This window comes from Aulonocara stuartgranti, assembly GCF_965226115.1.
Source record: "Aulonocara stuartgranti genome assembly, chromosome: 14".
NCBI classification, from domain to species: Eukaryota; Metazoa; Chordata; class Actinopteri; order Cichliformes; family Cichlidae; genus Aulonocara; species Aulonocara stuartgranti.
Window position 1 is genome coordinate 13,531,235 of NC_138950.1, and position 105,554 is coordinate 13,636,788.

General features: G+C 41.1%; 5 protein-coding genes across 9 annotated transcripts; 3 read left to right on the top strand and 2 right to left on the bottom strand.

Annotated features, from left to right (window-relative positions):
- Window positions 1-2,829: 2,829 nt before the first annotated feature.
- On the top strand, window positions 2,830-14,966 carry jam3a (junctional adhesion molecule 3a). The gene is made up of 9 exons (XM_082503140.1): window positions 2,830-3,047; window positions 10,049-10,120; window positions 10,230-10,343; window positions 10,563-10,715; window positions 11,605-11,807; window positions 12,399-12,498; window positions 13,503-13,632; window positions 13,718-13,769; window positions 13,859-14,966. Exons 1-9 carry the CDS (start codon window positions 2,984-2,986, stop codon window positions 13,892-13,894), a joined length of 924 nt encoding a protein of 307 aa, XP_082359266.1. The 5' UTR covers window positions 2,830-2,983; the 3' UTR covers window positions 13,895-14,966.
- Window positions 14,967-17,107: 2,141 nt separating this feature from the next.
- Window positions 17,108-22,255, top strand: LOC309688326 (vacuolar protein sorting-associated protein 26B-like). Its single transcript, XM_082503966.1, has 6 exons — window positions 17,108-17,832; window positions 18,294-18,450; window positions 19,175-19,339; window positions 19,619-19,794; window positions 19,877-20,019; window positions 21,141-22,255. Exons 1-6 carry the CDS (start codon window positions 17,610-17,612, stop codon window positions 21,276-21,278), a joined length of 1,002 nt encoding a protein of 333 aa, XP_082360092.1. The 5' UTR covers window positions 17,108-17,609; the 3' UTR covers window positions 21,279-22,255.
- A 1,953-nt stretch (window positions 22,256-24,208) lies between these two features.
- On the bottom strand, window positions 24,209-27,490 carry thyn1 (thymocyte nuclear protein 1). Of its 4 annotated transcripts, none has more exons than XM_082503975.1 (9): window positions 27,369-27,490; window positions 26,941-27,023; window positions 26,557-26,659; window positions 25,220-25,389; window positions 25,068-25,136; window positions 24,826-24,918; window positions 24,659-24,754; window positions 24,433-24,583; window positions 24,209-24,349 (listed from the first exon to the last, which is right to left on the bottom strand). In XM_082503975.1, the coding sequence occupies exons 2-9, from the start codon at window positions 27,013-27,015 to the stop codon at window positions 24,303-24,305; spliced, it is 804 nt and encodes a 267-aa protein (XP_082360101.1). In that variant the 5' UTR covers window positions 27,016-27,023; window positions 27,369-27,490; the 3' UTR covers window positions 24,209-24,302. The 4 variants fall into 4 exon arrangements, with proteins under 4 accessions (XP_082360101.1, XP_082360102.1, XP_082360104.1 ...); XM_082503976.1 differs by having other exon boundaries at window positions 26,557-26,615; window positions 27,369-27,481; XM_082503978.1 differs by lacking the exon at window positions 26,941-27,023 and having other exon boundaries at window positions 26,557-26,615; window positions 27,369-27,482.
- Window positions 27,491-28,539: 1,049 nt separating this feature from the next.
- acad8 (acyl-CoA dehydrogenase family, member 8) lies at window positions 28,540-33,330 on the top strand. The gene is made up of 11 exons (XM_082503974.1): window positions 28,540-28,711; window positions 29,647-29,747; window positions 29,968-30,137; window positions 30,757-30,866; window positions 31,012-31,088; window positions 31,171-31,308; window positions 31,398-31,533; window positions 31,957-32,054; window positions 32,174-32,326; window positions 32,426-32,528; window positions 32,662-33,330. The coding sequence occupies exons 1-11, from the start codon at window positions 28,597-28,599 to the stop codon at window positions 32,715-32,717; spliced, it is 1,257 nt and encodes a 418-aa protein (XP_082360100.1). The 5' UTR covers window positions 28,540-28,596; the 3' UTR covers window positions 32,718-33,330.
- A 71-nt stretch (window positions 33,331-33,401) lies between these two features.
- esamb (endothelial cell adhesion molecule b) lies at window positions 33,402-98,158 on the bottom strand. 2 transcript variants are annotated; one of them, XM_082503972.1, is made up of 8 exons: window positions 97,649-98,158; window positions 46,875-47,020; window positions 46,204-46,299; window positions 45,888-46,089; window positions 45,317-45,472; window positions 36,133-36,255; window positions 35,903-36,032; window positions 33,402-34,766 (listed from the first exon to the last, which is right to left on the bottom strand). In XM_082503972.1, exons 1-8 carry the CDS (start codon window positions 97,701-97,703, stop codon window positions 34,295-34,297), a joined length of 1,380 nt encoding a protein of 459 aa, XP_082360098.1. In that variant the 5' UTR covers window positions 97,704-98,158; the 3' UTR covers window positions 33,402-34,294. The 2 variants fall into 2 exon arrangements, with proteins under 2 accessions (XP_082360098.1, XP_082360099.1); XM_082503973.1 differs by lacking the exon at window positions 97,649-98,158 and adding an exon at window positions 48,571-48,868.
- Between the last annotated feature and the right edge of the window lie 7,396 nt (window positions 98,159-105,554).

A 105,554-nucleotide genomic window follows, 5' to 3' on the forward strand; every position in this document is an offset into this window, starting at 1 on the left:
TCTTATTCACAAAGGCCAAGGTTGGTCAATTTGGCCTCACAGATGAAGAGTCTTTACAGAATTTTCGCTGTACTACAAATAAAATATAAAAACCCTGAGGCTTCAGAGTATAATCAAAATGTTTAAACTCCAGAATGTGTTTATCAGGCGTTTATCCATTCAGCAGCAGTTTCTGTTTTTCATGATATACTGCAAAATGTCAAAACTCACAGGAAGGAGCGCAAAGCACGAACTAGAGAAAGAAATTTGCTCCTTTAATTCACTGTAGGTTTTACCTGCTGATATGCTTTAATATCCTGCGCTTATTTCAACCCCTTAAATAGCTTAGTTGGTGTTAGACCTGCCTATCAAGCTTGCACGAAGAGGGCTTGCGGGTTTGAGACTGGAAAGACTGGGTGGATATTAAATCCAACTGCAGTGCATTATTCATAGCTTGGAAGATATATAATCACTGTGCAAATGATGCACGATGGCTCAAGCAAACAGCCACCGCCTTGTACAACAGCTACATAGCACAAATGCAGGTGCCAATGAGCAACACCTGTAATATGACTCACTGTCACACTGTGATGCTCTGGCTAATTTGGCTCTTTAATTAGTTGAAGCATGGCACATATTTTTTGCATTTCACTCAGAAAAATGAAGTCTTCACATTTTTTCTCAAAAAGGAAGATGACAAACCTGGATATTTCTTTGTAAAACAATCAAAATGTACAGTTTTGTCTGAGCTGCAACAAAAGGGCAGCCACGAAGAGCTTCTCAACAGAGGAACCATTGCCTAGCAACACTACCAACAGTGAAAGCAGGGCAGCATGGTCTGATGGAGCATGAGTATTCAAAGAGGGCAACAAGTTCATCTGTAATATGTTGCCTTTTTATGTCTTTTTTTTCTTTCTTTCTTTTTCTTGTAGTGGGTGGACTACACGGTTGTATTCAGTGGGCTAAACCTTAACTGCATCAGAAGAGTTTCACATCATGTGACTGTGAAATTGTGGAAATGCAAAATATAATATATGCATACCTAATTATAGACCTTATGTCTACATACATGCTGTTGATCTTTGGATGAGTGAGATGTATTGGCAGATTATTATTTCTGGTTTCACACTGCCATCTACTGCTTTTTCCAGGAATCCAAGAAGCTGATATTTGTCAAAACAATTATAGGAAATACAACTCTATAAAAATCATATTAATAGAATCTTTATAGGACACTTTGATGTCGGGAATATAAAACAATTTATAGAGGACGCTGCAATCTTTTGAAATTGAAATAAAGATAAAAAAGCACAAGGTTCTTTCTTAATAAATGTTGCATCATCAGTGATTTTTGTTATATTTGTTTTGGTGAGGATTCCTTTGGGGGGGGGGGGGGGGGGGGGGGATCCTCTGCCTTTATGCCCTTGTGGTGTTGATTAATTATTGCCGAAGACCTCAGCGGGGTCTTACAGGCAACTGTTTTCAGATAGATAGATAGATAGATAGATAGATAGATAGATAGATAGATAGATAGATAGATAGATAGATAGATAGATAGATAGATAGAACGTTTTCTCAGACTGTTTGCAGATCACTACTGCATGCATAGAAATCTCATTCTAACTGTCAAGCATGGTGGTGGAGCGATCATGATTTGGGCTTGTTTTGCTCCCACAGAACCAGACCATCTAGTCATGAACTCTGTATATTCAGTCCGGCCTTCTGCCTGGCAGCTAAAGCTTGGGCACAATTTGGGTCATGCAACAGGACAGTGATCCCAAGCACAGAAGAAGATCTAAAAGAGAATGGCCCAAAAACAAAAGAACCAAGGTGCTGCAATCAAATGCTGTGGTTGGACCTTAAGAGAGCTGTGCATAAACAAATGCCCATAAACCTCAAAGAACTGAAGCAATGTTGTAATGAAGAGTGTGCCAAAGTTCCTCCACAAGTCCCTTTAGGCCTGTAAAAACTCTCTTTTTCACATGTATGCGTCTCAGGTTTCCATCATAACGGTTCTTTAAAAATGTAAAAAATGTGTCATGGAAGCTAAATGAAAGTGTGAGAAGTCAAACTGATAGTTGACGCTATAGTGGATGGACCTTTAAATGACTTTATTTTATTTCTCATTCCAGTTTCGATGTCTATTCCATGCATAAAACAGAAGAATCAGTTCACTGTATTCAAATATCCAGACGACATACTCAACATCTTTAATACTCTTAACATTGAAACTGATTGTCATAAATATACTCACACCTACTGTATCAAGGAAATTAAATAGAGAATTTTTTTTTTTTTCATAGAAATAAATCAGTTTCTCATCCACTTTTGATGATCAAAACACTGACCTACATCCATCTTAAATCATCCTGATTATGCATTTCTCACCATTTTATCTTATATGAAAAAGAGGGACAGTCCTCCCGAGCATACAGAAGAGAGCAGCGTTACATGTTTATTTACAAGACTCTGATGCAATGATTGCCTTGTTCCCTCTCCTCTCTGATTCAGTTCAAACACCAATTACAGTGTCAGCTCACTGGAGACTTTAGCATGAGTTGTACTTCTTATTCACACTGAACTGGGGAGAACAAAACAAAGCATCATCCGTAAAAGATTATATCCAGTCTGTCTGTCAGCGTGAGCAAGAGATCTCAAAATGCTGCTTGATTTTCAGCTGTTATATGTTTCTTTTAATAAAGGGGAAAAAATCTTCCCTATTATGGTCTTTTAAGGTCCCAAAAAGAAAAATAACCACTAGAGGGTGTAGGTCGCCACTTTCCCACGAGAACATACGGTCAGAATTGTGCGTGTGTGTGGAGGAGGAGGTGGAGGGCATGTTTGGCACCGCCTACCGCCTGTCAGACTACGTTCAGGGCGCAACCCCACACAGCAGCCCTTGTAGCTATGGAAACTCGTCGATGGCAACATCCACCAGTCTTTTGTGCCCTCATCCTCCTCTTACCTCTCAGAGGTGCTGAGTGTGTGCAGCTGTAACCGATAAATGATACGCTGCAAGATGGCGATTGCGCGACTCGTAGCCTGTTTTGTGCTTTACAGCAGCCTAGGTGAGTTTTCCCCCGCTTATTCACAAAGCTATTATCATATCGGAGGCGGCGAGGTGCGACTACAGTCAAGTTAAATCCGAGCTGTAGCGGTTCTGTCAGCGCTACGAGCCGACAAGGACGTTTTTTAACGTTAGCTTGACGTGTAAACGGGCTGGGAAATGTCAGAAAAACGTTTTTGTTGTGTTTTGTGGCGTTTTAACAGTCTGTTCATTATCGATTGAAGATTGTATTTGATTGTTTTACGCTTGAGCAAACCTCACATCCGAGCTGGAAAATGACGTAGTTGTCAGAGCACCCTTGACGTTTTGAATTTTTTTTTTTTTTACGTGATTTTAAAAACGTGTAACCTAGCCTAGAAATCATACATATTGCACGCTCACTTGTCGACTAATTTCTAAAGAAATTTCCAGAATACAAACAATGCAAACGTTACTTTAGTATAAAAAGACGGCAGCCACATGGTGGAGACCTGTGGTACACAGAAACACGGGCCTGTGAATAATATATATTTAAAATGCTTTGTCTTTTTGGTTGTTGCATATATGTATATGCATCATATACATTTGAGGCTGCTTGAATTTCATTTTATTGTAGTTTGACCTCTCCTGATCACGTGGTGATTGATCGATAGTGATGGTGAGTGGGGTGCCATGAGTGAGGCAGGTCGAGGGCAGCGGTGACAAGATGATGTGCAGCAGCAACAGCTAGAGATTTGTGGCGATCAGCTGATGCTGGATGGTTGCGTCGGCTAATTGGCTGCGGGTGGGTGCACCACTAAGTGTTGAACTTTTCACCCAGGTGCTCTGCAAGCAGTAAATCAAATGACTAAGCGGAGATGACAGGCAGAGGTTCATTTGTTATGCTCTCAAGTTTTGGTTGTAAAAACTCCGAGCTGTGTGTGAATGTAGCTCACGATTTGGTTTATGTTCTGACCTTGAGCTTTAGGGTGCTGTCATGTTTGAATAATGAAAATGAATCATTATTCAAACGTTTTGCATTTAGCATATTGTGATTCATGCTGCATATAACTGGAACGCACTGATGTGTAAAGCTGAATTATTTTAAGTTAAGGTAAAAATAGATGCCTTCTTGTGATTCTGATGTGCAGAAAATTGGATGTAATTCTTACGTTGTTAATTTTTTTTTCCTTTATGCTGCAAGAAAATTGAAAAGTTAAAAAAAAGAAATGCTATTTCTGAGATTTTCCGGACTCAGAATTGGGCTTTGGACATTATGAATGAGACTTTGCATCAAAAATAAAAATCTGTAATCATTTGCTCATCAGCCACTTTGTTAGGTACAACAGGTAACTCAAATAGCTATTTAGCCAGTCACATGGCACAGTCTATTTATGCATGTAGAAATGGTCAAGACAACATGCTGAAGTTTAAACTGAACTGCGACATCATTGTTGATGGCTGACGGGTTTGTCTGAGTATTTCAGAAACTGTTGATCCACTGGAAATCTCCCATGAAACCACCTCTGGGGTTTACTATGAAAGATAAGATATCCAGTAAGCAGCAGTTCTCTGGTTGAAAATGCTTTGTTGATGCCAGAGGTCAGAGGAGAATGGCCAAACTGCTTTGAGTTGATAAGAAGATAAATATAAGTAAGTAATGAGGACACGCAGAAGAGCATTCTGAATGCAAAACATGTTGAACCTCAAAGCAGATGGACTACAGCAGCAGAAGATCACACCATGTGCCACCCCTGTCAGCTAAGAACAGGAAACAGATGTGCTCACCAAAACTGTACAGGAGAAGCTTGGAAAAATGTTTACTGATTTGATCTGATGATGGTAGAGTCTGAATTTGGTGTAAGCAACCAGGAAGCATGGATCCATCCTTATATCACTATTCAGGCTGCTGCTGTTGGTGTAATGGTGTTGGAGATGTTTTCTGGGCTCAGTTTTGGCTGCTTAATACCAAGTTTGCGTGATTTAAATGCCTCAGCCTGCCTGTGTAGTTTTAACAATGTCCACCCTTCATGACCACAGTGTACTCATCTTCTCAAACCGGCTTCTTGAACATGACAATGACTTCACCATACTTAAATGGCCTCTGCACTCACCAGATATCAAGAGCTTGTCTCAATGAATGCCTTTGGCATGTGGCGGAACGGGAGGTACAGATCACGGCAACTGCGTGATGCTATCATGTCAGCATGGTCCAAAATATCTGATTCCCCCACCTTGTTGAACATATGCCTTGAAGAATTAAAGCATTCCTAAAAGTAAAAAAGGTCCAACCTGGTATGAGCAAAGCGTACCTAATGAATTGGCCGTTGAGTTTTTGTGTTAGGATTTCATTAAATGCTAATTGTCTTGAATGATTGTTCAGGAGCAATTGATACATTTTTCTGTCAATAGATGATAAAAAACTGCTAGAGTCCCATTTCCCACACACCACAAAAATGTATTCAAATTGCTTTTTCCAAGTTCATAAAGTTTACAATCATATATTCACATATGAGAGGCAGGAACCAGAGGATATCTGGTATTTTAGTGTTTAACACACGCTCTATCAAATATGAACATTGTTGGCGTTGCTGTTTTATGTAATTTAAGCTGCGTTGTTATAGGTTGCGAAAAATGAGTTATATTTTATCGGCCTTGTGCTTTATTGGGACTTCATTTATATTTCATCTGTCTGAGGTGCTGCAGTCATTGTGTCACGTGCGTAGCTTGAATGAACAGTTTATTTCCTCCCAGTTCTTATAACAACATAACCAACTTAATCAAATCTGCTTGAGCGTTGAGTTGTTCTGTTACGCAGTCACTCCAGTATGCTGTAAATCCCAGTGGGCCTCCTCGCTCCATCCACTGTCTTCGGCATATTTGCTGCGACTGCACTGGAATGTCTGGGAAAAAGCTTTTTATAGATTCACTGGATCAACAACTTTTTGTTGCAGGGACAGGGATGGGTGGTTGTTTTCATATTTAGAGCGTAAGAGGATTGCTGAATGTGGCTATTTAAAAGCCAGTTTCTCTCAGAACTGACTATAGACCTACTTTGTCTTTGCATTAGAATGACAGAGGGATTAAAAATGAGCCCCTGTTTGCTTTCCAGCAAGCGCTGAGATTATTTTCATAATTCAGAAACATTGTCTTCTCTTCAGCCTGCACCGTGTCACGGGGGAAGGGAGGCTACCAAACATTGTTGTCTGCGTGCTTTTATTTTAAGCTCGCATTAGTAATTAGTTATACATTGTCATGTTAATTGACTGTGGTTACTCTTTCCCACGTCCTACATTTTGCATTATTTGGAAGAGAGATGAGAAAAACCTTTAATAACATCCTGTTAACGCCGTTCCTGCTTGTACAACCGGTGCGCACTGATTCTAGATTTTGTTCGCCCCAGATAATAAAGGCTAAAAACTTGTTTTTCTCCATGGTTTTTGTTCAGATGAACACGGGAGATGTATCCTCTAAGGAGATTTTGTCAGCGTTACAACATACTTATGAAAACAGATGAACTCGAGCAGATCTGTTTCCTGTAAACTTTGAAAAGCACATCACACACGGCCGTGTTGCAACCCATAACACTGCGAAAGCAGTTGTTTTCTCTTACGTGATACTTTGAGTCTGCAGTGTGATTGCAGCTGCAGATTTAATTAAACATTCCAGTATTTGAAAGAGCTTTTGTTTTTCTTTCTTTCTTTCTTTTTTTCAAAAATATCGTTCCTCAAAACGAGTACCTCGCAGATCTGGAAGAAGCAGTTCAAAGGGCATTTTGAAGGGTCAGTACGTGCGTATGTCGAGGGAGCTTCAGTTGGACGGGCCTTCGTCGCGTCTCTCGGGATGTCCAGTCACTGCTGTGGTAAAAATAGCCCTTGATGTACAGGGTGGGAAAGTCAGCAGCAGAGACGGAAGCTGAGACCTGCGAGTCAGATCTCATCACTGTCCGCAGCTGTGCTTATAAGAGCGGATGCTTTGGTTGGACCCATGTTTTCATCACTTGAAGGCTATATGCTCGCTCTCCCTTTGGCTCCCAGTCACAATGTACAACTCAGGGACGCCCGTGTCCTAACAAGGCTGCTCAAATCCCTCGGAGTTAGTCAGAGTGCACGCTGCCTCGGGAAAACAGGAGGGATGTCTTGTCGTATTCAGGGGCGGCTCAGATTATTATTGTCTAATTTCAGCCTCTATTTGAAACCCTAACTACTGCCCCCACTGGGAGCGTGATTGCCTTCATTACTCAGCATGGGTGCTGTTCGTTGTGCGTGTACTCAGTAATTACTGCATTTGGAACAAAAAAATGTTGACTATAGGGTACCAAGGGAAGGTAGAAACCTACTTATTTAGCCTTAGCAAAGACTGTTGAATTATTTGTGTTTGCCGAGCAGTAATTTTCACATTTCCTTAATTCGATGTCACACTGCACACCCGTCTCGTCCCCAGATTCACGTATTTTCCACTTAAATTGGCATTCGGCGGACCCAAATTGAACAAAACTTGTGAATTACGCCTCTCGCCGTTATAATCTGACATTTGCAAAATAACACTGATTGCTTTCAGCGTTTCGCTCAAGCACTGAACTTAAAATAAGCGCGTCTCATGTGTTGTGTTTGTGCCAGAGGGAAACGAAGATGGTTGATTAAGTATGGTTCAAATGTGAGCTCATTCCCGCTGTGAAGTTATTCTTGTGCTTCTGATTTGATTTGTTTGGGGATCTTGATAAATGATTTATTTTGCAACCTCAGTATGAATTAGTATTATGATTTAGCAAAGGAGCTAGCCCTGAAAAAATACAAAAAAATGTACATGTACTTCTAGTAATATAATATACTATATACTAGATGTACATTATAATAATATAATGTAATTCTAGTAATATTTTAGTGTGTATGGTTTTTAAACGATGTGTAAAAGTGGATGAACTGCGCACCCCTTCTCTAAACCAGTATTTTTTTTCTTCAGTGAGTAAACGCTTTAATAGTACACTGCACCAAATACTGAAATGACTTGGGGGCTTTCTGGTCTACTGGGTGACACATCATTGACCATTTCCAGCTATTCCTCAGGGGCGCATCGTCATCCATAATATCTAACATAACTAGTGATGCAAACTATCTCTGCAGCTGTGTTTTTGTCAGAAATCAATATAAAGATATCATCTCTAACTCCCCCTTTTTTAATAGTTAATGTCCCCAGAATGGTTTCCAGTGTAACGGTCGCTTAAAAAAAGAAATTAAAAACTTGCATTCAGTTCAATTAAATTGTATTTATATAGCACCAAATCACAACAGCAGTCACCTGTTGTAAGGTAAAGACTCCACAATAATACAGAGGAAACCCCAACAATTAAACAACACTCTTTGATCGAGCATGTGACTGTGGAAAGAGAGAACAGGAAGAAAACTCTGTTATGTGTGTCTTATTATGATCAACTAATATAACCATATGTGCATTAACTACACTCACTTCTAATGGCTAAAGGACATCCCTGTTGCTGGTGATGAGCTGGGGGGTAAACATTTGGAGGGCCAACCACACTCAAACTTGCAGCCAGTTAAAAATCGCTGGTTAACCTGGTAACGTGACATGCAGGTGAGGGTACTGTGCAAGAGAAGCACACACAGAAGATGGGAACAGCAGGCTGTGCATAAAATTTGAACATAAGCTCCAGGCTGGAAAAGTGAGGCCAGAGGAAAATCTGCTTCAAATCTGCTTCCATTCTTTCTCCGGGTTTTTCTCCTTGTTGCAAAAAGAAAGTAAAATTACTGGACTTCACTGACCTATGACCTCAGTAAACACTTTCCTGAATGTTCTGTGTCAGTTTCACATCCTTTTGAAAACAAAAGAACAAGTTAGGCTTGCTTTTGCAGTTACCAAGTTGCTACTAGGGATGCATGCGACTACTTGATTACACATTAAAATGTTCTGCCTCTTGCTAGTTGGTACCAAAGATACTAGTTAGCTAAGTTACTTATTTGGTTTTTATTAATAAGCAGTGGCAGCTCCATCCCGGTGAGAAATGTTGTGACGCCACCAGCCACAAACCAGGGCTGTGGTTTGTTGGTACTGTGACATTAAGTACTGTGACTATTATATATGGCACAGTGTCCAACAGATTTACATTTAAAACTCAACTTGATTATCAAGACATGTGATTAGCGGCTTCAAATAGCTCTCAAATACATGTGCAGTTATTGTATGGCTAATATTTAACCTCATCACTTCACTTCAGTTCTGAATGTTCTCTGAGGGTTGACTTTTTCTCTTGTTTAAATAACTAGCAAATTAGTTACCAGGAGCATCCTTAGTTACTACTGCATGTGAGTGTGTAGCTTGAGACTACAACATAGGAATTCAGTGAGGTTACAGTGGCAACATCCATCTTCTATATACAGTTAATGTTTGGAGCCTTTCTGTTATAAAACAAGCAGTGTGAAATAAAGTCAATATAGCAACTGTCATGTTTGCTAATGGCTAAAGCCTGTGTGTCATTTACTTGGTCTGAGCCGGCTGTGCTGCAGTACTAAACACAAATCCTTTTATTCTGTCCTGCAACTTATTACAAGAGCATTGCTGATCCTTAGTAACTGAGCTAAAGTGACTTTGGCTCTTGTCTGCACGCTTACTTACATTGTCTGCTGCATTCTCGGTCTGGATTTCATCTTGCGCAGTATTAAAGCTGACAACAACAGCAACAACAAAAAATGGGTCACTATCCAAATATTTACAGAGTCCTTCGTGTCAAATCTCTGTTTTCTTTCATTATCATTTACAACTAGCCCTGGTCTCTTCCATCGACTCATCATAAGTCACGTTATTATCCAATTAAACGCCACAAATAATTCAAGTTAAATGTTAATGACAGTATATTTCTACAAGGAGTTCATTAAAAATATGTGGCACACTTATGTCAGCTATATTTGTCGGTCTAATCCAGTGTTTATTAGGCAACATGCCCGGTTTATAATGTCTGCTAATGAAAATGCTCGCGTGTCCAATCGGGGTTACTCAGCGTTTACTGCCTGTGTTTTTTTTTCTCCACAGGTCACATTCCATCATCACTTGGGGTAATCCTCCGGACCACGGACAAGATTGTTTGGGCAAATGAGTTTGAGCGTGAGTTGCTCGAAAATCACACTAACCTATTTAACCAAAGTACCGTTTCTTTTTTCCAGATTTAGCCTGCCTCTCTCTCATGCTGTCATGCGTTCTGTTTTCTTCCCAGCCATCGAACTGACCTGCTTAATAGAGTCCATCTCGACAAACAACCCAAGGATCGAGTGGAAAAAGATTAAAAATGGTGTTCCCAGTTATGTGTACTTTCAAAACAAGATAGCAGGTAAACCTCTTGGAAACTGTCTTTTAGAGAAACCAGTAGAGCACAGTGTTTCAAAGCAAAGTCGCAGCACTCAAAGCTTAGCTGAGTGAATGCTACCTTGAAAGACCTTGGCTCAGAATTCTGTTTTTAAGCCGTGAAGTCACGCTGTGTATTTGAATGAGCAATTGTAAAGTGTTTTTCACCCCCCCATCTCTCTCTCTTTCTGTCGTTCTCCAAAAGGGGACTTGGAGAGCAGAGCTCAGCTCAGAGAGCCGGCCAACATTCTGATCTTCAACGCCACTCGATCAGACACAGCAGAGTACCGCTGCGAGGTGGCCGCCATCGATGATCAAAGGGACTTTGATGAAATACTTATTAGTCTTGCAGTAAGAGGTATGGAGAGCAGAGCTAAAAGTCACTGCATGTCTATATCGTCAACCCTCTAAAGTTCTAATCACACTTTGTTCTTATGATCGAATAGATATTAAGATTATGTGGCAGTTTATACATTTTACACTCAATTTACTTCTGAAATATAAAGCTACATCATGATTGCTGTCACTGTGAGGTTGCCATGCATCTAACCGTTGCCTTTGAGGTGCTGGTAGATTAAGCTAGTGGCCTGCTGGGACAGCAATCACAACCATTTAACACCCACTTACATAAATCACTCGGGATATCTGGGGCTTGTGGCGACGTTATAACAATTCCAACTTTAACCTTACGTATCACTTGATGACAGTTCTCTTTGTCACCATACAGTGGCTGAGAACACACTTCACCTCAGGGAGTCGCAGACTTGTCTTTAGACACGGAGCCTGTTGCAGACCCTGGCCTGCACACAGAGAAACACAAAAAACGAGTGCCAGCAGTGTTTGCTGTATGTGGCATAACCACTGCCTGTATATAAATTGTGCACCACTATGGACTTTATGGACAATAACCCTGTGTGTCTGAAAAGTGAAGCCAGTGTGGATGCTCTTTAAACCTGCATTCTTTATAGTGACCAGCAGGTGGCAACACCTCTGGTTGCAAACAGATTGTGTGGGAGTCAATGAGGAAATCACCTACTTGGTCTTTGAGCTCAGTCAACAGTTTCCTGATTAATTTTATGGACGTATTTGCTACTTTTAAATCCTGGCCAGCAAAGTATGTTGTTACAGATGAAATGATGAAATGTTATCCTTTAGCCATTTAGTAAGTAAAAGTATCGCTTTCAGCAGTGTGTAAATGCTACACAACATTCAGCAGCCTGATGTGAATCTGTGCTTTTTGTGTGTAGTGAAACCTGTTGTACCACGGTGCAGCGTGCCAGAGGCCGTCACAGTGGGAACATCAACAGAGCTGCGATGTCTGGAAAATGAGGGCTTTCCCGCTCCTCAGTACCGTTGGTTTCACAACAATGAAGAGCTTCCACAGGATCCCAAAAACAGCGCAAAGTTTGCCAACTCTTCCTACAGCATCAACCCCGACACCGGAGGCCTGGTACAAAAATGACAAGCATCCTGTTGTTGCTACATTTATGGCTTTATCATTTCAGTTCCTATTGTCTGTGCAAAATATCTCTTGAGGCACGGCAGCACTCAGTATTTACTATTATTATTGTTAAATGAACAGATGTAAACTTCTTCTCCCTGCCTGTCTGTTCTGTTTGTAGACAGGATTCATTAGTGCCGGGTATTCTCTGTCAGAGCTTATCTAATGTAAATGTTACCCGCTTAATCTAAATAAAACCTTAAGCATTATATGACTAAGAACAGGATTAACCCTTGTGTGTAAAAAGAGCCAGTAAGAACACTTATCCAAAACCTGGCATATGGAACAAGGATAATGTTGCATTTAAAGCCAAACTGATGTGTTTCCAGGTAAAAGTTTAACATCTGGCAGAAATTTAACCATGTTATAAAACATAGAGCGATGCCCTCTAATCTAAAATCTTACAGCAGTATTAAAAGCAGCCCGTAAATCCATCTGAAGGCCAAAATGTCGTTATATTCAACCACAGCCAGACATCCTATTGTTGACAGTTCGTCTGCGTGTCAGTGCACTGACAGTTTTCTAAAAATGTCTCCACAGAAATTTCGAAGGGTCAGGAAGGAGGACGCGGGGGAGTACTACTGCCAGGCAAAGAATGATGCGGGGCATGCACAGTGTCCCACGCAAATAATGGAAGTCTGTGAGTGACATTCACACCAGCCAAGCAGGTCTTTTGACAGCACTTTAAGCCAAAAGCAAAATCAGACACGTTCACTCTCAAGTTTCAAGTTAACACGGCAAAGAGAAAAAGTGTGAAATAACAGAAGGAAGCTAAAACATATGAACACAGAGAGGACAAGACAGGCGCGACTTCACATGTAGGAATGAAATAAACTTTATCTCAAAGCAAACATCAATATTTTTCATTAATTTTACCCCAAGCACCACTGTTCCCACTAAATATTATATAAACTATTTGAAGGCCAAGCATACTTTGTGCTTATAACTGCCATTTGAAGGCAGCTAAGGGAAACTAATTCCCTCTGCTGAGCGTCATCCCTTTGCAACGAACTGGATGCAGGAAAGCTCCGGCTGTCCAGGTCAGTCTGATCCCAGCACCTCGCTGGGAAGCAACAGTTTCAGACACCCACGCCCCTGATATGCTAACATGCCCATGACAGCGTATTCTGCAGCCAGAACATGAAGCAGAAAGGATCAAGCAGCTGTCCACACAGTTAAAGTGTTTTTGCACACTATAGGCATTCATTTTGTTGTAGGAGTTGTTCATTTTTGAACATTTGAACATTTTTATAGAAAAAATAATGGAAAAAACAAACAAAAGACATTCACCATAATTCATGTAAAAAATCTAATTCGTTATTTTTATCACATTTATTATTAAATGTCAAAATTTGTTACTGTACATCATCTGAATTCTTCTTATTTAATGTGATAAGCAGACAAAGTTTGTTTTTATTTGTTTCATTGTTTGGTATCTTGAGTTGGTGTATTTAATGAACATGAAATTCTTCTTATTTTCATCGAAGCCAATAACAATTAAGTGAGGATTTTAGGAGTGTGGCAATTACACAAGATATACATAAAAATGAAAATGCAGCAATGATATAAGTCATGGTTAAAGGCTATCGATATGTCTCAGGCCACGTAACTCTCTCAAGAGCACTTCTCTGTGCCCTGTTGCAGATGACGTTGACATCCTGGGGATTTTCCTCAAGGTGTTTGGTGCTGTGGTTGCGTTCTTATGCTTGGCGGTTTCCATTTGTCATTCCTTCAGACGTGGATGCTTCCACAAAAAAGGCCACAATGAAAATAAGTGAGTACAGTCTGCAGCTCTGATGAAAGGATACAAAATCCTGACTTTTTTTTTTTTTAATGCATTCTGTTTCACTTTATTTCAGCTACAACTGGCCTGCACAGAATAGCAGTGTTGAGTATGGAGACGCGGATGAGGTAAACTTACAAAGCACACCGCATTCGTTGGAAGTCAAATCCAAAAAAAAGAAAATCTAAGGTAACTTCCTACTTCCTGTTTTTCATAGGGTCATTTCCGCCACAAGTCTTCCTTCGTTATTTGACAGCCGACACAGAGGACGCGATGTAACCACGACGAAGTAAACTTGCAACAATGATGCTCCACTTGGTAAAGTTTGGAGTCTAACATGGCACATTATTCTCTGATGCACATCAAAATCAAATCAGCCGACTTGCCAAAGTAATTTTAATATCATTTTGTGGCACTTGGTTGAGTTTTGCAATGCCACAGATTTTTTTGTTGTTGTTTATTAATATTAAATTCCATGAAAATATTTGGTTTTTACATATTTTTCTCATTTTATACTCAACATAAAGCTACTGTACAATAAAACGATTTCAAAGCTGTGGAGGTCGATGTTTATATCACAGTGTCATCACAAAGGTTACTGTAAACTACATTCCCTCACTGTTTTTGGACAAATCCTCTTTTATAGCTCTTCAATTTTTTACAGTGGACGTAAATTGTTTACTTCATCCTTGTTCTTAGTTTGTTTCACATGCAGAGGACGAAACATGTTTTTGTACATACTGTAGTTAAACAGGCAATAAGTAGCAGGCTGCAAAAGGCTCATGAGCTGACTAGAAGGCACAATTTAATAGCCTATGACTATATTTACAAATGAAAACAAACATGTACAAGTACAGAATAAAGTGTGAATTTTAACACCATATATTCCAATATGCTGCAAACTCAATATGTACTATAAAGGTGGTGTTGATGATTTCTTGGAGTGCTGTTTCTGTGTATAAGTGACCTTTTGTGCTTTACTAATTATTTTGTGAGTATTGGACATATTGTCCAGGTTTGACTCAGTATTATAAATGTACATACATGCATATACTTTTTGGAGCTTTTCATTTGAATGCGTAGCACTCCATACCTTATTGTAAATATTGCAATAAACTGTTTATTGGAAATACATTTACAGTATTCACTGTTCAGTGTGTATCTGCAGTGTTGAGCCTGTCAGTAACAACAGTGTGTCATTTTAGACATTAGTGTCAAAGATGTGTGTAACAACTCAGGAACTGTTGTACAATGTCCACTGTTCATTTGATATTAATGTTATACGTTAATGTTATTTTGTTACTATTAAATATATTTCAGCTGAATTTTTGGAGTCTCAAATGTTTTGGTGGATTTTGTCCAGATGATTAAAGTGAAATATATAGATACACAGACAAACAAGGTTTCTGTGTAGTGAGGGGGAAATCACGCACAAACACAAACATAGCTTGTCCATGTTGACTCAATCCAGAAATGTTTTTTGTGGTCCTCCTATTGCAGCTCTCTCTGGAAGAGACTCTCCTGCCTGGCAGCACAATCTCACCCTTGCCGCTTTAACTTTGTTTCCAAACCTCTCAACCTGAACTCAATCCCTCTGATACTCATTTTAATCCTGTGCCTCCTGGTAAATCAGCGAAAATCTTCACCATCTCCGGCTCAACCTCCTGTGTTGTTTTTACGGCCGCCGTCTCACTACCATCACAACACATGACAACACACAAATTATATATGCAAGTCAAAAAATCCAGAGTGGAGGAAAATTAGTGCAGGTATTACAGTAAAATGAAAAAGCTTTTTGAAATCAGTTGGCTCATAGTTTTGTAGACATCCAGAGTTTCATTGAAGCGCCAATCAACGCTTCATTAGGCAAGTTGTAATTATTATTATTCCAGTTTTTCTGAATTGCTAAAACACATTTGCTGAAACCTCCACCCATTTTCTCAAAACCTTAAACAGAACTACATTTACAAAACCTCAGATTCTTCTGTCAGAATCAAACTATCACTTCAAAATCAGTTTTTACACAACAAGTAAAAATATATTCACCACAGAATATTCGTTAGACACTACATCAGATAATTGAAGATACGGCATTCAGGGCATGTAGTTAACAGGAAATATTTAAGTGTATTTAACAAATGACCATAATTAGAATGATATGAAGTGCTGAATGTAGATAACAAAAATGAATTAATTAAAAATAAAACTAAATTAAAAGCACATTTCTGTAATTCACAGATTCATTCAACATCATCATGTCTTTGTGTGGGGCCAGTCCAGAGGACTTCATCCACATCATCCACATCACAGGCAATATTCTCCCATGCCAGGCAACATAAGAAAAACCTTCTTGAGTGCAGAAACCAGCATTGACTAGACTCCAAAGTTGTCCCATCACAGGTGTGTTCTATTGCCTCCAGTAAAGTTTCCCCAGTGTAGGGCTGCCGGTCATAGACCTTCCACCTCCACGCAGAGAAAAACTCTTCTGTTGGATTCAGGATGGGGCTGTAAGGTGGAAGGGAAATGTTTATAAAGCGCTGGTTGTTTGTGAACCATTCATGTATCAGGACAGCACAGTGAAAGTTCACATTGTCCCAAACAATGACATATACAGGTTGCACTGCTTGTTGATCCAGCTGTTCACGTGCAACCATGAAATCCTGTAGATGACCCAGAAATGTAAGGAGATGTGCAGTGTTATATGGCCCCAGGTTTGCATGACAGTGGAGAGGCCCGCAGTTACTTTGCCACCATGCTGGCCAGGGACTTCAATAATGGCATGTTGACCAATTATGTTCCTGCCTCTCCACCTCCTTTTTGCCAGATTGAATCCTGCTTCATCTATGAAATTATATTCATGGGTCCTTTTCATGAAATCCAATTCAAATCCTCTACAGTAGTGTACTATAAGTTATACAGAAAGATGAAATAGTGTATTTACAGTATACACATTTCATTTATGTACATTACAATATAGCATAATAGTAAGTCTATGGGCATAGAATTCTAAGCGTCGCTGCTGAAAGTGTGTGTAGATCGCACATACTGATGACGTAGAACTCTTGTGTAGTGAGTTGCTGCGTGCGAAAGATGACAGCTGTGTTGGAGTTGTGTTCACATTTTGCCTCCAGTGCCAGTGTAAATATAATAGCATTCATACATACTACATACGCTGTACATAATAATAATAATAATAATAATAATAATAATAATAATAATTATTATTATTATTATTATTATTGTTATTGTTATTGTTATTATTATTAACTTCTGATAATTTAAGTATTTTCATAATTTTTGCTAATGGTTTGAAAGTGCTTATAAATGTTTATATTGTTTGCATGAGTGTAGTATTGTAATGCAATTTATTTATATTTCTTTTCCTTTTAACACTTGCAGGTCTTAAACACGCTGTAGTTCAAGCATAATCGCTAGTGCCTAGCGACTTCCGCGCCTTTCTTTCCGCTTTTACTGTGAAAAAACGCCACCCGGAAGTAGTTCAGCTAACGCAGGTAAAGAAAGCTGGTGTTACATCCTGGTCGTTTGACAGCGTTCGTCGTTTTATCCCCAGAAAACAAACATGTAAGATACATTTACGCGGCGAGCTCTGTGTGAACAGCAGACCCATCCGTCGCTGCTTCGGGCTGTTTATCGGTGAGATCCAGGCTCAGCAACGGAGAGCAGAAAAAAAGAAAACGGCTATTCACAATACTGTGTGTTTTAGCATCGAAGCGCTAATTTGCTTGACATGTAGCTCGTGTGGAGGTTTCTGTGACATATCTTGAGACTTTTTAATGTCAGTCGGTGTAATTCGTGCTACGAGAAGCAGCCAAGCTCGCGCACTCCGCAGGCCTTAGCGTGCACTTGTTTTCTACTTTGAAACGTTAGCAGGTTCGGTGCAGCGTGCTAACAAGTCAGTTAACTCGCACTTAGATAAGATAAAGAGTTAGCGAGGACGCAGCATTATAATGAGTTTCTTTAGTTTTGGTCAAAGCGCAGAAATCGATGTTGTCCTGAATGACGCCGAAACGAGGAAGAAGGTTGAACACAAAACTGAAGATGGGAAGAAAGACAAATATTTTCTTTTCTACGACGGCGAGACTGTCAGTGGAAAGGTGAATGTGACGCTGAAGAACCCCGGAAAGAGGCTGGAGCACCACGGCATCAAAATTGAATTTGTGGGACAAATAGGTATGTAAAAATAGCAGCGAGTGATAGACTGTGGGGTGAAGAAACATGGAGGCATCCCTCAACAGTGAAACAAACAGATGCTTCAGTTTTCAACTTTATATTAGACATGAAAGGAAACACAGGGGGCCACATATTACACCTGTGTAGACCTGTTTCAGATCACCTGTAAGCTGCACTCTAGTGTCCTTAATCTGCTGCAGCTGGACTGTTAAAAGTTCCAGCAGTGAAATTGTAAGCAACACAGACAATCCCTGCTTGAGTGTTACATTTGTGAAAGAGCTGTGTGAAAACTTGGACACATAAATAGATTTTAAGAAGTGAAATTCACATGTTAAAGTAAAATTCACATGGTATGGCTTTCTGGCCACTAAAATCAATTACGAGTTCAAGAGCTCAGTTGTATCCAAAATCGTGCACAGTATAGTTTGTTTTTTTTAATACTATCTTTCCTCTTGTTCTAGAGTTGTATTACGACAGAGGAAACCATCATGAATTTGTTTCCCTGGTGAAAGATCTCGCAAGACCTGGTGAAATAACTCAGTCCCAGACCTTTGACTTTGAGTTCACTCATGTTGAGAAACCTTACGAGTCCTACACAGGCCAGAATGTCAAGCTAAGGTAAGTTTGATCCTTCACTGTCGTTTTGTCAGCAGTACAGTGAGCGCGTTACTTGTTAACCTGCCTGTCATGTGGTTGCACTTAAACTGAGCAGTTTTCAAGCTTGATGTTGCCCACATTTGACTTGCAGTACATGCACGCTGCTCAGACCAATGACGGTGGAAGTGAGTAACGTTAAATCATTACAGTGTCAACAATCGAGGGGTGAAAAGTGAACTGTGACGACTTAATATGTGTTGCAAATGTTGGACAAGGGCTAGACTGTGAATGCTTGAAGACAGCTGCAGATCTTTTGGGGTATTCTTTGTATGCAGTGATAAGTACCTATCAAAACGTATCCAAGGTGAATGGGTAATAGGGTTGGACTCTGTTAATTGAATGAACAGAAAACGCTTTAAACTTGACTTGAAGGTGTCAGACTAGTCAGATTGACCATGGTGAGCCCTGTCCACCACCAAAGGTTCCTACAGATGAATGCGACAGCGTCATAGCTGGAAGGGCACTGGGAGAAGGTAGGCTTTTACCAGTGTAAGAGGTGGCAGCATTATGAATATGCATTTCAGTGTTGCAACCAGACATCTGGTTGAGTCTTTGTCATGAAGTGGAGCAGTAAACGATAGGATAGGCAGGTGGATTTGACATTATGGTCAATTAGTGTGTAGTTGTGACTTTCTACTAAGGAGGAAATGGCACTTTTTTCATTGCTTGTGTGCTTTATTTTCAGATATTTTCTTCGTGCCACGGTGATAAGAAGACTAAATGACATCACTAAAGAGATGGACATTGTGGTCCACACACTGAGCACCTATCCTGAGCTCAACTCCTCCATTAAAATGGAAGTTGGAATTGAGGACTGCCTCCACATCGAGTTTGAGTATAACAAATCCAAGTAAGGCTTGCAGGGCTGCAGCAAACCACTATCATTCACTTTTTTCCCTTGTTATGCTGTGTTTAAGAGTGAAATAGTTTTATACAGTATCAGCAAAACCATCTCTTTTTAAGTGAAAGATGCATTTATTTATTTAGAAACTGAACCAGTAGCTGAAACAATGATTGATTTATTATCAGTTTAAATGAAAAGCATGTACTGAACATTGTGCTTGTTAGTGACTAAACTGTAGATCTCATTCGCAGTTGTCGCCTGTGCTTTTCTTTTCTTTTTCTCCAGGTACCATCTGAAAGATGTAATTGTGGGAAAAATCTATTTTCTGCTGGTGAGAATTAAGATTAAACACATGGAGATTGACATCATCAAACGTGAGACAACAGGCACAGGCCCAAGCGTTTACCACGAAAATGACACTATTGCCAAGTACGAGATCATGGATGGAGCGCCGGTCAGAGGTAAACAAAAGTTATTTACAGTTTCAACAAGTCACACAATGCAAACACTGCTCAGCCTCTGAGAGTGTGTTTAACATTGCAGGAGAGTCCATCCCCATCCGATTATTTCTGGCTGGATATGATCTGACCCCCACCATGCGAGACATCAACAAGAAGTTCTCGGTGCGCTACTACCTGAACCTGGTTTTGATTGACGAGGAGGAGAGACGTTACTTCAAACAGCAGGTACGACTGGAAGCAAAACATCAGACAGCGTTTTTACATTTTTCTGAATCTTCTACTTCACTAGTTTAAAACTATCCATGTGAATGTGATTTTTAGTGCTTATTAGTCTATATGAAGGGCAGCTCTCAAACAGTATCCAGCTGGTGGATGTGGGCACAGCTGCAGATGCTCTGCCTGGCTGACGTTAGTGCAGCTGTGGCTGGATGTGGTTCTGATTTTGACTGCCTCTGTATTTCGATTGTGTCAGAGTGAAAGGACAGTGTGGCTTCAAGAGGAGGCTCAGCCTCCAACTACCACTGTAGGCACACAAAGCCGCCTGCATGTAGTCAATCAGTGCTACATCCTGTTGTGTCACAGCCGTAACTGTAATAACTGAAGTGTGCCTACAGCCAGGATGTAATGGCAGCTGAACCCTGTTTCACTAAGAAAGCTGGCGAACATCCTCCTGTTGTTTGCTTTCTAAATGTGGGGGTACAGGCTATGATAGAGCTGTGAGTGTGTAGCGATTCTGACTGTAGTTACAGCTAGCGCTACTGAATAATCAGAGGTGGGAACTGAGAGCAGGTTCCAACTGGTTCTGTTCTGAATTGTACTCCATCCAAAGCTTATGCCCCCCAGCTTATCAGTGCCTTTTATTAGTGCTGGCATGTTTTATTTATTTATGTCTTTTTTTTCATGGCAGTGGAGCTGAAGAGATAATAGACCTGCTGCACTGGCACTAAAACCCCCCCCAAAAAACGAAATCCTATGTAGGTGAAAATCGATCAATAATCAATAAAGAATCTGCTTGAAACCTCGAAACTGAACACCATCAGTAAAACCTTATCAATAGCAATTCTTAAACACAGGTGCTATTGTGGAGCTCTGCTTTTTTTCTGTGTTAGATAGTGAAAATGTTGCACTAGAAAACAAGTCTGACAGCGAATAAGAAGTAGTGGTGCTTTTATTGGTTGATGTCCCACTGACTGGTTCTAAAAGGCTAAAATCATTTATCAGTCACATTTGAGAGCTAGGAAAACTCTGTGCTCAGTTTGGTACCTTTTCTTTCATTTACAGGTCATGGGCTGAGGTGTTCTTCATGTCATCACCTTACATTTGTCTTTGATTTCTCTCCCCTCCAGGAAATCACACTGTGGAGAAAAGGGGACGTGGTGAGGAAAAGCATGTCTCACCAGGCTGCCATCGCCTCTCAGAGGTTCGAAGGATCAGCCGCTTCAGAGAGCGCACTGGAACAGGCTGCAAAAGAGGAGAGCGGGTAGAGCTGCAGCTCTCCTCTCACGGGACTCACAAAGGGTCTGCACTGGGGTGGTGGGGGGTACATGTGAACTGTACAACATCTGGAGAGGCAGCTGCTTTACTTGTAGCTGCTGCTTCTAGTAAAGAAAGAAGGGAGACCGACATACGGTAAAACTGTGTGAACTATGAAACAGTTTGCATGAGGCATTCAAATGGGCTTCAGGCTGCTGGTCCTATCCTTCCTCATTAATGCATTTTTTTTGGGGGGGGGGGGGTTCTTTTTGGGAATCAAAGTAAACCCATGTCTTATTGTTCGCTGGGTAAAACCATGTGAAATAGAATTTTTAAGCCTTCTGTTTGTTACGTTCTAACACTTTTGGGATCAATTGATTTCTAATCTCATAATTATTTCAAACGAATGCTCATCAAGTGCATCTCCAACATTCCACGTTTAATGAATGCATTCCTAACATTGTTCTAAGGTCAAGAAATCCAAGATAACTTTGCACTGCTTTACCTTGCTGAACACATTTTTCTGTGTTTGTGTGTTTGCACAAAAAAAGGATGGAAGTGGAAACTCTAATCTCTCGCTGCTGTTTGAGTGAGAGAGCTAAAGTATTAATCCACACGTTTGTTTTTAACCCTGTAAATAAGGCCAGTTAAACCTGTTATCCTGTTTCCAGCTCGTGTACACAGACTATCTAGTACACAGTGCTACAAAATGACGTTTCATGTCCATAAGCTTTACCTCAGCATTCCAGTGGTGTTAGGAAAGGATGTCAAAGTGTTTGTCTTGAGGTCTGATAGTATGAAGTCTTCTGTATCCTCTTTATTAGAGACTTAAAAGTTGTGCCTACGTGTATCAAGCTAATTGAATCCTCCTGCCTCTAACATAATTTTAGTCTTTTAACCAGAGAAAGTTACAGTAGAACTATCTTTTGCAAAATGCTACTCGATTACTCCTTGTTCCCAAAAGTCTAATAAATTGATGCCAAATGAATTTAATTCTCTGTGGTTTTGTTGTGAAAATGAATGAATGTGTTGACTTAATGAACCTGAGCATTCATTAAAATGTACTTACAGCTAATGTAGTTTTATTTATTTAACATTCAACTGCTATAGAGTAGTGAGCAGATCTGCAACAGAGTGACTGAGGGGAGGGGAGGGGGGGATCAAGGTGCTGCAGTGGCCCCATCAAACTCCAGACTTTAACCTCTCTAAGAGCTGTGCATAAATGACTCCCTGCAAACCTAAATAAACTGAAGCAATGCTGTAAAGAAGAGTGAGCCAAAATCCCTCTACAATGTGAGAGACTAATACAGGGATACAGACAATCAGTTTATTGGTGCTGAAGGTGGTTTTACAAGCTACTGAATGATATGATATACTTCAGTTTTTCACATACACATCATGACTGTACAGTTTGATTTTTAAGTTCTCATGAGTTGCAAAATTAGTAGATTTTTATTTTGAATTTCTCATAGGAAAATGTCCTTCCATCCATTCTCTTCCACTTTTTCTCATCAGGGCTGGATCTATCCCAACTATCATAGGGCAAGAGTCAGGGTATACCCCGGACAGGTCACCAGTCTGATGCAGGGCAATTTAGAACAACAAATTAATCTAACCCTACCAACTGCATGTCTTTAAAACATGGGGTGGGGCAGGGTAGGGTTAGGTTAAACCAGAGACCTTATGCAAACATGGGGAGAACATACAAACCACGCACAGAAGCCCTGGCTAGATGTTGGAGGCGAACTCAGGACCTTCTGAGGCAACGGTGCAAGCAAGCCACAGCAACTTCTGCTGGACCACATATTCATTATAAGGACATTTCCACAAAAGACTTTGTCTGTATATCGGTTTTATAACAGGTTTCTACGTTCTGGTGGGTTCTTAGGAGATCCGTGTCAAAATTATAAGTTTTATCTTAACAACAGTAACATCAGGTGAAAGAGGACATGCATGCATGTGCTTTGAGGTGTAATTTAAACACGTAAAGAGAAAGGTCTCAACTAAAGACGAGGCTTAAAACTTAAAGGTGATGTTATCCTAATGTGACAACCAGAGCGAAGGAGACAATGTTTCATAAAACTATGACTGTGGAAAAGACCACAGAAGATATCAACACACTGATTCAGTCATTAGCGCTCTGGAGCTTTGTGACCTGAGCCCTGGGCCACACTTCATGAGTGGAAACACACAGTGTGCCCCAGGGCTCGGGTTCCAAAGCAGGCTGGGCTTTTTCAGCCACTGCTGTTCGAAGTAGCTATTTTGCATCAGCATACACAATTATTCAAGTAAATCAATTGGAAATAGTTAATAAAAACTATTTAAATAACAGTGATGTCAGTTAGGAGATAAATGGTGCTACACCATCTGACTGACTCTGACATATAATACGGGAGTTGTTGTTGTGGCATCGGGCTGCAGCAACAGCATTAATACTTCCAAACCAGCATCTCATCAGAGGTTATATAAGGTACTTTTCAGCATTCAGCACATTAAATTCATTTAATGTGGGTCCCCCACAGTCTACAAAAAGGAAAATTTACCAAGAGCCCTTTGCATGTTGTTGTTGTTGTTTTGTTTTTTTGCAATTAAGCAAATACCTGGAAGGCCATGCCACATAGGCTGTTTGCGGGTTTTATTTTCCCACTCACTCTGTCATCACCGGGCAGCAGTTGAGCACACAATGTCAAGTTATTCCCATGTGATAACACGAGCGTTGAAAGGGTATCAGGAGTCGTAAAATATGCTGCCGTTTATAAATTATGAATTAAATAACGTCAATAAAATGATGCTTGACGCTACTCTGAGAGCAAAGGCCAGCCATAATTAATGCTGCTTCTGTTTATACTTTATAAAGAGGCACTGCTTTCCATCCAGTTCCAAGAAACTCAAGTCATAACCACATGTTTGTGTTTTCACAGATTGAATCTGGACTATGATGTCTAATAAAAATATTTAATATCTTTAATAAACGTTAACAGTTACAGTGAAGCAATGGTACTTGTGATGATTTTGCTGCGTTGTGAAGTCAATCCTTACAGTGGCTCTTTGTCCTCCAGACTCAAGATGAAGTCAAACTCCTCTGCGAAGAAAGAAACAGTGTTCACAGCTATTTCTCTTTTATTTGTTTATTTATTTACTTTTTTCTTTCCGCTTCTGTCATACCGGTGTTGAGAGGCTGCACAGAGAGCCTAGCCCTTGTAAAAAGCGCCATGTCCTTGAGGGGCCCCCCCTTAGCGCGATGCTGCAGGTGGTGCTTTTTAAGCTCCGACAGAGGAAGAAAACGCTTCATCATCCTTTGATACTGGACGTCTACCTGAGGGAGAAGAGAACGAGCTCAGCCTTCAAGCTTGAGTCTTATCATTAACTGCGCTTAATGCGTTCAGCTTACCATGCTCCACTTGGGGTCGTCTGGTTTGCTGGTTGCATCATAATGCACATCTTTCCTGTCAAACTGAGTGTGGTCCACATAAGCTTCCTTCACAACCTAGAAAGAGGAAATGAAGCTGAACATCGGGCCCGTCTCGAGCTTTACCTAAATATAGAAGAGCGACTCACTTTCATGAGTCCTGCTATCCCCGGCTCCTTGCAGTTGCTGTGGTAAAAGAAAGCCAGCTGCCCCTCTTTCATCTGCCTCATGAAATTGCGTGCCTGCAGAAGATAAGCATAGCAAATTCAAAAATAATTTGCACAGTGGTGCAGTGAGCAGAGACAGAAAAGCCCTTTCAGGAGTAGCAGCGCATTGCTCCTTTTTTCAGATAAACATCTTCTTTTTGCAGGACTCTGTGCTGCAACTCTACCTGATAATTACGAACGCCATCCCAGCAGCTGGTCTGATCAGGCAGAGCCTTCAGGTCCTCGATGCCAAACTGTAGAGTGAACAGGAAGCATCAGACAAGTGAGACCAGCTCACACTTTAAAATGCGCTGACAAAGCTGGTGCTGCTCCATACCTTTACGTCGATGCCATTCTCAAAGCGGCTCTCGGGCTCAGACTTCATCAGCCAGCGACTGTACTGTGGAGAACCAGAAGACGCCGAGCTCTCGTCAGTTTTTCCACCAGAAGTTGCAGCTTTCCTCTTCTTCAAAGCTGGGGACACTGGCTCCCTGTCATCATCTTTGCCTGTGGTTTGGAAGCACTCTTTAGTTAAAACTGTGTTTACACGCACTCTCCGAGGGGTTGAATGTCACAATAATTTGGTGTTTTTAATGATTTCTTTGAACCGTTCTTTTTCCAGGGTGGAGTGATTGTACAGCATAAATCTGTGATGACTTTAAAAAACAAGAACAAGCGCTTAAGTTATAATAATAAGCGGCACTGGAGGTTCTGCAATGTTGTTATTTCTTTGGCAGCACCCATTGGATTGACCAATACTCAGAACAATGGAAAAATCGAAGGAACTTAGTAAACATCTAATAAATAGAATTGTAGATTAACACAAGTTGGGAATGTCTCTTAGAAATGCAGATTCCAAAATAATCAGTGCAAACACAACTTTCCGGGGTTCTAGAAGAAGACCCACACTGTCACCCTCGCATGAGCAGAAATTGGTTCAGATGTTCAGGAACAACTAAAGGACCAAAAAGGTTCAAGCCTAGCATGAACGGGAAACTAATGGAACAACAGGAAAACTGTCTACAGTGAAGTTAGTTTTACAGTGCCATGGACTAACTGTCAAGCATGGTGGTGGTAGCATCATGGGCACAAAGTAGATGGAATAATGAAGGAGGAGAACTATGTCCAAATTGTTCAACTTCACCTCAAATCAACCTGGACACAATTGAGTGTTTCAATCAGACAATGATGCCAAACACATGTGAAATCTGGTTTTGTAATTGATAAAGCAGGTTAACATTAAGCTTCTGGGATGGCCTTCCCAAAGCCCCAACCTAAACCCTATTGAACATTTTTGGACTATTTGAATGAACCCTACCAATTCTTCAAAAAAAGAGTGGTCAAACATGCAGCCAGAATTATGCATGAAGTTTGTTGATGCCCACCCAAAGTGTGTGGTTGACGTGCAGCTTGCTAAAGGACAGTCAACCAAATATTAGTGGGGGTGTTTGAATGCACTTGACTCATTATATAAAATTGAGACTAAATTCAAAATAAATTCACACTTGTGCACCCAATGGTTTTGGTTAATTAATTAAAGATGTAGCTATAAAATATTCTACCCTGGAAACTCCTTAGAAATCCTGAAATTACTCTGAGATTCATGCCCAGGATGAGTGTATTAACCTTCTAATATCAGACAGGTGATTTTCTTCTGTGATTTGATTTACCTACCTGAACCTGTATTCCTTTTACTGACTCTGGCCTTTTTCTTTGGTGGCATCTCTTTGACTCTGTAAAGATCCACAAAAGGTTTGGATGGTTTGTTTCTGTAAAGCTTGTGAGGGCAAAAACACAAGAAGTTTTAGGTATAACTTGTACTCTGGTAGCTCTCCCACCAAGAACTCAGACAATCAGCATTTTTTCCTTTTTATCCACTAATGATTTCCATCCCTTATATTTATATCCATTTATACTTTTCTAAAGTTCATACAAAGTGTTGTTAACTGAAGAACATTAGGTTGGGTCAGTGTCTTGTCTCTTTATGTAATCCCAAACGGACTACTCTAAAAATCATTCAAAATGAGTCCAAGATCACATAAATTTGGCTTTATTTACCGGTAGTTGCGTCCAGCCGCAATTAATGTTGGTAAGCACAGCAGTCTTCCAATGAGCCGTGATTATCTTCTTCATGTAGGAAGCTTTAATTTGAGAAGTGTTATTAACATATATTTTTAATAACCACAGTTTACATCAGTAGTGGCAGACTGAAGGTTAGAAACACCTCAACTTAAATAACACAACCACAAATTGTATTTGGTGTGACTCAAGTGCTTGCTGTAACTAAAGAAAAACATACTGCACTAGTTAACAATATTAATGCTGGTATTATTAAATGTTTTCTGAATAAGTGCTCTTATTTACATGTGTAAACTGCTTAGACACTAACAAGCAGCAGAAACACAGAAGCATCAGGAATGCGTGCAAACTAGACGTAACGTACTGTCCGGAGATAAACTCGGTAATAATCAGTCATGGAGTCGTACCTTCAGCTCCGCACAGCTCCAGCCATCAATCCCGCGGAAAAAACTGCAACACGTGACCTAAAAACCGTATAGGTGCACTCGATTTATTCTCCAGCCACTGCCGTGTGTCCGCTGTAGAAGCACTGCCGCCATATTGGTACGGGGAACACGTGACTATTTTCAGGCCTTTTGGTTTATTAGGAATTAAATTAATCGGATTTTATTGTCTATTTATTTTTCGTTTGCCTGTTTACTTCAGTTTTTATGACAATAACACCCCCTTTATTTTTATTATTATTATTATTATTATTATTATTATTATTATTAATATATTATTATTATTATTATAACCTACAAATAAACAGGGTGTAAGTTAAGTCAAAGTCAACTTTATTGTAAGTTTTCAGTGTGTACAGGATACACATGGAAACGACTAAAGTGAATCCAAAATAAAATAAATAGTCTGAGAATATGTGATAAAGAAAGTAAATATGAGGTTACAAAGTGTTATGTTATGTGTTAAAGCCTACAGAATTGTTGGTATTAATGTATAAAGGTTAAAAGGATTCTCAAAGCTATATACATTTATTCATTTATGCAAGCTTCACAATTTTATGGAAGCTTGTTTCCAAAATAAGTTTTGCCAGGCAGAGTGTAAATTGTAAAAATTTTTAATTAACTTGAGATGTTATTGATTTATTAAGACAAAATATTAACTTCTCAAGTTGAATTCTGAGATGTGAACCTGAAATATTCACTTACAGATGGCAAAATAAGTGAATACGTTAACAAAAGAAAAAAATAAAAAATAAATCAGTGGTAGACACAAGCTTCCATCATTTACATTTCACAATTTAAATATCATTATTTAAAAAGATATACAATTAAAAAAATAATGTTATGGACCCTACACTGTAGTGTAATAATCAAACTGGTCATGTCATACATCTGAATAAATAACAGCAAATAAATGCCGTGGTAGTTCAAAAACTTTTTCATAAGCATAATATCAATACTCACTTGTGTTATCTAGCATAAATGAATTACTTCATGTGATTAAACAAATCAAAGTAAAATTTCTAAACATGTATAAATGTTTAAAATATTTACTTTCAACATTTCGTTTAATTGAAACGAACCCCGTTTCAATATGGCACCTTTAAATGCGTAATACAAGCCGGAAGTGCGACTACAAACTACAATAACCAGCAGTCCCGCTGCCGAGTGACTCACCACTGTAGAGGTAAACATGGCTGCTGTAGGAGCTCTGTCGAGAATAGCCCGGCTGGGCTCCAGAATATGTAAAAATCGTGTAACATTAAGCGGAAACTCACAGAGAAGAGGAATAGCCGCATGCATCGACCGTAAGTACCAGAAAACGAGATCTACTAGCTTTAAGTAATACAAGTAGCTCTAAAAACTCTGTTTCTTTCATTTACCTCATTGGACCTGAAGCAATGAAATGAACCAGCGATATGTTAAGTAGTCACACAGCTTTGTAGCAAACAAACGTGACTGCTGATTAAGATTTTTAAAAAAAGAAGCTTATGCTACACATATTCAGCGCTTTTATTTACTTATTTATCGCAGCCGACTGTCATTGGTTGGTTTGTTAGATCTCAGTTCCAGTCGGAAGGCAGAGAAAGCTGCACGCCTCTCCTTAGCACCGCCCCTCTCTTTCGGATTATTCAACACCTAGATGTTATTTAAATCATCGTAGCTGTTATGTTGTAATGTGTTAGGTATAACAGGACATAATACTCTATGATATTAGATGTTTTTCAGTTCAGTTCAATTATATTTTATTTATATAGCACCATATCACAACACCATTTGCCTCAAGGCACTTTGTATTGTAAGGTAAGGATCCTACAATAATACAAAGAAAACAGAAAAAACCCAGCACTCATATGACCTCTTGTGAGCAAGCGCTTTGGCAGCACTAGGAAGGAAAAACTAGAAGGAGGACGAAACCTCCAGCAGAACCAGACTCGGGGAGGGGCGTCCATCTGCCACAGCTGGCTGGGGTTGAGGGACAAAGACAGGACAAAGACTGTGGAAGAGAGCTAGAGATTAATATAGGTTTATAAATACATAGTGAGTAAAAAAGGTGACTATTTATATACTCTAAATGAATCTCTGTTTAACAATATGCTGTAGACACTTATGAGGGAATTCTTAGCCTGGGTTCAACGTGACCTGAGCCAGACTGTGAAGACATGAAATATGAACAGTATGTAATGGTTAAAAGCACACAGAGCAGTTTCTGTATTTAATGTCCTCCGCTCTTTGTCTGCAGCTTCCCACGGACTCACAGATGAACAGAAGGAGTTTCAAAAAGTGGCCTTTGACTTTGCAGCCAATGAAATGGCCCCACACATGGCAGAGTGGGACCAAAAGGTATGAGCTAGGAGGCTTAAAACACTGTTATTAATCAAACGTGAAAGCAACAGATGTGAGGGGTTCAAAACCATGTTTGCTCATATAAAGGCAATCTTTTGTATCAATCCAAAGTCCTGATCAGGAGAAAAAAAAAGTAAAAATAAGTATTAGGCAATAAGTAACTAGTAACAGCACTAGGCAGGGTGTGCTAATGGTTAGATGTTTCTTCCCCACTCAGGAAATCTTTCCAGTGGAGACCATGCGTAAAGCGGCCCAGCTGGGTTTCGGTGGGATTTACGTTCAGCCAGATGTTGGAGGATCTGGCCTTTCTCGGCTGGACACGTCGATCATCTTTGAGGCTTTGTCCACGGGATGTGTGAGCACCACAGCCTACATCAGCATCCACAAGTATGAATAATAAGATTATTTTGGTTGGGAGCATTTTTAAAAGACGCCATATTTACAGCAGGTGTCAGTTTGTCTGGATTATACATACAGGAAGATGGGTACACTGTGGCCATGAAGGGATGAACGTGGTCGGTAACAATACTCAGGTTCACTTTAGCATTTAAATAATTGGTACTTCAGCAGGCTGAACTGTTAATACAAGGCAGGATGGATCCATGCTTTCATGTTGTTCATGTCAAATGTTGAAGCTGAAATCGAGACTCAACAGACCAGGCAACATATCTCTAGTATCCAATTTTGGTGAACTCGTGCGAATCCTAGCCTCAGTTTGCTGTACTTAGCTGACAGGAGTGGTACTCTGTGTACTCAGACCAGCACGTATTCTACCAACACCATCATTAAATCACATTTCTTCCAATCTGATGCTCAGTTTGAACATCACTGGGTCGACTCGACTGTGTCTTCATGTCTAAATGCACTGAGTTGCTGTCATGTGATTGGCTGATCAGATATTTGTGTTAACAAACAGTTGAAGTGGTATGCCTAACAAAGTGGCCAGAGAGTGTATGTTATTTATTTATTTGCATGTTAATCTCCTCTGTCCTCCTTATCTTTGCAGCATGTGTGCCTGGATGATAGACAGCTATGGCAATAAAGAGCAAAGGGAAAAGTTTTGTCCTGATCTCTGTTCTATGGAGAAGTTTGCCTCCTATTGTCTCACTGAACCAGGTGAGTCTGCATGCGAAAAGACAGCAGAGTTCTTTGTGTAAAATTATTCACAGCTGTCTATGTGAGAAATTCGTTTCACATGTATGTTGTTCTTCCACACATGTGAGTACTTTAGTTAAAGTTCAACCTGCGATCTTTGTTTTAGGCAGCGGCAGCGATGCTGCTTCTCTTCTGACCTCTGCTCAGCGGAAAGGCGACCATTACGTCTTGAATGGCTCAAAGGTAACTCAGACCTGTCTGTACGCTCATGTCATTTAAGGTCTGTAGAAATGCAAGCTCCTCTAATTTATTCGGCACTTTTTAGGCCTTCATCAGTGGAGGAGGAGACACAGATGTCTACGTCGTGATGTGCAGAACTGGAGGTAAAGGACCTAAAGGTATCTCATGTCTGGTGGTGGAGAAGGGAACCCCCGGCCTCAGTTTTGGCAAAAAAGAAAAAAAAGTACGACTTCACAGTTGCGCCACTTTGGTGTTCAACCACTAGATGGCAGAATTGAGCCAATCAGCTGTTAAAAACAATCTGTCCTCCAGGTGGGCTGGAACTCTCAGCCGACCAGGGCCGTGATATTTGAGGACTGTGCGGTTCCAGTGGCGAACCGGCTCGGTGAGGAAGGACAGGGCTTCAACTTCGCAATGAAAGGCCTGAATGGAGGCAGAATTAATATTGGTAAGGAGGAAAACACCACCCAAGTAGCCAAGCATCCAAAAACTGTGTCTTTTATACTTACAATCCAATGTAAATCTTTTTTTTTTTTTTAAAGCTAGAAGTAACAGTATGTAATCTGCATCATAATTGGGCTTCAACGAGCTTCGGGGGAAACAGATTTGTGCATAAATTGCGTGCAGCGTGCTTTTAAAGAAACCTTGAGTTGGTTAAGGCATGACGAATGGTTTCAGTAGATTTGGATTAACACACTTTTATAAATGAGCATGCCCTTGGTTATGACCAGTAGCAGTGGTTTGCTCAGTAATAACTCAGCTCAAACCGTCAGTATTTGTGGTCACACAGTATTTGGCATTGACATGAAGGCGTTTAAAACAAAGCCAAACAACTTACTCACTGGTTTTCCTCTAAATACTCTGCCGCCAGCTTCCTGTTCTCTTGGGGCGGCGCATGCTTCTGTGCAGCTGGCGAGGGATCACCTGTTAGTGCGCAAGCAGTTTGGAGAAACACTCTCAAACAACCAGGTAAGCAGGTTCCCCTGTTTTCAGTTTATTTAGTGAAAACTCAGTGAAACAGAATACTTGTCCTGCCACTGTTATTCACGCCCCCCCCCCCCCCCCCCCCCTCTCTTTTAATATGGTAGTTTCTTCAGTTCAAACTGGCAGAAATGGCCACCAAGTTGGTTGCGTCTCGCCTTTTGATACGTGAAGCAGCGCAGGCGTTGCAGGAGGACCGCCCCGATGCTGTTGCCATCTGCTCCATGGCCAAGCTCTTTGCCACAGACGAGTGCTTTAATGTGAGCAGTGCTAAGGAGGATTAACAGTATTTGGCTAAAAAGCATGAAATTAACTATATTAAGTGATCTTTTATGTTTTTTCCTGCTTGTATTCAACAGATCTGCAACCAGGCTCTTCAGATGCACGGTGGGTACGGTTACCTTAAAGACTACGCAGTGCAGCAGTTTGTCCGGGACATCAGAGTCCACCAGATCCTAGAAGGTGAGGTTTTTTCTCTCTCTTTAGCCTTTTTGTTTGTCTTTTGTCATATTTTAGTGTGGCTCCTTTGGTTTCATGTAAGGCAACTGTGATGCTGTTTTTCACCAGCTGTTTCCTGCTTTTGTTTCCCTTAAAGGAACCAATGAAGTGATGAGGATGATCATTTCCCGAAATCTGCTGTCAGAGTCGTGATAAAGCTCGTCCTCTGGATTTAAACTGACCATGTTGTTATGGTCTTCATATCTGGTTTGTTACAGTATGACTGGTGCTGCCCTGCACATCATAGTTTCAATGAATGTTTCCTGACTTGAGTGTATGTTCATCCACCCACCCTCCATCTAATAACCCTCGCAAATCAGCATCATTGTCATAAATAAACCCTTTAGACTCCATGTTTGAATGTGTACGCCACATCAGATGTAATGTAAGTTAGCACAACCAACTTCAGTGTAGTTTTTTCAATCCTTCTGTCACAAATCACCCTTGACACTCGTCTCCAACTGCTCCACCCTGCTGGCACTCCGTCTGTTGCTTTGAAGGGTTTACCCCAGGTAATTAAACTCATCCACCAGCGACGGAGAGATGACAGAGGAAAAAGTAATAAGAAAAAGTAACAGTTCATAAAATCCCAGCATCACTGTCCCTAAAGTGGTCTTTCAATCCTTATGTATATTCATGGTTATTGCAATTTTACTGTATTTCATCCTTTTCTTTGCTTTTTGCAGAATTACAGAAATATGTCACAGGTGCTGTGAAGGTTATATAATGAAATGTTACACTCCAAATAAAGCTTTCTTAAATTGGACTTCATTTGCAGTTTAGCACCTTTAGGTTTTTGTTTCCATTAAATATGGAACTGATCAATATTTAGTCAAATACTGCAGAACATTTTATTGAAAAACAAAATTCCATCAACAGTCAGAACTGCATTAAAAGTGCTACATGTAGTATTTCAACATCAGAACATCATTGCATCGTTATCTCCAGAGTTCAGTGTAATTGAAATCATGAAAACAAACAAGCAGAAAACATTGGTCAGATATCGAGGATGGACGCTTTCTTGAGCGGTCTCCACTACTGGCTCTGCCATATGTTTGCAGTAATCTTGTTATACTCAACAATTTTAAGCAAAATAGTCAGAAACCATCGCCTTTAACACTTATACTCACTACTTTGGTTACATTCCAGCTACCATAACAAGCAAAATCATCACGTTTTGAGTCCTTATCAGTCTTCAACCCACACTGAAACTGTTTCTTGATGTGAACATGAATGTGGGCCAGAAATGTGAAACTCTAGAAACTATTTTCAGTGTCTGAATTGTGTGTTTTTGCTCTGAACGAGTGCAGTTAGCCTGAGAAAAGTGAACTTTACACATCCAGGTAAAATAACATAAAAATGAAATTAGAAAAATCTCTTTACAATGAAGTTGTAGAAATCATAGAAATGTAGCCAAAACATTGCACGACAATCGCAAGTAAACCATCCTGCTTGCTACGGTTTACAATATCACTGTATGCTGCTACGTAAAATCAACACTTCTTTTCGTTCTAAGCATGGAAATAAAAATATATTTCTCTTTAATGAGCCTGATCGCAGCATTTAAAAGAAAACTGAAATGAAGAACGCTGCACTGGTTCGTCAACAAACCGAAGGAAGAGTTTGTTCCAGTGAAGCACGTTTTTTTCCTTCTCTCTCAACCTATCAGGCCTTCACCGAGAAAGGGCGCTTCATTGCGAGGGATTCTCTGTCCTTTGCTTCCCACGCCGTTACACCAGTGATCCAGCCTGGCTTTGAGCAGGCACCATGACAGCAACAGCTCCCATGCATGTCAGAGTGGAGGAACTAACTTGTGGGGACACAGTGGGTGGAGGTGCCATCTGAGGCTGCGCCCCCTCAGTTCTTTTGGGGTTGGTGACCGCAGGGCTCCTGAGAACCTGCGAAGGAGCCCCGTTTGCACTCGGAGGCCGCCTGTGTTTACGCGACGGCGTGCCTCCGATGTTGTAGCCAGGAAGCCCTTGTAAGGTATTGGCTTCTCCAGGGCGCAGCTGGTAGGCGTTGATCACTGAGCTCGCGTCTGAAGCTGATATCGGGGAGTACGGATAGTGGAAGTTGGGCTGATGGGGGTCTCGTGGTTGAGGGCTGGTGGCTATGGAGGATAACGTGCCATTCTTGGACATACCATCTGAGCCTGTGTTGCTCTTTGCCCATGACACTCGCTTTGGTGCCTGAGCGTCCTCCCTGCGGTAAAAAGCAAGGAAAGAGGGTGAAAGAAAAATCATTAAAAAGGAGACAGAAAACAAAACAGAAGTGAAGTGCTTCAAGTAAAACGATAACGGACACTGCAGCTGCAATACTGTCAACAAAACACATTGAGTGACAGTATTTTATACTCACGTGATCTCCTAACAATCACGCGCTTGTAAACTACTGATTTAGTGTAAACGATGCTCTACTTACACAGTATCAGTTACAAAGGTTAAATGTTCAAAAATGCACAAAAACTAGGATAGCATGAAAACACAGATAACACATACTTGCTGAATCACTGCTTTGCATTACTGTAAACGGACTCTTAGAAGCAGAAGGCTTGTTTGTTTTTTTTTGGAAAATTTGTGGGTACATTACATCGTGAGGTGGAGGGCACACATTATGGCGCTTACCATATCTTAGTGCAGGGGTTCTGGTTGGATGATGTGCAACACTGCACATTTCACACTGAGCAAAAGTCAATTTAAAGCCCTGCTCCAAACAACTGGATTCAAAATAATGAGAAAAAACAGGATCTACCCTCTTCGACTCCAAATGGCCTCTTTAGGATGAATAGGATGACTTTACTGTCACGTCGTGCTCAGAGACGACACACTCTACTTTCCATTTGTATCATCATCATTTTTTGGACACAGAAATTACATCTCACTACTCCACATTTCTGACAGCTGTCAAGAAATACATGATGTACACATAGACTGTATAAAGCCTTAGCTCCGGTGATATAAGCCTTTTAATGGTAAACTTCTGTTTGAAGACATGAGATGAGCATTTTAACCTTTATGTGGTGTTTTTAAACTGGAGAAGGGAAACTGGATGCTTATTGGCCAATGACTTGTTGATCACAAGTGATTAACCAATGAGAAAATCCAGGCTAATCCTCCTTTTGGATTACATGGAATGACCAAAATTTACAAAACTGACATAATTTTACTGTTCAACATGTCCTAAAACAAGGGAATAACATATTAAACTCATCAGCAATTTGTTTAATGATGTTTTTATTAGAATATAATAAGCCACGCATGGCGTCACTGTGATCTTGTAGAGGCATAAAAGAGGATTTAATGTGACAAAGTGCCCACTCTACAGACAGTGAAACTCACTTGATTTCATTGGCTATCTCCTCCTCTGTGTCCCCTCTCCTCCTCAGTATGAATATGAGAAACAGCACCATGGCCACCAGTCCCACCACTGACCCCAGAGTAGCTGCTGTAATCACACCTGCGTTGGAAGCTGAGAAACGTAACAAAGATGGAGTGGTGATTTCCCAAACAAACTTTTAAATACTCTGGGGTGAAGGAGAATAAAAACAGAGTTCATGCTGTGTACATACAGGTGAAAACCTCCAGGTTAATGGAGCAGCTGTCGGAGCCGGCGGTGTTGCTGGCTCGACAGATGTACTTCCCTGACATGCTTTTAGTGAGGTTGCTCAGCCTGAGGGTACCGTGTCTCTCATCTGAAAAAAACAACTGTAGTTACACACTCTTCACAATCACATATTTATGTGATCTGAGCCAGGAAGAAGAAAAACGTCAAGGGAACTAAACACATGAACTTACTACAGTACGAAGTAACAGACTTACTATATATACACAATTACAATTGACTATAACTGGATTTATATTTATTAAAAATAAAAAGTTTGTTCGTTTGCAACTTAGTTTTCTCTTTTAAACTTAAACATGGGATTCTTTCTATCAGTATCACAAGTATTATGTTAGTATCACTTTATTTATTTTTGTTGTTTTTTTATATCATGCTAAGACTAATGTATTCAACATATCATTGCAGTGTTAATACAGAATATAATTATTGGCTGGCCATTATTGGCTGGTTTCCATTACTTAGTGGAGGAAAAGAAATGTTACATTGCTGCAATCTAACAACACTAGTCTGTTGATGCTGGACATGAGTTTTTGTTTTCATATTTTCTCACACATGCAGTGAGAGCATGTGCATCAGTCTCACAATCTGTTCCTCTTAGCACATCTGATCTTAAAATACTATGTTGCAGACATAGGCTGTCGAAAAATAAACAAGCTTCATGCTGGATTTATCACAGCAAATCCTCTGAAATCCAATCTGAGACGTCATATCGCAGCACGCCTTCATCTGATCTCATTTTGATTCATGGCGGCAACTGAGAGTAGGTGTGTTTGATTTTACTGGAAACCCTCCCCTGAAAAAGTGACTGTAAAGCATTGAGTCAGTCACAAAGGGCAAAAGAAGTAGATTTAGTGGAAAGGTGTGAGCAAAATCTTTAATAATTATTCCCAAACTGCTCTAATCCCAAAGTTTTGGTTGGGCAAAGGCTGGACTGAGCTTTGTTTTGTCTCTCCTGTTTCACTACTACAAGGAGGGCTAAGGTAGGCAGATGTAATAATTTCTAAATCTGTTGTGTTTTCAATAAATACAGAAGAAGAAGAAGCTGCTGACATATATCCTGCCCCTCTAGGTCTTAAAAAAACATTGAAATCAAAAGTAGAAATAAATTATGCCTATGCTTATTAAGCTTAAGACCAGCGTGTTAACATTATGCGTGAGAAATCAAAATAAACCCAAGAAAAACAGTTGTGGATAAGGGTGATATGCACCTGTCCTGCTGTGATTATTTAATCCCTGGGCCTAAAAAACAGCTGTGAAGGCCCCAACCTAATTGTGACAGATTAGCCGCGTATCAGCTGACTCGTTTGGAGCGATTTCAAGCCTGCACAGTGATCACAGATCCCCGTGGCAACAGAGCTGCAGGGATCTGATGTTACAGTAAGTGCGACTTCATGTCAAGATGGGACCATTACTCATGTTATGCTGCCATCACTGCAAGGTCAATGAGCAGCATTTGTCAAAGCCTTGACACATGACATGTGACTCATGGAAACTGGCAGACTTTGCAGCTAATAGTATAGTCAGCTACCTCACATGGCATATGTGCCCATCGAATGCAGGATTAGTTTGCACAGCAATGTAAGCAAACATGTTTAGTTTGGATGTCAGTAAAGGGTATAACATTAATTCTGACCTAAAGGGCTAAACAGCCATAAGCTGATAAAATTTCGAGTAAGTAAGAAGCACAACTAAAACAGAAGCATAAAAGACACCTTTCCCTGTTTATTCACTCATAAATCTATTAATTTCATGCCTATGTTTAAATGATATCCTTAGTATGAGGAGTGTCTCAAGAGTTTTTGGGCTGCAGTAACAATATTAAAACAGATACAGTATATAGGGCAAAAAAAAAATAGGTTTTTACAATAACATAATTTATTCTGACATCTTTGCACTCTGCACCATAAATCTCCTTGACTTTAGGTGCCTCTTTTATGCTTGAATAAGTCATAGGTTAGTGTTAAATAGCTAAAAAGGTGGTCAAAATTATTATTTTTTATAAAATTATAATATATATATATATTTTTTATTAAACCCTTTATAAAGCCTGGAGAACTTAGAACATCTGACTCCTTGGAGGCAATTTTTTTTTTCTTTTTTAAATGAGTGTTGGCTTGAGACTTTTACACAGCATATATGCTGTAAAAAGCTACAGTGAACAGACAATATGTAATCATAATAATAATAATAATAACAGTAATATTAGTAATAATAATAATAGTTTTACTTAGCTAAATAAGTAAAACTATTACCAGCAGAAACTGTTAATTACTCGTATTGTAGCCTACTAATTTTATATTTTGCTATTAATAAACATTTATTTATAGCACACTAAACTGCAAATTGTATAGCATTGTTACAAAGTTTATATATCAAGTTAATGAGTTTAAACAGTTGAACAATTCCTTTGAGTTTTACAGTTACTTCAAACTAGCTGCTGAACAAATTTCTAGCACATCAAGCTAAAGCTAATTAGCTACTAGCTAGCTAGCAAACATTAACTATTTTTTAAATCAATGACTGTATAAGATTTTTTTCAATATATGGTTTAAACATTGCTTGCTGTGTTTTTTTTTTAAAGTTTAAACTTTATTGTGTGATATTTAGGTCCTCTTGGATTAAGTCAGTTATTCTGTGTGCTAACTCGCTAACCATGAAAGCTAAAAAGTGACTGAAAGGGTTACAGATATTTTTATCCATATCTGCAAGAAAATCATATTCATGTTTTTCACATGTGAAATATTCATATATAAGTAATAAAATATGAAAGCATATTAAATTTATACAATTTAGGGTTATTATTGACTATATTCATATTTATTTATTAACCCACATCATAGCTTAACTACACAATAATAAATTAACATAATCTTATAGTACACAGTTAAAAACTGCAATGGGATGACAGCTAAATCTAACACAACATACTGCAAAGATTTAAAGGACAAAGTCAACCCTTCCGCTTAATATTAATGAGGCTTGGAAGTTTAAAAGTCCTTGTCATGAGGGGTTAAAGTGGGATTTGGCAGGTGGGGAACACCAAGATCAAGTCTTAGTCTTAAGAATCACTTAGAAAAAGGGCACATAAGACATTGTTTTGTAAGCTCCAGTAGGTTTGTCCTTGTGTACAACCTGTGATCTGCTGACCTGGGTTTCTACTCTAATATTCATTGCTCTGTCTGATGATGCAACCAACTGAATTCAACAATATCTAAAGCAGATGTTACACAGGCTATATGGCCGATTTCCAACCCCCTAACTAGATACAATAAAGCTAGTATAAAAGGTTTATACCTTGATGTCTGCTACCTTTGATGTAATCTGGTAACATTGCCCTAGCTGTAACCAGTCAAGCGCACTGCATTACTGTAAACTAACCAGTGTACCCTGCACTAGCCTGAACAGTATATTCTTAAAATTTAAATGACTTAAATTTGTTTTTGGAAGACATTTCACAAAAACATAATTTAGCAACACATCACCTATAGATCCAAAATTTTAATTAAGCACTCTAAAATGAATCAGAAAATTACACATAAATTTTAACTTACTAGTCCATAAAAATGTCACACGCTGAGCAATGATTACTGTTGAAAATAACCTTTGATCTTCCTTTCCTTTCTTCCCTTTCTTTCTCTGTCAATGTCACACATTAACATTTTTCCCCCTGGGAAATACAGAAACTGTCCACTTTTTGAAAAACTGCACGGAAACAGTTGTGTGTGTTTGGTGACATTTGTTAAGTTGATTAAAATGTTGCATTTAAAACTACCTGCCATTTAAAAAAAAATGTTACTCTGTTATGCTTACTTCAGTAGCTACCCAGTTGCTAAGTACCACAACAAATTTACTTCTGCACCATGAACGCATCACAGCAACAATAAAAAGAGGGATGTGTTGAAAGTGTAAGTGGGCCTTGGGATGTCAGTTTTTTTCTTGTTACTGAGTAAGTACCACCAAGCTGCCCCTGGCAGCCACCACAGCCTGCAGCACATGAAGAATGAACTCATTCAATAGTGATATACAGTGCTGCCCCATTCCCGATTTTCCTCTTTTTTTCTGTTTGTCACACTTGAGTGTTTCAGATCATCAAACAAATGTAAATATTAGAGAAAGATAACACAAGTTAACACAAAATCCTGTTTTTAAATGAAAGCCTTTATTATTAAGTGAAAAAAATGACCCTGTGTGAAAAAGTAAATGGCCCCTAAACCTAATAACTGGTTGGCACACCCTTAGCAGCAACAACTGTAATCAAGCGTTTGCAATAACTGAGTTTACAGCACTGTGGAGGAATTCTGGCAGAATCATCTTTGCAGAATTGTTGTAATTCAGCCACACTGGAGAGTTTTCGAGCATGAACCACCTTTTTAAGGTCATGCCACATGCTAGAATCGAATTCTAGGCCACTCCGAAGGCTTCATTTCTGGTGGTGTTTTTTGGATCATTGTCCTGCTGCAGAACCAAAGTGTGCTTGAGGTCAGAAGCAGATGGCCCGACAGTCTCCTTTTCTGCTTTTTCTGAAATGTGGTGTTACTTTTACACTAGATGTAATGGGACACACATGTCCCAAACTGTTCAAATTTTGTCTTGTCAGTCCACAGAGCATCTTCCCAAATGTTTTGGGGATCATCAAGATGTTTTCTTCCAAAACTGAGTTGAGCCATTATGTTCCTTTTGCTCAGCAGAGGTTTTCGTCTTGGAACTTGGCCTTGTAGGTCATTTTTGCCCAGTCTCTTTCTTACTAAAGAGTCACGAACACCTGACCATAACTCAGCCAAGTGAGGCCTGCAGTTCTTTGGGTGTTGTTCTGGGGTCTTTTTAAAGTCTTGGATGAGTCGTCCTTGTGCTCTTAGGGTACTGTTCCATGTTTTCACCATTTGTAGATAATGGCTCTCACTGTAGTACCACAGCTTTAGAAATGGCTTTATAAACTTTACCAGACTAAGAGATCTCAATTACATTATTTCTTATTTTTTCACACAGGGCCATGTAGATTTAGATAATTATTTTTTTGCCTAAATAATAAACAGCTTCATGTAGAAAATGCATTTTTTCTTTACCTGCATTATATTTGTATAATATTTACATTTCTTTGATGATCTGAAACATTTAAGTTTGACAAACACACCAAAAAAACAGGAAATCTGGAAAGGGGAAAAGATTTGTTCACCACTGTACAATAACCTGTCTGTCAGATTTAATTACTCGTGCTGTTCCAGATTGTTCCAGCCCACTTTAACCCCTGCTTGTCATGGAAATAGTCAGGAAAGATTACAGCATAAAACACTGGTTCACAATTCCAAATGGTTAAAATAAAGACAACTGAGTGGTTTTATAATTAATATTTATAGAGTTTGAATCTAGTCTTTTTATTTCAAATTTTTGAAAATACTATTATAAGCATTATTACAAATGGGGTTGATTTGTCTTTTCCTTTAAAGCTTTCTTAGAGCTTAAGGAGTGCCATGTTGACTCTACAAACATAATTATTCTTGCAGGTAGAGGTGAGAAAGAGTATGGGGAATAACTGAAAAACGTATGACTGAAAGCCCTTACCCATGAACCCAAGGACAAGCATGGTCTGGGGGCAGGCTCTCCACTCTTTCAATTATTTTTTTACAAAAAGATGAAAAAGAGAGTGAGCTTAAATGAAAGGTAGAGAGGGAATGGTAGAAATTGAAGGGAGGGGTAGCAAGATGTGCTGCACTCTCTGTCCCAAATCCAACTTATGCTTCTTAGAGGGGCTGATCAAGTAATGACATGGGGCTTGTTAGATTAGGTACCTAGGCCAACAGGAAATGAGAAGTGCGGCGAGAGGATCAGCAGAGAGAGAGGAAAAAACAGAGAGGGAGAGAGAGAGAGAGACTGCTGAAAGGGATAAGCAGTGATGGGCAGAGTAAAGTTCAAGTGTCACAGAGTTGGCATATATCAGTGTGCATAAAAAGATGCGCGCAGGGTTGGAGCTCGAGTGTTGAAAGCATGTGAGAGGATGCATAATCAGAGGGAGTAGTTTTCATGTTATGAGTTTGAGGACTTAAAGAGATGAAGGCCAGAGATCAGAACAGTTAAGTCAATACTCAATCAATCAGCCAAAGTCCTACTGCTCAGAAACAGATGGCGTCTTTTTTTTCTTTGTGAAAAATAATGCAAGAAATTCCTGTTTTCTCTCTTGCGCTTGTGCAGCACGTTGAAAGGAGAATGCTACGTGTCTCATTCAGTAAAGAGGATTTCACACTGTGCGTCATGCCACGATCGAGGATCTTCCTCTGAAGTCCATTTGAAACATTTACAGCTGCAGTCAAAATTATTCAACCCCTTTATCCTGCTGGTGTAAACAATAAAACTCAAGGGAATCATTTATTTATTCACTATACTGTAGTGAACAAAGACAAAACAGCTTCAAATAATTAAACTTTGACAGGGTCAATCTGTTCAGTTGGGAATCATGAATCACTGTGAATCCATTTCACCTGCTGTGGTTCAGATGAAAGTGACAACAGGTGTGCTGGAGAGGATCACAACAGTGGAATGGTTTTGCATGTGGTAGCCACAGACCATTACTCTCTCTTTATACACTCTGAATGACTTTTCTGCAATTTTGCTTTTTCTTAGTAATCTTGCTGCTACTTTTGCATGAGACAGTACCTGCAGTCCATTCAGGTTGCACATGTAGTCCAGCTTGTCCAGGAGAGCACATCCCCATTCATGTGTACCATTGCAAGAAGCTTTGCTGTGTCTCCCAGAACAGCCTCAAGAGTGTGGAGGAGATACTAGGAAATGGATACAAGGAGGAGAGCTGCATTACTGGTATCTGCTCCTTTGTACGAGGAGTAGCAGGAGGTGATAGATGATAGGGATCGGCATCCTTTAGTGCAGCATGTGTTCACAGACTGACATCACGCAGCCGAACACTAGAACTGGCAGGTCGATCACTGGTGCCCCATTCATTTCACAGATGATGTTGGAAGCATTATAATATTCGCCACAGCGTCTTCCGACTCTTTCACACCATCCATATCTGCTCAGTGTGAACCTATTGTCATATTTTGAGAGAAAAGTCCTACCAGTTCTGCTGTTCTTTGGCAGATGCACAGAGGACAGGTTCTTCTAAAGAACATTTGGGACTAATGCTGCCCTCACGCAGTCTGATTCTGACAGTTTGGTCAGAAACATGCACATACGCGGCCCATTGGAGGTCATTCTGTAGGGCTCTGTCAGCGGTCCTTCTGTTCCTCCTGGCACAAAGGAGCATATACCAGTCCTCCTGGTTGATGCACTTCTACGGCTCTGTCTATGTCCTCATGTAATGACTGATAGACTGTCATGGGAGATGCAAATAACTCTGTTGGCCAGTAGTGAAGAGGGCACCAACACAAAACAAAACTAGAGCAAACTCAATCAGGAGGGATAAGGAGAGAGCAACAATCTGTGGCCACTACAAGTAAAACCCTCTTTCATTTGCACTAAATGTATTCATAATGATCTATCAGTCCTAACTGGACAGACTGATATGCCCGAGGTTTAACGGACTGTGTGCAATACTGTGACGATCAAGCAGTGCATTTTGCTATAATGATTAATATACATTTCTGATAGTTTCTGACAAACGTTCCTGTCTTTTGTGTTCTGCTCCTAATATTCTCATATTCACTAATATTGAATTCACTAATATTCCTTTCCTTTTGTGCTGCAGCTGTTTTGCTTAAATCTCACTGATGATTTTAAAAGGGATTTAAATCCGGGGACATGTTTCCTGAACCAGTGTTTTAACATTTAGAAGTGCTGGGGTCACCCCCTTCCCAGAAAAACTCATCATTAAGAAAGTACAGCTTTCTTCCAACGATCTAAGATGCTTTGCTCTGTAACAGAGTACCAAATCTCCACGTCTTATGGTCTTTTTGGCAGGCTTTGACCATGTGTTCCAATTCACTTTCATCACTTCAATAAAACAATTCTCTGAACTCAGCAGGATTATGTGATTTGGTTCTTGCATATTCAAGTTGTCATCTATGTGTTTTTTGTGGATAAACTGAGACGAGCAAGGTTTCTGTTATTTCTGTTAGCGGGTTATTTTTTTCCTAGTTGTTATTTTTAAATGTGTGATTTTGCTAAACTTTGAAACTTGATTAACTAAGTATGTGACCATAATAACAACTGGTGGCCCTTTTTTAAAAGATACAGTTAGTTCCATAATTAAAGACAACATTTTTGTACTTTTGCCTCTTCAGAGGATTTAAAATCAAACGGTTAAGATGTGACGGAAGTGCAGACTTTCCGCTTTAATTTAAAGGGTTGCACAACAAATTTAGCATGAACTTTTCAGGAATTACAGCCATTTTTATACATAGTCTACTATTTTCAGAGGCTTAAAATAGTTCCATCAATTCCATCAAGCGGTTTTATGGCTGATTTCTTGTTATTTCATGAAACAAAGCAGATGTAATATGTGAAGTTTCAAGGTCTTGAATTTATATCTTATAGCTGGTCTTTCATTTTTGACACAGCATGAAAACGCATATAGAGATTTACAGTCAGAAAATTAAGCGGAATATGGAAAGTGACCTGGTCCAACATACTGGAAGAGTTTCCGCTATCCTATTGTATTCTCAGTATGATAACTCTTTCTGGAAATTAGTTTGAATAACTCTTCCTGTTGTGAAACACTAAGTTAATGAATAATAGAAATAAAAACACTTTTGCTCAGGTATTACCATGTTTACCTCTGAGACATTCATCTTTAATGGGAGACATTCTGAACCCATGTTGCTGAGGTAAAGCCAAAGTGAAACCAGCTTCTTTAAGGATGGCTTTGTTCCATCAGTTGCATCAGTGAAACACCACAGCAAACTAGCAACAACAGCAGGAACCTGAAATGATCGGTGTGCTTTTTCCTGCCACAGTATGACGCCTGTGAAACAGGTCCTTACAGTCTTTGTATAATCACCAGAGCACACTGCTCGATGGGGACTTTTTTTTCAGTGCTGATGCAAAACCTGGGCAAACATAACCTGAAAGGATGAACATGACACCAAGTGAGCAAATATGGAGTGGGTGGAGAGTTGTTTTTGCAGGCAGGAGGGGGGACGAGTAATTTAAGTTTAGGCATTGCGTGCTGGGAAAATACTTACTCTGCACTGGAGAGAAGAAGACCTCAGACATGGGTGCAGCCTTGGTCCATTTGTACTGAGGGACAGGCTTTCCATGACTGGACTTACAGCTCAGAGTCACATTGCCCTTCACCACTGGGTTCCCTGTCATGGTGCACACTGGGGGAGAAGGAGGGACTGGGCAGAGGGACAGATAATGTTAGTGATTTAAAACATGTGTGATAAGAAGCTACACCAGCAGCCCCATTTAGTGAACTTCTATGGTAGTTGTAATGCAGCGCCAGCGATGTGGAAATGTCTCAGGGCAGTAGCCACGCCGCAAAAAAAAAGTACGTTTCAATCTGCTGCTGGAGGATGACATAACAACCTGAGAGCCCAGCGAATCCCTAAACAGCAGATGAGTTTTATGTGGACAGTGCTTTCTCATATAAATATATGATTTTTGACAGACTGGTCTAATCCTAAATCCTTTAAAATATGCTTAGCATTTACTTCGCCTGAACTTCCAAATCCGAGGAAGTGTGTGAGCTGCACTGCAGACTTTCTGATTACATCTAACCTTTGAAATTCCTCTGACGCTGCGGACCATTACCTTTGACATTAAGGCTCATCTCCCCAGAAATGCCAGGAGCTCCGGAGATGATGATAATACACGTGTAGCGACCAGAGTCGGATTCCTGGGTGTTATTGATGTAGATGGAGAGGTTGGCCGAGGGCATGGCCACACTGAAGCCCACTCTTTTTGTGAACTCGTTCTGACCGTGTCCGACCTCACCTGAGCTAAAGTTTATCACCTGCACGGAGAGAACACGTCCACAGAAACACAGACATCACTACATCGATATGGATTATTTCATTCAAATGAACATTTTTTTGAATTCTGCCTGATATTAAGATGTGCAGATTACCATGTCCTTCATAAAGATAATCCTGGCATCTACAGATGGTGGATGTTGAATTTCAGCCTGATTTTCTGTTTGAGATAATCTCACAGGCATTGGAAACTGTTTAGATAATATTAATCATATAAACACACACAAACATAGTGCATGTGCAGGCATGTGCAAGTTCACTAGCAGCGTGTGCTATGTAAGAGAGGTACAGCACAATGTAGGGCTCAAGTGTCATTAGAGGCATATTGTCCTTCCTAACGCCCTCCCCTTCTTCCTTCCACTATGAATTAGACAGTGGCTTTAGAAAAAATCCTAATCTCTACATATCAACATGTTTTAAAAATCTCTATGGGTGAGTCAGAATGTAACATTGTCATGCAATGCAACATTACTCTCTTCCTCTTGCTTAAATTAAACAATAAGAAGATCTAAACACAGCTTTAAATACAGTCTTTAAACTGATATTGTATGATAGAAAATAATCTACGCAAAGTAGTTCAGTTCGTTGTTTGAGCTCTAATAGTTTTTGCATTAGATGTAAAGCTTCTGTAGCGCTTGCCAGAGAACCAACCAGCAAACCGTACTTTACTCTAATCCCTTTAAAGAGGCTCTCGATTGTCTTTGCACCAGAGGTCAGAGCAGCTATTCAGCACAACGTTACACTGCTTCGGCTGTTCCCTTCTCACCTGCTTGGACTCGTTCCCAGAGAAGTACCAAATGACAGAGTTTTTGGAAATGTCTGCGCTGGGGCTGTACCACGCTTGTAACACCACCATCTGGCCTTGTACCACCTCCATCTCTTTTCTGGGGAACTCCACCTTCTTTGTGTCACCTGGAACCAAAACAGTGATAACAAGGGTTTAAAAAGCACTTCTTATCATGACCTCGACGGAGCAGCTGAACAGCAGCCTTGACTGCTTTTTGCAGAAAGCCAGGTTGCTATGGCAACACAATAAGTCAGTTTAACTTTTGCGTTTGTTTTATTCGACTTATTTCTGGGGATTAGATTGAATCCATTTTTTGCAGGGCTCCAACAAGAGATCATTATTTTGCAGTCATGGAAGATATCAAAGATATTCACATAATAATATTAGGGAGAGAGAAGCAGCACTGACTTTCACTGATATAAGGAGCTGAAGCAATAATTTTTAATAATACTTTGGTATAAAAATCACCCTGATTCTATTTTAAGTTGTCTGAATATCAATAATCCGTTTTCTTTTGTTTTTGTTCTGTAAATGTCTGCCATCATCATGGCCATGTAAGAGATATTAGTTGAGTGATTTTAACCATCTTTTTTCGCAGCAATTGTTTTGATCTGCAATATGAAAAGAACTACTCAGGAAACCAGAACATCAGAGACGTAGCAGCTCATCCATCTCATGATCCTTCACAATTCCCAGGTTATTGCCCGTCATATGACAAATGTGAGTTGACCTTGAACACAACTTGTGTATTTTTAAGTAAGTTTCACTAAAATCTGGCCACGACTAGAACAGGAGGACTAGTAAACGGTGGCATAAGTGGCGTATGCTCATCGTTCTTTAAACTGGATGAACCAAAATTAGCGGCATAAAAACTTTTGAACAGCACAAAAACAATAACTAAAATTGTCAAATGACTTAATGGCTTCATTGTAACATCTTCATATGTAGTAAAAACTCAATGATAACATTGCAGAAGGTGGAGATTACTACTCTAGTTTCTCTGATCTGAGCACTCTTGACAATTTTAATTTAAATCAGTATCTCTTAAGTTATTATCTATGGCAAAACAAGCGGACATTAGTGCTGCCAAATCAACAAAGATCTAAATCACCACACACCCAGCCTCTAAATTCTCAAATTTAGCCTTCATAAAAGATTTACACTACAGTAGATTAAGTCTCTACTGTTCTGCATGGGAAACGAGCAAATGGTGAAGGAGAAAAACAAACTTAACCCTTCGTATCAATACATGAAAATTGTAACTCTTTATTTTTATTGGAGGATATTAACGCTTTTCTTTTCACTCGTTTGATCCCCCCCCCCCCCCCAGCAATGTTTCATTGTTAAGATGCAAATTAAAACGCTATATTTGGTTCTTCATCTGCATCTGATACAGGTTTAAGAGGTAAAGAAAGTAGAATTTTGGCTTATCTCAAACTAATTTCATCAACCAAAAGTCATATTTACAAGTGTCCACTATCTCACTACTGTTAACATTCGGATGAAGCTGATGTGGTTGGAAAATGCTTCCTCTTAAACTCTTAAATACATTTGCACATAGAAAAGAAACCAAAGACGAAACGACGGAGGTGGAATGATGATAATGAAGCAGTCATGGTGATATGAAGACAGGTTGTGGGAAACGATAACACGAAAGAGATCTTTTTGAACTCACAGGGTGCCCAGTCACCCGAACCAGACACCTGAAGCTGGATCAACTGATCCCAGCAGCTGGTCTCCGTCTGAGTCTCCAGTTTGGAGCTTGCTTTAAAAACTAAAGCCAAGGACGTGAAAAAGACCCACTGCTGCTATATCCTTTAAATGCTGCAAATGAAACAGTGAAAAGTGTCCCTCCTGCGCTCAAATGGATGGCAGGGCGTAGCAGAGAGGAATGGGAGGCAGCGTTATGATCCATAGACATCCAGCTGAGATCCCCAGATCTGTTCATGCAGACACGCCTTCCTTCTCTCCCACAGTGAAGCCATGCAGGGGCAGGAGAATTAGTCAGAGGGTGGTGGTGTGGGCACAGATGGAAAGGAGGAAAGTGTGTGTGCATGTATAAAGCACCAAAAAATGAAACAGAACTTGTTTTTGGGGTTTTTTCACATGCACTTTTTCCTGCAGTGACTCAGTGCTTTCTTTTTCCTCCTGGGACAATGTGACCCCGCAAGTGTGGTGCTCCTATCCCTTAATTTCTCAATCTCTGAATCTGGTAAGTCCTTCTGACTAATCCCTCAACAATCTCAGACTCAATCCTCTCACCTCATGTGAGCAAAAGAGCTCAGCTGTACACAGATATGATGTAACACACGATCATTTCTCCCACCAATACCAGGGTCACGATCATCACAGCAACATGTAGGCTTTTCAATTACAAAACTGTGGGGTGGTTACGGGGTTAGGGTGACCTCAGCTGAACCTGTTTGCAAATGATGCAATCAGAAACATTAGATAGAAGAAAATTATCTAAAAAATATTTTTCAAGGCAGAAAGCAACTTGACTCCTGCATCCAACCCTAACACCTCTTATGTCGGGTGGATTTTTTGGATTGCGATCACGTGGTGCACATGAGGGGCAGTGCAGTTTGATCTCCCTTTGGGTGAATGTGCAAATACACAGGTGAACCTTGACCTTTCAGTAGGCTGTACTGAAACTAATAAGACCCTTAAATGTATCAATCCTACAGAGGCACGCTTACAATTAGTAGATGTAGCAGAGCTGCTCATTCATACTCAAACTGAAGCTCATCATCTGTTGGCATCTAATCGCATAAATATTGAATGCTAAAATGCGGACACAGTGTTGGTTGTAGATAAAAGGGACGTCACCAACTGAGGGGAGATCTACCCTGCTTTTATTTTTCATCAACACATGTAAAGATGTCAAAAGCTGTGATTTATACTGTGACATGTAAACGAAAGGAAAACATTCTTCCTGTTTGTTCCTCATTTGCTCGTGCCAGCCATGTTGAGGAGTAAAGCCATCTATTGGGCATGTGTGCATGAGATTAATATCTTTATCGCCATCATCATCACCACCGCCATGCCCATATCAGCCGTCAGATCAGCCTGTTTTTGATTGGTAATGTACAGCAGCCCAGGGTGCAGCGAAATCATCTATTTTCAGATCTGAAACATAGATTTTTCCCTCGCAAATCCTGTTAGCTCTCTGATTACCTCGGGCTGTGGGTGGACAATAAACTGGACTGGTCATGCAACACAGAGCACCTGTATAAAAAAGCCCAAAGCCGACTGTACTTCCTCAGGAGGCTGAGGTCTTTTAACATCTGCAGGAAGCTCCTGAGGATGTTTTACCAGTCGGTGGTTGCTGGAGTACTTTTCTATGCTGTGGTGTGCTGGGGGAGCAGCACAGCAAAGAGGGACTCATCCAGGCTGGAGAAACTGATCAGGAAGGCTAGCTCTGTGGTCGGCATGAAGCTGGACACTCTGGTGACAGTGGCAGAGAAAAGGACATTAAAGAAACTGATGGACATTATGAACAATGCTGGGCATCCTCTGCACACGGCCATAAACAACCAGAAGAGTCTGTTCAGTGACAGGTTGCTTCTCCCCAAGACAAGAACTAACAGACTTAAAAACTCCTTTGTCCCACACGCCATCAGACTGTTTAACTCCTCTCTGGAGGGGAGAGGGAGGGGAAACAGGAGGACAAAGGAGGGGGGAACAACTAAGCTGTAGTGCCTCTTCACCTCACTGTACAATACCTTGTGCAATACTTTTTGTAAATAGTCAACAGTGCAATAGACTCAATACTTGAAATGTGCAATTCACTTGTATTTTTTATTTTTTATTCCTATTTATTCTATTTATCCCCTTTGTATATTTTATTTTATATTTGTCTCTGTATTTATATATGTGTGTGTGTGTGTGTGTGTGTGTGTGTGTGTGTGTGTGTGTGTGTGTGTGTGTGTGTATATATATATATATATAACAATTCTGTAACTGTAACTTCGGTCGTTGCTGTGCTTTTTGGAAGTCGAATTTCCCAGAGGAACCCACCCGAGGGATTAATAAAGTTCTATCTTATCTTATCTTATCTTATCTTATCTTATTTCATTTCCACCAGCTATCGTCTTTACTGTCATGCCCATCAATAAAGCAATATGTACATGCTGCAACAATTGTGTAATATTATTGCATAAATGGTCTTGTTTGTGATGCAGCTGTGTGGCGTATCTCCGACTTCTCTAAATGGTCACATGCTCAGTGTATGCTGATCAAAATACAGCGTGTACAAAAGGCCCAATTAGAGAGGACCAGCTTTTTTCTGCAGGTCGCTTTTCGCTATGAATTTCTGCAGAGAGCTTGCAGAAGCAGTGCATGCAAACAGCATTTCTGAATGATACACGGAGATTTTGTGATGAAGCGCGATAATAACCTGTAGTCTTCTAAGTCCAGACTATTCTTGTGCTTCTTTGAGCAGGTTTATCCTCAGAACTGTGTCATTCAATTGTTTATTAAATGAAGTAAAATCTTCACTAATCTGTGCCTGTCTCCATCTGGGATGAGTCTGTGTGTGTGCATGTGCGTATGTGTGTGTGTGTTTGTCTGTATGTGTATGTCAGTAGACTCAGATACAAAGGCTATTCAACATGTGGATATGGATATAAATCAACTTAAATCCCTCACCAGAGGTAAAAAATCTGGAAAAGCTACTAATAAAAGAGGATACTGGAGGAAATGAGACTAGGTAGCCTCAGCTAACCTTGCCCTAATTATATTTTCCTAAAGGCTATTGTTCAGCCTAGCCACGCTTTGATTCTGCTAATAGGATTCTTTCCTTTATGAATAAACAACATTTAAAAAAATATATAATATTATTATTTTTCCTGAGGGGCATCTTGGTGGATTCTCAGCTGCAAAAGCATTTCAGATGGCAACGAAACTGTACTAACAAAACAGAATAGAACAACAAGCCCAGTCAACCATATCACGCATGCTGGAGCTGGAGCACAATTAGGAGACCAAATGTGTTTCCTGTAGTACCGACAGTCGTCCATAGGGGGAAGCACTTTCATATGAAACCAGAGATCCTCTGATGGTAGCTAAAACCCCAGTGGAAACCATCATTTCGCCAGAGCAGCTAAATTTAAGTCCCAGCAGATGAATAAATAACTGTAAACAGATGCAACGCAGTAAGTAAGTAATCACAGACTTATATAAAAATGAAATGTTGAAAAAGCAGCCTCGGCAAGTGTCTAAAAATACACAAACTAGTGCCTCACTTACTCAGATATGTGTAATTAGCATGTCTAACAGGGCATCCAAACCTAGTTTTGCTGTGTTATGAACAAATGAAGGATTAAAAGTCGCCCCCCCGCCTTCCACCTCCAAGCCCTCAGGTAGCCATGTAGGCCTGTGTGAAGATAAACTGATCCTCTTTAACCAGCCTTACTCTATCTCTCCGAGTAATCTCTGCTTCCACCCATGTCTTTCCCTCATGTGAGTCTCTCTCTGGAGCTAAAGGTTTAGCTGAGGCTGATATTAACTCTTGATTTCCACCTCTTCCCCCCCCCTTTTTTCATAATCAAAACAGCAGAGCGGGGCTTTAGCTGTAAAATGACCTAACAAACAATATATTTGAATTTTAATTAGACGGTAAACACAATCTCACATTTTCATGACCTTTTTTAATCACTATTCCAATGTTATTAACCATTCAACGAGCTTTTATGCTGTAGGTTACATTCATCAACTCACACAAGCACATTTTTAAACCACCTATTTAATGTGTACAACTCTTATCTATAGAAAACTGGAGGAGTCAGTCAGAACCACTGACCTTCTTACATATTTAGTTTAATCTGTTGTTTCTTTCATTTACATTCATTAAAACCATAAAACCACTGAAAATGCCCTGAAGCAACACAAAACAGAAAATCGAAGGTCATATGGTGCTGAATCTGCGAGCACTTCATGTATGTAAATGAAGAGGAGGCAAGTGAATAAATGAAATTGGGAGAGGTGGGAGGCAAAGAAGGTGGATGATTTTAAAGACCTGGGGTCAAGCATCCTAAGTGAGAGACAAGCGTATAAGAGAGGTGAAGAAGAGAGTGCAGGCAGAGAGGTGTGGGTGGAGATGAATGTCAAGAGTGATTTGTGACAGACTGAGAGAACCAGGAATGAAAGGGAAGGTTTACAAGATAGTAGTGAGACCTGCTGTGATGTATGGTTTAGATACGGCGGTGATAAAAAAAAAATGGAAAAAACAGGAGGCTGAGCTGGAGATGGAAGAGTTGAAGATGTTAAGATTTCCACTGGGAATGATCGGCATGGACAGGACTAAAAATGAGTACATCAGAAGGACAGCTCAAGTTGAGCAGTTGGGAGACAAGTTACAGAGGCAAGGGTGAGAAAGTTTGGACATGTGCAGAGGAGAAATAATGGATTTATGAGACAAAGGATGTTGAAGACGGAGCTGCCAGGCAGGAGGAAAAGACGAAGGCCACTTCAGTCCATCCAAAGATTGACTGGATTGAATCCAATAGAAGGTGTTGTGGATAGGCGTAGTTTTGGGTCACGTGGTGTCAGTAATAGTGATTGCTATATCACCTGTTCACGGCCCGAGGGAAATTTTGTGAATGAGTGGGTGATGGGGGAAGTCGACTTTTGCTGACCGCTCAAGCTTGGAAGGTTTTTCATCACTGTTTTTCTACGGATTTTAAGGATTTGATAACAAATAAAGGAGAACTTTGACTAACGTTTTAAACAGCGAGCGTGTCAACATTATTCCCCTATTCAGCTGCTCGGCGACTCAAAGGCTTGACAGTCGCCAATAGAAGGCATGCAGATGACTAGTGTGGCCAAAGAGGATGCTAGGGATGCTTTATTGGTACAGTTATGGCCCCGTCATATCAACTGGGCATTTTTTAAACACCACAGCATACCTATTCATCTTCTGATGGCTGCTTCCAGCAAGATAACATAGTATGTCACAAAGCTCAAATCATCTCCAAGTGGTGTACTGAACATGATAATGAGTTCACTGTACTCAAACGGCCTCCACAGTCACCAGATCTCAATCCAATAGAGTTACTTTGGGAACAGGAGATCTGCAGTAACTGTGTGATGCTGTCATGTCAATATGGACCAAAATCTGAGGAATGTCTCCAGCACATGGTTGAATCTGCTTGTGGTGAGGCGTGGTCGGTGGTGCCGTACGGACGCACCTGCGCGGCATCCGCAATCATGCCCGCCTGTTAAAACACGGGGACGGGAGCGGGTCAGGAGCAGTGGAGGCGCCGCTCCAGCCAGTGGTGGACAAGGTGCCAGAGGGTCCGTGCCCGCTGGAGGTGGAGGAGCCGCTCCAGCCAGAGATGGAGGTGTACGAGGGTCCGCTCCAGCTGGGAGCGGTGGAAGAACCATGTGGGGAGACGGAGGTCCCCGCGCCAGTGGAGCCTGCTCGATCCGGGTGCGAGGTTGAGGCACGGACTGCCCCGGAGCAACGGATGCTGGTCCAGCCGCCCGAGAGCAGGGGCTCACGACTGTGTCTGCAGGGTCGTGCCGGCTTGTCAGGTGGCCGGCCTCCGGACCAGCGTCGCTGCCACCACTGGAGGTGTGGCCGGCCCCCGGAAGAGACACACAGCCCTGTGGTGAGGCGTGGTCGGTGGTGCCGTGCGGACGCACCTCCATGGCATCCGCAATCACACCCGCCTGTTAAAACATGGGGACTCATGGGTTGGTGGAGGATTGTGTTGTGGTGTGATGTGCGGCTGCCAGCCTGTGAGCTGCAGCTGGCGCGAATAAAAATGGCTCAAAGCAACAACCCGTGGTCCCGCCGTGCCTTATTCACACCACACAGCTCTATGGAGAATTATACGGCAAAAGGGGCCCAACCTGATACTAGTAAGGCATAGTAATAAGTGTCTAGTGAGTGTATACAGTAATCTAAGGGAAGTGTCCAAATTCCATTATAATTTCTTATTATATTATGTGATACATATTGCCATCATTCTCCCACAAATGATTATCTGAGAAGGAGCGGCTGTAATATGGTTAGTTTGAAATCTGTGAAGTGACTTTCAGTAATTTTCAGAATTTAATCCAGAACAGCGTTTGGAAAGTCTTCAAGAGTCATATTCCTATTTTATTTATACCCACAGTGAAGAGTCAACAAGATCTTAGTCAGTAGACCTTCTCTATACACTCAGCTGAAAAGGACAACTGTAAGACACCAAAAGCCAGTTGACTAAACATCTCAAAGACTGTTTGTGTGTCAGGGTCCTGGGTCTGAGCAACCCAGGATCCCTGAGCAGTTATGAATTATATGATTATTATTATATGTATTTTGGTGTTGCTGCTGCTCTTCTCCATGCTTGTAGATGTGAGTGTGTGTGTGTGTGTGTGTGTCTGCGGGTATGCTTGGAGGATGGAGCTCAGCCACCTGCAGGCCTGAGGGGTGTGGCCCTGCGGAAGGACTGGCCACACCCGAAGTCACACACCTGCTGCTGATCAGGCCTCGTCGGGGGAGCTACTTAGGAGAGAGTTGGAGCTCCCACCGACGCGGGATCATTTCCTTGAGACTCCACGTTAGTCGTCCCATTGAATTGAGTTAATGTGTGTAAGTGTATGCCCGCGGTTATTTGTGTCCTGACGGCTGCGTCTATTGTTTCCCGCAGGAGGAGCGTGGAAGGCACGAAGAGCAGCGAGCACCGGGGGGTGCTGACACGGGAGCGGAGAGCACAGAGACACGAACTATTCACGCAGAGACACGACACGGGAGTCTGGGAGAACACGGGGATTTATTGTTGTTTTTGTTCCACTCTGTAAATAAACACACTGCTTGAACTTTGAGCTCCGCGCCTGGGTCCTCCTTCCCCACATCCCCACGGTCTGCCAGCCAGACCGTGACATTGTGTGTGTTACTCAGATTTGCCATAGTGGAGGTGATATAACCACAGGTGTTTCTCAGAAACAGAAAAATACATAATAACAACTCCTTTTATACCTGATACTACCTGAAAAGAGAAAACAAGATTAAAATGAGTCTTTCATTTTTATGTATGCAGTTTTATGTTACTGTACATATATTATACTAATAATATACCAAGCAAAACCTTCTGGAAAACTGCTTAAAAATCATGTTTTGGGGAATAAACAAACACAAGTATCTTAATCAAAAGCCACATGAAAAAATCAGTGACAGCTGACAAATTTCCATCATTTCCCAATGTATAGCGTGATATATTTTACGCCACATGTTTAATTAAAATGGAGATCATATGTTTGCACTCACAGCTGGTCTGAACATAAATAATTAAAAACACCAGACTCATTTTGCTCATTACAATCTTTCATCACACTGGCTGATTAACAGATCTCAATGACCTTGAGCTTTACTTTTATCGAGAAGTTCAGCAAGTGAGAAAGCCATTGCAAAGTGATTTTCCAGATTTTTTTTTAAAAGTCAAACAAGGACAAACATGAACAAAGATTAAAGCGGAGCCAGAAAAAAATGGGTTATTCTCTGATTTTGTCTTTTGACAGACAGGACCAGCAGGAATGTAGGACAACAAAATAGCCTTGTTGGTGTAAAACTGCATACTGGACTGACCCTACAGGCTTCAAGCAGATGGTGCTTCAATAATAAATATTTGGGGAAGGCTCCTTTAAATTGGATTACATTAGTGTAATCTCTGCAGCTATTTTAAACCATTTTGAGTGTGCTATCTCATCACAGTAGCTTTAATCCCTCTTAACTTTTGATTGTGTTTAAATTGATTCTCCTCGCACACATGGCTCCCAACTCCCACAACCTCCCTCTGGTTCTCACAGCAAAGTCGTTTTACTCTCACATGCAAAAGCAGACACATGTGTAGTCATGCACACACACACAAATATACACACACACATGCAAAACTGAAGACTGTTTTTACAGTATCACCTTGAGGTCGTAGCAGAAGCAGCGGCCCACTCACATTAGAAAGGTGGCAGCTGAGAACATGCAGCATTGTTTCCCACTGGACTAAATTTAGTTTGAGTGAATGTGGAAATATTCGGGTGAAAGTAAACATTAACACAGGCCTAGAAACCAGTCTGTCACAATCTGGCAACCAAACTGGTCAAACTGCCCCCACTGGATCAGGAAAACCTTTTTGCAATTGCTTTGGTAGCCAACAATAACTGCATCCTCTACTTTGAGTGAAACTTTGAAAAGTATGATGAAAACCAGAAACAGAGACTAGGTACCTTAAAAGGAAATGCTGCACTTTTTGTTGGCTACAGCGCTGCAGGGCTTTTACTTAAGGCCTATGTTTTCTGTTTCTGATAATCAGGCAACCACAACAATCTGATAGTGACCAAAACAATGAAAAGAAGGATTTTGATGCAGTGTGCGCTTTGCTATCACTTTCACTTAGCGAGGTTTCTGGTTTTTCCTAACTAGTTCTCGAACAAATTCCACATGATATCACATGAGAAACCTCTACATACTGATTGTGACCCATGTACACAGAAATAATACTGTCCACTATGATTAAAGTATCCACTGTAATTAGAGCATTAACCATATATTTAAAGCAGGCGGAAGCTAAGCTAGGCTAGGCTAAGCTAAGCTAACTGCCAGGCTGACCAAAGAGTTAAAATGGTATTAAAGTTTTCTGGTTAACTTTAACCCAACCTAATGTTAAGTTAAAGTTTAAGTGATTATCACCATCTTTTTATGTTATCTTGTGGTATGCGCCATCTCATGTAAAGCTGTTGAACTGAGGATTAAACTGGGTTTGACTTTAAAAGATTAAATTGTAAATTTAAATCAGTCAGAAAAACCACAGTTACGTTTATTTTAATCCAAATTATTGAGCGCTATTTTCCACTTTTAAGAGGGACGAAAAGTCTGCGTTATGACATTAGAGTGACAGGCGGTGGAGCATCAGTCATTCTACAACTTATGGCAGACCCGAGTTCAACAAGTCACAGATTTTTACATACCATTTTTAAATATGTTCTTAATTCAAAGAATGTGGCTCTGGATCATTTCTCATTATGGTTATCAAGAAAAACCTACGTAACTATATTCCCGCCACCACACTGTCATACTTGTATGTTTCCCAGTTTGGCTGGTAATTGACTCGACGGGGTAAAAGACATCTGTGGCGTTATGATTTCTATTAATGACTTTTTCTATTTTAACTTTTGACTCAGTAACTGCCGAGTTCCAAACCTGCTCTGGCATTAACGTCAGCACAAAAACTTTAAAAAGCTCCTGTAGGTGTAATGTGTAGTTGGCCAAGGAATTTGATCCATTTAGTGTAGCAAGCTGTACGTAATAACGTAGCCAGTGGGTGTCAGTATCAGTTGAAAAAAGACTCCTTTAAACATAAACATGAGAAGCAATAAAAACCGGAGAGCCATGACCCTTCATGTCCTCTCTGACACTGCATTCTGCCAACACAAAGGTAAATACGAGGATCAGTTGCCTCTAAAGCACTGAGGCAAACGCTGCGTGATATATTGTACGCTTAAATCATCTAAAATGAGATTACTACCATTACAACCTTTGATAATAATCATTATTCACAAAGCTCGCATCAGTGAAAACTAAATAGAGATCAGTAAATTTTCACCGTACTACTTCTCTTCTTTCCCCTCCTCTCTTAAGGAGTGTAACAACAGGTCAGTCAGAGAACCGTTGCACACGCTTGGCTTTTTGTCCTTTGACTCTTATCCTGAAAGCCCTACATGTCTTCTTACAGCCCTGACATACAGAAAATTTAACCGCAATGCTCTTTTTTGTGAACACAGCGCAATACAAGAAACTGGGAAGCAGAGGAACAGTTTTCTATAGTCAGAGAAAGAAGGAGGGTGCAGTGGGCTGAGGCTTTGATCACATGCAAATACCGCTCACACAGGGGATATAGGTGTTTATGTGGGAAAACAAAGACTTCTATTGTAGGACAACTTCTGTGACTTATGCAAGTTGAACTGAAAAAAAAGGGTAACATCTGTACATGTTGGCATTAATGTATCACTTGTATAAATGTTCCAAACTGGTAAAAAAATTAGCTGAATATGACCACAGTAGCTGTTGTGGTGACTTGGTTTGTCTGATTTGAATTAGCGGATGCCAGCCAGAAGCCTTTTCATCCCAGCTGTCCATCTCGAGTCCCGCAGTGCACTTCCTAACCCCTCTTCCAGCCAGCTCTTGGGTCCTCGTGGCAGGGAATGAAAGGCAAGCTGAGAGCTTAAATGGGTCTGCAATGTTACACCACAACAGAGCCCATAACCACCATGCTACCCCTCACACCATCTCGGCTCTTTGAAGAAGATATTTATAAACCATTAGTGTGGCAGCAGGGTGAGGCTTGGCTGTTCTATCTCCCAGATCTGTCATGTGTTACCATGCACAAGGCGAGCTGTGCTGACAAGAGTGACAGGGTGAGGGCTGAAAGGGCCTCTGCTGAACAAGTCCAGGGTCGAACATGACGGCTAAGGCCCCCTCTTGCCACTTTACTGCCTGTGGGACACGGGGAGGGCTTAATGCAGTCAGACTGTAATTAAGAAGCTGAGTGATCTGATTTCAGATTTCCACTGAGCACTCGGCTGAGAGGAATTACAGGATGAGGCTCATAATCTGTATACAACATCAGATGCCTCACAAGTTCATCACAGGAGGACGTGCAGGGTGAGAAGTAAATTAGATGCTGCTTTCACTTTCTGGAGACTGGAACAGTCGTCTTTCTCGTGTCTGTTTATTAAGGAACAGTTTGAGTTTTTTAGCACTAACACTATTTAGATGAATCTCTTCGTATCAGCTTAAATACAGATGTGTCAATATGGTCACTTATAGATGTAGCTGATGTATTTACAGGTTATTACAGGTTTACAGTTAGTAATGATCACAGAATTTCTTGACAAAGCATAATAAGCCTATGCTACAGTGGTTCCTCAGAGACCCCAGACACCAAAGGTCTGTGTTTAAAATTCTCCCAGATTTTAAGATGTCAACCTGAAAGCAGGATTTAAGACTCAGAAGGCCATGGTATAAACAGAAAAAAAGATGTCCTGAATTCAACTTTTACCAGACAGACTTAGGGCAAGTGTCAAATCTTAACCACAGGGTTTTTTTTGAAGTGCAATCCAATCGATATATGTGACTTTGAAGTTCCTAATCAATGTGATCAGCAGGATGGAGCCTTTTAACTGATGCACAGACCACATCTGCCTTCACATCTTCTGCCTTTAATATGTGCCTTTAACAGACGTGTAAAGCACGCATTTAACAAATGTTGTGGCTATCAGCCACACAGGCCTAGAGACCAGTTGGCAACTCACTGTCAATCTTCAGTTGCTAAGGAAAAAAGCCGACTGGCAAGTGGTTGTTTTCTGTTGCTAGGTGAAATCAGCCACAAAGAAGGTACTGCACCAGAATCCTCCTTTTGTTGATAGTAGATTGCTGAATTCACTGTTGTTTGCATGAAAGATGTAAACTTATCTCCAAAAAGTGGTTAACTACAACCAAACGCTAGTGAAATTTGAAAAAGTTCAACACAAGTTTTTTTAAAATGTCGTACCACTTCCACCATAAGGTTTCAAAAGGTGCAACTCTTACTTTGAAGGCAAACAGTCTTTGTTTCCTGTTTGCATTGCACTTTTTCATGTTTTACTGCCACTCGGTGAGTAACTGCCAAGTCTTTGCAGACAAGGGTCGCACAATTCATATTAATCGCAATAACAATTTCAGCTTCCCACAAGTGAAGATGATCGAGTGACACTGAAAATATGCACGCCACCAAAAGAAGACAAAGCAAAAGCAAAAGCAAACCAAGCGCTCCCTCAATCAATGTACGACCACGTATCTGCAGATGTCAATGAACCTTGTAGTTTTCTGGACTAGTTTGAATGAGTAACTGTCATGGTCCGTGACTCAGTGATTTTGTGTTTAGTGTATTTATTGATGTTGTTATTATTATTATTATTATTTGTGGACTGTTTTGGGATGGTTTGTATTTTGGGGTTTTGGATACTGGGTTTCTGGGCTTGTGCTCCCTCTGTTGGCCCCTGGTGTTAGTGTTCCCCTGTCTCGTCAGGTTAATCAGGTCCAGCTGTGTCTCCCACCTGTGTGTGATTTCCCAGTGTCCCTCTGTGTATTTATAGTGTGTGCCTGCCTGTATTCCTCGTCTGTATTCATCCTCTGTGTTCATTCCCTGTGATTCTTGCATTCCTTCATTTCCTGTTTTATTGTGAAGGTCTTCGTTCCATGTTCAGGGATTCCCTCAGTCCAGTGTCGTGTTCTCCCTCATTCCTAACTGTGTATTTCTATGTGTTAGTTCAGGTTTCAAGCTTCACAGTTTAGATTAGTTTTGCATTTCTTTGACAGTCCAGCCATAAATCTGAGTTCTTGTGTTAAATCCTGCCTGGCGAGTCTGCTTTTCGGTCCAATCCTGCCTGCTCCACACACAGTTTATGGCATTATGTCTGAAAATATGACAAACCAAAGTCCAGTATTCTCGCTTATTTTAGCTCTGGCTCTTTAGATCATTATAGTGAACTGCTATATTCATTTTCTAAATACTAATCTTAGTTCTTTGTAGGTACCATGTAGTGTACTGTAGTGACCAAAACAGTTGTGCCACATAAAATGAGCTAAAGCCAATTAAGCTCTCTAAAACTGGGAAGCTGGGAAAACATTTCTTTGATCCATCAATACTATGCAAATATTATTTATTTCAGTTTTGACCTGTACATTTGGTGGAAAAAATGAAAGTAATTTCATATCATACGAAACCTTTAATAAAAAAAATCCAACCTCTGTAAAATCGCTAAACTATCACACCACACAACTATCCTTTTGAGGATCAAAGTCCCATTTGAAATATGCTAATACGCCCTATATCTCAATGTCTATCTTTACCTTAAGCATATAAATGAAGTGATCAATAATTAACACCTGATGGACATGCCATTACATAGGCTGAATCTATATTTTAAAAAATCCTAATTATAGCATGCTATTTTAACATGTATCTAGGAGATAGGTAATATAAATCACTTCATGCATTCCCGTAGAGCACACATGAGTCAAAGTTTGAAGTAGTTTATTATTTCACAACAAAAGTGTGTATAAAGTCTGTAGCTTTTAACAACGAACTGGACTTGAATATATAATGAAATCATTATATAAAGCTTCAAAGAGACAGGCATCAAGAAGAGACAGGATCAGATGGTCATTTCCATCTCATTTCCCCATTCACACACATTCAGACAAGCTTTGTTTTCTATGCCTAAGTGCTTTTCTATCTAACATTCGCGCTCTGATGAACACATGAAAGAGCAACAATAGGTTCAGTATTTTGCCCAAGGATACTTTGGCATGCAGACTGGAGCAGCCAGGGATGGAACCACCAACCTGTTAATTAGTAGATGACCTGGTCTACTGCCTCAGCTTCCTCAGCAAGAACTTGGATAGAACTTGGATAGAACATGAAAGTACATTAGCCAGTCATACCAATGGTAATGTCCATCAGTGTCTAATTTACAGCTAAATATCTTGTTATTCATCAATTGTAGTGTACAACAATTGTTTTAAGTGAATTCTCTACCCCCAGTATTCTCCACCCCATCTACCTCCTTAAGTATTTCACAGGAGAGGAAAATGTGGTTTCCTTGAAATGTAATTAAGAACAGTCTTTACTTGAGTGGGAACAATACTTCTCAGAAACAGTGCTTTCATAACATAAAAATAAAATATTATAGTCAGTTGTTTGAGTTCACAGGGTATTGCAGGCAGTACTGCCGTGTGACGTGACTCATTATCATCTGTTTGACATCCTCATCAATCACAGGCACAATTACCTTGGCCCCTGTAATTTGTACAGCTAATTCAAATCTTGCTTTACTTCCCTGCTGTGCATTACTGTACTAATGTGACACAGTATTGATCCCCGTAGAGACATTTTCTCTTCAAGGAATGGCCTAAGTGCAGGGTCAGTAATGGGAGAGCAGCCCTGCTGCTGGTAAAGATGCTGTCATGTTAAACCCGGAGCCTGTGGTTGAATGAGAGTTAACACACTCCAGTCCTTATGCTTGACCTTATTTAGGGCAATTTTTTTGTTTGTTTGTTTAGCCACTTAAGGCTGACCTATCCCATATGGAAAAGATATATATAAATCTTATAAAGTTTGTATCTGTCTTGTGTGAAACTTGTATGAAAAGCATATAAGAGTGAAAACAGATATAAGATCCCTTGAAAAATTATATAATGAAACTTGTATGTTTTGGATACATACTAAAACAATGTATGAAAGTAATGAGAAAGTGGCCACTTTCATGAGTAATCACATATAGGTTTTTACTATTTCTTTTCCATATGGGATGACTCATTCAAGCATGCAAAACGCATAACTCTAGGGATGAACTAGTGTTGTCTCTGGTGTGTACATAACTTAATAAAGAACCGATTTTAAATATCTTTAAGCACTTTGTTTCCAGCAGCATGTTACAAAAATCACTAATTCCCATTTCCTTAGTTGAATCTATGAAAAATGTCAAAGATAACATAGTTTTACAGATATAATTGTATTTTTGCACCAACAAAGTGATTCCCAAAGAGCTATTAGCTAAGAAATTTTCAGAGCTCAGCATGATGTCCAGTGTGTTCTTAAATATTTGAGAACAGAAAAAAAATCTACAACACCTATTTCCCATTTTCCTAACAAAATATACAGAAATGAGGGGTGGCTTTTGACTTTTTTGCACGCTATTGTAGATTTATGTTGCTTTTTTTCACTAGCTGCCTGCTTCAGGCCACATTAACTCAGGCAATTACCATATAAAGAGCCCAAAAGGTGTCTTTGATTAATTATTAATCCCTCAATTAACCGGCTGTCACATTGGCTATGTGGCTGGCAGAGTTAAACTCCAAAAGCACCAAGTAAAACTCTAAATAGCTTTTTTGCAGACTAACAAAAATACAAAGATAAGCAGGTCAGGTCAATCCAAACTCAAAATTCTTCCTAGAAAACACAGGAGAATGGAGAACAAAGGAAGACTCAGATAATATTTATACACCAGTAAAGTAAGGAGATGAGAAACACCAGGGAACAAAGCTGAATGAAATCTGACAAACTAACTAAGGGAAAGCAAAACTAAAAACACACAAAGACAAGGGCCTATCAAAATAAAACAGGAAGTAACAAACAATGAGACCAGGACTAAGACATGGGCTAAGAGATTTAGAAAAAATAAGACAGGACTGACTTCCACAGGAGATGCTCAGAACAAGACAGAGACAAAACTAGGACACAAAGGGAACTAACAATATCACACAAGAAACCATGAACCACAAACATAGATAGAGGCCTAAGAGGCACTTGGAAAAAACTAACTCAAGACTAAACAGTACAATGTTTGAAGTAGAATCATCTCTTGATTCAGAACAAAGACTCATGAGACCACAACAAAATGGAAAATATCCCCAAACTCAAAATGCTAGGTCCTGGGACCATGACACTGATAATCTTTTTTTTTGTACTGCTGGCAGCCTTTTTTAAGCCAATAAATGCACAAAGCTAAACACTGGTTTTGTCGTTTTTTTAAATATTGGTTTTTGAAGCCAAATAAACAATAAGACAAAATAGCTGTGTCATGATATCAGCTATGGCTTAAGACAACTGTTTTTTCATCTTGATGCGTTCTCAATCATCCAGGAAAGTAAATCTCCAAAAGTTGATTCTGTTCATCTGGACGTAGCGTTTTGTGGGAGAAACGTTTCGTCGCTCATCCAAGTGACTTCTTCAGTCTCAGCTGACTGCAGAACAACCGCTGCCCAAGCAAAAACCTGTAGTGATCCCATATGTGTCAGGAGTATCGGAGCAGTTGAGACACATTTTTTCTAAACACCGGGTCTCTGTGGCTTTCAAACCCCAAAACACGCTGCGCCAAAAATTGGTCCACCCCAAGGATCGGGTCCCCCGACACAAACAGAGTAACATAGTGTACGCTGTTAAGTGCCAGGAGGATTGCCAGGATTTATACATCGGGAAAACCAAACAACCTCTGGCGAAGCGGATGGCACAACACAGAAGAGCTACCTCGTCAGGCCAGGACTCTGCAGTCTATTTACACCTACAAGCCAGTGGACACTCTTTCAAGGATGAGGATGTACACATCCTGGACAGGGAGGAACGCTGGTTTGAGGAGGCCATTTACGTGAAAAGGGAAAGACCATCTCTGAATCGAGGAGGGGGCCTAAGGGTAGATCTTTTGCCATCTTACAATGCTGTGATTGCAGCCATTCCCCAACTCTCTGTGAATGGTACTCACGGCCATTGATCAGTGGTCTTTGATCAGTAGGTTTTGGTCAGTGGTTGTTGATCAATGGTCATGAGAATTTGCATAATTACGATTAAGGAACTGTCCTCCCAGCCCATTGTTCCTTCAGTGGGCTGATTTCAGTCATTATGCAAATGTACTGTTTATAAGATTGGGGAAACCTGCAGTCAGCTGAGACTGAAGAAGTCACTTGGATGAGTGACGAAACGTTTCTCCCACAAAACGCTACGTCCAGATGAACAGAATCAACTTCTGGAGAACTGTTTTTTCACTATTTCCTTAAAGTCAGTCAGCTGGTTAGCAAACATTCAGCAGACTGCTAGGGGTGAATAGTCCAAGATTGTCAAGTCTTCACATGTCCTTTAATTTGACAGCAATCTGAAGTGCAGATTACCGACACAGAAAGATTACCAGCGTGTGACAGCAGGACATACTGAGTGATTAAGTTCAAAGACCTGAAAAAGGCTTTTATTTCAACCACCAACAGATCCACAGAAAATCACAAATAGATCCATAAGCACACACGCACAGAAAAATTGCTGCAGCATGGTAGACATTATAATTCAGCCATAACCTCAGCCTTTCTATTTCCAGGAGAATTAAATGATTTTTTGCACACACATAGAAAAAAGACAGTACACAACACGGAGGCAAAGTCGACGTCGACTTGCACTCAACACAATTAAGAACAGCAGTAATTTAAGGGAGGTGAGAGGACTGTAATCAGCTTGGATTATATCAAAGTGAAAAGGATTCGATGGCCCCCACACCCTGACATGATAGATTAAGCGAGAGAAGCTTTTAAAGCCTCTCGGGGGTCTGGCTGTGAATGCATTATAAACTGTGCTTTTGTACGTGTGCTCCCTCCTTTTTTGGGATTAGATGGAGAACAGTTGCTCCCTTGAGATTCTCGTTGTGGTGTCTCTGTGTTATGGTCAAAGACATGAAAGAGATTTATTGTGGTGTTTGTGTAATCCTCCTGAGCTTCTTTGCTTTTCGCTGAAACAAAGTTGATAAATAAAAAGCTGGTGCCTCAGTACATGCCAGCTGGCATTCATTCAAATGTGAGGATTAAATCAAAACTGGTGAAATTATTGTAAAGTGCACCTAAATTGTAATGTATAGTGAAACAGGATTCAGTTCCTCTGTCATACCTCAACAAGTATGATGCAGAAATGCAGAAAGAGAGCAGGATACATTTCTGGCTTTTGGCCCCAGACGCCTCCTCTCAGCTGGATGTGTCTACTATGCGTCACCCAGTAAGTGTCCATGGGGCATCCTGCCTCCTTTCATTGTGTTTTAATGTCAAGAGTTAGACTTTTTAGGCATTTTGTATAGATTTAAGTGTGAATACAGAGACCATGATCTCCTGCATGTACTTTATCTGTGTTTGGTTTTAAAATGATTTTCAGTAGCATTCACGGCATGCATTTCCTCAACCCAAACTTTGTGAGTATATTATATATATCATTTATTTTCTTCTCCTTATCAACTCAGTGTCACATGGAGGTGAAGACTGTCCCTCCATGGTATCATAGGGAGACAAGCAGGGTACAACCCGGACAGGTTGGCAATGTGTTAGAGGGTCAACACATCAGGAGAAAGAAACGTTCACACTCAGGATCAATTTAGAATTGCCCACTGACCTAACCCCTGTGGGAGGGAACCAGAGTACCCAGAGCGAACATGCAAACTCCACACAGATCAGTGGATTTGAAACCAGGACCTGCTTGTTGGTAGATGACAGTGCTAACCACTATATTCCTGTATTATTTTAACAAAATGCACAACTGTCAGAAACCCAAAACTACTATAACATACTGAAGCCTTTACTTTGTTGTATTCATGCAGGTGAATAATCACAGAGGAGAAGATGAATGGTGGAAGAAGTCCTGTATTACATCATTTCTTTTACAAAAAGTCTGACCCACTGTTTCTAGAGTTATGTGTTCCTGCCACTTTGCCTTAAAATGACCTTAAAATACCTTTGACCTTAAAATATGTTAAGTTACCGTTCTTTTTTTATGCAAAACCTCTGATACTGGTTTTTTGGACACATTCGTGCAGTGCTATATGAATAGCACTTGTTGCCCTTTCACCTCCGCAGCCTCACGTCCACCCTCTGCTCTGAGACCCCTTTCCCAGCCTTGCCTTTCTGCAGCAGCTTTACAGATAATCAATCACTGTTTCTTAGACCAGGTCACTAAGCTGCCTCTCCACACTCTAATCTTATTATCAGGCCAAGCTGGCTTTAGCAGGGAGGGAGATGGGATTGGCAAAAGTTGTACACAAAAGACACATTGTAGCATGCATGAACACTCTCCTTTGAATTGAGAGTCAATTATAGTAGAAAAAGGAGAAAAGGAGAGGCACTGACTCCTGTAAGATTATGCACAGATCGATAATCTTTTTCTGTAAAAGATGGAGAGAAATCAATATTGCATGGCACAATATCGCTCTATTTTTCTGTATAACACAGCATAATTGCTTTTACACCAGGTATTAACACATTTCAATCTCTTTTATCAAAGGTTGCCTGTATGAAATTGTCCAGAAAGAGACTGCAATTAATTCCCACCCACACCTGAGGGGACGTGACTCGTGGCTCTCCACTGACCTTGTCTTATGTGAATTTTCCTCCATGTTGATTCCATGTGCTACAAAAACCAACAACGACAACAAAAGCTGAAGTGTTATGGGATGCATCATCAACAGATTATGGAACTCAGAAATTAGTTTTCACAAGACGCTGAACTGAAAACCTACAACTTCCATGACAAAAAATTCAATAGTGTGGGACAAAAAGCATGAGCAGAAATTTCTGTATTTCTGAGAATGTGACCAAAAACATTTTTACAGTGTGAAATTTGAAGTATAGTGGAAATGTGCATATTTCATAAAAATATAAAGTTATCGTGCATAGACTGCATATAAACGATGGAAGCCCATAAACTGGATGTAGCCCATTGGTTAATAGAAAATGTACTTGTCAATTACAAACTAAGCCCCCCTAATGCTAGATTTTTAAAAACATATTTAATATGACTGAAAACTAGAGACTGAGACCATAAACTCATCAACAATGTTTTTCTGAGAAAATGATGCTGTCACACAACTTCACTTCTAACTTTTTTTACAACGTAATTTTGTTCTGCTGAAAATAAAAACAACAAAAACAGAGGTTTAACAAACTTCAATAAATACATTAGCTAACTATGTAGCTGCATTCTTCACATTAGCTTCTCTAAGAGATAACTAAGGTACTTTCGACTGCTTCTTTTTTTTCCAAGCGGTCGCCACTGCTAACTTGGGTTTTAGTTACTGACTATGGTATGGGAAGGTACATGCATATTATCTCTGAAGAAAGTACAAAGTTACTCAGAAATTATTCACATATTTCACTTATCTTAACTGCACTACTGTATAATTCTGTATAAAGAATCATTCTGTACAATATGATAATCATAATTCTACAACCGTTTACAACTGTTTATAGCTTGCATAGTTCATATTTCTGTATAGTTTTCAAATTTATATCCTGTACATAGCTTGTACACTCACTACAGCCTGTACATACTTATAGCATATTCATAACATACCTTCATACCGTGCACATTGCAACATACCCATAATAGACCCATATTTTGTACCCTCATACCTATAACAGACCCATTTCTGTAATATATCTATATTATGGCTAAAGCACTTTCTGGATGGATGCAAACTGCATTTTGTTTCCTTGTACTTGTGACATGTGCAATGACAATAAAGTTGAATTCTATTCTATTCTATTCTAATGCCTCTCCAGCATCATCATTGTAGAATGGTCTACACGTGTAATTTGCTTATATGTAGCAGTCTTCTTTGTTGTTTGTGTAACCGTAACATTTGCAGCTAAACCTTTTTCACAGCTGCAAATTCTGTGTGAGCTTTTAGGGAGAAGAATCTGATTTATAGCTTCTGTGGTATCCTTTACTAGACCTACTTTTATCACTGATGAACTGCAGACATGCTGTAAATGTGATAAGCATGTTTTAAAGGTTAAGAGTTTCCATTTCTTTGTCATCAGATCATCAGACACTCACAGACCTTATTCTGTCTTGACTAAATAATATAAAAATACACCTTGGAGCCTGTTTATTTCTGATTTCCATCACGATCCTTATTTGGGTAAGGGGTTAAGAAAACGGACGGATGGAAAGCAAAAGAAGGGAATGCATGATGATTTTGAATGAACGTGAGGTGTGACTGAGAGTCCTTAATGAATAGTGTGATTTCATTTGTACTCCTTGTATCATTGTAAATAGTTTAGTAATTAGAAATTGTGAATAATTATCCACTGTATGTATTGAGAGCTGCAGCAGGTAATAAAGAGTTAGAAGCCTGTTCTGATGTAACCTTTTTCTTCTTCTTTGTTGGATTGGAGCATAGGTTAGTGTACTGTCTTTTGTTTACCTTTTGTTTTCGATTAGAGAACAGCAGGGAACACTAGGACCTTTTTTTTCGTTAGTCTTGTGTTGCTGACCCTTCCTTGCTTAGAGCATTATATGTCTAGGTTATCCCTAGGCTGAGAATGTAACAAATTATTTAGCCTTTTATTACATTTTAATTAATATATATATTAATATATATATATATATATATATATATATATATATCAGCTGGATAGCGTAGTGGTTAGACTACACGCCTTTGGAACAGAGGATCGCAAGTTCGATTCCTGCCTGGGGCGTCTGTATCCAGTAAGGGTCCTAAGGCTAGACCCCTTATGCTAAGCAAGCCTACCGCAGACATGAGCGAGACAGATAAATATGAAGGCATGCCGGCTCGGACGTCGCCCGGATCAACAAGGTCCGCGTCAGGTGTTGAGGAACCAGGGCACCCTGACGAAAAGTGGGCTACTGGAACAAGAAGGCATCGGTGGGCAAGAGACGAAAACAGGGCGTTGTTGGAATGCTACTATGCAAGTAACCCCGGCGGAAGGGGCTACATGAATAGGATGAGGGACCTATGGATTCTTCGATACCCAACATCCACAATGACGGCGAAACAACTAGTAGCTCAGTGTTCCAACATTCGAAAGAAGGGACTGCTCTCACAGCTAGAGATTGACGAGGTACAACACAAATGCTACGGCAAGGAGGAGTCAGGACGCCAGGTCAGGGGGGAGATATCATCACCCCCACCCGAGATTGGGTACATAGCCCCAAGTGCGATAGGAGAAGGATCGTTGAGTGCGAGAGGAACTGACCTGAAAAATAGGATCATGGCCAAGCTTGAAACCTGGATCCCGCGTAGCCGGTTACCAAGATTACGTGAAGTTCCCTCAGAAGGTCTGCTAGATGATGTTAATGCAGCACTACGGACAATACCTACAACCATGATTACCGACACTAACAAGCTCATCTACAATACGGCAGCAGTGATCAGTGAGATGCTTGGCTACAAGTTGAACAGCGACAAGGGGCAGTACCCTCCATGGAGAAGGAGGCTAGAGGGCAAGATCAAAGTAGCACGGAGGGAGGTTAGCCAACTAACGGAGTTGCAGAAAGGTGCGACAAATAAGGTGCCTAAGAAATACAGCAAGCTGTCCATACCTGAGGCCTTGGAAACTGCCAAGCAAAGACTCACAGCCTTGGCCAGCCGCTTGAGGAGGTACACCAGAGAGATAGAAGGCAGGAGAATAAACCAGCTGTTCTCCACAGAACCAGCAAAGGTGTACTCTCAGTGGCAAGGGAACAATAAGAGAACAGCACCACCAAGGCTGGAGACGGAGCAATACTGGAAGAGCATATGGGAGAAGGATGCAACCCATAACGGCAATGCTCAGTGGCTAGAGGATCTGAGGGCTGACCACAGCGACCTCCCTGAACAGGGTCCAGTAACCATCACAGTGGCAGATATCCAAGAAAGGGTCTCCAGTATGAAGAGTTGGACAGCACCAGGGCCCGACATGGTTCACGCCTACTGGCTGAAGAAGCTGACTGCACTCCACGAGCGTCTGGCAGCACAAATGAACCAGCTGCTAGTTAACGAGAGACACCCGGAATAGCTAACTGAAGGCCGGACGGTCCTGATCCCCAAGGACCCCAAGAAGGGACCGGTCCCCTCCAACTACCGACCAATAACCTGCCTCAGTACTACATGGAAGCTCCTGTCAGGCATCATATCGGCTAAGATGAACAGGCACATGGGTCAATACATGAGCGGGACACAGAAAGGAATTGGCAAGAATACCAGAGGCGCAAAACACCAGCTACTGGTAGACAGAACAATCAGCCGAGACTGCAAGACCAGACTGACCAACCTGTGCACTGCCTGGATTGATTACAAGAAGGCCTATGACTCAATGCCCCACAAGATCAATGGGACCCTAAGAGCCTTCATCAGGAACTCAATGGGGATGTGGCATACAACACTAGAGGCCAACTCCAAGCCCATAGCACAAGTCACCATCAAGTGCGGGATCTACCAAGGAGATGCTCTGTCCCCACTGCTGTTCTGCATAGGCCTGAACCCCCTCAGTGAGATCATTAACAAGACTGGCTACGGATACCGACTACAGAATGGAGCAGTTGTCAGCCACCTCCTGTACATGGATGACATCAAGCTGTATGCCAAGAGTGAACGAGACATCGATTCACTGATCCACACTACCAGGCTATACAGCAATGACATTGGAATGTCGTTCGGACTGGAGAAGTGTAGTCGGATGGTAACAAAGAGAGGGAAGGTAGTCAGAACTGAGGGGATTGAACTACCAGAAGGCAACATTGCAGACATAGAGGACAGTTACAAGTACTTGGGGATCCCGCAGGCGAATGGGAACCATGAAGAGGCCGCTAGAAAAGCTGCAACCACCAAGTACCTGCAGAGGGTCAGGCAAGTCCTGAGGAGTCAGCTGAATGGTAAGAACAAGATCCGGGCCATCAACACGTACGCCCTGCCCGTGATCAGGTACCCTGCTGGGGTAATAGGCTGGCCAAAGGAGGAGATAGAAGCCACTGACATAAAGACAAGAAAGCTCCTTACCATGCATGGAGGGTTTCACCCCAAATCCAGCACCCTGAGGCTGTACGCTAAGCGGAAGGAAGGGGGCCGGGGACTGGTGAGTGTCAGCACCACAGTCCAGGATGAGACAACGAACATCCAAGAATACATTAGGAAGATGGCCCCAACTGACCGAGTGCTCAGTGAATACCTCAGGCAGCAGAAACCCAAGAAAGAGGAGGGAGACGAGGAACCATCATGGAAGGACAGGCCCCTGCACGGTATGTACCAACGGCAGATAGAGGAGGTGGCTGATATCCAGAAATCCTACCAGTGGCTGGACAAAGCTGGACTGAAAGACAGCACAGAGGCACTAATCATGGCAGCACAAGAACAAGCTCTGAGCACAAGATCCATAGAGGCTGGGGTCTATCACACCAGGCAAGACCCCAGGTGCAGGCTGTGTAAAGATGCCCCAGAGACAATCCAGCACATAACAGCAGGGTGCAAGATGCTAGCAGGCAAGGCATACATGGAACGCCATAACCAAGTGGCCGGCATAGTGTACAGGAACATCTGTGCCGAGTATAACCTGGAAGTCCCGAGGTCAAAATGGGAGATGCCCCCAAGGGTGGTGGAGAATGACCGAGCTAAGATCCTGTGGGACTTCCAGATACAGACGGACAAAATGGTGGTGGCTAACCAACCGGACATAGTGGTGGTAGACAAACAGAAGAAGATGGCCGTAGTGATCGATGTAGCGGTTCCGAATGACAGCAATATCAGGAAGAAGGAACACGAGAAGCTGGAGAAATACCAAGGGCTCAGAGAAGAGCTCGAGAGGATGTGGAGGGTGAAGGTAACGGTGGTCCCCGTGGTAATCGGAGCACTAGGTGCGGTGACTCCCAAGCTAGGCGAGTGGCTCCAGCAGATCCCAGGAACAACATCGGAGATCTCTGTCCAGAAGAGCGCAGTCCTGGGAACAGCTAAGATACTGCGCAGGACCCTCAAGCTCCCAGGCCTCTGGTAGAGGACCCGAGCTTGAAGGATAAACCGCCCGCAGGGGCGTGCTGGGTGTTTTTTTTATTAGGGGTGCAACGATATTTGTATCGATATTGAACCGTTCGATACAGTGCTTTCGGTTCGGTACGCATATGTATCGAACAATACAACATTTGTAATTTATTTTATCAATTTTCCTTCTGACGATGCTGTCTGTGTTGAGCGCTCAGTGAATCTGTGTTCGACTACTCCGCCTAGGCTGCACTGTCGAGCGCAGATCCACTGAGCGCTCAACACAGACAGCATAGTCAGAAGGAAGAGCGCAGGGCAAGCTAGCGAGACAGAAGTTAAGCTCTCCTTGCAACAGGCAAGTTGAACCTCATTCAGATCTGGCGTTTGGAATTATTTTGGTTTTCATGTGACGTATGACCCTGAAGGTAAGCGAGTCATGGACTAAAGTAAAACAGTATGTTGGATGTGCCATGCAATGCTCAACTAGTTGGTGTGAACTAGTGTGTTAGCGCAGTTAGCTCGTTAACGTGTTGGCCGTCTAGCCCCATGCACGGAGCGATCGGCGGTAGCTCGTTAACGGAGATTTGCCGTGTTGTGGCGTTAAGGTCATTTCAACGAGATTAACCTGAAAGCACTAGTGGGAACACAACGAATATGACTGCACATTTACGCCGACATCATCCTAGTGGAAAGACAAGTGGAAGCAGACAAAAAAAAGCAAGCATGCTACTAACTTTAGCCGAGCCATTTAGACAGCTGTTAGCACATGATTCTCCTTATGCTGCTGAGAATATAGCCCAGAAGAAGCGGATAGTATAGCTTTTATTTTGGAAAGAGCCATTTCTCTGTAATAAACTCTCTTTTCCAAAGATGAGTGATTCCTCAATCAGATACAGGGCTTGCAATATCGCTAGCCCGACGTCCCGGAGCTAGCGATTTTTTCAGTCGGGCTACCAAAATCTATCTCTGCCCTGCCCGTCGGGCTATTGTAGGAAAAATATATGTCAATGCTTTTGCATTCTTTCAGAAATGTAGCTGGGTCATTATGTCATTGGCATCGGTGAGCCACTGTCAATATGTGACATATTGAAGTCGCGTTTGAATTTGCGCTTGTTTTTTTGCTTTCACTTTGCAATCGTGCGAACTGTGTATAGAGAGCGACAGCACTGATCTGTGAGTGATGATAATTTGTGCACCAATTCCTCTGACATCGTCTTATTAATCGTTAGCTTACTATGCAAACTATGCAAATCGAATTTCCCAGAGGAACCCACCCGAGGGATTAATAAAGTTCTATCTAATCTAAAAAACATGACAAGTGAAATCTCCCGCAGCAAGCTTAAACATGTGAGAGGTTGATCGCGCAGAGAATCGCTGAGCTTATGTGAGTGCATGTGTAAAAGCATTTCAGTTCTGCTGAGCCAAATAAGACAGGTCAGGGTGAAGAAGTGACAGCCAAAGAAAAGCTTACCACAAAACGGAGAAGTTATGATAAATCAGACTATAAGGCAAAAAGAAAGTGCAGCTTTATGGTTTCATGGACAAAAGAACTTCTGTGGCTGCAATATGATGAGCTAAATAACCAGGGCTGCACATAAGTGGTCCGCAGGTGCGCATTCGCTGTCAAAATAAAAAACACGCACAAGGGTTAGGGTTAAATTTAAAAACTGTACTTTTGAGTTAAAATATATATTTATAATTTTAATAAATGACAAATTAAAAATGCATGAACATTTTTTTGTATCGAAAAAATATCAAACCGTGACACCAAAGTATCGAACCGAACCGAACCGTGAATTTTGTGTATCGTTGCACCCCTAATATATATATATATATATATATATATATATATAAAAAAAAAAACACCCAGCACGCCCCTGCGGGCGGTTTATCCTTCAAGCTCGGGTCCTCTACCAGAGGCCTGGGAGCTTGAGGGTCCTGCGCAGTATCTTAGCTGTTCCCAGGACTGCGCTCTTCTGGACAGAGATTTCCGATGTTGTTCCCGGGATCTGCTGGAGCCACTCGCCTAGCTTGGGAGTCACCGCACCTAGTGCTCCGATTACCACGGGGACCACCGTTACCTTCACCCTCCACATCCTCTCGAGCTCTTCTCTGAGCCCTTGGTATTTCTCCAGCTTCTCGTGTTCCTTCTTCCTGATATTGCTGTCATTCGGAACCGCTACATCGATCACTACGGCCGCCTTCTTCTGTTTGTCTACCACCACTATGTCCGGTTGGTTAGCCACCACCATTTTGTCCGTCTGTATCTGGAAGTCCCACAGGATCTTAGCTCGGTCATTCTCCACCACCCTTGGGGGCATCTCCCATTTTGACCTCGGGACTTCCAGGTTGTACTCAGCACAGATGTTCCTGTACACTATGCCGGCTACTTGGTTATGGCGTTCCATGTATGCCTTGCCTGCTAGCATCTTGCACCCTGCTGTTATGTGCTGGATTGTCTCTGGGGCATCTTTACACAGCCTGCACCTGGGGTCTTGCCTGGTGTGATAGACCCCAGCCTCTATGGATCTTGTGCTCAGAGCTTGTTCTTGTGCTGCCATGATTAGTGCCTCTGTGCTGTCTTTCAGTCCAGCTTTGTCCAGCCACTGGTAGGATTTCTGGATATCAGCCACCTCCTCTATCTGCCGGTGGTACATACCGTGCAGGGGCCTGTCCTTCCATGATGGTTCCTCGTCTCCATCCTCTTTCTTGGGTTTCTGCTGCCTGAGGTATTCACTGAGCACTCGGTCAGTTGGGGCCATCTTCCCAATGTATTCTTGGATGTTCCTTGTCTCATCCTGGACTGTGGTGCTGACACTCACCAGTCCCCGGCCCCCTTCCTTCCGCTTAGCGTACAGCCTCAGGGTGCTGGACTTGGGGTGAAACCCTCCATGCATGGTAAGGAGCTTTCTTGTCTTTATGTCAGTGGCTTCTATCTCCTCCTTTGGCCAGCTTATTACCCCAGCAGGGTACCTGATCACGGGCAGGGCGTATGTGTTGATGGCCCGGATCTTGTTCTTACCATTCAGCTGACTCCTCAGGACTTGCCTGACCCTCTGCAGGTACTTGGTGGTTGCAGCCTTTCTAGCGGCCTCTTCATGGTTCCCATTTGCCTGCGGGATCCCCAGGTACTTGTAACTGTCCTCTATGTCTGCAATGTTGCCTTCTGGTAGTTCAATCCCCTCAGTTCTGACTACCTTCCCTCTCTTTGATACCATCCGACTACACTTCTCCAGTCCGAACGACATTCCAATGTCATTGCTGTATAGCCTGGTAGTGTGGATCAGTGAATCGATGTCTCGTTCACTCTTGGCATACAGCTTGATGTCATCCATGTACAGGAGGTGGCTGACAACTGCTCCGTTCCGTAGTCGGTATCCGTAGCCAGTCTTGTTAATGATCTCACTGAGGGGGTTCAGGCCTATGCAGAACAGCAGTGGGGACAGAGCATCTCCTTGGTAGATCCCGCACTTGATGGTAACTTGTGCTATGGGCTTGGAGTTGGCCTCTAGTGTGGTACGCCACATCCCCATTGAGTTCCTGATGAAGGCTCTTAGGGTCCCATTGATCTTGTACAATTCTAGGCATTCCAGTATCCAGCTGTGGGGCATTGAGTCATAGGCCTTCTTGTAATCAATCCAGGCAGTGCACAGGTTGGTCAGTCTGGTCTTGCAGTCTCGGCTGATTGTTCTGTCTACCAGTAGCTGGTGTTTTGCACCTCTGGTATTCTTGCCAATTCCTTTCTGTGTCCCGCTCATGTATTGACCCATGTGCCTGTTCATCTTAGCCGATATGATACCTGACAGGAGCTTCCATGTAGTACTGAGGCAGGTTATTGGTCGGTAGTTGGAGGGGACCGGTCCCTTCTTGGGGTCCTTGGGGATCAGGACCGTCCGGCCTTCAGTTAGCCATTCCGGGTGTCTTTCGTTAACTAGCAGCTGGTTCATTTGTGCTGCCAGACGCTCGTGGAGTGCAGTCAGCTTCTTCAGCCAGTAGGTGTGAACCATGTCGGGCCCTGGTGCTGTCCAACTCTTCATACTGGAAACCCTTTCTTGGATATCTGCCACTGTGATGGTTACTGGACCCTGTTCAGGGAGGTCGCTGTGGTCTGCCCTCAGATCCTCTAGCCACTGAGCATTGCCGTTATGGGTTGCATCCTTCTCCCATATGCTCTTCCAGTATTGCTCCGTCTCCAGCCTTGGTGGTGCTGTTCTCTTATTGTTCCCTTGCCACTGAGAGTACACCTTTGCTGGTTCTGTGGAGAACAGCTGGTTTATTCTCCTGCCTTCTATCTCTCTGGTGTACCTCCTCAAGCGGCTGGCCAAGGCTGTGAGTCTTTGCTTGGCAGTTTCCAAGGCCTCGGGTATGGACAGCTTGCTGTATTTCTTATGCACCTTCTTTGTCGCACCTTTCTGCAACTCCGTTAGTTGGCTAACCTCCCTCCGTGCTACTTTGATCTTGCCCTCTAGCCTCCTTCTCCATGGAGGGTACTGCCCCTTGTGGCTGTTCAACTTGTAGCCAAGCATCTCACTGATCACTGCTGCCGTATTGTAGATCAGCTTGTTAGTGTCGGTAACCGTGGTTGTAGGTATTGTCCGGATGGGATGAGGGACCTATGGATATATATATATATATATATATATATATATATATATATATATATATATATATATATATATATATATATATATATATCTGAGTCAGTAAATAATGATGAACTCTTGACCCTCTTGAACAAAATGATAATAAAGTTTAACTACAAAATGTTACGTTCCACAACTTTCTTTTTAAGTTCCATGTCTTCAATATAGAAACACTTTGAAAGCTGAATGTCCTTTAATGCTGTAGCTCTACTTCTGTGACTGCAGCCGTCACACTAATGTTCTCATTTGGAGGCAGTGAAGATGTACAAGTGCGCTGATTAGAAGATCAAAATGCACGGCGGTCATCTCCACTAGAAGATTTCAAAGAAAACTCCAGCAGGACCTCTGTCCGTATTTTGTTCGTCTTTTGGGTAATTAGTCACTTTTCAGTGCGGGGAGGAATAGATGAATAATGAAATAAAGCCGTAAATGCCACAAAACCAGGAAATGTTTCGGCTGGCACCATTGATTTATCACAAATTGCATATGAGTCAAGGCTGTGTGAAAACAGAGCAGTGTTATTTTAGAGCTAATAAATTGCTTTTTTTTGCCTGAACATAGAATATAAATGCATCTCTGTGAGGAAATTATTTGTAGCGGCTCACAATTATTCTCACAAGCTCTTAAAAGGAGCTGTTAATCCCTGCTTTGTTTTCAGTCATCTTTAAATGATACAAAAAGAGGGTGTGCGTTTCAAGGTGACGCCGCTCTAATAGCACAAAGCCAAAAAGCTAAAAACAGATGCGGAAAATAACCTTTTATCTTCTTTAGTTTGAAGGCTTATTTTCAACAAGCTGTAAGTACAATAAAAGTCACGACAGCTATATTTACAAAACAGTTTACAAGAGAGTTTTGGGGTTATCATAGTAAAAATGTGTTCAGGTCTAATGGTATGTCAGCAATAAGCAGTTTTTATAAGTAAGTGCTTATAAGGCAAGGAAATCTCAACTATAGCATTATTATGTTCATGCCAAAAACTGTGCACAAGATAGAACATAATCATGAGGAAATAATTAAATTTCACAGTTGTTGGTATTCATTGCCACTCATGCAATTAAATTTAAGTTCAACAACCTCCGCACGCAGAACTCAGCAGCAAAGTGCACAAAACAGCCACGCAGCTCTGCTCTCTGAGATGAATAGGGCTGGGTGTCATCACTGATTTCTAGAATCGATTCGATTCCGATTCACTTTTATCAAAGGTTGCCTGTATGAAATTGTTCAGAAAGAGACTGCAATTAATTCCCACCCAGACCTGAGGGGACGTGACTCGTGGCTCTCCACTGGCTTTGCCTTATGTTTTACTTACTTCTTTTCGGAAGTAAGTAAAAGGAAAAACAACAGCGTCCGACAGCGCTGTAAACAACTGTAGACTTGTGCTTAACAAGCAAGCGACTAATGCAGAAAACAGATTTTTAGACGGGAAACTGTTCTTGAAGTACACTGAGAGAGAGAGAGAGAGAGAGAGAGAGAGAGAGAGAGAGAGAGAGCTGTGCATGAAGTGGGATTTTATCATGGTGGAAGCAAAACAGCGAAAGTAAGAGGGAATTCAAGACGATGTTTATGTGAAGCGTAGCTTGGATCTTCTTTTGCTGCTGGTTCAGTTAAATAGTTTGGAGAGAGATAAAAACCTGCAGCTTCAGAATCAGCGCAAAAAGGGCGTAAACACAAAGCGCGGACCCGCCGAAACATCGGAATCAGCGAGCTGTGAGCTGTCCGTGCCGTCGGGTGAGAAAGGCGACAGCTCACTGATTCTGATCCGCATTTTGTGTTTACGTCTTTGTGCAGAATCCGTGTACCTGCTCTCATTTACTGTTTTAGCTGTAACTGAGATTCTGGCGTAAAGTACATTTATATTAAAAAAATCGATTCAGGATTTTAATGAATCGATATCACGTTATCCAAGCTAGAATCGATTTTAATCGATAAATCGATAATCAAAACCCACTCCTAGAGATGAATTCTGCTCGCTCGAATCAATCAGCTTTTAAAAGTTTGGGGGGCAGAGCCCAATGAAAGAAAGGGCCCAGTCTGATTGGTCACTTTCGAAAAACGGTGACGCTACACCCTCTGTGATGCACTTTAGGAGCAGCATAAATGCTGTTTTATGGTGTATTTGTTTACAATTTAGAAAATGAAGTTTTCCGACCCAACTGTTCGCAGTCACTTTTTGCAGTGTAGCAGCAGAAGTACTGTCTATAATCACTGGATTACTCTAATGCTGCAGAAATCTTAAAAACTCTAAGACAAACACACACACAACCTCATAACAAAGAGCACATGTGAGGCCTAAGAAAAGTAAAAATGAGCTTTTCATAGGCAATTAAGCAAGCTTAATTTTCTAAAATGTGGACATACAACCACAAATAAAACTGAAATTTTAATATGTTTCATTATTATAAATTATTTGATACTGTGCAACAGACTAAGGGGACAGGACTACAGAGGAGTCTGAACTTTAGTTTTTAATATTTCTTTCAACTTGCTTAAACCACAGAGGTGGTGGTGTCACTGTAGGTTAATTTATTGATATTTTGTACTAAGGATTGGTTTCACCTTTTATCAACCTACCAAGTATCTTGTTATTTCAGAATAACTTCAGATCATATGATCAGATGTCTTTGTCCAAACATTTAAGCAGCGCTTACATAAAGCAAGTCACGAAACATGTCTGCTTGAAAAATGAAGTGACTGCTGAACATTCAAGGCAGTCAAAGAGAGCGCAGGGAAAAGACGTGTAGCACATGGGCTGGAGTGGAATCGATCCCTCAGTACATGGGGCGAGTATAGTTAGAGATGATTTTCCCTTTACTATGGCTGAAACGATTAATCCTTCCAGCAGAGCGGGTCAACACACAGATGAAGGCAGGAAGTTGTAAATGCACATCAAACTGAACCTGCACACCTCTATAAGAGTTTTTGGATTCAATGAGCCTGCTTGTGTGTATGTTCACCAATAAATAATTAAACAGTGCCTGAAATGTCTATGAAACAAATATTGTCACTTTCTGTTTGCCTATGATGAAATCCCACCTATGTCTATTTACACCCTGCACACACTTGATAGTTTATTGGGTTATTAAGGTCAGGCTCTAACCACTGCTATTATTTCATTTTATTTGATGGAGATTTTCTTCTGGACTGCTGAAGGCTACCAGCGTACTCATTCAAAATGACTCAGTTCAGCTCCTGGGTTGTTTTGGTGTGAATGGATCTGGTTGGTTTGAAAATGTCACTAGTCACTGTAAGAGCTTTGTAACGCAGCGTGCTCTTTTAAAGAGATCAAAGGATAGATTATATTTATCTTGTACTTCTCTTAATGGAGATTCAAAACCAGTCAAAAAGACTACGAATGGACAGCGAATGTGGTTGTTTCTGTTCTGCAGCTGCAGCTACTGAACACACTGGAGGGCAGTTCTCGGGGCTGAAAAATTTCTCCTGTGTCTCACAGGTGTCAGAATCATTTCTGCCTTTCTGGGGGCAGACTTGATACCTGAGGAGGTTCATGACTTCACCTTCCCATCTGAAATGAAGCATATTTGATGTCTAAGCTATGCCAGTAAAGGTGCCATGGTTACTGGGCTTATCAGGTTGGAGCAGGCTTCTTAGAAGCAGCTGTGTTCGCCAGATCAATTTAGAAGACCAACCAACCCCTGGGCTTGAAATAGAAATGAGTAAATTCCCCCTCTGAAAAAAATCTATACAGGTTAGACTCTATAGATTCTAATATATGTAATTTAATGCATGACTCCCTGCTGCCACTTTGCTGACAGAGTCACAGGAGAGAGCTAAACAAAGCAGGTCATGTTTTTAGGCTAGTGTAATTTTAGGCCCGCTTGATATTATCCTACGTTTCACAGTTGCATGACTATTTCAGAACAGCTACAAAGCTGATACTGAACTGAAATGTTTTTATTAGTAATTTAGAATGTTCTAGTTCCAAACTTCTTTTAACTGAAAAATTCTCATTAGGCAATAAATGCAAAATCTTAATCATTAAAGCTGTGTCGGCATAAAGTTAAGCCTCAAAGCAGCCGATTTAACTTCAGTGGGCTTTCAGGAGCCACTTCAGGGTAAATGTGACTCAATATGATCTTAAAGAGACGCATATTGGAATACATCAGGGGTACATGTGAGGTGCTGTCCTGAAGTTTTCTGTAAAAGATGTTCAGTGTGAGACTACAGTTCAAACAGAACAACCTGGGGACACAAAAGCCATTGTGTGATGGCTTAGCCTCTTGGGACAGCTGGCAGTGCTTCAGAGCTTTGAGGCAACCGTCAGACATGTTGAAAGAAACCTCCTGTTCTCTTTATAAGCTAATAAACACTACTGAAAGAAGGCTTCTGGAAAAAAGTGCATATCTTGCACATATCAAATTAGTAGGGGTGCAACGATACACAAAATTCACGGTTCGGTTCGGTTCGATACTTTGGTGTCACGGTTCGATATTTTTTCGATACAAAAAAAATGTTCATGCATTTTTAATTTGTCATTTATTAAAATTATAAATATATATTTTAACTCAAAAGTACAGTTTTTAAATTTAACCCTAACCCTTGTGCGTGTTTTTTATTTTGACAGCGAATGCGCACCTGCGGACCACTTATGTGCAGCCCTGGTTATTTAGCTCGTCATATTGCAGCCACAGAAATTATTTTGTCCATGAAACCATAAAGCTGCACTTTCTTTTTGCCTTATAGTCTGATTTGTCATAACTTCTCTGTTTTGTGGTAAGCTTTTCTTTGGCTGTCACTTCTTCACCCTGACCTGTCTTATTTGGCTCAGCAGAACTAAAATATATATCTGTCTGTGAAGGTTCTCAGTCATCCAGGTCATCGTAGTCAAATATAAATCCTGCTGCTTTTACACACGGACTCACATAAGCTCAGCGATTCTCTGCGCGATCAACCTCTCACATGTTTAAGCTGCGGGAGATTTCACTTGTCATGTTTGCATAGTAAGCTAACGATTAATAAGACGATGTCAGAGGAATTGGTGCACAAATTATCATCACTCACAGATCAGTGCTGTCGCTCTCTATACACAGTTCGCACGATTGCAAAGTGAAAGCAAAAAAACAAGCGCAAATTCAAACGCGATTTCAATATGTCACATATTGACAGTGGCTCACCGATGCCAATGACATAATTACCCAGCTACATTTCTGAAAGAATGCAGAAGCATTGACATATATTTTTCCTTCTTACAATAGCCCGACGGGCAGGGAAGAGATAGATTTTGGTAGCCCGACTGGAAAGATCGCTAGCCCCAGGACGTCGGGCTAGCGATATTGCAAGCCCTGTATCTGATTGAGGAATCATGCATCTTTGGAAAAGAGAGTTTATTACAGAGAAATGTCTCTTTCCAAAATAAAAGCTATACTATCCGCTTCTTCTGGGTTATATTCTCAGCAGCATAAGGAGAATCATGTGCTAACAGCTGTCTAAATGACTCGGCTAAAGTTAGTAGCATGCTTGTTGTTTTTGTCTTTGCACTAGGATGATGTCGGCGTAAATGTGCAGTCATATTCGTTGTGTTCCCACTAGTGCTTTCAGGTTAATCTCGTTGAAATGACCTTAGTCTTCTCCCACCCCCATTCTCTGCGGCCTGCTGGAGCGGGAGGGCTAGTAGGAGGAGTTGGCCGTCCGACTGCGGTCTGGGGTGTGGGGCCTCCCTGCTGCTGCGGAGTCGGGGTGGTCTGCCTCTCCCCACCGCAGGGAAAAGGGTAACACCACCTGGGTCTGGGTGCAATTCCCCCCTCCAGGGGCAAGGGTACCTAGACCCGGTTTGTAGAGTACGCTTGGGGAGTGTGATTGTGTGTACAGCGTCTCTTTATGTCTGTCTCCACGTTGGTTGAGTGTGGAGTGAGTGCATATGAGAGCATGAGGGTGGGAATGGATGTTTGTGTCTGTGTGTGCCTGTATGTCTGTGTCTATATGTCAGGTTGGGTATCAGACGCCACCTCTCTGGGGACACCTCAGGCCCTCCAAGGTTTGGAGGCCTATCTCCACCCACCACCACTTCCCCTGCCGGTGGCGGACTCCCTCAGGTGTCGGTGTGTTGGTGGTTCTTTGTGTCTGGGGGTGGGCGTCCGGGTACACACCGGCTCACTCCTTGGCGGCCGCTTGTCGGGGCCTGGGGCCTGGGGCTCGCTCGGGCCCCTTTGGAGGTGGGGTGCCCCCGGCCTCTCGGCCTGGGGCTCGGTCACTCAGGCACAGCTGGGGGCCGGCGGAGCTCACGGGCGCGTCACTGCAACCCCCCCTGGCTTCTGCTCCGCGGCTGCTGAGTGAGCCCTCATCTGGGACTCTCCTCAGTTCTTACTGGAACAGTGGCGCGGCTGCCCCTCTGTTGGTCTTCCATGGTCTCTTGTGTTCTGGGGGCCTCTGGATGTCTGGAGTTTTGATCTCCTCCATACCCGCTTCACACCCTGGAGGACGGGGCTGTGGCCCCCCCACACTCCCTAGCAGATCATTACATGGAGAAACCTTTGGAATGCAAGCATGCTGATCCACACAGGTATGCACACATGGGTATTCACAGACGCGGACTAAAGCTTTCTTGGCTGCTGCCTCAAAGCACACTGTGCGCTGTCTATCTTGCGTGCTGCACAATATCGTTTATTACTTAGTAAATACTGATATCTATGACTAGCTAGTTTATTGTGATGGTGCTTTGTTTTCTCTATTATTATGTTGCTCTTTGTTGTTTGCTGTCTCCTCTGTTTGTTTGTTTGTTTGTTTTTTCTCCATACAGGTGACCCAGGAGTTTTTTTTTTTTTTTTTTTTTTTTTTTTTTGTCTCTCTTCCCCCCCCTTCTCACCGTCTCTTCTCCCCTTGGGTTTTCTTTCTTTCTCTCCCCCTCTCTCTCTCATTCATTCCCCCTGTCCTATTTATTAAAAAAAAAAAAAAAAAAAAAAAATGACAAAGGATGAACTGAAGCTCTGCCATCACGTAATGTCGCATACTGCTGTTTCTGATGTCATTTAAAAAAAAAAAAAAAAAAAAAAAAGAAATGACCTTAACGCCACAACACAGCAAATCTCCGTTAACGAGCTACCGCCGATCGCCCCGTGCATGGGGCTAGACGGCCAACACGTTAACGAGCTAACTGCGCTAACACACTAGTTCCCACCCATGTAATTGAGCATTGCATGGCACATCCAACATACTGTTTTACTTTAGTCCATGACTCGCTTACCTTCAGGGTCATACGTCACATGAAAACCAAAATAATTCCAAACGCCAGATCTGAATGAGGGTGGGGGAGGTGCCCTGCGCTCTTCCTTCTGTCTATGCTGTCTGTGTGGAGCGCTCAGTGGATCTGCGCTCGACAGTGCAGCCTAGGCGGAGTAGTCGAACGCAGATTCACTGAGCGCTCCACACAGACAGCATCGTCAGAAGGAAAGTTGATAAAATAAATTACAAATGTTGTATTGTTCGATACATACGCGTACCGAACCGAAAGCACTGTATCGAACGGTTCAATATCGATACGAATATCGTTGCACCCCTACAAATTAGGATAGGTTATTTGTGCATTGACGGCTCGCAAAAAGGGAATGATTCAGTTGTGTGCAATGATGTAGTAGTAGTCTAGTACATTCTTCTTGTTACGTATGTTGTCCTGAAACACCCATATAACATTATTTGACCTTACATAATGGTATATGAGTAGTTTACTGACTGGGTTACATACCGTACTGACGTATCAACCATCAAAAGCTCCTTACTCTGCATTCTTTATCAATGAATAAGCAGCAGAGCTGTGGCACAAATCATTAGTAAAAGAGCTGAAACACTGTGTGTCTGCAGATAGTCCCACAGAACGCACCAAGCACCATCCACTGAACAACAGCAGATAATTGACTCAGAAATTAATACTGATATGGCTGCTGTGAACATGGCTGACATTTACAAAAAAAAAAAAAAAGGGAGGGGGGGGTTCAATTAAAATACTTTTCCTACTGAGGAGAATCTATTCCCTTGAATCTTGACCTAGACTCACTAACAACAGCCTTAACTGGGAGGGAAGTCCAAGCAAAGTAACGTTTCAATTCACTGAACTTCTATTAACTGCAGCAGTTTGACGCTGAATGCAAATCCTTTTTCATTTGAGCTAAATGTCGACAACAGAAATAAGTGCACTGCAGGTCTGCTCCTCACTAACGGTGAAAATTAACAAGCAGTGTTTTTTCCCCTGGAGCAGAATAAAGATTACTTATGTGATGCTGTAATAAGGAATCTCTTCTGGTCAGTCTTACAGGCCCTCCTGATGGTGCCGAGGAGAAATCCCTCTTATCAAACCTTCCTGATCACACTAATGAAACCTAGCGAGGCTTATAGACAGGAGTGTTACTTCAAGTAAAGTCATTACGCTGCCTCTGACTTCAATTCTCAGTCATCCCAAAGAGCCAATTATTCTAGGGTTTGACAGATCACTGAGATTATAATCTACTGTTTGGCTTTATATTCTGCTTGCTAGGTTGTTCCTATTTTGAGCATAACCAGCCTGAGGTACTAATTCTAATGGCAATTGCTTCACCATCCCTGGAAGCACAAAACACAGTGAAAATTTTATCCACAACCTAAATTGATGTTAGAGCTGCACTAAACACTTGAGGGCTAGAAAGCAAAGTGAGGATTTATGGAAACAACAACGCCTGTTTTACGAGGATTTACTCTAACATACACAGAGAGCAGGTCAAGGACCATGATCTTAAAACTAAAACATTTTGTTTATGCTGATATTTTTCAAATGAGTATTTTTAGGTTGTTAGTTTATTTTGTGTTAATTTGTTTTTGTTTTCTTTGCAGTAATATAAGGCTGACGATTTCTGGTAAAAATCATAAAGAACCCACACTTCCTGCTGTACTAAGTAGGAATACTATTGCAACAACAGGGTAAAACTAACCTGTCTCACAACGGATTAACCCCGCTCACGTTCCTTGTTAGAGGGTTAACAATCCAATAGTTGGTGAACATTTGAGCTTTGGAAGTGAGGCAAGGAGCCTCAGTGCAAAGTGGAAACTAACAGGATGATTTAAGATTCAAATCAGCTGCCCACCACTTAATATTTAAAGTAAAAAGAGGATTCTGGAACCACAGGCCAATCACTATATAATATGAACAGGAAGCTGCTCTATCGGTGCGTGATTATGGCTAAAAGGATGATCATAACCACTTTAATAAATACCGAGTTAACAATTATTTCTGAGGATTCTTCTGAAAAATATAAATAAAATATTTGACCAAAACTTTTCGAAAAATAAAATACACACGATATTGCTTTTATTTTTACACTCTTCTTCATTCCTGTATATTTTAGCATTTTTTGCAGATAAATGCATCCCCTAAAAGTCCTTTTATTACATTAATTGTACCTGCATGACGGATATGAATAAAACTCAAAGCAAAGTACTCGGCAGCTGTGGGATCCCTCTCTATTTCCTCTCCAGTGTATGCACACAGCACAAGAATAGACACCACTGTTAGGGGATAACACATGTTTATCCAATAAATTGACAAGTTTCCATAAGTCTTTATTACTTTTACTGTTTATTGGACACTTGTAATGCAATGCCAGATGGGATGCACCTTCATTGGTGATTCCAGTGTCTTTGTGAGCCAGACGGATTTGCAGACTTGCTGCACAGCCTCACTTTGTAGATGTTAGAGCTAACGTTTGATAATTCCCATGACCAACCACTGCTTGATGATCATGATACTCCAGTTAGTGGTGCGTTTTCATGTGGTTGAATAGGTTAACTGTCTTCCTCTGTGGTGTAAACAAAACTCAAGAGCGCTTTCTGCATATGATATGTTCTCTGTTAACATCACTTTGACTTCTGCTGTGTATGTGTGTGACTGTCTGTTATCTGTAGTATGTAACTGCACTCTATCATGCTCACAGCTGTTCGCAGTGCAGGGAACATCTGTGATTGACACATGCAGGCACATCGTCGGGCAGCGATTTATCTTGTCAGTGATTTTCAATATTGGAAGGTGACAGACTGCTCAGATGGTTCAGCGAACAAACCAGCAGGCTGTTCAGGTCAGAGTGTGTGACATATTTTAAAAAAATACAAACTTGGAGCCACAGCACGGAGCTTGCTGCCCAAAATCTACACACAGACAGACTTCTATAGGTTTTTACTCATGACTCTCTGACTGACACGTCTCCTTTTTATACGTAATTTCTGCTTTAACTTTGATAACCCTGAACTTTGCAAATAAGTAATAAGAGAATATTGGAGTACCATGGGCATATCCCGCATGCATGATTGTCACAGGAGCAGCACACTGTCAGCTGCTGTGTAATGTTAAAAACCTCCAAGAGTTTAAAACACACTTAATGCACCTATCTGACTTCTGTTGTATAAAGGTCTGTTAAATTTTGTTGTGTTACTAAAATGATGACTACGATCACTGGGATTAAGGCTCAACTCTGCCAGCCCTGTGCTGCTAGAAGGGAGCCCGCTCAGGGTTACACATGTTTCTGTTATACAGTGCACTTCATTTTCACACTAAACCACATATGTTTAACTTTACGGTGATGCTACAAAATCCCACACACACTAAACATCACACTTTTCAGTGAAAAAGAGGAACGCTTTCCTTCAAGAACGCATTACATGAACAAGCGTAACATTACAGAGGCGCAGCGTAATGCAGGTTTAATTTGTAAGGCGGAATAACAGCAGCCTGTGAGTTGCCTCGCTATGGTGGGATTGACCTCTGGAACCTTCTTTAGCCTCACATAGCCACGCCCGTAGGGTGCAATGCCAGGTTACACCTCAAACCAGATGACAGCGTTAATCTGGCCACAACGAACTTCCCCTCCATCTGCCGAGACAATCGAGCAACAACAGAAAAGGCACAAAGGACGCTCTCCTCAGACAAAAACCCTGCTGCTTTCACACGGACCACACAGCAGCTTTACAGGGCTGTCACCACAATTTTAAAATTAATGTATTACCGACACCAAAAACATCCAGTTTAATTTTGCTTTACTATGATAGTCAAACCGGACTATAATCTTCAAGCATCTTAGTGCAAAACTCATCTCCTGCCATCAGACAGGCCATTTCCTACCTCCACTACCAAGTCAAGAGAAAAAAAGGTATCATTTCTTAACAAACGAGCGGTTTTAAAGATAAAAAAAAATCAATCTTTTAATAAAAGCAAAGATTTTAAAATGCTGAAGAAGTTAAAAAGGTTTTTTTTTTATGTTCAAATGGTTAAAAGAAGATACAAACAATAACATTTCAAAATCCTTTCAGTGTTTGTGTTGAATTGCAGAAACTGCCCGGAAATTAATTCCAGTAGCTTAAGGCAGCTTTCTCAAGCTATGAACAGTAGCATTAATGGCTTGCTTTGTCTCAGACCTCAACATAAACGGCCCTTTTCAAATCAAATGTCACAGCACACAATGCATAATAGCTTTGTGTTGTGCATGTGTTCACACTCGGAGCAAAAGTCTTATTTAAAGAGAAAATATACCTCATTGGTGTGTGTTGTTTACCCAGGGTGCACCTGGTCTGAATCATCACGACCTTCGCCTACGCCTGGGGTGTAAATGACACACTCCTCCAAGATACATCATTAATGGCCAACGATCTGCAGGGAGACCAACGGCTAGAACAAACGCAATGCACCTCATTTGGATATTTTTTACTCTGCAGAACTGTGATTCAGAAGCTGTGACGCATCTGAGGTGAGACCAAAGAGCAAAGTGACGATATAATTGGCAAAGGGGTGAGACTGAAATGAGTCCTGCAAGTCTCATCTCCCCTGGTGGGTGAACCGGACTGGTCACCAGTGGAAACATCATTAGTCTCTTAAAAATGGAGCATGGACGGCAAGCCCACCTGTAAAACTTTACCACTAGATCTCTCTGTGCTTCTTTTTTGCCTCACTGTCTACACAACTACACAAACACACAATATTAACATCCCTTCCTTAATATTTTTTAGGACTCCCTTATGCTGCAAAGACAGCTCTGACCTCTCCGGGCACGGACACGAGTAATGACACAAAAGAACAGTGGCGCGGCTGCCCCTCTGTTGGTCTTCCATGGTCTCTTGTGTTCTGGGGGCCTCTGGATGTCTGGAGTTTTGATCTCCTCCATACCCGCTTCACACCCTGGAGGACGGGGCTGTGGCCCCCCCACACTCCCTAGCAGATCATTACATGGAGAAACCTTTGGAATGCAAGCATGCTGATCCACACAGGTATGCACACATGGGTATTCACAGACGCGGACTAAAGCTTTCTTGGCTGCTGCCTCAAAGCACACTGTGCGCTGTCTATCTTGCGTGCTGTACAATATCGTTTATTATTTAGTAAATATTGATATCTATGACTAGCTAGTTTATTGTGATGGTGCTTTGTTTTCTCTATTATTATGTTACTCTTTGTTGTTTGCTGTCTCCTCTGTTTGTTTCTTTTGTTTGTTTGTTTGTTTTTTTTCTCCATACAGGTGACCCAGGAGTTCTTTTTTTTTTTTTCTCTCTCTTCCCCCCCTTCTCACCGTCTCTTCTCCCCTTTGGTTTTCTTTCTTTCTCTCCCCCTCTTTCTCTCATTCATTCCCCCTGTCCTATTTATTAAAAAAAAAAAAAAAAAATGACAAAGGATGAACTGAAGCTCTGCCATCACGTAATGTCGCATACTGCTGTTTCTGATGTCATTTAAAAAAAAAAAAAAAAAAAAAAAATGACACAAAAGAAACAAAAGGTCTTGCTGTGTATGCGCTCTTATTACAAAGCAAAGGTTTACTGTTGCCGTAGAACCGGTATCTTAATGTGCTTTACATATTCTGTGTGAATTAGAGCTGTGCAATATGACAATATATAAAAGATGATGAAATGAAAACCTTTTCATCTCTGTCGTTCATGCTCTATCCTTTATTTCATGGTGTTGCAAAATACACTGTTTACTGCAATATGTTTTCCTCGTTTGGTGATGGTGCTCAATCTTATGCAGCAACACATGGATGCAGGCACACATGTGAATATCAACTCAGTGAGTACAGGTGAGACAAAACTAGGAAGCTCTGAATAACAGAAGGATCAGTAAAGACAAATCAAGGCACTTGTTCCTAAATGAGGGGTTACCTCTGTAGTATGGATGGTTACATAAAGTCTAATGTGGACTATAAAACTGCACTGTACACGCCAGTCTCGAAAAGAGATGGGAGAAACACCCTTCAGCTATGTTACGAGTGCTGATGTTCCATCATCTGCCCACGAGATGGACAGAAACGTGTTTAAAATCCCACAAACTACCAGCTAATGCGAACAGTCACACAGAGGACGAGCAAGTAAATAAATACCCAGTCAACACACATATGTGGGGCCCAAATAGGGAGTAGCAGGGCTAATATTTGGGGCTTACTTGGGAAACCCAACTGGGGTCCAGCTAATTTTGTCCTCAGTTTCCATGGTGGCCCAAAGTGTGTTTCCCCAGATGGGTTTATGCTGGGTCCCGGATAAGCCCCAAATCAGGCCCAGTCAAAAAAAATATGTGGGGCCCAGATGGGTAGAAGCAGGTCTGATGGTTGGGGCCCACTTGGGTTACCCACCTGGGACCCAGCTAATTTTGTCCTCAGTTTCCATGGTGGCCCCAAATGTGTTTGCCCAGATGGATTAATGATGGGACCCGGATGGGCCCCAAATCAGGCCCAGTCAACAAATGAGTCTGGGGCCCAGATGGGTAGAAGCAGGTCTGATGGTTGGGGCCCACTTGGGTTACCCACCTGGCACCCAGCTACTTTTAATAATAATGATGCATTTTATTTGAGGGCACCTTTCAGAAACTCAAGGTCACCTTACAAAGAACAAAATTAATAAAAGGAACAATAGTCATAAAATATATAAAATAAGTTAAAATTGCAAAACAGAGCTTGACAAAATCAGCACTAAAGCGAATAAGCCAGTTTAAACAGATGTGTTTTGAGCTGTGTCTTAAATACGGAAAGGGAGTCAATATTTCTTATGGCTGGAGGAAGAGAGTTCCAGAGCCGGGGAGCAGAGCAACTGAAAGCTCTGTTCCCCATAGTAATAAGGCGTTTCCATGATGGCCTATAGTTATAACTATAGGGCTGTGCGATATGACCAAAATCTCATATCCCAGTATAAGACATTTATCGTCCCGACAACGATATATATCAAAAATTTTTTACATTTTCTGTAAATTCTGTGAATCTCAGGCAACTCGACTTGCACGAACTGTTTTCAGCTGGGCGTTGCGATGAAAAATATTGCCGTAAACAGTTTATTTTGCGACACAATGAAACAAACAATAGCGTAAAATTAAAAATATATATTTTGGGCGCTATATTTGAATATCTGATTTTTTGATCACCAAATATCGGTATTGGTATTGGAATTAAAAACCCCAATATCAGCCAAGCTCATGTCTTATATTACCCAGATGAGATTTTCGTCCTCTACACAGGCCTAGTTTGAGTCTTTTCACTTTCAAGGGATCTATACATAGATTTTTTTATTGCTTTGTTGCCTTAATTTGAAAAACAAAAAATGCTCATAAATATCTGTTAAAGTCAAAGATGGAAAACTGAGCTCCTGAATGTAGGTATTATTCCACTCTTCAATGTTGAAGTTACTGCCTTAAAGGTTCTAAAACGTAGCAGCACAATGCTGAGCGTTACTGGACTGTAAGAGTGTGCTGTGGATAGCAAATCACTAATGCAGTCAGTGTACCAAACATCAAAGCAAGTCATTCAGCAAGCAAAATGCTGATTAGTTTGTGAGCATAATGGTTAACGTTGTGTGCCATATTTTTCTTTCTGATGTGGGGGAAATGTGGGCTACTTATTTCATGTGCATCAGCTAAAATGTGCATGGCTAAAATGTGACATTAGTTTCATTACAGCAGCGCAAACACAACCAGCAAACTGTAAGAAACCACTGCAAGCATTATATAAACAACTATTTTTGCACCAGGATGAGGCTTTCTGGTCTGTTACCGGGTGCAAAAATCTGTTCCGCATCAGTGTTTTCAAAGTTCCACATCCATCATGGTTAACTCAAAGCAAATTCAGACTGCTTTGATGACCTGCCTCAAAGTCACATTAGCTCAGTGATCCAGCACGCAAAGCTCCAATCAACACCTGTCAACCTCCACTACTGCAACTGTCGACAGAGGGAACTTGGATGTTTTGATAGATCCATGTCGGTATGAAGTCCAACATGCAGCAGCTGTTGCGTGCAGCAACATAAAACACTGCTCACCACTGTCCTCTTTATTGTTTGGCAAGCGTGAGCCAATTAATTTGACCTAGTTTTACATGAGAGAATTCTTTAGGTAGCTTTGGCTCCTTCTGCCTCCAATCAGTGTCTCTCCCCACTGCAGGGGTCTGAGTTTGTGCTATACAGAGTGGACTCTGGTCAATTAGGCTTCCTCATCCAACGCCCACACTAAGGTATGTGTCAGCCTAACAAATGTAACTGTGCATGAAACTGGTGCCAATTTACCAGTTTATGCCAGAAAAGATCAATTTGGTTCAATGAAGCGGCTCCGAAGATGCACGGCATCAGGATGTTTTCTGAGGAGCTGACGACGAGGCATGATTGCAAAAGCATTCAAATGTAATGTTTCCAGCAAAAAGCCTGGAAAAAAAAGAATTTCCTATTAAAAAAAGAAACTCACAACATTTAAAGACCCCTTCAAATGAAAACCAAGTTTTTAATTCTCCTAACATTTTAAATGCTAAACAACATTATGAATGAGGTAAGGAGTAAATGCCATTGCTCAGCATATCTCTTTGGAACACAGTGTATTTCTAAGAGTCTGTGATGGAAGAAGCACACTCGGAGGCAGGAATGATCTTTTGTGGTGCAGTGAGATTTTGCAGACACATGACTACTATCCACATGGCATTAACTTGTCTGCCATTTTGAAGTGAATAAGGCGCCTGTCGCACATGTCTGGACACTGATCTATGACCATCTGACCGTGTGAAAACTACCAGCTCTAAGGGTAAAATTAGTACTGCCAGACTGATTGCAAGTGGTTGCTGGAGTTCGATGGCAGTTGCAAGGAAAAATAATTGCTAAAAATCCAATCACACAGGCCTACAGGCTGGTCAGTGACCTGCTGGCAACCACCCGTCACTAGGGAAAAACATCTTTCCCAACCAGATGGCAAAAACCTTGTGATTTCTTTCGTTGCTAGCATATTGCTGCTGACATAGTTTGACTGCATGTCTACAAACACTGTCCAGTCCAGCCACTCTCACAGCTGTAGCGAAACTGTGGAAAGTGCAACACAAACTGAAGACTGTTCATCTTCAAAGTAAAAGCCTTTTGAAATACGTTGTATCCATTGCTTTCCATTGATAGGGTTTCTAAGCAGAAAGACAAAATCAAATTTACTCACGATGTTTAAAAGAGATTTGAAAACTACTGCAAACAGTGCTAATCTCCCCTCTGTTTTTGGCACACTCCAAAATCCCCCCCCCCCCCCCCCCTTATAAAACAATTTGGAATCCCCCGTTTCCTGTTTGATAGTGTGGGCCTTCAACATGGTGGCCATGGGCTGTGAACGACAAACCTTCCTTACAAACATTTCAGCAGTACTGGCAATAAAAATGATTCTACTTGAATAATATGATTTTGATCTGCAGCACGACCAAAATCATTGTGACCATGTGGTATGAACTTTTAATCTTTTGAAACGGTTTCTTTGATGACTGCAACTCACAGTTGTTGTGTTTAGAGTGACTGCTATCATATCATGTCTACCAACAGTCTGACTGAATGGGGTCAAGCTGGCAATTTCAGGCAATCTGTTTATAATAATACAGCAACTAACTGTAAAAAATCGGGGGGGAAATCACATATTTGCTGCTGTTTACACAGAAATTCACAGTAACTACTTACCATTCTGAATCTAAATGGAACCTTCACAATAGTGATGTTGCTAAAGGACATAGACACTCAGCAACCGTGCCTTTATTTAGGAAAACCAAATGCAACCAGCTGAGTTGAGTGTCTTACTATAAAGAGTAGCGCTGCAGGCGAATTGTGCTATCGGCACAGACTCCAAAGAGTTGGCAGTCTGTCTGTGTTTATAACTTAGTCTGAGATCATTTGCACGCATTCGGCAATCTGTGTATCAAATTAGGCATCAACAATTGTGTAACTCGACTGGTATTGTGGTACTGACTACTAATGCCTGATGCAGTCCCATTCTTGCATATTGTTTATTTCCTGCTTCTACAGTGTGGTAAACTATGAGGGGATATTGGGCTTACGTTTTTCCTGCAATGATGAACCGACAACAACAATTTTATGTGTATGTGATGCTTTGGCTTTCTGAACTGCTTAAAAAGAACCAAACATGACTGCGTTTTGTTCATAAGATAATTGACATGTTAAATGAATAAGTTCAACAGTTCTTGAAGTCTTCACTTTCATATGAGTTTCCTGCTGGGAGTGACACAAACACCCTGATATCTACAAATGCTTTGACTTTGACATCAAGAAGACTGAGACACTTCTTTGCCATTCTGCGGTGGTCTCTGAGGGCTTCCAAATCTTTGCACTGACAGTTAATACTCATGCAGCAGCCTTGCCAGGAATGCTGTTTGTTCCAAGCTGGACCACAACTGACTAATTTCTTGTTTAGTTAATCATGCAATACATAATCAGAATTACGCTAAGCTCTGGGAGTTAGTCTCTGAAAAGGGATATAACTGGCTCGCAATCATCAGCTTACACCAACGACATAAACCAGACGTCAGTGAAGACAATCGGCTGAGGACATGACTTTCTTTTAATAGCAAAACCAAAGAGAAAGACATTCAAATTAGAAGGGAGCGATGGTGCCACGTCAAGTCACCTTGTCACGGTCCTCAGGCCAATCTGAAATATCTAATGGGCAAGAGTAGTGCATTTCTGCATGAATACACCGAATGGTACAACCAAGATGTGATTTACTGCTGCTAATGGGTACAAACGATTGTTCAGAATCTGCCTCAAATCATCAAAAATAAAATGGGTGCCCAAAGGAAGCATATTAACAGATTTATTTAAGCGTTTAGTGACCAATTAGCTACGGGTCTTCTCATGCAAGGCCAATAAAGCTGCTGCATTTCATCAATACAAACAGAGTCTTCTCTGCTCTTCTAAAGTCAGGACGGGCAGACGTTTTCCTGACAGGCAGGACGGGTTTGACAGGCTGCTTAGCTGCTGTCCAAGACGTAAAAAGGAATCCATCGATCAAATCCAAAAAGCTATTTGATCATCAGAACAAGAAGCGGTTGAAGTCTCTCATCAGCGAGGCACAAACTGAATTCATTCATTTCATCCCATTAAAAGCAGTTGCACAAATCAAAGTGCGGCAGACGTAATGTCACGCTACAGTAGCTCCAATGCAGAAGCCCACACAGATTTGAACTCAGGTGTCCTCTAACTGCTTGAGAACAACACTGATGTTTTTATTAAGCGATTACAGCATTGAATGTAAGTTAAGATTGATATAAAGTTCCAGTATTGTCTTTCCTGATGCTGCTTTTAAGTCAAAACCCCCAGTTTGAACCAAACAAATCCTGACATAAAGGAGACAAGCTGTAACAATCTCTGATTTCCACACTGGGAGAAAGCCAACATCTGGTAGGAAATGATGCAGCGGCACGGTTGACAGGAATAAGATCGGCCAAGTCAGAAAAACCTAAAGGGTGTTTTGGAGTAGAGCCTGGATGGTGTATTGGAGTGTGTATTCACAGAAGGAAATTAATAATATTTTAGCACATCAGTGTGTGTGTGTGTGTGTGTGTGTGTGTTTGTGCTTGTTTTGGCTCTAGGGTTTAGAGCTAAATGAAATGACTGCAGTCCAAACTGATAAAAGCTAAATATGATTTAAACTTGTCTGCATCAAATTGCTGTTCAAAAAGCATTAACATTTTTATTTGCAATGCTTCAGTCTGTCAGTCACTATCTATGATTTATTTAAACGTTTGCGCATTAACTGCATGCACACAAAGCAGTAACAGGGGCCAAACTGTGCAGGACATTAAACCTGTATGACCAGTATTCTTAGGTAAGCCTTCTTAATTTGACAGCTGGGATTTCTCTGACTAGAATTTTCAAAAATGACATCCGGCTCCTTCAGGTAGACTCAAGCTTTTATGTTATTTTTAACCTCACAGGGGACAATAACGATGGGGGGGGGGAGAGAAAAAAGGCAGCAACGTTTGAGTTCCTTGAAATTCATTTCTGAGCATTCAACCATGCAACAACATTATGCCCTCTTAAAATGAGGAGTACTCTGCTGTGTGCTTAAAAGGGAACCTCTGGTATAAAAACACACACACTCACTCACACACACACACACGCACACACACACGCACACACACATAAGCAGTTGCAGCCACAGCGATATAAATTACATATTTAATGAAAAGTCCCTGCTTCTAAATTCAAAATTTAAGGTAGGAGGGGGAAAGAGGTTTCAGCTTTCCAAGACGCGTAATTAGGACTGAAGCACGTTATTCGCTGTTTGTTACTGCCAATAAGTCTGAATCTGAGCAATGAATAAACGCCTTTAAATCCCACTCGGCTTCGAGGCAGAAGTGTATAGAGGTCGTGCATGTTCAGTTAAAAAAGTATTTTATTCAATGGAGTTTGACTCTTTGCTTAATTCATTGACAATTCAATATTAAAGCAAATTCTTCCATCAGTGATAAGTTGGTTATTTGCTCTCAGATGTTTATAAAAGTGAAGAAAAACATAGTTTTGTCGCCACTGACATGCTGTGAGGTTTAGGGAGCGTGAGTGGATTAATTACCCTACCTTGAATGATCCACAATAACATCAGCATGGCTTGGAGTCTTGTCTTTATCCCCATGGTGCCACATCCACCGGCTGCTCCCAGCAGCTTTTCTAAAGCTGGCACCAAAACACTCCTCGCACTTCCCTTTCCACAAGTGCTGCCCAGTTATCTTCAGGTAACAATTAATTGTCCGTTACACAAACATGCGAGGCGACGTCTGCAAACGAAGCACCCTCTCCTCTTCCCATCCCTATCATTAACAGCGGCTGACATCGCGGAGCGCACCGGCGTCTCCCCCGCTCCTGCGCTCCACGGATGTCAGGAGAGAAGAAAACATTCAAACTGTTCCACTTCCGTCTGTTTCTCTGCTGCTGTGCTGAGTCCGCTTTATGGAGGGATTACTTCTGCCGCACGTCTGTGCTGAAGTGTGTCGCTCCTTTTTGTCCTGATCCCACAGTAAACTGTAGGCGCTTTTTTCACCTGCTGGAACTGCTCGGTGCCGCCCCCTCTCAGCAACGGTTACGCACTGTTTCCAAACTTTAAGCAGCTCGTCTTAGGACGCACACCAATCAGTGCTGCACCTTACAGTTTTCTACGCCCAGAGACTCCACTCATACTCTCATACGTTAAATAATAACCGCTGTTGTAACTGTTGTAACTGGAAGTAATTCTCAGAAATTCTCCACTTGCCAAAAATGTTGTGTGTATTTACCTCTTTATTTTTATGGTGTTGTATTATTCTGTGGCTTATGGGTAAGCACAGGCCTTCTTTCAGCACCTCACTGATACCAGGTTGGACCCAGAACTGCCTTAATTCTTCACAGCACAGATTCAACGAGGAGACAGAGATTTTAGTCCATTTTGACATAGATGCTGCAGATTTTTCAGCTCCACATCTAGGATGTGAGTTTCCTGTTCCACCACTTCCCAGCGGTGCTCTGTTAGACTGAGATCTGGTGAGTGTGGAGGCCATTTGAGTACAGTGAACTCATTTTCATGTTCAAGAAAACAGTTTGAGATGATCCGGGCTAAATGACAATGGTGTGTTCCTGAAAGCATCTATCAGAGGATGGGTACACTGTAGTCATAAATGGTCAGCGGCAATACTCAGGTGTTTAAATGATGCTGAGCCTGTCCTCTGAATATTATAGCTAGAACTGAGACTCATCATATAAGGAAACATTTTTCCAGTCTTGTTGTTTAATTTTGCTGAGCCCAAGTGAACAGGCTTCCTGTTCTAAGATGGGTTGCTGTAGCCCATCTGCTTCAAGGTTTGGCATGTTGTGCATTCTGGCATGCTTTTGTCCATACCTTGGCTGTAACAAGTAGTTATTTGAATAACTGTTGCCTTCCTATCAATTTGAAGCAGTCTGGTCATTCTCTGATGCCAAACAAGATATTCTCACCGGTTATGTCATGTTCAAAGTTGCTTAAATCACATATTTACCTCCCATTCTGATGCTCGCTTTGAACTTCAGGTCCTCCTGAACATGCCTAACTCCACTGAGTTGCTGCCATGTATTTAGCTGATTAGATATTTGGATTAATGAGCCACTGAACACGTGTACCTATCAAAAACGTCCGATTGGTGTCTGTGCAAACATACAATTCACCCCACTGAATATCAAGCCAGACTAAATTAACTACTAGCCTCAGAAATTCTTGGTGTGACGATGACTGACGAAACTGATCACACTCTCACCACTGAGGGATCTTATCTTGAGTGCAGTGACAGCTGAAAACCACCACATCAAGCCTCAAGTCATATTTTATGAACTATACAGCGTATTATTCTTTCATATCACCAAAAGCCACAATGACACTCAAGGAATATGTTGGACTGAAAAGAATCAAACCAGCCTAAAAAAATAAGGTCATATACACTATAATGTTTTCTTCCTTAACAGTCTGTTAAAAGATTTAAAAGTGGGTTTGCAAAAGCAACGAGAAATGTCAAACTTTAATGAAAGAGGGATTGTCTGCATTTGTTTCATCCAGTTTCCCCCGTAAATGGACCGAAAACTTTCTCTGCCCTGCACAGGATAAAAATGCAGAAAACCGACACGCTGTCGCAAAAGCAGAAACATTAGGAAACAAACTGCACAAGCCGCATGGCCTTCATGGCCCCCCGTCTGAGTGAAAGTCTGTATTTGACAGGTGTGGTCAGACGTGTGCTTTGCCACACTCGAAACTGCAGAAGCGTGGCCTCACACACACTGACACATGCTGGTAAATCTCTGCAGCGAGGTCAGAAGTCCAACAACTACAATGTTTCACAATGGTATGAAGGGGTAATTCATGAAATTACAACAAAATGCCTGCGTAAATCAGCGTTATCTCTGGTTAGGTTGCTACAAATTTATTTCCTATTTAGACATGTAGCAGATGTGAATTGACTTGGAGTTACTCTATATTAATCTGACAGCCGTTCACTGTGCCTGCAGGTGCATAGTGGGGGTTTAAAACTCTTTCAATAAAAACAGATTAATACAGCAGTGAGCGTGAACCTAAACAGTAAAGCTACATCAGAGAAGAAGAGTGAGTTCACTACGAGCAACATTTTTCCCGTTAGCCATAGACTGATTTGATATAAACATGTTGATTACAGCAGTTGCAAGTAAATCCTAACAAGTTCTGGTGGCACGCCTGGTCTTGTAACACTGAAAAAATAATAATGTCCTCACAGGAACTTTTACACAGATCCATTTAAATGTAATTCCCACTCATTCATCATGTATTATTTCATGCATTACAAGGTCTAATTCAGAGCAGAATCGCGTGTCACAGGTGAGTGTTGCACAAAGTCTACCCAGCCACTTCTACAGGAGTAATGTAATGTGGTCACAGACCCAAGCTGTTCTCACAATAAATGCATTACCAGGTGAAATATTCATGCAGGTGGGTCAATGTGTTGCATTTTTAATGGAATATAATGGATTTATTACATGATATTAAGCTCTGTGATATCACTCCATCATCTTAGCATGCACCAAGGTTCACCAGTAAACACGCTTGATGGGCGGCACAGCTCATTCAAAGGCTGAAACATGTTTGTGTTGTTTTGGTTTTTAATTTATTTTCGTCTGTCATACAGGAAGTTAGACACCTGATTTATTTATGTGCTTCTCATATTGCAGAGTCTGTTGTCCTCCCTCTGTTGGATCTACTGAAAACCCTTTGTGAGTGCCATCTTATCCATACAGAATACACACGTACAGTACGATTCAGTGCTATTCAGCCTGACACAGAAGTCTATTTAAAATGTGTTGGTGGCCTCATCCCATGATTCACTGAGCGTTTCTTCTTCTTTCACCTTTATTCCACCTACTGTTTATATTTACATACCACTCTGCATTTAATCAGTAGTTATTATTAATCTCCTACTCCTATTGCTACTACCTGTAACTAGTTCTGCTGGCAGTTTCTTCCTGTTTAAGGGGAGTTTTTCCTTCCAGCTATCGCCAAAGGAGTTGCTCATAAGGGGTCTTGAGGGGGTCTCTAAGATTGTTGGGGTTTTTGACTGCACCTTGAGGCAGGTGTTGTGATTTGGCAGCATCATAAATAAAACTGAATTGAACTGAGATTAATTCAACTAAAGTTTTTATTTTTGTTGATGTAGTAGTTACGATATTAAGATATTTACAAACTGGTTTTACACCAGCCTGAGTTGAGTATTAACTGCAGACTTTTATGTTCACGTTGTGTGTCAGTGAGTGGGAAAGATGTAGAAATCATAGACGCATCAGAAAAAATCGATGTAGCTGTCATGTGTGAGTAATTGATTCTGGTGTGAAAGAAGCACTGGTACGAAACTGCACAGCTTGCATGTTAAAGCATACAGTTCCCCTTCAATGAGCAACATTTCCAGTGGGTCAGATACATTTTAGACCTTAATTCAGCAAAAATGTTGGACGACTCCCACACCTGTGCTTCCATGCAGTGTGTGCACGTGATAAATGGCTGCACAAAAGACCCTGAAATGACAGAATCTAATCTTGGCTGGCGTTTAGTCCGAGAAATATTTCTATGGTTGATTTGTGTCTCTTTCTGTGGCTATCTATATGAGGAAATTTCCTCCCGACAGTTTCCCTCAATGTGTCCATTGTTAAGACTGTCAGAGGTGCTGCTATCTCGCTGCCAGGTTGAGAAAACGGGCTTAGCCTTGACTGTACACTTCTAGATCGCATGACTGGACATCTTTGCACTTTGCTCTCCTCGGAGACTGTAAAACACTATATGATGGATTGCTTGGATTTCTACAAAGTGTTCAGGGCAGCTGAGTCTTTTGTGCCACCCAGTGGAGAACACCCAGAACACAGGAGCAGCGCCTCTGTGTGTTTACTCATCGCCTCTACCTTTTTTGGCTGGAGGAAAAAATAAAAGCATGGACAGGTCAGCAGTCCCTCACAGGGCTTATACAGATTGACAGACAATCTTTCAGGCTCATGTTTGTACCTGTTGGCAGTTTTTAGCGTCAGGTCCTGACCTGAATGTCTGTGGACAAACACCCAGAGGAAATCCACGTGACAGCACGCTGAGAACATGTCCTCTTAGAAAAGGCCACAGCAGGGATTCTGCCTATTGACTTTATTGTTAATTCACAGTCTTTGACCACTGAAACTTCACTTTATATCCTACTCACAGAAGAAGACTTTAATGCCATGAAGTATTTTTAACAGAAATCAGTGGGCTGAAGGTGCTGTTCTTGATTTTATTTTGATCTTTGGTTTAATCATATTTCATTCTAACAGGGTTTGGTGTCTATTAAGATTACAGTGCTGTGTCAGTAAGAGTGGGTGGTTTTATTTTATTTCAACCAGAGCAAATCAAATCTCAGCTTTAATATAGATCTCATTCCCAGGCTAATACATAGTCTGTCACTGTCAATAAAGCAGATAGAAGTCTTGCATATAAAACTTCACCTAACACAAAAGTATAAGCATCAAATATAATTCAGCTACCTAATGCAAACATGTAGAAGTGCTGTATATATTACCGGAATATTATTACTATTAGTGATCAGTAAAAAATTTTGTCCACAATAAATAGCTTTAAAATTAAAAATGTAATATAGTAATAATAACAATGCTATAAAATGTGGTAGAGCAGAAGCATAAATATCCTGCCTCCCACTTTTTGACCTTATCATTTAAATGTTGCAGCGGAAACTGAGACTCATCATTTTCATGTTTCTATTGTCCAATCTATTGTGACTCATTGATAACTGTAGCCTCAGTTTCCTGTACTTGGCTAATACATGTGGCACCCAGTGTGGTCCCCTGATGCTTTAAAGGTTCATTATGCTTTTTCAATCAGAGATACTCTTCTGCATCTACGTTTGTTGTAACAAGTTTGGGCTAATATTGCCTTTCTATCAGCTTGAAGCAGTCTTGCCATTTTCCACTGATCTCTGGCATCCACAAGGCATTTTTGCACAAAGAACTGCCACTCACTGGAAATTTCCTCTTTTCTGGACCATTCTCTGTAAAGTCTAGAAAATCCCACTAGATTAGCAGTTTTGGAAATATTTAGAGCAGCCTGGCACCAACGACCATGTTCAAATTCACTTAAATCAACTTCTTCCACATTCTGTTGCTCGATTTGAACTTTAAACACGTCTAAATGTTTTGAGTTGCTGCCACATGACTAGATGATTGCATATTTCTATTGAGAAACAGATGAACAGGCATACTTAATGAAGTGACCAATGAATGCATTTAATATAAATTATTGTAAAATGCAAAGTAAGTTTTTGCTGAAGGAGCCTGAACCTTCCACATTATGAAAAACCTAAAATAATGTTAGCTAGTTAGCATTATTTATCACAGACTTCAAATTTTTATATTAAAAACGGAATCTGATCTCCATCAGCTAAAATTAAAACGCTCTCTGGCATCGCTCTTTTTTCTAAAGTGCAAAACTGAAAAGTTGTTTATCTCACCTCAACACTTTGTGGCCTTGATGTGATTTGTAGAAATAGTTATGACTGATGAAAGCAAGCATTTCATTGGTGGCAGATCTGAAGAATAAGAGTCTGAAACCAACACTGGTTTCTCAAACCTGCCAATTTCTGTAAGTGTGTATGTACTAAATAAAGTTAGCATTAGAGCTAAATGCTAACATTATCATGACAACATGCACAGTGCTGTTGCTAACGCTAACTCAAATATTAAAGCACGCAAAGAGGCATTTACATATTTCAGGACTAAAACACCCAGTTAAGGCTGTTTAATGAGCTAAGTGTATAAAATAGGACAGAAGACAGCAGTGTTTCCATCTGATAAAACAGTGCATCCACAGTGTAAATAAAAGGCTCTCTTGCCTTTGAATATTTTTATTTAAAATGAGCATATATAGCATTTGGACAATTGACATTTGGGGAGCAGGAAATGTGCATTTTAAGTTCCTCGAATAGCATCTGAAATAATTCAAGCCCTGTGAAAGAGTCTAATGTTTCTATAGCATTTCATGCTCCACATTAACACCGGCCTCAAATCAGAGAGAAAACAAATATGCAAATGCTTTCTAGATCCACACATAATCAAATTTACAGTTTAGTATCGCTGATAATACATTTGTTCTTTACCCCTCTGCGATGCTGTTGACTTATTGTGTTATGCTGTGTCACATTCACTGCATGTCGTGGCTTAATTTCTATTTCCCCAACTAAAACGGGATCTTACAGATCTTTGAACATTTCCGTGGAGCAGCTTTGGCCTCCTTATATGTCCTGATAGAGAAGCGGCTTTTCATTGATAACTGCTTTTCTGACAACCCTCTGCCCATGCTGCAATTTTATTTGAAAATGAATAAATAAAGATAATGATAATAGCTTTTTGAGGGATGTGATATTTCGAAGAATGGCATTAAATCCACCTACACTAGATCTTTGTATACACAGACAATGGTTACTTCAATGACCTTTTCAACAGCCAGGCCTTCATAAAATGAAAGCAACACTTTAATTTGTGCTGCATAGGTAACTTTTAACATCTCCCCACACTAAAAGCAGAGACATTTAAGAAACATTACTTTATACTGTGCCTCCAATCAGCCTAATTGTTATGCTCATCAGCAATAGTCCACACTTTCTTTAGCTAGCCGCTGCTTTTTCATCCTCTTTCTGTCCTGACCATGTATGTACCTGCCTTTTTCTGTTTGTTGAGCCACTTAAGATTGACCTATGATTCATTCAAGAAAAAAAAGGTCCTAACTCGAGGGATAAACGGGTATTGTGGTAAACATAACAGGCATCTTAGCACAAAACCAATATATCTTTAGGCAGGTTGTTACCAGCAGCCTGTGGCAAAAACTACATCATTTGTTCTCTGATTCCCAAAAAGCTATTATCTGAAAACCTGCTATATTTTTAGACAACAGGACAAGTGGAGGACAAACGAATAAGTGTCCATAGTAAATGAACAGCATCTGAAAACTATTTTAATTCAGGAACAGGAAAATAACACCTGACACAGGACCTGAGAGATGCATCTGACCTTATCAGATACATTGTCAGTGGAAGGCTGGCTGTCAAGAAGCCACTTATAAAGAAGGAAAACAGGACGAAAACACTGATGTATGCCAAATATTTCATGGATCAGTCATGGATTGACCTCCCTAGAAATTACAAGAAAGCTTGCCTGAGAGTGTTCAGGTTGTGCTGAAGAATAAAGGTGGTCATACCAAATATTTCAAGCTTGTTAGGATTGTAAAAGCTCAGTTTTTTCCTTAAATACTGTATTTCTGTGCTTTTTTACACATTTTTAAAAAATAAACTGCTCCACTTATTTCCCATTTTCCAAGCAAATATTAAAAAAAACAAAGAGTGGCACAGCTCTGTACATTTGCATACAAAGACTAACTCCTCCTTTGTTCCCGATAACATGCTGGAAACATCAGAGTGTAGAGATGACAGGAGTTTGAGGA

Bases quoted from the DNA above. Each gene is read 5' to 3' on its own strand.
- jam3a (XM_082503140.1), top strand. From the start codon at position 2,984: ATGATACGCTGCAAGATGGCGATTGCGCGACTCGTAGCCTGTTTTGTG. The intron at 10,121-10,229 runs GTGAGTTGCTCG...TTTTCTTCCCAG, and splicing joins TTGGGCAAATGAGTTTGAGC to CCATCGAACTGACCTGCTTA. The intron at 11,808-12,398 runs GTACAAAAATGA...ATGTCTCCACAG, and splicing joins ACCCCGACACCGGAGGCCTG to AAATTTCGAAGGGTCAGGAA.
- LOC309688326 (XM_082503966.1), top strand. From the start codon at position 17,610: ATGAGTTTCTTTAGTTTTGGTCAAAGCGCAGAAATCGATGTTGTCCTG. The intron at 19,340-19,618 runs GTAAGGCTTGCA...CTTTTTCTCCAG, and splicing joins TTTGAGTATAACAAATCCAA to GTACCATCTGAAAGATGTAA. The intron at 19,795-19,876 runs GTAAACAAAAGT...TTAACATTGCAG, and splicing joins GGATGGAGCGCCGGTCAGAG to GAGAGTCCATCCCCATCCGA.
- thyn1 (XM_082503975.1), bottom strand. From the start codon at position 27,015: ATGAAGAAGATAATCACGGCTCATTGGAAGACTGCTGTGCTTACCAAC. The intron at 25,137-25,219 runs GTATGGAGCAGC...TTCACTCTACAG, and splicing joins AGAATGGCATCGACGTAAAG to TTTGGCATCGAGGACCTGAA. The intron at 24,350-24,432 runs GTATGACAGAAG...CTTTCTTCGCAG, and splicing joins TGTGCAGCCTCTCAACACCG to AGGAGTTTGACTTCATCTTG.
- acad8 (XM_082503974.1), top strand. From the start codon at position 28,597: ATGGCTGCTGTAGGAGCTCTGTCGAGAATAGCCCGGCTGGGCTCCAGA. The intron at 30,867-31,011 runs GTGAGTCTGCAT...TCTTTGTTTTAG, and splicing joins CTATTGTCTCACTGAACCAG to GCAGCGGCAGCGATGCTGCT. The intron at 32,327-32,425 runs GTGAGCAGTGCT...TGTATTCAACAG, and splicing joins CCACAGACGAGTGCTTTAAT to ATCTGCAACCAGGCTCTTCA.
- esamb (XM_082503972.1), bottom strand. From the start codon at position 97,703: ATGGGGATAAAGACAAGACTCCAAGCCATGCTGATGTTATTGTGGATC. The intron at 46,300-46,874 runs GTGAGAAGGGAA...TTATCTAAACAG, and splicing joins CTGGGAACGAGTCCAAGCAG to TTTCCAATGCCTGTGAGATT. The intron at 46,090-46,203 runs GTAATCTGCACA...CTCTCCGTGCAG, and splicing joins TTATCTTTATGAAGGACATG to GTGATAAACTTTAGCTCAGG.